Source organism: Bufo bufo, chromosome 3 (genome assembly GCF_905171765.1).
Source record: "Bufo bufo chromosome 3, aBufBuf1.1, whole genome shotgun sequence".
Lineage (NCBI taxonomy): Eukaryota > Metazoa > Chordata > Amphibia > Anura > Bufonidae > Bufo > Bufo bufo.
The window spans coordinates 434,165,730-434,309,908 of NC_053391.1; the positions used below are offsets into that span (position 1 = coordinate 434,165,730).

General features: G+C 42.7%; 1 protein-coding gene across 2 annotated transcripts; it reads left to right on the forward strand.

The window, feature by feature from the left end:
- Nucleotides 1–18,819: 18,819 nt before the first annotated feature.
- Nucleotides 18,820–103,341, forward strand: FHL2 (four and a half LIM domains 2). 2 transcript variants are annotated; one of them, XM_040425011.1, is made up of 6 exons: nucleotides 18,820–18,955; nucleotides 82,074–82,252; nucleotides 94,725–94,899; nucleotides 95,777–95,946; nucleotides 96,871–97,057; nucleotides 103,041–103,341. In XM_040425011.1, the coding sequence occupies exons 2-6, from the start codon at nucleotides 82,097–82,099 to the stop codon at nucleotides 103,190–103,192; spliced, it is 840 nt and encodes a 279-aa protein (XP_040280945.1). In that variant the 5' UTR covers nucleotides 18,820–18,955; nucleotides 82,074–82,096; the 3' UTR covers nucleotides 103,193–103,341. The 2 variants fall into 2 exon arrangements, with proteins under 2 accessions (XP_040280945.1, XP_040280946.1); XM_040425012.1 differs by lacking the exon at nucleotides 18,820–18,955 and adding an exon at nucleotides 29,280–29,406.
- Nucleotides 103,342–144,179: the final 40,838 nt, after the last annotated feature.

The following is a 144,179-nucleotide window of genomic DNA, read 5'->3' on the forward strand; positions in this document are numbered from 1 at the left end:
CAAAACCGCAGGTGCAGTCTAAACAGTTACTAAGTCTTAAATTCTGTTTACTAGATCAGAACTGCACATTGATAATGTAGAAGAATGAAGACACAGGACAACCTGGAAGGCTGAGTAAAGACATGGGCAGGCAGGCTGGATACTTGATGGGCACCGAAACAAGGCAGATAGACAGGGTCAACTTAAACACGAACAGAACTGAAAATGAAACTGGACGTGTAGGAGCTCACAGGCAGGACGGGTACAGGGCTGGAACACAGACAGGAACAAACACAGGATAAATGCAGTTAAATCATAGTAGAATTGCAGAAGCTCTAGACTTCAACACCTTTGCTCGTCACTGGGAACATTATAGCTCAGGCACTCCCTTCCTGGAGAAGGTGCCTTAAATACCCAGGGGCCTCTAGCCATTGGCTGGGGAAAGATTTGGAAGAGGTGAGCAGAGGTGAGCATGTGCGTGCCCTAAAAAGACAGAGGCTGGAGCACTAGGCGGCAGCATGGTGGGTACCGTGCTTTCTGTGCCCACAGGGGAGAGCAAGGCAGTGTGACGGCCATGAACTGCTGTCCTAACTGTATGATATACTTCTGATAAGAATCTGACTAGTGTCCGTACCGAAAAGTTTGGGTTCGACTTCGTTGTTCGGGCATTTAATAAAGCTTGTTGAAAGGCTGCAGGGCAGCCAATCAACAAGCTTTTAAGCTGTGTGCCCTTAGAAGCCATCACAGCCATGCCTACTAATGGCATGGCTGTGATTGGCCGGTGCATCATGTGACCCAGCCTCTATATAAGCTGGATCACGTGTAGCACCGCCCATCAGCTCTCAGTAGTGAAGGGACAGAAAGCAGGCAGCTGAAGTGAGGGAGAGTGTTACTGCAATTTTTTGTGGGTGCAATACACCATCTTTGCACCCCTGACACATAAAGCTAATCATAAATCTGGCTGTTAATTCTGTGGGTGACCTACAGCGATTTTTTTGGTGGGTGCAATACACCATCTTTGCACCCCTGACACACAAATATAATAGTTCATCCGTCTGTTAGTTAGGTGCACGTCATATACCCATTTATTGCTTGAAGTACACCTGCACTGCATATGCGACAGGGAAATTGATATAGTTAATCTGTCTGTTAGTTAGGTGCACGTCATATACCCATTTATTGCGTGAAGTACACCTGCACTGCATACGTGACAGGGAAATTTATATAGTTAATCCATCTGTTAGTTAGGTGCACGTCATATACCCATTTATTGTGTTAAGTACACCTGCACTGCATACGTGACAGGGAAAATAATATAGTTAATCTGTCTGTTAGTTCAGTGGGTGACCTCAAAGAATGAGGAGAGCATCAAATAAGGGACGTGGCCCTGGTCGTGATGCTGGTGGGGTTGGTGGAGCTCCTATTGCAGGGAGAGGATGTGGTCGATGTGTGCCAGCTACACGCCCAAATGAAACACCTTCCTCAGGTGCACGTAGGCGACAGGACGTTTAGCGTCATTTTGGAGGCCCGAATACCGGTGTACGAATGGTGAGGCCAGAACAAGTAGAGGTGGTAGTAGATTGGGTGGCTGACAGTGCCTCCAGTTCCTTCACATTGTCTCCCACCCAGTCCCCTGCTAAAAGTGCAGAATTGGCACCTGCAGCCCATGGGCATCTGTCTTTCACCTCACCCCCAGCAGTCTGAGCCCCAAGTCATGCAGCAGTCTCTTCTGCTTTTTGATGACTCTGTTGGCAGGGTTTCTGAGGGCTGTCCACATAGCTCTGCTCCAGAAGTGGAAGAGATTGAGTGCACTGATGCCCAACCACTTATGTTTCAGGATGTGGACATGGGAGGACCACCGCAGCACATCTCTAATGATGACGAAACACAGGTGCCAACTGCTGTGACTTTCTGCAGTGTGCAGACCGGCAAGGAGGGCAGGGGTGAAGAGTGGGTGGAAGATGATGTGGAGGATGATGAGGGTCCTAGACCCCACATGGAATCAAGGTCATGCGAGTGACGTGTGCAGTTCGGAGGAAGAGGTGGTGGTCAAACAGCAACAGCCCCACAGCAAAAGAGGGAGCAGTGTGCAAAAGCAGAGTGGCCATCCCCTAGCCAGTACGCCTGCTACTGCCCACCGCACCCTGGGACTGAGCACACCAAAGCCAGCTCCAAGGAGATCCCTGGTGTGGGAGTTCTTTAGACAATGTGCTGACGACAAAACGCAAGTGGTTTGCACGCTGTGCAATCAGAACCTGAAGCGAGGCATAAATGTTCTAAACCTGAGCACCACCTGCATGACCAGGCATCTAAATGCAAAGCACGAGCTGCAGTGGAGTAAACACCTTAAAAACCACAAAAGATCTCAGGCTCCTCCTGGTCCCTCTTCTGCTGCAGTCTCGGCCTCTTCCTCCCCCTCTGGAGTGACAGTGGCACCTGCCACTCCGCAAACAGAGGATGTGGCAACAACGCCACCACGTCCGTCACCGTCACCAAGCATCTCCACAATGTCCCATGGAAGCGTTCAGCTGTCCATCTCCCAAACACTGGAGAGAAAGAGGAAGTACCCCCCTACCCACCCGTGATCCCTGGCCCTGAATGCCAGCATTTCAAAATTCCTGGCCTTTGAAATGCTGTCACTCTGTCTGGTGGAGACGGAGACTTTAAAAAAACTTATGGCGGTGGCTGTCCCCCAGTATATGGTTCTCAACTGCCACTAATTTTTCAGGCGAGCCATCCCTGCCATGCACAACCAAGTGGCGGACAAAATTAGGTGTGCACTGCGCAACGCCACCTGTGGCAAGGTCCACATAACCACCGATACATGGACCAGTAAGCATGGGGAGGAACATTATATCTTCCTAACTGCACACTGGGTAAATGCAGTGGTGGCTGGGCCTGAGGCGGATAGCAGTTTGGCGCATGTCCTTCCACCCCCGAGGATTGCAGGGTGTTTCTCTTTGCCTCCTGTTGCCTCCTCCTACTACTCCGCTTCCTCCTCTACCGCCTCCTCATTTGGTCAGCGTAACACCTTCACCACCAACTTCAGCACAGCCGAGGGGAAATGACAGCAGGTTGTTTTAAAACTCATCTGTTTGGGGGATAAATCCCACACCGTGCATAAGCTGTGGACGAGCATGGAACAACAGACCGATAAGTGGTTGGTGCCACTGAACCTCAAGCCCGACCTGGTGGTGTGCGATAATGGGCGAAATCTCGTAGCAGCTCTGGGGCTAGCCGGTTTGACGTACATCCCTTGCCTGGCGCATATGCTGAATTTGGTGGTGCAGAGGTCCCTAAGAAAATTACCCCGATATGTCAGAGCTGCTGCAGAAAGTGCTGTCCGTCTGTGCGCGCTTTCGGTGTTTTCACCCTGCTGCTGCTCGCCTGTCTGCGCTGCAGCGTAACTTCAGCCTTCTCGCTCACCGCCTTATATGCAACGCCCCCACAAGGTGGAACTCCACCTTGCACATAATGGAGAGACTGAGCGAGCAGCAGCAGGCAATAGTTACGTTTCAGCTGCAGCACGCACGGGTGACATATTTTTATATTTACCAATGTTTTAGGGTCTTCCCAAATTTATTAAAAATATAAAAAATAAAATAAAATACAAAAATAGTGTTGGCTACCCCCTCCTCCTCCACCACCGCTTCCACCTACACCGCCACGTCCACCGCGTCCTCAACCTCCTACTCCACTTTGACCTTCGCCTTCTAGTTCAAGATCATTATTTTTTACATTTTTTTTTATTCTATGTTATTTTAATTCATTTCCCTATCCACATTTGTTTGCGGGGCAATTGTCCTGCTCTTACCCCTATTTTGCTTCATTTTTCAGCTCCAAAGTTTGGGTCCCCATTGACTTTAACCACCTCCGGACCGCCTAACGCAGGATCGCGTTCCGGAGGTGGCAGCCCTGCGCAGAGTCACGCATATATGCGTCACCTCGCGAGACGCGAGATTTCCTGTGAACGCGCGCACACAGGCGCGCGCGCTCACAGGAACGGAAGGTAAGAGAGTTGATCTCCAGCCTGCCAGCGGCGATCGTTCGCTGGCAGGCTGGAGATGTGTTTTTTTTAACCCCTAACAGGTATATTAGACGCTGTTTTGATAACAGCGTCTAATATACCTGCTACCTGGTCCTCTGGTGGTCCCCTTTGTTTGGATCGACCACCAGAGGACACAGGTAGCTCAGTAAAGTAGCACCAAGCACCACTACACTACACTACACCCCCCCCCCGTCACTTATTAACCCCTTATTAGCCCCTGAGACTTTGTAAGACCTGTGAAATCCGAAAGGTGCTCTTTGGAATATGGGCCCCTTTGCCCACCTAGGCTGCAAAAAAGTGTCACACATCTGGTATCTCCGTACTCAGGAGAAGTTGGGGAATGTGTTTTGGGGTGTCATTTTACATATACCCATGCTGGGTGAGAGAAATATCTTGGCAAAAGATAACTTTTCCCATTTTTTTATACAAAGTTGGCATTTGACCAAGATATTTATCTCACCCAGCATGGGTATATGTAAAAAGACACCCCAAAACACATTCCTCAACTTCTCCTGAATACAGAGATACCAGATGTGTGACACTTTTTTGCAGCCTAGGTGGGCAAAGGGGCCCATATTCCAAAGAGCACCTTTCGGATTTCACTCGTCATTTTTTACAGAATTTGATTTCAAACTCCTTACCACACATTTGGGCCCCTAGAATGCCAGGGCAGTATAACTACCCCACAAGTGACCCCATTTTGGAAAGAAGAGACCCCAAGGTATTCGCTGATGGGCATAGTGAGTTCATAGAACTTTTTATTTTTTGTCACAAGTTAGTGGAATATGAGACTTTGTAAGAAAAAAAATAAAATAAAAAAAAATCATCATTTTCCGCTAACTTGTGACAAAAAATAAAAAGTTCTATGAACTCACTATGCCCATCAGCGAATACCTTAGGGTGTGTACTTTCCGAAATGGGGTCATTTGTGGGGTATTTGTACTGTCTGGGCATTGTAGAACCTCAGGAAACATGACAGGTGCTCAGAAAGTCAGAGCTGCTTCAAAAAGCGGAAATTCACATTTTTGTACCATAGTTTGTAAACGCTATAACTTTTACCCAAACCATTTTTTTTTTTACCCAAACATTTTTTTTTTATCAAAGACATGTAGAACAATAAATTTAGAGCAAAATTTATATATGGATGTAGTTTTTTTTGCAAAATTTTACAACTGAAAGTGAAAAATGTAATTTTTTTGCAAAAAAATCGTTAAATTTCGATTAATAACAAAAAAAGTAAAAATGTCAGCAGCAATGAAATACCACCAAATGAAAGCTCTATTAGTGAGAAGAAAAGGAGGTAAAATTCATTTGGGTGGTAAGTTGTATGACCGAGCAATAAACGGTGAAATTAGTGTAGGTCAGAAGTGTAAAAAGTGGCCTGGTCTTTCAGGGTGTTTAAGCACTGGGGGCTGAAGTGGTTAATGGGGTCAAGTTCGGGTCAAGTTCGGGTTCCGAACCCGAACTTTGTGGCGAAGTTTGGCCGAACCCGGCGAACCCGAACTACCAGGTGTTCACTCAACCCTAAATCTGACCTCTGAGAAGAACAGATGCTGTTTTCAGCATCAGTGATAGTCAGTTCGCAGTGTTCGCTAGCGAACACATGCGGGCTCACCCGTCCGGCAATGCACAGGTAAGCCCTTACCTGTGCCTGGAGCCGGTCTGAAATCAAATGCAGTCACCAGGAGCAGGCAGTTCCGAGAACAGACGCCGGAAACCTTCATCGGGCTGTTTTCGGAACTGCCTGCTCCCGGTGACTGCATTTGATTTGAAAGGCTCCCGGCACAGGCACAGGTAAGGGCTTACCTGTGCATCGCCGGACGGGTGAGTCTACCTTACTAAAGATGGCAGCCCGCATGTGTTCGCTGGCGAACACTGCGAACTGACCATCACTGTTCAGCATTAACAAGGACTGTAGCTTGCTGTCAAGCAATGCATTTACAAAATTTATCATTTTATATAGATTATATCTAAGTTCTAAAATGATTACAAAGGTGGATATACAATTTGAGCTTACAGTGGTTGGCCACTTTCTGGGATCTGTTGACCAGTGTGTTTGTAAGATGACTAGATGGCACTTAATCTGTCAGGTCCACAAATATTGGGACATCGACACAATTCTTACATTTTTGGCTCTATACACCACTACAATGGATTTGAAATGAAACAAACAAGATGTGCTTTAACTGCAGACTGTCAGCTTTAATTTGAGGGTATTTACATCCAAATCAGGTGAACGGTGTAGGAATTACAACAGTTTTCATATTTGCCTCCCACTTGTTAAGGGACCAAAAGTAATGGGACATAAATCATAATCATAAATCAAACTTTCACTTTTTAATACTTGGTTGCAAATCCTTTGCAGTCAATTACAGCCTGAAGTCTGGAACGCATAGACATCACCAGACGCTGGGTTTCATCCCTGGTGATGCTCTGCCAGGCCTCTACTGCAACTGTCTTCAGTTCCTGCTTGGTTCTTGGGGCATTTTCCCTTCAGTTTTGTCTTCAGCAAGTGAAATGCATGCTCAATCGGATTCAGGTCAGGTGATTGACTTGGCCATTGCATAACATTCCACTTCTTTCCATTAAAACAACTCTTTGGTTGCTTTTGCAGTATGCTTTGGGTCATTGTCCATCTGCACTGTGAAGCGCCGTGCAATGAGTTCTGAAGCATTTGGCTGAATATGAGCAGATAATATTGCCCGAAACACTTCAGAATTCATCCTGCTGCTTTTGTCAGCAGTCACATCATCAACAAATACAAGAGAACCAGTTCCATTGGCAGCCATATATGCCCGTGCCATGACACTACCACCACTATGCTTCACTGATGAGGTGGTATGCTTCGGATCATGAACTTCTCCATATTCTTCTCTTCCCATCACTCTGGTACAAGTTGATCTTGGTCTCATCTGTCCATAGGATGTTGTTCCAGAACTGTGAAGGCTTTTTTTTAGATGTCTGGCAAACTCTAATCTGGCCTTCCTGTTTTTGAGGCTCACCAATGGTTTACATCTTGTGGTAAACCCTCTGTATTCACTCTGGTAAGGTCTTCTCTTGATTGTTGACTTTGACACACATACACCTACCTCCTGGAGAGTGTTCTTGATCTGGACAACTGTTGTGAAGGGTGTTTTCTTCACCAGGGAAAGAATTCTTCGGTCATCCACCACAGTTGTTTTCCGTGGTCTTCCGGGTCTTTTGGTGTTGCTGAGCTCACTGGAGGATTCCTTCTTTGTAAGATTGTTCAAAACAGTAGTTTTGGCCACGCCTAATGTTTTTGCTATCTCTCTGATGGGTTTGTTTTGTTTTTTCAGCCTAATGGTGGCTTGCCTCACTGATAGTGACAGCTCTTTGGATCTCATCTTAAGAGGTGACAGCAACAGATTCCAAATGCAAATAGCACACTTGAAATTAACTGTGGACCTTTTATCTGCTCATTGTAATTAGGATAATGAGGGAATAACACACACCTGGCCATGGAACAGCCGAGAAGCCAATTGTCCCATTACTTTTGGTGCCTTAACAAGTAAGAGGCACATATGCACTGTTGTAATTCCTACACCGTTCAGCTGATTTGGATGTAAATACCCTCAAATTAAAGCTGACAGTCTGCAGTTAAAGCACATCTTGTTTGTTTCATTTCAAATCCATTGTGGTGGTGTATAGATCCAAAAATGTTAGAATTGTGTCAAAGTCCCAATATTTATGGACCTGACTGTAGTCTTTGTTGATATTCTGAACCATTTTGTATATTTTATTAGGTATGCCCCCTGTGCTGTCCACACAGAGGTCCTGTCCATATGACATACAGTTGTGTTCAAAATAATAGCACTCAGACATCACTAACCTGATCAATCCTGGTTTTTGTAGAAATGATATTTCTACATGGCAAATAATTTACTAGCAGGTGTAGTAGAGTAATAGAAATCCAACAGACCCAAAAGTCATGACATGCATGCAGCTGATTCTGTGTAATTGAATCACTAATTGAAAGGGACATGTTCAAAATAATAGCAGTATGAAATTCAATGAGTGAGGTCATTCATTCTTTGAAAAACAGGTGGCAATTATTGCCCTTATTTAAGGAAGGAAGGCAGCAAATGTTGTACATGCTGGTTACAGTGCATTTCACTCTAAAATTCTGAGGAAAAGGGGTTGTTCCAGACATTGTTCCGAAGAACAGCGTACCTTGAATAAAAAGTTGATTGGAGAGGGGAAAACATATAAAGAAGTGCAGAAAATGATCGGCTGCTCAGCTAAAATGATTGCAAATGCTTTAAAATGGCAACCAAAACCTGATAGACATGGAAGAAAGCGAGAAAACTACCATTCAAATGGATAGAAGAATAGCCAAAATGGCAAGGATTCAGCCAACAATCAGCTCCAGGAAGGTCAAAGAAAGTCTAAAGTTACCTGTGAGTACTGTTATAATTAGAAGACGCCTATGTGAAGCCAAGCTATCTGCTAGAAGCCCCCGCAAAGTCCCACTGTTGAAAAAAAGACATGTGCTGAAGAGGTTACAGTTTGCCAAAGAGCACATTGACTGGCCTAAAGAGACTTTTGTGGACTGATGAAAGTAAGACGCAGACACTCAATCATCGCCTTCATTGCTATGAATTGGTCATCATGAGCATTCTTCTATGTGGTCAGTTTTAGCTAAGAAAGGAATTTGGTTTTGGAAAATTGCAAGCAGATTATAAATATATTATGATGGAAAAAAAAATCCATATCAAAATTTGGTGCCACTTAATCATCACGTGCCAACAGAAGTGATGAATGTGTGCTTTGTAGTGCTATAAACGGATTATCCTGAAAAGCAAACTCCAGCCCGGGCTCCTATATATAGATTGCACCAGGGTACCATTTATCAGCATTTCACCACAGATGTAATATATCATGGAGTGCTCTTGCTATTAACACCTTTCTAAGCTAAAGTAGTTGAAGTGGTTGAACGCTAATGCCTCATATCACAGGTGATAATTCTGGGTATGGACATTTATTCTGACACTAACCTAACCCTTTGTAGTATTGTGGGAACGCTGTAAGGCTATATTCACACAAGGCACATTTATTTAAACAATCCTTGTGACTGTAAATCCCTTTACATACATGTAAATATTTCTGCATTCTGCAAGCCCCATTTATATATGAAACAGTCACCTACAGTACTACATAAAATAGGGTATTGGCCTTAAAAAGGGTTGTGTCATCACTAGGATATGCCCTCAATGTCTGATAGGTGCGGGTCCCAGATGTCCAAAACAGAGCCTGCAAGAGAAGGAGAGCAGACTGTGTTCCATTAATTTCTTTGGAACTGAAAATAGCTGAGCGCTGGCTAGGCTATTTGCATCAGCCCCATAGAAGTGATGGGAGTGGAGGCTGCGCTTGCGCAGTGTGCTTCCCATTCATTTCTATGGGACTTCTGGTAATAGCCAAGCAGGGCAAGCGGGGCACGTGCCCTGGGTGCAGGGGATTGTGGCCGTGCCTGGGCAGTTAAATGGTGAAGCAGGGAGCTGTCCGCTTCACCGCTCAGCTTCGCTGCTCCCCGCAGTGCACACATCGCGATTCTGGGTTCTGTGAGAGGACCGGAAAATGGCCCCCTACACAGCCCAGCAGTGCAGTGTGTGTCTGACCAACCAATAAGAAAACTCTGATAAAGTACAAACCATGCACTGGGGTCTAGTATAATGTACTATAACCAACAAGAGCCAAAACCAATAACCCCACAAAAAATGAGGAAAACACTCATATAAAATATATGTAGTTTATTAATACAAAAAATAAATATACAATGACATGAAAGCACAAGGTAATGTGGGATGGGACGCCCCGTGTATCGGATCCGTGAACCCCCACCCTCACATATACCATACTAACAGGGGAACATGCCAGGAGCACTGGGTACAATAGCGCACTATAGTGGGTGAGATGTAGATTCACCCAAAATAACAAATAAATAGACGCATACCGCAAATGTACAAAAAAATCACCTAGTCACACATATCAAGGTTGCCCGCCACATGTGGCGATCGTGGCCTGCCTGTATGTAGGAACAAACAGCCAGGTCACATGGTAATGAGAATCATAATAGAGCAACAATGGTATGTGTAAGCAGTAACAGCAAAATGAAGCACAAAAACATAGATTACAGAATGCACAAGTTACCCATGATATGCGGAAGCACGAAGTGTCTGACCAGAGCTGCACCTCGGCGCGCGTTTCGCCAAGAAAGGCTTCGTCAGGAGGTAGATAATGAACACAGGTGTCCGTCTTAAATAGTGAGGACCACATCCGGCATTCTCATCGTGCATGCGCCCATTGATTGAGGATATGACATCATATGAGCGCGCTACCGGTCGCCTGGAAACCAAGCGAGACGCGCCCAGCAAGCCACATGACCCGGCCAGGAGGAGGAAGCCACGCTAAGAGTGCGCAGCCACACCCCCTCCAGCCCAATCACACGGCAGGGGAGCGCGCGTCGCTCGACTCCCATGGAGACCAGATATAGGAGCGCCCCCACGATGTCGCACCACAGCAATAGAACACATAAAAGTGAATAGATAACACTGCTCCGTACAAGTGGCATAGCTTGTCATTAGTGCAGTTAACCGATCCAATACATTAAATTTAATTACATATCCCTGCAGATCCAATACAATACATATAGAAACGGCTTGCAGAATACAATAATTACCAAAAGTAATAAAATAACAGAAAAACACACAGTATTGGCAAACAGGAGAGGATTTTTTCCCCCCTCTCAATTATTCCTCATGATGCATAACTAAAAGTGACCAGTGCTGAAAGTAATATTTAATAAAATTATAACAATAAATAATGATGATAAATATAATATATATACTAATTATATAATTCATATATTAAAGTGATATAGTGAAATTCATAAAATTATAACAGTGAATAATCATGACATGTTAAATAGTACAATAAATATATAATAAATATGCAATTCATATAATAATATAGTGCAGACGCGTGTAACACGTGTCAATAAACTGATATAGTGATATAATCAAAACATATTAATCCAGTGTAAAATATACATGATCCTGTGTTTAGAAATATATATAGAAACAATATGTAAAAAAGTGCCACGTGCAATTATACCCTAAAACAAATCATCACATAAAATATATACAGCCTACAAATGTGCTAAATACATAATTAATTGTGAGTGTAAAACACTACACGTCCATCATGAAATCGCTTGGTTTCCAGGCGACCGGTGGCGCGCTCCTATGATGTCATATCCTCATCTTCAATCACTGGGCGCATGCACGATGAGAATGCCGGATGTGGACCTCACTATTTAAGCCGGACACCTGTGTTCATTATCTACCTCCTGACGAAGCCTTTCTTGGCGAAACGCGCGTCGAGGTGCAGCTCTGGTCAGACACTCGGTGCTTCCGCATATCATGGGTAACTTGTGCATTCTGTAATCTAGGTTTTTGTGCTTCATTTTACTGTTACTGCTTACACATACCATTGTTGCTCTATTATGATTCTCATTACCATGTGACCTGGCTGTTTGTTCCTACATACAGGCAGGCCACGATCGCCACATGTGGCGGGCAACCTTGATATGTGTGACTAGGTGATTTTTTGTACATTTGCGGTATTCGTCTATTTATTTGTTATTTTGGGTGAATCTACATCTCACCCACTATAGTGCGGTTTTGTACCCAGTGCTCCTGGCATGTTCCCCTGTTAGTATGGTATATGTGAGGGTAGGGGTTCACAGCTCCGATACACGGGGCGTCCCATCCCACGTTACCTTGTGCCTTTGTGTCATTGTATATTTATTTTTTGTATTAATAAACTACATATATTTTATATGAGTGTTTTCCTCATTTTTCATGCAGTGTGTGTTTGCATGCATCGTGTTGCTGCTGGGGAACACTGAATGTGCCCGATCATCAGGGAAACAGGTGAGTATTCAGTGTTTTTTGTTTTAAACTTTATTAATGGAGCTAGTAGAGTGCACTACTGAAAGAGACAAACTACAGTGAAGGGGGCACAATGTGGGCATTACCACAGTGAGGAGGCACAATGTGGGTATTTCAACTGTGAGGGGGTACCATGTGGGCATTACTACTTTGAGGGACGCAATGTTGGTATTACTACTGTGAGGAGGGCAAAATGTGGGTATTACTACTGTGAGGGGCCACCATGTGGGCATAACCACTGTGAGGGGCTACAATGTGGGCATTACTACTGTGAGGGGGGCACAATTACTGTGAGGCGGAACAATGTGGGCATCACTACTGTGAAGGAGACACAGTATGGGCTTAACTACTGTGAGGGTGCACAATGTGGGCATTACTAATGTGAGAGGCACAATGTGGTCATAACTACTGTGAAGGAGGCACTATGTGGACATTATTAATGTGACATAGGCACAATGTGAGCATTACTATTGTGATAGGGCACAGTGTGGGCATTACTACTGTGAGGTGGCACAATGTGGGCATTATTACTGTGAGGGGGCATACTGTGAGGGGGCACAATGTGGGCATTAGTACTGTGTGGTAGCACTAAGAGGAAAGCAATGCCCTAGATTACCCTGTTATACATTAGGATGGCTCGGTCTTACAGGGCCAGCACAGCGCCCCCTGCTGGGGATTTAACAGGGACAGTTACCATCCCTTCCTTAGGTCAATATTCTTTTTGCTCTGTCACCAAAGAGACCTTGTTCCGGATCCAGCGGACATCACACTGACACACTAGCGACACCCTGGATGAGGTAGGACCAGTTGGTTCTTTCATTTATCAAAGTGTGTATTGGTACCACCAGGTACCCTATGATAGATTTTATCAGGTGTACATATTGGGGGTCAGGCACGGACTGGCCCACAGGGGTACAGGCGAATCTCCCGGTGGGCCCCTGAGCAAGGTGGGCCCCTAGTCTCCCACCCCCTGCACAAGTGGCACATAACACAGTAGACTTACTGCACTACATACATATATTCAGTATACAGCACCTCAACCAGCCTATATTCATATAAAAAACTTGATGGCTTATTAAAGAAACTCTCCAGTTTATTATTTTAGACATGATCAGAGCTGAGATGACTTCTAGGTATAGAGGAAAGCTGCCAGTATCCTCTATCCCCAGGACCTACCTTCTCAAAGTTGCTGCAGGGACCCCCATATTCAATCATCTGGTAGCATCTTGCTGCTATGTGAGCAGGTAATATTTGAATGTATCCGTATGGTGGGCCCCCAAAATAAATTTTACTGGTGGGCCCTAGTCACCCCTGTCCGACCCTGTGGGGGTTAATTTACAAAGACCATCTTTTTCCATCGCTCTTTGTTCCTCCTCTGCACCGCTGAAGGATTAGCCTAATTTATGAATTATGTGCACCTGTTCTGTCTTCATACATGTTCACTCAGTGTGCAGTCTGACATTCAGCATAAACCATTTCTGTCTTCCAAATAAGAGGACTGTTCTTTGTAGTCTAACTTGTTTATTGGCAAAACAGGAGAATTTGATCGATCGATCAATTGATTGATTGATTGGTAAAACTATAAGGATACAAATAACATGAATAAGTATATAGCATAGCATGTACTGTAACATTTGCATAACACTGAAGCACATGGTAAAATGGCTGTTTAACATAGAACTTCATGTCTAACACCTAACAGTTATAACAACTTCCCTGAGTAACAATTATAACTAGCTGAACAGCTCTGCATAACATAATGTCCCTGAAACAAAGATAGATCTCTCACCAGATATGCTTTTACCAGGATGGTGGAGTTTAAGAAGGAGACATGCATAGGACAGTTCTGTACTGTGTCCTGGAGACTTCTCTTTCCCAGGATGCTTTGCACTCCCACAATTCTTTGCACCACCCACAATGCAGCAGTCTTTGTAACAAGGAAGTGTAATACAATTTAACACCGCTAGATGCTGCTGTAACCACATTAATCACTACAGAAACATCAAAACTGAAGAAAAAGGTGATATGTAATGGTTTTTCCTAACCAACACCTGTTTCAGGCATAAAAGATAGTAAATGTGTCAGGACCGGAGTCCCAGCCCCCGTCACACACTAGCCACTATATAGTTACAAAAAGGGGTCTTGCGCCTATTTTTACTCCTAAAACAGCCGTAAAAATATTCTTAAGGATATTAATAAAAGTTACCTTAAGCTATTCACCCAGAACCCTAAGGAGACTGGGTGGGATTGGTTGAGTATAGTTATGCATTGAGCTGAGTTAGAGGTATGGCTTAGTATAAAAAAGGTATGGCTATTAGTTTATATAAAATATATAGCGCCACAAACAGATGTTTGAGATATAGCTAAAATTTATGGAACAGTCTTACCATTCAGACGCCCCCTGGTAGGGATCAGCCTAGCGTGGTGGAAATAATACCGCGTCTGGGCCGAGAGTTAGATGTAGTCGTAGGTAATTGCAAGATGTAGACTGGTGCAGGGAACCACTGTCCCTAGTAGGCCCTGATTGGGGAAGGGGGCAATGCTAGTGTTCACCTGCCTATCTACACAGAGTTCCTACCCCGCAAGGGGCGGCCCTGTCCGGATACCTTACCTTAGAATAGGCGGGTATCCCTATTTATGCCCTATAGGATGGTTCCCAACGTGTCACGTTTCAAGTGATAAATCATCAGGGGAAGAGATCCAAAATGTGCAAAAGTAATCCTTAGATCAGTGGATCACTAGGATTGAAGAGAATGGGACATTGATGGTCCTAAAGGAAGGAGGACCCCACAGATTCTTTGAAGAGGGGCGCCTCTGGGGCAGCTGATCTGACACGTTGGGAACCATCCTATAGGGCATAAATAGGGATACCCGCCTATTCTAGGTTAAGGTATCCGGACAGGGCCGCCCCTTGCTGGGTAGGAACTCTGTGTAGACAGGCAGGTGAACACTAGCATTGCCCCCTTCCCCAATCAGGGCCTACTAGGGACAGTGGTTCCCTGCACCAGTCTACATCTTGCAATTACCTACGACTACATCTAACTCTCGGCCCAGACGCGGTATTATTTCCACCACGCTAGGCTGATCCCTACTAGGGGGCATCTGAATGGTAAGACTGTTCCATAAATTTTAGCCATATCTCAAGCATCTGTTTGTGGCGCTATATATTTTATATAAACTAATAGTAAAAGTTATATTTTAAGCTCTCCCAAATTCTCTATTGTTCATTAAATTGTTAGTGGGAGCACCAATATCTATAAATCCTAACCACCCTACATAGAATTTTTCTAAGACATTGTTGGCTTAATAAAGATGGACCATTGAAGGTGGATGCTGTAGACATCTGTTTTTCCTGGACTGATACAGTAGAAGGGAGCATCATTGCACATAGGCATCCAGATATCCTCAGTGGTCTGTGTGGTCTTACACTCTTTACCTATTCTACTAATCAATGTATCAATCTGTCCAATAAATCACCATACAACTAAAATAAATAATGCTATTAGAAGGGACAAGGATATTCTCCAAATATAAAAAAAATTCCAACAGGAATCTCCCTGAGCAAAGTTTAGAGGCACCCTACTGGATGAAATTAGAAGCTAATATAGAAAAAGGGATACCATACATTCCCCTTTTGAGATGGATATGTTATACGTCAAGAGTTACATGCTCGCACTCGCTCCTCTGCTCTCAGTGAAGCCGCCGGCGCCTCTACTTCTGGGTGGAACGATTTGCTTGGTGCATGCGCAGTCTGAATCTGCGCTGCTTGGGCAATAGCAGCAGATTGAGTGCACAAGCGCCAACTTACAGCCCTGTCTAACACTGTCAATCAAAGAAGGGGGAGCGCACAGAGCACATGGGTATTTCATTAGCGGTGATCCAAGGATTCCAGCCAGCCCCTTGATGCTTGAAATTACCTAAATATAAAAAGAAAGATTTCTCTGTAGCAGTTCATCCTACAGACAAAAGAAAGGTATCATTTTACCCAGCATGATCAACCCTACCAGTCAATATGCCTGGTTTAATAGGGTTGATCATGCTGACAGATGCTCTCGATCTGTTGTGCCAAGGCAAAATTTCATAGAGATTCATATACTTGAATCAGGGAATAGAGGATATGATTAATATAATTACTGGTAGTTTATTCCATGAAACAAATTTATCACACGTGTTTGATCAGACATCACATTATAGTCTGTTGTTGTATAAAAAGGATTGACATAACTATGACCCTCCCATGTGAACTGGATTATAGTGCTCCTAAAATAAAAACATTGACGTCATCTAGTCTTACACAACAATGCAATGTGACAATAAAATATCCAGTGATCATTTTTATAGCATCCCTGCACATCCAAAAATTCTGTTTATTTGCAAATACTTTGTATTTTTCACATGTGACTTACACATTGACTCCAGGAGCCTGGCCAGATATTATAATGTACAAATACCGATCCAAATCATGGAAGTATGGAAATAATGGTTTATGTCATTACATTTAAAGAGACAAGTGTTGGATTTTCTTGCTGAACTGAAGAATCTGGTTTATATTAAAACTGCTGAGACTCCCACTATTCCCAGAAGAATCAAAGGGGCCACTTTGCCTTATAAAGTATAGGGATCAGTCTGACTAAATCCTCCTTAAAAAAAAACACTTGAGTTTTTGTTGCAGTTTTTTAAACTAAAGACTGGAGTGGATTCGAGAAGACTAAAAAATATAAGGGAAGGACTTATATTTCTCTTTCTTGCTGGATCTACTTCTGGTTTTTGGCTCCAGTAGCACGTGTGAAGACACCTTTTGTAACAAATCATGCTTAGAAGTCTGAAAATAATGATTTAGGTCATTACATAAAATAAAATAAAAAGTGCTGGATTTCTCAATACTATTCCTCATGGTCTTGCACAACTGAAGAATCTGGTTTAGGGTCCATTCACACGTCCGTAAGTGTTTTGCGGATCCGCAAAACACGGAGACTGGCAACGCGCGTTCTGCATTTTGCGGACTGCACATCGCCGGCACTTAATAGAAAATTGCAATTGCGGACAAGAATAGGACATGTTCTATTTTTTTCGGAAACGGAATTGCAGACCCGGAAGTGCGGATACGCAATTCCAGATCCAGGCAGCACATCGTGCGGCCCCATAGAAATGAAAGGGTGTGCAATTCCGTTCCTCAAAATGCGGAACAGAATTGCGGACGTGTGAATGGAGCCTTAGATTGAGTCAAACTGCTGAGACCCCCACCAAACTCCAGAAGAAGGGATCACAGTGCTAGTCACTGTTGGGGCTGAGTTGCAGTTCCTGCACAGGAGAAGCAATGTGCGTAGTAAAAAATCCAAAGGGGTCACTTTAAAGTATAAGGATCAGTCTGACTAAACTGGAGTGGAGTGGATTGAAGACTGGAGTGGATTCAAAAAAAAAATTAACTATAAAGGAAGGACTTATACTTTTCATTCTTACTGGATCCACTTCTTGGCTCCAGTGTGAAGACATCTTTAGTAAGCTATCATGCAGACTCGTGTAGAGTTTATTTGGTCTCTCTCCTTTCCTCCCTATTTTTCTCTAAATTCTCCTGAATTGAATCACCTACAATTCTGATTCTATAGAACTGATTCACTCAACTCTAGTTAAAAGGGCATCTGTCAGCAGATTTGTAGCTATGAAACTGGCTGACTTGTTACATGTGCGCTTGGCAGCTGAAGGCATCTGTGTTGGTTCCATGTTCATATGTGCCCGCACTGCTGAGAAAAATGATGTTTTATTATATGCAAATGATCCTCTAGGAGCAATGGGGGCTCTGCCCTCTCTGCAACTGCCACCTCCTCTCCACTTTGATTAACAGGGCCTGACATGATGATGTTTTCACTGCCTGGCCCTATCAATCAAAGTGGAGAGGGCACGGCAGTTGCAGAGGGAGAGAGAGCAGAGCCTATAGGTGTAATGGCAACTCCCCCGTTGCTCCTAGAGGTTCATTTGCATATATTAAAACATCAGCAGAGCACATGGGACCAACACAGATGCCTCTAGCTGCCAAGCGCACATGCAACAGGTCAGCCATTTTCATAGGTACAAAGCTGCTGACTGATGCCCTTTAAAGTCAATTACCAAACCTTCGTTTTTGATAGGAGGGTGACTGGAGGACACTATTTTTTTCAGTAAAATTCCTTTTTAATTTCTGTCTGCATTAGTTGCAAAGGGAAGTAACAAGTCAAATATTATTGGGTTAACAAACGTGATAAATATGCCCTTAGGTCTGAAATAAATTCCTATGAGTCCATAAGAAAACTAAAAAAGATGCTAGAATAACTAAGGTTACTTTCACACCTGCGGCATGAATACTGGCAGGCTGTTCCGGCAGAAAACAGCCTCCCGGAATTCTATGGATCCAGCACTGCTGGATGCACCCGGAATGCCTGCCAGCCCCATTAAGTATAATGGGGTCCGGCAGAGATGCTGTTGTATTCCGGCAAAAATGCAGAAAATCGTCCGGACACAAACCATTGCTTACTGCATTGTTTTTCCCGGAACAAGCAGCCGGATCGTAGTGCCGCCATTGTGAAAGTAGCCTAAGACTGCTGATTAGTCCTTATTGTATATTGTAAGCTGCTCTGATTGTGTATCATGACCTTACCATGTTTACAGTGTGCTTATACCTTATACAATTAATATATGTTTGAAGCTATCTCCACTGAATGTAGCTAAGGATTTCTTGATCACAGAGTCGCATCCCTTCAAAAGTCTTGCATGTTGATGCCTTAAAAGGATGCTGAAGCTGAGATGTTGCAGTCGTTATCTTTAGACAGTAGATACAGTATTAATAGCTCAACAGGCAGGAACATTTCATATTAGTAACCAATGCCATTGTCTGACTAATCCAGGCAAACAAAGATCTAGGGTGGTCACCTCTGTTGCTCACTGCTTCTTACTTTCTCTGAAGAACAGACCCAACACGTAGCAGGTAAGATGTTCTTGTAGTATCTTCTCTTTTAAAATATATAGGGGGAAATTTACCAAGCAACATGTGACAGAAATGTGTAGCAAACTGTGTCAAATAAATTGGGTACATGGCCTGCACCGAATTTAGGATGTGTTATCGACACTTGTTACATCTACCTTGACTATTTCAAAAAGTGTCTACAAAAAGGTGTAGCTAGGAGGATCCTGTACAAGATATTCGGGCTATAGAAGGCCAGCCAGGAGGTTAGGGTGTTTCATTTTGTAATGGAAAAAAATAAAATGTAACATTTTTGCAGACTTTGCTTACGCCCCGAGTCTCAGTGATGTAAAAGATATATATGCCAAACTTCAAGAAGATTGGATAATATTTAGAGGTTGCAAACTTTGATCAGTTTTGTAAAAGTAGGCAAAAAATAAGATTTTTCAATGTTAATTACTTTTATTGGGAAAACTAGAAATCACAAACTTAAAATAATATCAAAACTAGACACTAAGATTAATAGGTAGTATGATAGGCAAAACGTGTTATATTACCGTAATCAACTTTGAACAATGCAATCCCTTCTTGTGTTAGCTCGGTGACGACTTTTCTGTGATACTCGACTACCCTCAACAAGAATTGTTTTTGTTGTTCGTCCCTGACCGATTGGTAAAGCTTTTTTATCAGAGCAATTCCTCTTTCTGCGGTATCATTGACCACCTTAAGAGCGTTGACATGGCTTCTTAGAGAATCACTGCAGTATTCTGTCACGTCGTGGATCCCAAACAATTCAAAGAACGTCTTTGTTTTATTAGTAGCAAAATGGCTCAGGTCTTTTCCTTCAAAAACTAGGTTTTTACCCTCTAATCGTTTCACTTACTTTGTCTTTGCAGGTTTGGTTTCTAAATTTTTAGTCATATTTTCCTTAACAGCTTGAGTAATACGTTCGTCCAAAAAAGCCAATCCTACGTTTGTTTCTGACAGATACCAAAGGTGTCTCTTAGCAACTGTGAGAGCACTTTTTTTGACCTCTGCATCTGGGTAAGTGCTCAGAAGCTGTAGCAAATCGAAATCATTCTTTGGAGCTCATCGACCTACAATTGCCTCGTGCAAAAAGCGAACATATATTAGGCTGACAAAATGTGAAACCCGTTTCATTCCTTTTAATTGTCGTTGAGGAATATTCAACTGTTTAGTGAAGAGGATAATTTTAAGTGCATATATTGCCTTTGCCATCCACCTTGCTTGATGCAGAGCCCCTGGGATCCTGAAACTGAAGTCGTTTTTAAACCAACCTCCTAGGTACAGGAATGAGAGTAGTAATAAAAGTGATCAATGTGTGCAACCCTAAATATTATCCAAACTTCTTGAAACTTGGCATATATATCTTTTACATCACTGAGACTCGGTGATGTATGAAAATCACATCTTTGGAAAAATGAAACACCTTACAGGAGGTGTCATGAAGAGATGAGTGGAACCAAATTTGCACTATTTTCCACAGGATATAAATTGATCCAACGACAATGAAAAATCTTCCCCCTTAAATTCTAAAATATTAAAATATGTGTTTGTACTATTAGGCAGGAATTTGGATATGGACACTTATAAAACTATTTTATATGACCATATCTGAGGTCTGTTTCCTCCATATTGTCTGCTGAAAAAAAGAATAATGGAGGAATGAGGAATGAAAAGATCCTTTTCTTGTGCGTAGGTTAAAGTCTAGCCCCAGTTCCCAATGTTAAGGAATTAGTAGTACAAGATGTGCTATTGTATATTTTATAATCTCTTGAGTTCCATTCAGTTTTGGGTCATAATCCGCCCCCTCTGAAACAGATACTTTTCCACAATGTGAGTGAAGGCATAGATGTGGTCGTGTGTGGAGCTTAATATATGTACGCTTGATCTACTATGCCCTATGAGCTATGCAATGCGTAGAATACTTTCCATAGTTTTGTGTAGTAAATCATCTCTGTATATGAGCTGTATGTTTAATTACACTTAAATGTACACGTTTTGTGCTAGGAAAGACCATGCACATTGCCTACTAGATCATCAACATCAGGTACAGGTTCATCCTCAGTCAATTTCTAGTATTGTCTAATTGTTCTAATTTCAGAGTATAACATACTGGGGCAAATGTTCTGTTGAAAATGTACCAAACCTTTGGCGCAATTTGCTCCAAAAAAAAACACATTTATTAACCGTTTTACAACATTTGAACATTTACTCCATCTCATTCAACAAAGAGCATGGCGTAGCCAAGGAGGCATGGCTTTGTGACACTATTCAAAAAAGAGAAGAAACAAATTCCAGCGATCTTCTAAATCAAATCCATCTTTATTGAAGCATATAAAATCCAGTATAATCCAAAGTCAAGGACAAAAAAACGCACCATTTCTGACGCTTCATGGCACTATTGCCCCGATTTATCAAGACTAGCATGTGCTGCACCAGTCTTTAAAGCCTTGCTCTGCCGGAGGAGGCATTTAATTTACAAGAAGTCCATGCAGTCCATGTGTCAGACTGAAATCTACTACCTTTTAGCTGGCATAGAACAAAACATACAATGCAACAGCACTCTGTAAACCAAATAAAGTACAAAAATGTATCATATTGCTTATGCTATAAATTAGAGATGCTTGGCAAATCATTTTGTACAAAATAATTTGAGCCCGTCTGCCGCACGTCAAGGCGATCTCTGTAAGACGGGAACCTAACACTAAGTTCAACCTGTTATGTGCCATGACAGCGACCATGAAGTTCAGGGGTTGTAGGTTCTGCCTGCATGCTGGACCACAAGTACCAACATGCATGCTGAGCAAACTAAGCTTTATACTCATGCTAATTAAAATCAGCTTATGAGGCAAATAGGCTGATCAGGAGTGCACGACCAAATAGGAGAGTCAGCCACACCTCCTGCACAAACGCAAAGAGAAAAAGGGGGTCAGTCAGCACATCCCAGTGCGCAGGCGCACGTCGCCATGGCTGAAAACACAACATAGAACAAAACATACAATGAACTCTGCAAATCAAATAAAGTACAAAAATGAATTATATTGCTTATGCTATGCTTATAAATTAGAGATGCTTGGCACATCATTTTGTACAAAATTATTTGAGCCCGTCTGCTGCACGTCAAGGCGATCTCTGTAAGATGGGAACCTCACACTAAGGCCTCTTTCACACGGGCATGTCCGGATTAGGTCCGGATGCGTCCCGATGCATTGCGGCAAACCCGCGCGAGTAGGAACGCAATTGCAGTCAGTTTTGACTGCGATTGCGTTCCAATGTTAATTTTTTATCGCGCGGGTGCAATGTGTATCCAGACCCAAACTTCTTCACAGAAGCTCAGGTTTGGGTTAGTTGTAGTGTAGATTGTATTATCTCCCCTTATAACATGGTTATAAGGGAAAATAATAACATTCTGAATACAGAATGCATAGTTCAATAGCGCTGGAGGGGTTAAAAAATAAAATAAAAATTTAACTCACCTTAATCCACTTGTTCGCGCAGCCGGCATCTCTTCTGTCTTCATCTGTGAGCAATAGGACCTTTGATGACGTCACTGCGTTCATCACATGGTCCATCACATGATCCATCACCATGGTGATGGATCATGTGATGAGCGTAGTGACGTCATCAAAGGTTCTATTGCTCACAGCACAGATGAAGACCGAAGAGATGCCGGCTGCGCGAACAAGTGGATTAAGGTGAGTTAAATTATTATTATTATTTTTTTAACCCCTCCAGCGCTATTGTACTATGTATTCTGTATTGAGAATGCTATTATTTTCCCTTATAACCATGTTATAAGGGGAAATAATAAAGATCGGGTCCCCATCCCGATTGTCACCTAGAAACCGTGCGTGAAAATCGCACCGCATCCACACTTGCTTGCGGATGCTTGCGATTTTCACGCAACCCCATTCATTTCTATGGGGCCTGCGTTACGTGAAAAACGCACAAAGAGGAGCATGCTGCGATTTTCACGCAACGCACAAGTGATGCGTGAAAATCACCCCTCGTGTGCACAGCCCCATAGAAATGAATGGGTCAGGATTCAGTGCGGGTGCAATGCGTTCAACTCACGCATCGCATCCGCGTGGAATACTCGCCCGTGTGAAAGGGGCCTAAGTTCAACCTATTAAGTGCCATGGCAGTGACCATGAAGTTCAGGGGTTGTAGGTTCCGCCTGCATGCTGGACTACAAGTACCAACATGCATGCTGAGCAAACTAAGCTTTATACTCATTGTGGCAAAAACCACACCTCGTGCCTGCTTGATGTCGCCTACGTCGAGCTCACGAGAGGCGGTATATACGCGGGGTATATACCCCGCCTATGGGTAGGGTCCACTTCTCCTTCTTTGATGCTGGGAGCAAATGACCCATAAAACCCCTTAGGGCTCATAGCCCCAGACCAGAATGTTGCAGGAAGATGGTTCCGGGCCCAATTGATGCGCCTGGGTTCTGGCTACAACTAGAGTCCATACATGGTACCGGTATTTGGTTTCTGTGGGGAGATATGGATATCTCCTTTCCCTGGCATCGCCCCATCAAACAAAGACCATGGGCACGTACATCATGGCCACCGGGACACAAATATGTATCCGGTTTGCGCCTGCGATGGCCGGGCGATTTATAATTCCTTATGAAATGTAGGTGCCAAGATGTCTGGAAGGTGTCATTGATCCTGGCGAAGGCTGATACCTCCTGCTGGGGTTTTTTCCTGCAGGATCTAGCTTGTCTCCAAACTGGCTGATTGAGGTGTGACATTCTCCACCTGGGGTCTCCTTGAAGCCTGGACCCCTGGGGCTTTCTTCCTGGCTAGCTGACAATCAGATGGCTGGGACTTTAAAGCAGGGCCCTCCTGTGGAGTTCACTACTTCTGAAATCTGTCAGCAAATGGTGTGTGTGAGGACATGGCTGACAGTAAATATTAATCCATATTCCTCACACTCATGCTAATTAAAATCAGCTTATGAGGCAAACAGGCTGACCAGGAGTGCACAACCAAATAGGAGAGTCAGCCACACCTCCAGCACAAACGCAAAGAAAAAAAGGGGCTCAGCATCCATGTTGGTACTTGTAGTCCAGCATGCAGGTGGAACCTACAACCCCTGAACTTCATGGTCACTGTCATGGCACTTAACAGGTTGAACTTAGTGTTAGGTTCCCATCTTACAGAGATCGCCTTGACGTGCGGCAGACGGGCTCAAATAATTTTGTACAAAATGATTTGCCACGCATCTCTAATTTATAAGCATAGCATAAGCAATATAATTCATTTTTGTACTTTATTTGGTTTGCAGAGAGCTGTTGCATTGTATGTTTTGTTCTATGTTGTGTTTTCAGCCATGACGACGTGCGCCTGCGCACTGGGATGTGCTGACTGACCCCCTTTTTTATTTTTACCTTTTAGCTGGCGTAGATCTCAGTCATCATTTATGCCAGTTTCTGGCATAAGTGCTGATAAATGTGCCAGGGCCGATAGCTCTGTCCAAGCATCATGCTCGCCATGCCCCCTTTTCAGAAACAGGAGACAGCATGTAAAAAGTCTCAAAATCTGGATTTGCAACTTTTTTTATCCTAAAACCATGGCATAAAGAGATGATAAATCTCCCTCTATGTGCCAAACAATGCTCCAAAATGTGGTGCTTTTTTTAAGTAAAGTAAGCCAACAAATAGGAGGTATAAAGTTAGACTGGATAGTCTAAAGATGTGCAAGATTTGTCATCCAGCATCAAGCACTGTGATATATCTGGCACAGTTTTAATTCTGACTATTAGTATTAGTAAATCTGCCCTAACAGTGGCCTTGTACTCTGTCACACAGGCTAAGAATTGATGATGATCAGATTCTTATGTGTTGGTTCCCTAGGTTTACCCTGTAACAGCATTATATGTGTAATGACCCGGAGTGCCATTACCACTCCCGCACCCCGCAATTGTCTCCTATGGTCTAATTCCATGTCATCTTATGTATTTATTGCAGGTCGGTCACAATGTGCATATCTATTTCTTGTAACTGTTATGTTCAGATGTAATGTACCTGGTTCACCAGAGGTGGCAGCAAACATGGCAGTGCTAATTTTGCAGAGGATGGAACCCTTCTTTCCATTCTAAACCCTCTCTCGAAAGAGAGGAGAAGACTAGTTAGTTAGAGTCAGTTGAGAGTTCCCCCCTGCCAAGGGAGGAAGCAGGTCCACGTCCCTGCAGGATGTGTACTGTCTAAGCCAGCTAGAGCACCTTTAGCTCTGCTGGATATGGAGGCCGTAGCCTGGAGCCTCATCAGCCAGGAGGAAAAGTTCCCTGGATTAATCTAAAGTCAGACTACAGAGAGAAGTTGCAGCATAAAGTAAGAAGCAAAAATTCAATTTAAGCCTGTCATTGCGGCAGAGCCAGAGAGCAACAGATGTAGCAGAGTCAAGTATGTTTGCCTGCCAGAGTTAATGCTAACGCCTGCTGGAACCAAGACAAAGCCTGAAACTGGTGGAGAAGCATTTATTGAAAGTAAAGATGCTATTGAACTTCACACAAGGTCTGGACTCAGTTATTTACTTTACTTTTGCACCTAACGGTGCTGGCGTCACGAACATCAGGGACCCTGCCGCCAAGGCATTTTAACAAAAACCCATTCCACTCAGGACACCTCAAACACCATCTGGCGGGATTCCCTGGACAAACAGAGAGTGCCCCGAAGGGACCAACTGCTATATCATCAATACATTTTTTCATTCATTTTGATTGAAAGAAATGGACCCTAATGGCAAGTGATTGGCTACAAAGGCAGCTCTAAATGTTTTTATTTTCTCCTAGACCTTTGGGGCCCACTATGGTATGCAGCAGCAGTTTTCAGAGCGTTCTGCACTGTTGGGTTCCATCTGCTCGGCTTCTCCAGGATAGGTCATCAATATCAGATTAGCTGGGGTCTGACTCTCAGCACCCCTGCTGATCAGCTGTTTGAAGAGGGTGCAGGGCTTGTGAGAGTGCTGCAACCTCTTCAGTGTTTACCTGCCCACTGTCTAGATTGTAGTGGTGGTACAGTGTGAATTGGAGAAGAAGCTGTAATAACACCGCACCTGCACTATATTCTAGACAGCGTGCAGGTAAATATTGAAGCTGCTATGGTTTCCAGCGCTGTGGTCTTTTCAAACAGTTGATTGTCTGGGGAGCCTGGAGGCGGACCCCTAATCGTCTGATTTTTCTATGACCTATCCTGAGGATATTATGACACTGCATAACCCCTTAAGTATGGATGCTGCTGTTGTTGGGCAGCAATAACTAACATTTAATATTATAGCCAAATCTCACATGTTGCAGACTACATTTATTAAATTAAATATTAAAGTTTGACATATATTACAAATATATGTTATATGAAGCCCATCTTGTGGGTTGTAAGTGTCCTAATCATTACTCGCGGCTGCTCTCCTTGAGACCACTATCGCGAGCACCTCTGCACCGCTACTCCGCTGTTCTGGGCTTCCCTGCCCAGCATCCTGTTCACCACTGCTCTTCTCTGGCTGGGGTTTATGTTTCTGCTCTTCTAATTTGCATGCTGATTCTCAGCTCCTTAAAGGAGTTATCCAGGAAAAGATATTTATGACTTTTCCTCAGGATCAGATTTGCAGGGGTGCGACACCCAGGACCCCCACTGATCAGCTGTTAGAAGAGGCCCAGAGCACCACAACCTCTTCCAAGGCTAGTGACATCACTGCACATCTGTCACAAGTCCTAGCTGCAGCTCAGCCCCATTCACGTCAATGGTGCTGAGCTGCAATACCAAGCACTGCCACTATATGTTGTACTGCGCTGTCCTTGGAAAGCTGCCGGAAGCCTGCATCACTCACCATAGCTCCGGTGAGCGCAGCGGCTCTCTGAAACAGCCGATCGGCAGTGGAGGTGCTGGAACTCGGACCTCGGCTGATGTGATAATGATGACCTATCCTGAGGATAAATCATCATGATCTTTTCCAGGAGAAACCCTTTAAAATGAATTCCCTGGGAATGGTTTTAAATGGCTGCCGAAAACCTGTCTTAGAATGTGAACAGGACTGGTTGCCCCCACTTGCAGAGCTGCCTATGGGGGTGGGGGCCTCACTACAGTCTGCGCTCTGGCACTTGCATATACTACACATTGATGAGTTTTCCTGTCAGGCTGGTCAGCCATGATGGCATATCATAGGCAGGATTACGTCATTACCATCTATTGTAGAGCATTGTAGGGTGTAGTGAGCCCCCCCCCTCCTTCCTCCTTCCCCAATCACAGACAGCTCTGCTAGTGGTGGCAACATTGTAGGACGGGTTTTGCTAGTGACCATTTTAAATCATTCCTGGAGAACCCCTTGCCCATTTTCTGCTACTGAGACCCCATATCCTAAAACAATTCAGCATGAATTAATGAATAGATATGCAGATGCAGTGACGTAAAACACCACATAAGTAGGCAAAACTGCAGTTCTCGATTATGGGAAAGATGGCTGCAAAAGTTGTGTCATAATGGTTGTCACCCAGCTTTGTCAAACTCTGCTATGTCTGCACAGAAATGTTAACAGCTTGTACACACCAGAGACTTATATTTACTGGTCATTTTATTTTTTTTCACTTTAGTAGAAAATGCTAAGTGTTCTATACAGATGACAAATAACCAGAGAAAGAGCTCTGATGAGAAACACGGCTCCTCTGAACTGGAGAAAAGTAACATGCTTAATAAATTATCTCCCCACATGCATGCAAATATTCCTTTGTAGCTGTACCATGCTATTTAAACCCACAGGGCATATCTGTTTTACAACTGTGGTACTGTAAAAGATGTGTATTCTGGATACTCTTCCCCTCCTTAGAATTTTACTGCATATGTGTCTAATGGCTCTTTAACAGGGTTGTCTGGTCCTTCATCAGTTAGCAAGAGTGGAGGATAACTGTAAACAGCATATCTGCCTCTGGAGGACCCGGCATATCCATGCGTTATAAAGACAGCTCAGTGCAGTGCTTTATTTCCCCTGTGGTGGCGCTGCAGGGGAATTAAACACTTGCTACAAGGTCAATCACTGATCGCTGGGGATCCCAGCTGCGAATAACTCTTGATTACTATATTGTTAGGGGGCAGTTCAAGCTAAAAAGGGGTTTTGAAGCTGGGATGCCACATTGAACATGTGACAGTCCATCCTGCAGATAATAGGTTATAAAGCAGAAGTAGCTGGGCAGATTGATATATAACTTGTGGGAAAAGTTTCAGTATAATTTAGAATTTACACCTCTGCTCTTTTTGGGCTTAGGAGTTATGCAGTGACTGGCAGATACAGAATATACGCAGCTGTCAGTAAGACTGCCCACTGGACTCCCAAAGCTTGGAAAGAGTCAACGTATATGTATAAGTGAAATATAGCTGCTCCTAAGTTCCCACTCTTTCACTCTCAGCCTTGACAGGAGTTTCAGCAAAAGTGAAGGACTCAGAAGGTATAATGTTCTGCTACTTCTTTATATTTTCTTAGTTTCACCCCGAACCACATAGCAGGTTTAGGTGGAGATATTTCAAACCAGTATCAAATGCTACACATTCCCTTCTGCCCAGGATAAACTTCAGGGTCGCGGTGACATTTCCCGAGAATGGAGCGTTTCTGAGAGAGCAATCCAGATGTTTGTTCAGTAATTACCTCTGGCTTCACCCTACCTCTCAGCAATGGCGCTCGTGTATCAATAGGGTCTTTGTACTACACATTCTTTATCATGACGGGGTTGGCAAAACTTGTTCTGTCTGCGACATACTTTAACTAATGTCAGATGAGGGGGTTTGTAGGGCAGGTCTAGGCTTTTCTAGGTGTGTTGATAATTATGCCGAAGAGATGGATTTTGGGTCCAATATAATTATGGCGCCCCTTTCAAGTGCATTACTTCATTGATACATCACCCCCATTCTGCTTTACTGATGATAAATGTAGTCTAATGATTATCAAATGATATTGTGTTATATTATAAAGCGACTTGCTACGTTCATGCCTTATGTTACTTTTCTTATTAGAGACGTATGACTGACAGGTACTTGAGGGTCTGGCTGCTGACCTGGCGGCTAATGGGGATCCTGGATGAACAATCTGTTCTAGGGGATATTTCACTGCGAGCCATTTGATGAAGTAGGTTAGAAGGGAAGCAAGTCAGTCTGATTGCAGGAAACATTCCAACAAAGACATTTATCTGTAAAATGAAAAAAGCCACAACCTTTGGAAAAGAGAAAGTGTTGGATGCCAGCTGCAGCAGCGTAAAAGAGTGCGAGAGTGGGATGCGTTTGTCTCCTTATAAGGTAAAATGATATGAGGGGCTTCACCGAAGGAGCCTGTTCCACACAATCTGGATGTAGTGCTGGGATCCTGCAGTGACACTACTCCAGCTGTGCAGCTGCCTGAGCACTGCTCTGCGCCACTGGATGTGTGACTTCCTCTGCCCCTGGGAGCAAGAGCTGCTGCTCTGTAAGTACAGGCTACTCTCTTTTGTTAGAACTAGCTGGGGGTCAGCATGCTGGCTGATGGAGGAAATGCTGTGCTAGCAGACAGAAGGTGAGAGGACGGGTGTGCGAGGGCAGGCAGCCTCCGTGCACGTGCAGTCCTATGAATGAGAATGCATAGGGAATATGAAAATAGACAGCTGCATCTACATCAATGCTATTTACACTGCCTTTGCACAGAATTGAATGTTGACATGTTTCATGTAACCCTATCTAATCTATTCTAACATAGCAGTCAGTGGGCTGGTGGAGGAAGCAATGGACAGTAGTTGACAAGGTATTATTATTCCATGACTGTTTCTATGAATGAATAATGCAGCATAAAATATCGGAAACAGTAAACGTTGTGAAAGAGAACGGTCCATAGAAAAGCGACATGTACAATGCACTTGTGAGCAGAGCATTCTCAAATCACCCATCTTTATATACACGCGCCTACAAGTATTTTCATTATGTGTTTGGACACATTTTATACATTTGTGTTATTGCAGAAAGATATGGAAAAATCCCGACACGTGAACTGAAACATGCATTAGTACAAGTGGTTTCGCAACTCGTTCGATGACAAACTGTTAGTAGATTCTCGAGAGGGAATGATAGGTATAGTAGTATATAGAAAATAGTGCACTGCTGATGGGAGGTGAACCAGAGAGTTCTATAATCTTTCACCCATATTTATGCTAATGATTTCCATTGTTCTGATTCGTTATAAGAGCAGAACAACAAACAATGAATAAGTGACAGATCCAGTACATAACTAAAACTAACGTCGCCAGACGGACCCCATTGTCCATAATGCAATCTGGCAGTCTATCATTTTCTAGACAAAATAGTCCTGCACGCAGGATATTTTTGAAGAAATCCGTCACCAAGTCCTAAAACTGAGTTTCTGATGCAAAATGTGAACTTAACCTAAGGCAACAAATTGCACGATATTTGGGGATTTTGCGGGTACATTTTTATTTACTGTGTATATTCTTTGAACATTTTAAACAGCCAAAATGTAATCTATGATATTAAAGGTGCTTTCCAAGACTTTCTACTAAATATCTATCCTCTGGATAGGTCATCGGTCACCGATCAGTTGCTTGTGACATCATGTTCATCTGTCACATGGCCTAGGCACAGCCCCATTGAAGTTAATGGGGCTGAGCTTGGTGAGCAGAGAGAAGGCTATGGCACTACTGGGAGTGCCAGTGCCTTCTTAAAAGGTGATTGGCTGGGGACCTGGGTGTCGCCCCCCCCCCCCCACCACCACCGATCAGATACCGATGACCTATTGAGAGCATATGTCTCAGTCCTAGTCTCAGGAAACTCTTTTAAAGCGGTTCATCATACACAACATACAGATCAGTGCAGGGCAGGGGATCAAACAACTCTCTTTAGGATCAGGTAGAAGAGTAACTAAAATATGCTGCTTGCACAAATACTCCCTAAGTAGGTAAAGTTTTGAGGTTGTATGGCCAGGAACATTGCAAGCATTGATGGATCTCACCCACTGTGTACCATACCATATGCTGATGATATATCAGAACATGTGGAAAACAGACCAGCAACCATAGTCACAGTTCTGAAGAAACAAAAGTATTGATACATGGAGGCAGTTTTTATAGTACCGTTGGGGTGGTATTGCAGTTAGTACTCCTGAGCATATTATAACTGCCCCTGTATGGGGACACAGTGGCACTCTGTGATACAGAACTGAAGGGGGCACTATGGTTGCTATGGTGCTCTGTGACATGGAATTGGTGGGAGTACTATAGCTATTATTCATGGTCAACACTGGAGCTGGTATTAGTTGAGGTAATATGGTTGTATTCCTCGTGTGTTGTAAGAAGTACTTATGAGGGGTATTATAGCTGCCACTAATAGGTACACTGTGGTAGGATGTTATAGCATGTTATAGAGCAGGAGGAGCTGAGCAGATTGATGTATAGTTTTATGGGAATAAACAGATCCAGTATAACTTGTGCTTTATATTTTTAAATGGCTGCTCATTCTCAGTACAGATTACCATTGAAAACAATGGGATAATGGGTTTACTGAAGTTTTCAAGCATATTTTCACACGTAAATACGCACCAAAATCCATCTAGAGTCGAAACCATGTAAATATACCATAAGCAGTATTCCCTCTAACTTTTGTGACTGTGAAGCATCTCAAGTCACCACACTCAGTCCTGAACCGAGCACATGGACTACTCACAGCAAGACGTAGGTCCAGACTGATGATCCCAGGACCTTTTCCACCTGACTCCTGGTGTTGATCACTGGCCACTGTCAGGATGTTCGGTGGGGGCAGGGCTAACTGAGAGGTGCTGGGGGCTCTGACCACCCAGCTCCACCTCCCTTCTGTTGCCCATGCCCACTGGAACAATAGACGCACTGGCCATCTCTCCCACACAGTGTCCACTCCAGGTCATCTTCCAAGCAGCCCGGCCAGCTGCTGCAATGGTGACTGAGTGAGTGCTGCCAGCCTGTGGCTGCTAATAGGACAGTGATGAAGGGAATGGTGGTAGAGGTCTTTGCAATGACTCTTGCAGGGCTGATTTATGGGCTGGGCCCAGGTTTTGGAGATGTTACACATTAGAGGATTTTAGGGTTGCTGTTCCAGAAAAGGGATGGTTATGTATTGTGCTGATCAGGAGCAGAAGATGATTTTATTAAAGGGGTTAGTTTCCCTAAAAATTATTTATTAGTTGTCAAAATGATAGATTATTAGTGTTCGATACCTGGGGTTTCAAACTTCGGGACCTCCAGCAATCCCAAAAATGGCAGTCCCCAAATCCCCTGTTTAAAAGTCGGACCGCTGCTCCAATTCACTTCTATTGGATTGACGTACATGGTGCCTCGTCACTTCCACATACTCATTTCTGCTCTGTTCAAGCTTTGGTTTTGGGGAGCACCATTCTTGGGTATGCTGGGGGTCCCAGTGGTCAGACCCCCAGTGATTCAACAGTTATCATCTACCCTGTAGGTAGGTGATAAATAATTTTCATAGGAATACTGGGTTGCCCCATAGAACCACAGAGACATAGAAGATTGACGGCAGAAAAAGACCACCTGGTCCATCTAGTCTGCCCTTATATTATTTCTATTTTTTATCTTAGGATAGACCTGTTTTTCCATGGTATGTTTAAATTTACTTACTGTAAATTTCCCAACCACATCTGTTGGAAGTGTGCTGCAAGATTCAACCACTCTTTCAGTGAAATAATATTTCCTGACATTGTTCCTGATCTTACCCTCAGCTAATTTTAGATTGTATTGTGATTGTCCATATTGCCTCTTTTGCTGGCTGGATTCACTGCAATCCCACAGCGGTGGCCATGTTCGCACATTATAGAAAAAAAGCACCAGCCTATGCAAACTCCCATGGTCCGGGCCACCAGAGAGGCCGGTGCATTTTCCTACAGTGTATAAGCACGGCCACCACTGATGGTTTGCAGAGTGGTCGTAACCTTGGAAATGGGCAGTGTATAATGTGATGGATTATTAGACCCGACAGATCTTGGTCAAATTAACCCTTCTTATCAGCAGCTGAACTTTGTAGGCATTGGTAATAAATATATCTACGTCTGGTTCTGTTACCATATCAATGTAGTAAGCTTGGTTTTGTTACCATATCAATGTAGTAAGCTTGGTTCTGTATCCATATCAATGTAGTAAACTTGGTTCTGTTGCCATATCAATGTAGTAAGCTTGGTTCTGTTACTATATCAATGTAGTAAACTTGGTTCTGTTACCATATCAATGTAGTAAACTTGGTTCTGTTACCATATCAATGTAGTAAGCTTGGTTCTGTTACTATATCAATGTAGTAAACTTGGTTCTGTTGCCATATCAATGTAGTAAGCTTGGTTCTGTATCCATATCAATGTAGTAAGCTTGGTTCTGTATCCATATCAATGTAGTAAGCTTGGTTATGTATCCATATCAATGTAGTAAGCTTGGTTCTGTATCCATATCAATATAGTAAGCCTGGTTCTCTAACCATATCAATGTAGTAAGCTTGGTTATGTATCCATATCAATGTAGTAAGCCTGGTTCTGCTCCCTCATCAATATAGTAAGCTTGGTTCTGTTACCATATCAATGTAGTAAGCCTGGTTCTGCTCCCTCATCAATGAAGTAAGCTTGGTTCTGTTACCATATCAATGTAGTAAGCTTGGTTCTGTATCCATATCAATGTAGTAAGCTTGGTTCTGTATCCATATCAATGTAGTAAGCTTGGTTCTGTATCCATATCAATGTAGTAAGCCTGGTTCTCTAACCATATCAATGTAGTAAGCTTGGTTCTGTATCCATATCAATGTAGTAAACTTGATTCTGTTACCATATCAATGTAGTAAGCTTGGTTCTGCTACCTCATCAATGAAGTAAGCTTGGTTCTGTATCCATATCAATGTAGTAAGCTTGGTTCTGTATCCATATCAATGTAGTAAGCTTGGTTCTGTATCCATATCAATGTAGTAAGCTTGGTTCTGTATCCATATCAATGTAGTAAGCTTGGTTTGGTATCCATATCAATGTAGTAAGGTTGGTTCTGTTACCATATCAATGTAGTAAGCTTGGTTCTGTATCCATATCAATGTAGTAAGCTTGGTTCTGTTACCATATCAATGTAGTAAGCTTGGTTCTGTATCCATATCAATGTAGTCAACTTGGTTCTGTATCCATATCAGTGTAGTAAGCTTGGTTCTGTATCCATATCAATGTAGTAAGCTTGGTTCTGTATTCATATCAATGTAGTAAGCTTGGTTCTGTATCCATATCAATGTAGTAAGCCTGGTTCTGTTACCATATCAATGTTGTAAGCTTGATTCTGTGACTTTATCAATGTAGTAAGTTTGGTTCTGTATCCATATCACTGTAGTAAGCTTGGTTCTGTATCCATAGCAATGTAGTAAGCTTGGTTCTGTATCCATATCAATGTAGTAAGCTTGGTTCTGTATCCATATCAATGTAGTAAGCTTGGTTCTGTATCCATATCACTGTAGTAAGCTTGGTTCTGTATCCATAGCAATGTAGTAAGCTTGGTTCTGTATCCATATCAATGTAGTAAGCTTGGTTCTGTATCCATATCAATGTAGTAAGCTTGGTTCTGTATCCATATCAATGTAGTAAGCTTGGTTCTGTTTCCATATCAATGTAGTAAGCTTGGTTTGGTATCCATATCAATGTAGTAAGCTTGGTTCTGTATCCATATCAATGTAGTAAGGTTGGTTCTGTTACCATATCAATGTAGTAAGCTTGGTTCTGTATCCATATTCAGTGGCGTACCGCCAATATAGGCAGACCACGCCGTTGCGAAGGCCCCGCCCCCTCCCCTTATTTTAGCCAGTACTAGTAGTACACTACACACACTGTGGCGCAGGCGCAGCGGGCCCGCGGCACTTGTCTTTGATCGGTTTGGGGGGGGCTCATAGAGGACAGTCTGCTTTCCTCCTACTCTGTCCTGTATGAGCCCCCCTAATGCCCCCATTACCCCAAAATGCCCAGGGGGGGAGGAATAGGTGGAAAGCACACTGTTCTGAGTCTCCCCCCCCCCCCCCCGAGTCCTCTATGAGCCTCCCAACCCCTAATGCCCCCATTACTCCAAAATGTCCAGGGTGGGGGACACTGTCCTCTATGAGCCTCCACCCCCCCTCCTGAGTCCTCTATGAGCCCCCCAACCCCTGATGCCCCCCAAAATGCCCAGGGGGGAGAGGAGTAGAAGGAAAGCACACTGTCCTGAGCATTTTGGGGGGCTCATAGTGGACAGTGTGCTCTCCTACTCCTTCCCCCCCTCAGGCATTTTGGGGGGCATTAGGGATTCTTTAATGGGGGTGTGGCATGGGAGGAGCCAGGACAGGAGGTGGGACGGGCCAGAGGTGGGTAGTGGGCGGGGTTAGGGGGCCCAATTCAGATGCTTGCTATGGGGCCCAGTGATTTCTATGTACGCCCCTGCCCATATCCATGTAGTAAGCTTGGTTCTGTTACCATATCAATGTAGTAAGCTTGGTTCTGTATCCATATCAATGTAGTAAACTTGGTTCTGTATCCATATCAGTGTAGTAAGCTTGGTTCTGTATCCATATCAATGTAGTAAGCTTGGTTCTGTATTCATATCAATGTAGTAAGCTTGGTTCTGTATCCATATCAATGTAGTAAGCCTGGTTCTCTAACCATATCAATATAGTAAGCTTGGTTCTGTTACCATATCAATGTAGTAAGCTTGGTTTGGTATCCATATCAATGTAGTAAGGTTGGTTCTGTTACCATATCAATGTAGTAAGCTTGGTTCTGTATCCATATCAATGTAGCAAGGTTGGTTCTGTTACTATATCAATGTAGTAAGCTTGGTTCTGTATCCATATCCATGTAGTAAGCTTGGTTCTGTATCCATATCCATGTAGTAAGCTTGGTTCTGTTACCATATCAATGTTGTAAGCTTGATTCTGTGACTTTATCAATGTAGTAATTTTGGTTCTGTATCCATATCACTGTAGTAAGCTTGGTTCTGTATCCATAGCAATGTAGTAAGCTTGGTTCTGTATCCATATCAATGTAGTAAGCTTGGTTCTGTATCCATATCAATGTAGTAAGCTTGGTTCTGTATCCATATCAATGTAGTAAGCTTGGTTCTGTTTCCATATCAATGTAGTAAGCTTGGTTTGGTATCCATATCAATGTAGTAAGCTTGGTTCTGTATCCACATCAGTGTAGTAAGCTTGGTTCTGTATCCATATCAATGTAGTAATCTTGGTTCTGTATTCATATCAATGTAGTAAGCTTGGTTCTGTATTCATATCAATGTAGTAAGCCTGGTTCTCTAACCATATCAATATAGTAAGCTTGGTTCTGTTACCATATCAATGTAGTAAGCTTGGTTTGGTATCCATATCAATGTAGTAAGGTTGGTTCTGTTACCATATCAATGTAGTAAGCTTGGTTCTGTATCCATATCAATGTAGTAAGGTTGGTTCTGTTACCATATCAATGTAGTAAGCTTGGTTCTGTATCCATATCAATGTAGTAAGCTTGGTTCTGTTACCATATCAATGTAGTAAGCTTGGTTCTGTATCCATATCCATGTAGTAAGCTTGGTTCTGTATTCATATCAATGTAGTAAGCTTGGTTCTGTATTCATATCAATGTAGTAAGCCTGGTTCTCTAACCATATCAATATAGTAAGCTTGGTTCTGTTACCATATCAATGTAGTAAGCTTGGTTTGGTATCCATATCAATGTAGTAAGGTTGGTTCTGTTACCATATCAATGTAGTAAGCTTGGTTCTGTATCCATATCAATGTAGTAAGGTTGGTTCTGTTACCATATCAATGTAGTAAGCTTGGTTCTGTATCCATATCAATGTAGTAAGCTTGGTTCTGTTACCATATCAATGTAGTAAGCTTGGTTCTGTATCCATATCCATGTAGTAAGCTTGGTTCTGTATCCATATCCATGTAGTAAGCTTGGTTCTGTTACCATATCAATGTTGTAAGCTTGATTCTGTGACTTTATCAATGTAGTAAGTTTGGTTCTGTATCCATATCACTGTAGTAAGCTTGGTTCTGTATCCATAGCAATGTAGTAAGCTTGGTTCTGTATCCATATCAATGTAGTAAGCTTGGTTCTGTATCCATATCAATGTAGTAAGCTTGGTTCTGTTACCATATCAATGTAGCAAGGTTGGTTCTGTTACCATATCAATGTAGTAAGCTTGGTTCTGTATCCATATCCATGTAGTAAGCTTGGTTCTGTATCCATATCCATGTAGTAAGCTTGGTTCTGTTACCATATCAATGTTGTAAGCTTGATTCTGTGACTTTATCAATGTAGTAAGTTTGGTTCTGTATTCATATCACTGTAGTAAGCTTGGTTCTGTATCCATAGCAATTTAATAAGCTTGGTTCTGTATCCATATCAATGTAGTAAGCTTGGTTCTGTATCCATATCAATGTAGTAAGCTTGGTTCTGTTTCCATATCAATGTAGTAAGCTTGGTTTGGTATCCATATCAATGTAGTAAGCTTGGTTCTGTTACCATATCAATGTAGTAAGCTTGGTTCTGTATCCATATCCAGTGGCGTACCGCCAATATAGGCAGACCACGCCGTTGCTATGGGGCCCGCAGCACAGGGGGGCCTGGAGCGCAGGGAAGGCCCCGCCCCCTCCGCTTATTTTAGCCAGTACTAGTAGTACACTACACACACTGTGGCGCAGGCGCAGCGGGCCCGCGGCACTTGTCTTTGATTGGTTTGGGGGGGGGCTCATAGAGGACAGTCTGCTTTCCTCCTACTCTGTCCTGTATGAGCCCCCCTAATGCCCCCATTACCCCAAAATGCCCAGGGGGGGAGGAGTAGGAGGAAAGCACACTGTTCTGAGTCTCCCCCCCGAGTCCTCTATGAGCCTCCCAACCCCTAATGCCCCCATTACTCCAAAATGTCCAGGGTGGGGGACACTGTCCTCTATGAGCCTCCACCCTCCCCAACAGATAATAGCGGAGAGACTTGAGTGCCCACTTGATGGCCAGGCACTCTCTCTCGACTATACTGTATCGGGTCTCCGCTGGAGTGAGCTTACGGCTGAGGAAGACAACGGGATGCTCCTCCCGTTGACTTCCCGAGACAGTACCGCACCGAGGCCTACATCTTTGTCTGCACCACAAATTCCCTTTTGAAGTCGGGCGTCACCAAAACCGGGGACCCACACAGGGCCAACTTCAAAGCGGAGAAAGCCTCTTTCGCCTGGTCATTTCAGCGGATTATAACGGACTTCTGTCCCTTTAAGAGCCCTGTCAACGGAGCCGCTAAAGTGGCAGAATGGGGGACAAACCTCATGTAATAGCCCACCATTCCCAGGAACGACTTTACTTGTCTAGAGGTGGCAGGTCGGGGCCAATTTCGTAACGCCTCTATTTTGCTTACTTGGGGTTTAATGATTCCGCGCCCAATGACATACCCAAGGTATTTTGTCTCCTCTAACCCTATCGCACATTTCTTTGGGTTAGCTGTTAGTCCCACAGTTCAAAGGGAGTCCACTACGGCCTGTACTTTGGGCAGGTGACTTTCCCATTCGGTACTGTGAATGATAATATCGCCCAGGTAAGCCGAGGCGTACCGCCGATGTGGACGAAGTACAATATCTATTAGATGTTGGAAAGTGGCGGGGGCGCCATGCAGGCCAAAGGGTAACACCTTATACTAGTACAGCCCCTCTGGTGTAATGAAGGCAGTTTTCTCTTTGGCAGCCTCCCTCAAGGGTACCTGCCAGTAGCCTTTGGTGAGGTCCAAAACAGAAAAATACCTGGCTTGGCCTAATTTCTCAATTAGTTCATCTACCCGAGGCATTGGATATGCATCAGACTTTGATATTTCGTTTAATTTCCAAAAATCGTTACAAAATCGTAACGTCCCGTCTGGCTTGGGAATTAAGACTATAGGACTGGCCCACTCACTTCTAGACTCCTCAATGACGTCAAGACACAACGTAAGCTGCACTTCATCCAAGATGGCTTTTCGCCGAGCCTCGGGTACCCGTTATGGCTTTAACCGGATTTTTGCCTGAAGCTCAGTGACAATGTCATGTTGGATTACAGAAGTGCGTCCAGAGAGGTCTGAGAACACATCCGTGTTCCGACTAACGAACTCCCTGGTTTCCTGAGCCTGTTTAGAGGAGAGGCTGTCAGCAATTTTTATTGTGGCAACCGCTTCCCTTGCATCAGACATAGGAGCCGGAATCTCCAAGAAAGCCAGGCCGCGGGCTGTCTTCCGTACAGATTTCCCTATTCTTCCAAGGTTTTAGTAAATTAACATGGTAAACCTGCTCCGGCTTTCGCCTCCCCAGCTGGTGTACCTTGTAATTTACCTCTCCAATTTTTTCACGTACCTCGTAGGGCCCCTGTCACCTGGCTAGGAACTTACTGTCCACGGTCGGCACCAGAACCAAAACCCGATCACCCGGGTTAAAGTTCCGGACCCGAGCCTGCCGATTATAGATCCGACTCGCCGCTCACTGAGCGGCCTCCATATTTTCCCTGACAAGAGGCAAAACGGTCTCTATCCGCTGTTGCATCTTGGTAACATATTCAAGGACGCTTTTATGCGGCGTGGGTTGTTGTTCCCATGCCTCTTTTGCTATGTCCAACAAGCCACGAGGATGTCTGCCATATAGCAATTCGAAGGGCGAGAACCCAGTAGAGGCCTGGGGCACCTCTCGCACTGCGAACATGAGATAGGGCAAAAGAAGGTCCCAATCCTTTCCATCTTTGGTCACCACCCTTTTTAACATAGTTCTTACAGTTTTGTTAAACCTTTCAACCAGTCCGTCATTTTATGGATGGTACATGGACGTCCGTAACTGTTTAATACGCAGCAACTTGCAGAGTTCCCCCATGACCTTGGACATAAAAGGGGTCCCCTGGTCAGTCAGGACCTCTTTAGGTTAGCCCCACTCGGGAGAACATCTCCATTAGCTCTTTAGCTATAAGTTTCGCCGATGTTTGTCGCAGTGGCTCTGCCTCCGGGTACCGAGTAGCGTAATCAAGGACAACCAAAATGTGTTGGTGTCCCCTAGTGGACTTCCAATAAACGATGACAGAGGCAGCATGTCCGGTGAATATCCCTTTATTGGGAACTGCTTACATGCAATACGTGATTACAAAAAGTTGCTACGTTTCGGCTATAACATAGCCTTTATCAAGCTCAGTGTGATCCCCAAATGATCCTGCTTATAAAGTACAAGCCACACCTCCCCAAACGGCCGTGGCCAATCACATAGTTCCATATTACACCATTCTTCCACAATGTATTAAAATGTGTTCCCATACATTCGCTTAAAATATATATTAACAGAGTAACACTCTCACATGGTGATCTATGGAACACAAACCTCCGTGATGCACATTTACTGAGCGTCCCCCTGTATCCAGTGCGCATGTCCAGGGAGGAGGAAACGTTCCCTCACGTGACTGACACTAATCACATGATCGCAAACTAACCCGTCCATGCGATCATCAGTGCAGCCGAGCCGCTTCATACTCCTCCCGCAGGCTGCGCTCCGTTACTAGGGACGCACAACAAACCACCTGCCCCCATCCAGATCTGCTGGCAAAAAACATACCCGTGATTATCCTATGAACCAGCGATCATACATTCATTACCAGTTATGGAGGGGGTAAGTTCCTCCACATTATGAATCACGGAGCTGTGTTCAGTATACAAAGCCAATAGTGATCTTAGTGAATATGTCCCTACGGGTACAAAAGTTAAAAACAAGTACATATTAAAAATCACAATACTGAGTATAAATTCATCATTATGTCCCATGGATAACCTATACATTCCCCACATTAAATTCAATATTCATCCCATAAGGTTGGAGTGCCTTCCATTCAAAAATCCACTTCAGTTTCTTCCTACGTAGGATTCGATCTCTATCGCCCCCACGTCTCATTTTACCAACTGAGTCAATAATCTGGAACCGTAGCTGGTTGACCGAGTGTCCACGCTCAACAAAATGCTTAGCTACTGGTTTATCCACCAGTGCCCTTCTAATGTTACTCTTGTGGGAGTTAATATGCTCACGTGCCTCAATAGTGGTCTCCCCTATGTAGATGAGACCACAGGGGCACGTGATCATGTAAATAACGTCATGAGATCTACATGTATCGAATTTTTTTATTTTATAGGATTTACCACTGTAGGGGTGGGCAAAGGTATCTCCTTTCACCATATTACCACAGTCACAGCAACCAAGGCAGGGATAACATCCCAACCTCCTTGGCGCCAGATACCTTTGTCCATCCCTTCGGGAATCCATAACTTCTGTTCTCACCAGCTTGTCACGCAAGTTGGCGCCTCTTTTATACGCCATCATAGGGAAATTCTTAAACTCACATATTGTGGGCAACCCTTTCTGTAGGATATGCCACTCCTTACGTATAATACATGCAATCTCCCCACTAAGAGCACCATAAGTGGAGACAAAGGGAATACGTTTCTTATCCCTACCCTTGGAGCGTGGACTCACGGTCAATAACCACCACCTTTTGTTTCGTTTTTTTCCACTAGTTTATGAGGATAACCCCTATCTAGGAATTTCCTACCCATCTCATCAACTCTTGTTCCAAACCGTTCATCACTAGATACTACCTGTCTCACCCTCAGAAGTTGGCTCCACGGAAGAGACTCAACCATCCGACGGGGATGGTTACTATCAAATTTCAGCAAGTTATTCCTATCAGTTGGCTTATGATAGATGTCTGTCATGATTGCGCCATCCCTGATGTATACCATCACATCTAAAAATTGCAATTCCACCGGAGATACCGTGATGGTAAATTCTAGGCCGGGTACCATGTTGTTAAGATGTTGATGAAACAATTGCAATTCATCTAGGGTGCCACCCCAGATCACAAAAATGTCATCGATGTAGCGCCACCAACACCGGGCTCCCCCAAAGAGGGTCGACCTATATATAAATTTGTCCTCCACCTCCGCCATGAACATATTAGCATACGTGGGTGCCACATTCGACCCCATGGCCACTCCACGCTGCTGCTGGTGAAAGGTGTCCCCAAAGTGGAAGAAGGTCCCAATCCTTTCCATCTTTGGTCACCACCCTTTTTAACATAGTTTTTAGAGTTTTGTTAAACCTTTCAACCAGTCCGTCATTTTGTGTATGGTACACGGACGTCCGTAACTGTTTTATATGCAGCAACTTGCAGAGTTCCCTCATGACATAAAAGGGGTCCCCTGGTCAGTCAGGACCTCTTTAGGTAGCCCCACTCGGGAGAAGATCCCCATTAGCTCTTTAGCTATAAGTTTCGCCAATGTATGTCGCAGTGGCACTGCCTTCGGGTACCGAGTAGCGTAATCAAGGACAACCAAAATGTGTTGGTGTCCCCTAGCGGACTTTGGTACAGGACCTACCAGGTCCATAGTGATTCGCCCAAACAGTACCTCGATGATCGGGAGGGGTACCAAGGGACTGCGAAAAAGGTGCTGGGGGCTAGTTTCCTGGCAGGTTGGGCAAGACTTACAGAACTCGTCCACCTCTTTAAACACACTGGGCCAGTAAAACCGTTGTAGTATCCGGTAATGTGTTTTCTGCATTCCCAGATGACCCCCGAGAACATGCTGGTGGGCTAACTCTAACACGAGTTTGCGATAACCCTGGGGCACCACCAACTGTTCAACGGATTCACCTCGCAGCTGATTTACCCGATACAACATATCCTGATGGACCACAAAATGGGGGAACACGAGTCTGCCCTTGGTTGTTGTGGTTCACCATCTATTATTAGTACATTTTCCCAGGCTCGGGATAAGGTTGGATCCCGGTGTTGCGCGGTACCAAAATTATCCCAGGACACATTGAGGTCTGCCAGCTCAGGCCCCGGCGGCAAGTCCTCCATGTCTCCCACCATTACACTCAGCGGGGTTGTCTCCTTCTCTTCCACCGAAGACTCAGGTTCCCAGGGTTCTGGTCTCCCTCCTGAGCCGGGCCACTCTGCTAGGGTTACATCTGTCTCATGCGTATCAGTCACTCTCGGAACAGGCCACAGTGAAACTCGGGAAGTCTCTCCCTACTATAAGTTCATAATGTAGGTTGGTTGCGACAGCCACCTCGTGGATCCACCTGCCGGAAACCATAGACAGAGAGACTATAGCAGTAGGATAGTCTTTTAAGTCCCCATGTATACACATGACTCTGACCTTACGGCCAGTCTACTCAACGGAGCGTACCAGGGAAGCCCTTACCAGGGTCACCAGACTCCCTGAGTCCAACAGAGCCTCTGCTGGAGTGTCTCCCACCTCAACCTGGCACAGGTGGTTCAGAGACTCCGGAGCATCCACTGCACACAGTTTCCTGGCATATAATGATTGACGGAAGCCATAGTTAGTATCCATGGGTTCCCCCTGACGTTGACAGTCCGCTCGAACATGGCCAGGCTCCCGACACCGCCAGCAGATTATTGGAGCGGGGTCAGTGTTTATTCACACAAAAAGGCAGAAAAGAAACACAATACTTGGCAGGGACCTGGTGTTAATTCACACCGCAGGAATCCTCATGTTAATTCACACAGCAAAAGTCCACAGAACTCAAAAACACGTCACCTGGCAGTCCACAGCAGGCTTAGGGTGCCTGGCTTCCAGCTGGCAGCTCTCATGCAGCTCTCAGCCTTGCAGTATGGCAGAACTCCTCAGTTCCCAAAACACAGAGCTCCACTATCACCTGGAGGTTAATTTCACACCAATCTGAGCTGCTGGCTGGGTTTTTAAACCCCAGCCCAAAACCTGGCCTGGACGTGGGGAACAGCCACCCACACTGCTCTTTGGTTGCTCCCAATAAGAACCAGCCACACTAAGTAAAACAGTGTCAGCGAGCACTAGCTGCCGCTGACACACAAAATTCCCGGTTCTTATCTCACCGAGGCCAGGAACCTCGGTGTCATGTACCTTTCGTCAATGACGGACCCTTGCGCCTTTCTACAATATCAATGTAGTATGCTTGGTTCTGTATCCATATCAATGTAGTAAGCTTGGTTCTGTATCCATATCAATGTAATAAGCTTGGTTCTGCTACCTCATCAATGTAGTAAGCTTGATTCTGTTACTACATCGATGTAGTAATCTTGGTTCTGTGACAATATCAATGTAGTAAGTTTGGTTCTGTATCCATATCAATGTAGTATGCTTGGTTCAGTTACCATTTTAATGTAGTAAGCTTGGTTCTGTATCCATATCATAGTAGTTAGCCTGGTTCTCTAACCATATCAATATAGTAAGCTTGATTCTGTTACCATATCAATGTGGTAAGCTTGGTTCTGTATCCATTTCAATGTAGTAAGCCTGGTTCTCTAACCATATCAATATAGTAAGCTTGGTTTTGTTACCATATCAATGTAATAAGCTTGGTTCTGCTACCTCATCAATGTAGTAAGCTTGGTTCTGTTACCATATCAATGTAGTAAGCTTGGTTCTGTATCCATATCAATGTAGTAAGCTTGGTTCTGTTACCATATCAATGTAGTAAGCTTGGTTCTGTATACATTTCAATGTAGTAAGCTTAGTTCTGTTACCATATCAATGTAGTAAGCCTGGTTCTGTAACCATATCAATATAGTAAGCTTGGTTCTGTTCCCATATCAACGTAGTAAGCTTGGTTCTGTATCCATATTAATGTAGTAAGCTTGGTTCTGTATCCATATCAATGTAGTAAGCTTGGTTTTGTTACCATATTAATGTAGTAAGCTTGCTTCTGTATCCATATCAGTGTAGTAAGCTTGCTTCTGTATCCATATCAATGTAATAAGCTTGGTTTTGTCACCATATCAATGTAGTAAGCTTGGTTCTGTATCCATATCAATGTAGTAAGCTTGGTTCTGTATCCATATCAATGTAGTAAGCTTGGTTCTGTATCCATATCAATGTAGTAAGCTTGGTTCTGTATCCATATCAATGTAGTAAGCTTGGTTCTGTATCCATATCAATGTAGTAAGCTTGGTTCTGTTACCATATCAATGTAGTAAGCTTGGTTCTGTTACCATATTAACATAGTAAGCTTGGTTCTGTTGCCACCACAATGTAGTAAGCTTGGTTCTGTATCCATATCAATATAGTATGCTTGGTTCTGTATCCATATCAATGTAGTAAGCTTGGTTCTATATCCATATCATCAGTAGCCTATCATCAGTATTGTCCATCATTATGTGATTGTGGGGGTCCAACACCCCTTCCATCAGCTATTTGGCCATTGCTCCAGCTCCAGGAGTAGACAGCTCTGTCTACATTGCTGTAGTAAGAAGCTCAGTCCACCACAAAGTAGATAGAGCTGTCAGCTTCCACTGAGGGAGCTATTGCCGATCACCTATTGATGGCCTTTGCTGAGGATAGACCATCACTTAATAAAAGGTGGACAACCCTTTTAAGTTATAATCTACTCACTACCAACTTCTACTTTGTACCAATCTCTGCATTTTTTCCCCAATATAAATTGAGTCTATGTTCTGTAATTAGGATGTAAAGCATTGGTGTCCAGTATCTGAATGACTACAAAGCCTGCATTGTCTAACCATACCTTAGGCTGTGGAATGCAGAGCAGTCATGTGACAGACCATAGAATGCTAGCCCCCATAGGAAGTTCCACAGTGCATGTCAACGTAGGAGGTTACATTTTGGACTAAAATGTGCCAAGATTTACTAACTACATTCAGCTTGAGAGAAATCCAGATTCAGCAAGTTTCACACTTTTTCTCCATTGCCCATGTACTATTTCCAAAGCAAACAGCACAGTTACTCAGTTCTGTCACAGGGTTTGCAGTTATTGTTACTAGAAACACATTCCTCAGTCTGGTCCTTCAAGTGGTTAAGGGGGGGGGGGGGGGGGGGAGGTTGGTTTCCAGTTCTAACTTTTCCTTTACTCAAAGTTTTTTGTATATTTCTTTACTTTTATGGTTTACTTATGTTTTGTTAGCACAGTCAAGATTTTGTAGTGCTAGCGTTTTTTGCGGATCCGTCATGGATCTGCAAAAATGCTTCCATTACAATAATACAACTACATGCATCCGTCATGAACGGATCCGGTTGTATTATGTCTTCTATAGCCATGACGAGTCTGTCATGAACACCATTGAAAGTCAATGGGGGACGAATCCATTTCGTATTGTGCCAAATTGTGTCAGAGAAAACGGATCCGTCCCCATCGACTTACATTGCGTGTCAGGACAGATCCGTTTGGCTCTGCTTCGTCAGGCGGACAGCAAAACGCTGCAGGCGTTCGCCTGTCCAGGATCCAATATTTTGTCAGAGCAGCTCATTGGATTACAGAGGGCCTGTCACTAGAGTTGAGCGAACACCTGGATGTTCGGGTTCGAGAAGTTCGGCAGAACTTCACGGAAAACTTCGTCCCGAACCCGAACCCCATTGAAGTCAATGGGGACCCGAACTTTTGGGCACTAAAACAGCCCAGGAAAGAGCTAGAGGGCTGCAAAAGGCAGCAACATGTAGGTAAATCCCCTGCAAACAAATGTGAATAGGGAAATAATTTAAAATAAAAATAAAAAAAATAAAAATGACCCAATATCAATTGGACAGAGGTCCCATAGCAGAGAATCTGGCTTCACGTCAGCAGAGAATCAGTCTCTTCATGCCATAGCAAAGAATCTGGCTTCATGTCAGCACAGAATCAGTCTCTTCATGCCATAGCAGAGAATCTGGCTTCATGTCAGCACAGAATCAGTCTTCATGTCATAGCAGAGAATCAGGCTTCACGTCACCCACCACTGGAACAGGCCACTGTCACACATTTAGGCCCCGGCACCCAGACAGAGGAGAGCGGTCCTGTAACAGAGAATCTGGCCTTATGTCAGCGCAGAATCTGTCTTCATGTCATAGTAGAGAATCAGGCTTCACGTCACCCACCACTGGAACAGGCCACTGTCACACATTTAGGCCCCGGCACCCAGACAGAGGAGAGAGGTCCTGTAACAGAGAATCTGGCCTTACGTCAGCACAGAATCTGTCTTCATGTCATAGCAGAGAATCAGGCATCACGTCACCCACCACTGGAACAGGCCACTGTCACACATTTAGGCCCCGGCACCCAGGCAGAGGAGAGAGGTCCCGTAACAGAGAATCTGGCCTTATGTCAGCGCAGAATCAGTCTTCATGTCATAGCAGAGAATCAGGCTTCACGTCACCCACCACTGGAACAGGCCACTGTCACACATTTAGGCCCAGGCACCCAGGCAGAGGAGAGAGGTCCCGTAACAGAGAATCTGGCCTTATGTCAGCGCAGAATCAGTCTTCATGTCATAGCAGAGAATCAGGCTTCACGTCACCCACCACTGGAACAGGCCACTATCACACATTTAGGCCCAGGCACCCAGGCAGAGGAGAGAGGTCCCGTAACAGAGAATCTGGCCTTATGTCAGCGCAGAATCAGTCTTCATGTCATAGCAGAGAATCAGGCTTCACGTCACCCACCACTGGAACAGGCCACTGTCACACATTTAGGCCCCGGCACCCAGACAGAGGAGAGAGGTCCTGTAACAGAGAATCTGGCCTTATGTCAGCACAGAATCTGTCTTCATGTCATAGCAGAGAATCAGGCATCACGTCACCCACAACTGGAACAGGCCACTGTCACACATTTAGGCCCAGGCACCCAGGCAGAGGAGAGAGGTCCCGTAACAGAGAATCTGGCCTTATGTCAGCGCAGAATCAGTCTTCATGTCATAGCAGAGAATCAGGCTTCACGTCACCCACCACTGGAACAGGCCACTGTCACACATTTAGGCCCAGGCACCCAGACAGAGGAGAGAGGTCCTGTAACAGAGAATCTGGCCTTATGTCAGCACAGAATCTGTCTTCATGTCATACCAGAGAATCAGGATTCACGTCACCCACCACTGGAACAGGCTACTGTCACACATTTAGGCCCCGGCACCCAGACAGAGGAGAGAGGTCCTGTAACAGAGAATCTGGCCTTATGTCAGCACAGAATCTGTCTTCATGTCATAGCAGAGAATCAGGCATCACGTCACCCACCACTGGAACAGGCCACTGTCACACATTTAGGCCCAGGCACCCAGGCAGAGGAGAGAGGTCCCATAACAGAGAATCTGGCCTTATGTCAGCGCAGAATCAGTCTTCATGTCATAGCAGAGAATCAGGCTTCACGTCACCCACCACTGGAACAGGCCACTGTCACACATTTAAGCCCAGGCACCAAGACAGAGGAGAGAGGTCCTGTAACAGAGAATCCGGCCTTATGTCAGCACAGAATCTGTCTTCATGTCATAGCAGAGAATCAGGCATCACGTCACCCACCACTGGAACAGGCCACTGTCACACATTTAGGCCCAGGCACCCAGGCAGAGGAGAGAGGTCCTGTAACAGAGAATCTGGCCTTATGTCAGCGCAGAATCAGTCTTCATGTCATAGCAGAGAATCAGGCTTCACGTCACCCACCACTGGAACAGGCCACTGTCACACATTTAGGCCCAGGCACCCAGGCAGAGGAGAGAGGTCCCGTAACAGAGAATCTGGCCTTATGTCAGCGCAGAATCAGTCTTCATGTCATAGCAGAGAATCAGGCTTCACGTCATTTTGAGAATGGCAAATTTGGGAATAGTTTTTCAACCCAGAAAAAAAAATGTGCTTTTACGGTCACTACAAATAACTTGACCAGCTAAAACAGTACAGATTTGCTTGAATAGAAATGTGAGACCTGTTTTTTTTTGCACTGTGTGACAGGTTAAGGTTTAATCTCAGAATCAGACTTCTATCTGCACGGTAGCGTGTGTCTTAGGTTTTTCTGAATGACACTATCAGTACCTTCAATGTAAGATATCCTTTTTGGGATAGATTTCAAGTAAGCCTCAAATACCAGAAACTAGTTATTTTGAGAATGGCAAATTTGGGAATAGTTTTTCAACCCAGAAAAAAAAAGTGCTTTTACGGTCACTACAAATAACTTGACCAGCTAAAACAGTACAGATTTGCTTGAATAGAAATGTGAGACCTGTTTTTTTTTGCACTGTGTGACAGGTTAAGGTTTTATCTCAGAATCAGACTTCTATCTGCACGGTAGCGTGTGTCTTAGGTTTTTCTGAATGACACTATCAGTAACTTCAATGTAAGATATCCTTTTTGGGATAGATTTCAAGTAGGCCTCAAATACCAGAAACTAGTTATTTTGAGAATGGCAAATTTGGGAATAGTTTTTCAACCCAGAAAAAAAATGTGCTTTTACGGTCACTACAAATAACTTGACCAGCTAAAACAGTACAGATTTGCTTGAATAGAAATGTGAGACCTGTTTTTTTTTTGCACTGTGTGACAGGTTAAGGTTTAATTTCAGAATCAGACTTCTATCTGCACGGTAGCGTGTGTCTTAGGTTTTTTTTTTTTTTAATAAAGATGTTTATTAGTATTGTGTCATGATCATAAAAAGATATCAATACAGTATCATCCATCATACAATAAAGATTACATTTCCATAATCTTCTATATTATGCATTTTAGGTGACATATCTCAGTTCAGAGCTGACAACACAATACTATGCTTTTTTTATATTTTTTTTCCCTCCCCCCCCCAATGTAATCCAACAAATAATAACAGATCAAAGTATATCTAACAAGGGTAAACACATCTCTCTGAGCGCCAACTTGTTCGTCCTCACCATTAATACACTTTTCCTGATACCCCTTTGTCTCCTCTTACTTGTCCTGTCTTATATCTCTACCGATCACATACTTTAAGCCTACCTAGCCGTCCTTTGATGTCTTCCTGCAGGTACCAAGCTGTTAGGGCGAACGGTCTCATGATTCTAACTGATTCTGCCTCCTCCATGAAGTTTAACATGAATTTTTTCCATGTCCTGTACAATTTTTTCCCAGCCGCTTCCTTTCTACCTATTGCTTCTAGCCACTCCAAGTGTAGCATATGCCTCAGACGTCTCAAAAATTCTGCCTTTGATGGTACCTCTGATTTAAGCCATGCCGACAACAGACATCTCTTTGCTTCCAGAACTATCCTATGTCCCATTGCCGTGAGGCCTTTATTCTGCCCATTATCATTTTCACCTTCATTAGACTCCCCCTGTTTTCTTGCATGCAGCATTACTATTTGGATGTCGAGTTCCTCTTTAGAATTACTGCCATTTCGTAAGATCGTTCTCACCATATTCCAATATTCTTCTAATTTTGTGCAGCTCCACAGCCCATGTAGCAGATCAGTTTTGGGGGTGGAACATCTCGGACATGCCACAATCCTATCTGGTTTTGCGCTATTGAATGGCATGTCAAAACCATATAAGGCACAGTGTATAATTTTAAAGTGCGTCTCCCTCATTGTTTCATTCATCACTGACCTGTGTAAAGCTGCTATACCATTTCTCACGATTGGGTAAACCTCCTCCAGATCCAATTTGTTCCCCCATCTCCCGAACACTCCCTTGGCAAAAGTGTCTTCCCATTGGCTCCGCAGACTACTATACAAAAGCGATATGGATTGTCTATTACCAGAGGTAATGAGTGTATCAAATTTATTCCTGCTCCATTCACCACCCATATTGGTAGCCAGGCTCTTACAATAGTGTTTGACTTGTAGATATGGGAACAAATCAGATCCCGACAGCCCCCACTTATCTATTAGTTCCTGTAGAGTCGCCCATCTATTCTCCTGAATATGGAACAAGTCGCCTACCGTCTTCACACCCTTGACTTTCCACCCCCGGAACGACCTCTCCGACTGCCCTGGCTTAAAGGCTGGATTATTGTGCAAAGGAAGGTGTTTCGAGACCTGATACGGCAATCTATATACCCTTCTAAGATTTTTCCACGCTATAATGGAATCCCGTAGTATTAATGAACATCTGGCTAGGCGTGGCAACTGAGATAGTTTGGTATGAGCCAAAGCCTTTAGATCCCATGGTGCCGCCAACTGCTTTTCTAACCTTAAATTAGAGTAATGGGAAGTCTCATTGAACCAGTCCAATAGGTGTCTACTTAAACAGGCCAAATTATATCCCCTAATGTCAGGCACATTTAGCCCTCCAAATTCCCTTCGCAGTTTCAGCTTCCTCAATGAGACCCTTGGTTTTTTACCATTCCAAATGAATTTTATAAAACATCCCTCCAAATTCCTCACATCTATGTGTCTTAGGAGTACTGGTATGGTCTGGAGTGGGTACATCAATTTGGATACTGCTAGCATTTTGATTAAATGGCATCTCCCCATTAGAGATAATGGTAGATTCTGCCATCTGACTAAATCATCCTTAATTTTGTTGAGCAAAGGTGGGTAATTTAATTGATAGATGGAATGTGGCGTCCGTCCAATCTTTATACCTAAGTATTTGATTTGGGATTTTATCAAGGAGCCCACTATGCCCGTATTTTTATCTACCTCCAACCTGCTTTTTTGGCCTATCGGTAGAAGTTCACATTTGGACATGTTCACTTTGTATCCAGAATATTTCCCGAAACTCTCCAATGCTTTAAAGATATTATCTATTTGTCCCTGTGGTTTTGACATAAATAAAATAATATCGTCGGCAAACAATGCCGCTTTCACTTGCGACTTTCCGACTTTAATCCCTTCAAATAGGTCAGACTTGCATAGCTCTCTAGCCAGTGGCTCTAATGCCAGATTAAATAACAATGGGGAAAGAGGGCACCCCTGCCGAGTCCCCTTTTGTAAGTCGAATGGTTTGGATAAGTGGCCCTGCGTATAGACCCTTGCCTGCGGCCTGTGGTACATCTGCGTCAAGACTCCCCTAAAGGCCCCTGTAATCTCCATTTTATCCAGGACCGCCTCCAGCCATGCCCACCTGACATTGTCAAACGCTTTTTCAGCATCTAATGTGAGCATGGCTGGGGTCTCTCCCTTCTCCGGATCATGTTGCACCCTATCCATAACGGTAAGAACTGTTCTAATGTTTGTCACCGCTGCACGGCCCTGGATGAAACCCACCTGCTCCTGTCCTATCAATGATGGCATCATTTTAGCCAAGCGGTCTGCAATAATTTTGGACAGAATCTTTGCGTCCACATTTATCAGAGAAATGGGTCTATATGAACCCGGCAGTAAAGGGTCTTTCTCAGGTTTGGGTAACAATTTGATGTAGGAGAGGTTAGTTCCATCCAGGGCCGATACGCCCCTAAATACGTCATTGTAAACCTCCATCAACACCGGCAATAGCTGAGTACATAAGGCTTTGTAGTACTCTCCAGTATAACCGTCAGGTCCAGGAGCCTTAGCGTTACCTAGCCCCTTTATCACCCCCTGCAATTCTGTCACTGTGACCTCTGCATTCAAGATATGTCGTTGTTCCTCAGTCATCTTAGGTAATCTATTTTTGTCAAGAAGTGTGTTACTTAAGTCGACCCTATCCCCATCTTTATACAGTTTTTCATAATATTCTCCCAAAATGGAATTAATTTTTGCCGGGTTATGTATAGTGGTCCCTACAGAATTTTTCAAGCTGTTTATATACTGCGGTTGTCTCAATCCTTTCGCCAGATTGGCTAAAAGTCTCCCTGACTTGTTGCCATATTTAAATATCTTGGCCTCAAATTCAGAACTACGAAGTAGTTCTTTCTCTTTCATGCACTGCTCAAAACTTTGACGTTCCTCAAACCATTTTTTCCTATTTGAATCTGTGGGGTCTTGCTTAAACTCTGCATAGGTCGTCCTAACTTTTTGGCTTGCCATTTCCAGCTGAGCTTGAGCCTTTTTTTTAAGACCTGTCAGGTATCCCATGATTCTGCCTCTCAACACTACTTTAGAAGCGTTCCAGAAAAGATTTGGTGTGTCAATATGATTCGCATTATCTGCTTTATATTCCTCCCACCAAATAGAGAGCTTTTCCAAGAACTCCTCTCTTGCGCAGAGTTGCGAGGGGAATCTCCATATGAAGTCAGGGCCTCTAGGGAAATCATCCCTCACCACTACTGTCACCGGTGCATGGTCCGAGATTACTAAGTCTCCTACATCTGATAATTCTACCCTATGTACCAAGTTGTGGGTCACTAACAAATAATCTATGCGGGACCAGGAGTTTTGGGAGTGTGAATAGAAAGTAAAACTACTCTCGTCAGGATGGGCTTGACGCCAGACATCTACTAATCCACCACCCACCAACAACTGTTGTAGCGCTTTATCTTGGGAAGTCTCCCCTCCTAGTTTTCCTTCATTTCTCTTCCTATCCACTACACCATTTAGAACCGCGTTAAAATCACCTCCAACCACCTTATTTATGCATGAGTCTCCTAACAGTCTTAATTCTAGGTCCTTTAGGAAGGCAGGATTCCCTGTGTTAGGGCAGTATATATTATACATACTATACTGTGTATTCTGCACTTGTATTACAATATGTACCCATCTTCCCTGTAAATCAGTAGTTTGTGATATAATCTGGCAGTTCAATTGCTTATTGATAAGCGTTATTACCCCCGCTTTTCGGTTAAGTGACGGGGACCCAATGACTCTACCCACCCATAACTTTTTCATTCTGTCAAAATCATGCGCCTCTAGATGGGTCTCTTGTAAGAAAACCACATCTGGTTTAAGTTTCTTAAGGTGTCGTAAAACCATCCACCTTTTCTGGGGTGATTTTAAACCTTTGATATTCCACGTTAGCACCTTCATGTCAGTCCCCTGGACTTTTTTTTTTTTTTTTTTTTTTATATATACGTTTGGCAGATATATATGCTATTCCAACCTACCGAGTCTGGGGTCCACGTCACTCACCGAAAGCGCCCAGAGAGATCCCTTGCGAACAAACAGATAAATGTTAGATTACCAACAATTTTGTGTAACACTGTCACAAACTTTTAGCTTCTCTGTCTTCCTTCTCCTCTAATACAACCTCTTTAATTCTTATAATAACTTCCCTTTTTTTCTGGGTTGCAGGCTGCCTCTCACCAAGATATCTAGGAAAAATAACACTCCTACTGTAACTTCTTGAGGTCTCCCCGTTAAACATATTAGGCTTTTACCCGTATCCATCTATACTGCATCTGGTATCATCCACCCCGCATATGACATTTCATTAGCACTGCACTTAATACAGAATATTAACATAACTTGGCGGGTATAACCATAACCCTCTTCAACATATATGCAGTGACAGAACAGTGCTGCCATATTGAACCAGCAGGTATACCAGTCTCACATGCATTTTGAGATCTCTTATAGACCCCCTATTGATTAGATGGAAAACGTGGGTCATCTCCCTGGGTAGGGATCTTCTCTCCGGTCTGAAGATCTTCGTCCCCTAGTCCCAGGCTCTGGATATTCTCCTCCTCTCTCCCTTCTCCGTTCCCGATCTCTTGGGTTCACCACTCTGGATGAGCTTCTTCCTCTCCTCTTGTCTGCTCCCTCTGGCTCCCCTGGATTCTGTATGGATTTAATCCACTCTTCTGCTGTCGTCGGATCATGATAAATCGTGCTTGACCCATTAGGATGCAACACCCTTAACTTTGCTGGGTATTGTAGTTGAAACCTGCGTCCCTTTTGATGCAGTAAAGTGCAGACGTGACTAAACTCCCTCCTCTTCCTAGCCACAGCTGCAGAGTAGTCACCAAAAAGTAATACAGAGTGTCCCAGCAGCTTTAGTGGACCTTTCTTGGCCCTATATGCCCTCAGCAGGGCTTCCTTGTCGCAATAGTCCAGGAATTTCATAATAACCTGACGTGGTTTAGGACCTTGACTTCTAGACGGTCCCATCTGGTTCTGCTGATCCTCTAGTACTGGACCAATTCTGTGGGCCCTTTCTACTTTACAGCGCCCTTCTAATCCCAGAGCCCTGGGTAATTCTTTTTCACATATATCCATCAGAGTCTGCGGTTTAAACTTTTCAGGTAGCCCCAACAGTCTCAAATTGCTCCTTCTGGACCGATTTTCCAGGTCCTCTACCCGATCATACAAAATCATATTCTGCTTTGAAAGCTCATTAACTTTTTGAGTAAAAGCAGCCGATTCATTTTCAGCCCTAGACACTCTCTGCTCAAGTTCTTCCAGTCTCAGATCATGCTGGGCGACCGCCTCATGCAGCTGCTGTAACGAGGCAGACAGAGTTATGGTGAGTGTTTCTCTTATATCGGGGGCTAAATGTCTGGCCACCTCTATGGCCAGCTTTTTGTAATCAATGTCCATTGAGGGGTTTGGCTGGGTAACTTGCTCTTCACTCATACCGCTTTCTAGCAGCACTTGTGTCAGCGGAGATGGAGTAGAAGGGCGCGAGTCCGCCATCTTGTCGAGCATGTCCTCAATGACTCTGCCCCGTCCTCCGGAGATCCTCCTTTTGCCGCTCCGTAGCAGGTAGCGTTCCATAAACTTATGGACTCTGGATGTTCAGGGACCAGGACGTACCTGTCTCAGCCCCCTATTGCCGATTTTTGACGAGCGGGATTCAATATATGGTGAGAGGTCACCGGAGCTCCTTCACGCTGCCGCCCGCATCCCAGCGCCGGAACCGGAAGTCCTGTGTCTTAGGTTTTTCTGAATGACACTATCAGTACCTTCAATGTAAGATATCCTTTTTGGGATAGATTTCAAGTAGGCCTCAAATACCAGAAACTAGTTATTTTGAGAATGGCAAATTTGGGAATAGTTTTTCAACCCAGAAAAAAAAAGGGCTTTTACGGTCGCTACAAATAACTTGACCAGCTAAAACAGTACAGATTTGCTTGAATAGAAATGTGAGACCTGTTTTTTTTTTTGCACTGTCTGACAGGTTAAGGTTTAATCACAGAATCAGACTTCTATCTGCACGGTAGCGTGTGTCTTAGGTTTTTCTGAATGACACTATCAGTACCTTCAATGTAAGATTTCCTTTTTGGGATAGATTTTAAGTAGGCCTCAAATACCAGAAACTAGTTATTTTGAGAATGGCAAATTTGGGAATAGTTTTTCAACCCAGAAAAAAAAATGTGCTTTTACGGTCACTACAAATAACTTGACCAGCTAAAACAGTACAGATTTGCTTGAATAGAAATGTGAGACCTGTTTTTTTTTGCACTGTGTGACAGGTTAAGGTTTAATCTCAGAATCAGACTTCTATCTGCACGGTAGCGTGTGTCTTAGGTTTTTCTGAATGACACTATCAGTACCTTCAATGTAAGATATCCTTTTTGGGATAGATTTCAAGTAGGCCTCAAATACCAGAAACTAGTTATTTTGAGAATGGCAAATTTGGGAATAGTTTTTCAACCCAGAAAAAAAAATGTGCTTTTACGGTCACTACAAATAACTTGACCAGCTAAAACAGTACAGATTTGCTTGAATAGAAATGTGAGACCTGTTTTTTTTTGCACTGTGTGACAGGTTAAGGTTTAATCTCAGAATCAGATTTCTATCTGCACGGTAGCGTGTGTCTTAGGTTTTTCTGAATGACACTATCAGTACCTTTAATGTAAGATATCCTTTTTGGGATAGATTTCAAGTAGGCCTCAAATACCAGAAACTAGTTATTTTGAGAATGGCAAATTTGGGAATAGTTTTTCAACCCAGAAAAAAAAGGGCTTTTACGGTCACTACAAATAACTTGACCAGCTAAAACAGTACAGATTTGCTTGAATAGAAATGTGAGACCTGTTTTTTTTTGCACTGTGTGACAGGTTAAGGTTTAATCTCAGAATCAGACTTCTATCTGCACGGTAGCGTGTGTCTTAGGTTTTTCTGAATGACACTATCAGCACCTTCAATGTAAGATATCCTTTTTGGGATAGATTTCAAGTAGGCCTCATATACCAGAAACTAGTTATTTTGAGAATGGCAAATTTGGGAATAGTTTTTCAACCCAGAACAAAAAGTGTGCTTTTACGGTCACTACAAATAACTTGACCAGCTAAAACAGTACAGATTTGGTTGAATAGAAATGTCAGGTCTATTTTTTAGGCGCTGGGTGACAGGCTCAACTTGCACCTGATGTAGTATATGGCCAAAAAATAACCACACTGTTGATGGTTAAATGCACTTCGGTGACACAGGCTCAGCCTGCAGCTGATGTAGGATATAGCACAAAATAACCACACTATTGATGGTTAAATACACTTGGTGATAGCTTGTGCTGGCGCACCACAAGTCACAAAATGGCCGCCGATCACCCCAGAAAAAAAGTGATCTAAAAACGCTCTGGGCAGCCTCAAAAAAGTGAGCAAGTCAATATTAGCACTTCAATGATCCATAGCTGCAGATCGATTACAGAATGAAGTCTTTTGGAGGAGTTAATCACTGCCTAATCTCGCCCTAACGTCGCAGCTGCAACCTCTCCCTATGCTTCAATCAGCAGAGTGACGTGCAGCGCAACGTGACCCAAGCTTATATAGAGGCTGGGTCACATGCTGCACTGGCCAATCACAGCCATGCCAATAGTAGGCAAGGCTGTGATGGCCTCTTGGGGCAAGTAGTATGACGCTTGTTGATTGGCTGCTTTGCAGCCTTTCAAAAAGCGCCAAGAAAGCGCCGAACACGGACTTTTCCGAAAATGTTCGGGTTCGGGTCCGTGTCACGGACACCCCAAAATTCGGTACGAACCCGACCTGTCACTTCTCCTGATATGTCTGATTTACTAAATAACTGTATTCCACATGAAATGACAATTCTGCTGCAGTCATTCTTCACGCATGACTCTATGTTGTGCTGTTCCTCTGTTATATAGATGTTTATGAATAAATGTACAACTGGATGTTACCAGTCCCGGGGGGAGGGGGGGGGGGGGGTAGTGTCCCTGCACAGTCTGCCACTTGCAGCAATGATTGGATTAGTGAGGATGGTCATGTACAGCGCTCATTGTCTCTTTAAAGATAGCACCCAATCCGGAGGGAATAGGGGGCCATAGTCACCAAGTGGCTGCTGTTTTAAACAGCAAACACCCAGAGGCATTGAATGTGATTGATAACACCGATCACGGACACTTACTCCCCTCAGATGCCATGGTCGATTGCGACCACAGCATCTGAGAGGTTTTTCCCAGCAATCTATGGAGCGCTTTGATTGCTATGGCATCCACGGGCTCTCTAAAAGATCCAAGGCTTGCCACAGCAATAAAATTCCCATAGGCTGCAATGGTTACCGTATTTTTTGCCCTATAAGATGCACTTCCCCCCCCAAAAAGTGGGAGGAAAATGGTAGTGCGTCTTATGGGGCGAATGCTGTCGTTTACACTGATACACCGCCGACTGCATGCTGCACAGCGCGGCCGGCGTGTGTATCAGCGAGGAGGGAGGAGGGGCTGGGGGCCGGCATCTAGTTTTGTAATGGCAGCGGGGCCCGGTGCAGTCACTGTATTCTATTGCACTGGGCCCCGCTCATTGTATTAATCGTATCTACTGTAACTGCAGGCAATGTTTAACTATAGAATATGTTCGATCCAGCAGCCTGAGCGGTTTGGAAGCAGTCAAAGGGGTTGTCTTAGCTGCACAACTTCTTTCTATATGCCCTGTTAGGGCACATGAATTTCATAAACAGCTGCCTCCCTTTGCAACCCTCTATCTATGAGCCAGAGCAGGGAGTCTCAATACATATGGCACAAGGATGGCCATTTATCCATTCTCAATATAACAGCTGCCGCAGGTACAATGAGCAACCAACCACAACTTTACACAGCAAAAGCAGCTGCTTGTGAGGGGTCACGGCAGCTCTCATACTATTGTCTGTGATGAGATAATGCCCAAGAACTTCTCAGTCTTTAAGGCTACATGCACACGACCGTTGTGTGTTTTGCGGTCCGCAAATCGCGGATCCGCAAAACACGGATGGCATCTGTATGCGTTCCGCAATTTGCGGAACGGCACGGACAGCCTTTAATATAACTGCCTATTCTTGTCTGCAAAGCGCGGACAAGAATAGGACAGGTTATATTTTTTTTGCGGACCACGGAACAGAGCAACGGATGCGGACAGCACACGGAGTGCTGTCCGCATCTTTTGCGGCCCCATTGAAGTGAATGGGTCCGCATCCGAGCCGCCAAAACTGCGGCTCGGATGCAGACCAAAACAACGGCCGTGTGCATGAGGCCTTAGACTATGTTCACATCTATATTGTCTGAGAAAAAATTGCACAAACTGCTGCATCAGACACCCTGTCCATGGATTGTGTCTGATATTACTGCGCAGCTCCATTGAAGTGAAAAGAGGAGTGCACACAACCTGTGGACAAGCGTGATGCTATTTTTGAAAGAAAGCAGACATATGTTTCTTGACAGCTATCTATGTATACACACTTATATAGAGAATGCTATCAATCAATGCTAAGACAGACCTCTTGTACAACTGAAGTCAGAAAGAGCTGATGTTTAAATGTATAAATTACAACTTTTACTAAATCTTTTCCAACAAAAATATATGTATTCATCTGCTCAGCTCCTCCTGCTCTATAAAATGCTGCCTGCAGGTTGTGCTGCATTTTGTGGTGACAGGTTCTCTTTAAAGGGGTTGTGTGAGATTACTGTATATATATATTTTCTTTCCAGAAACAGCATCACTTTTGCCCATAGGCTGTGTCTGGTATTGCAGATCAGCCTCATTCAAGTGGTGCTATTATTCTCACATAACCCCTTGTTGTCATGCTTTTCCTATGTATTTGATCTTAAATATTTGTTTTCATTTTCCATTCCACCATTTTTCTTAGTAACTTAGTAATTTATTTCTCAAGGGCAGTGGAGAGGGAGACTTCAACACACAAATTATTTTCAAAGTGTCTTGAGTAATAGCAAACACCACAGCTAATAAGTTAAACATTATAAAGCCTTCATAACACTGTTATGTGGTTTATAATAAACATTTATACTACACACAGTGTTCTGAGTTCTGCCATGCTCATTTTCCATGGATATATTTATATATAATATAGACTAACTATTAATATGTCATTCAGTGCAATATAACCTTATAAGACACAAGGGATGCTAATGAATAAACTTCAGCAGATAGAACAGTTAAAAGGTAAGGGCTAGTATTATATAGCTCATCACTATGGGATCCCGTCAATGTTCTGATATACAAATGTAATGGCTGTGGAGATGATCCCCGTGACCTGTATAACATATAACATAGCTACTGGCCCCTATATCTTTATATGGGGATGGAATTCCTGGATGACTTGCTGTTTACAGTAGGAGATTTTATGTTTTGTACATAATCAATGAGCAGTGATGGCTGGAACACTATCATTATCAGAGTACTCATTACCTAAATGCCCACTTCACTAAAGTTTTATTCTGTACTGAAATTAGTAAAAAAAAAAAAGTACAGGGAACGCCATACGCCTATACACGTTATTGATATTTGGCTAGTGGGTGAAATTGTTTGAGATGAGCAAATAACCATTTCATGCTTCTACTTAAATGCCCTACTTTTATGATATAATATCACTTTAGAGTGAACTTTTTATGTTTTCTATAAATATCACCCGAAAGCCAAATATCCCTAACTTTTTGTGAGTAGTGTATGTGTGATGTAAATATGCAAGTAATTACAATATTAGAGCAAAAGGATAAACTTATTAGGGAAAACTGTACACTTGGAAGGAGGCTCTAGCACCCTGTTGGGTCGCCTCTAGCCTGGATACAAGATGAGATATGTGTGGGCATGGAGACATACAGGTTTAGTATGGTGTTCTGTGGCATATTTGCCCACAGATGTTGCTCAGTAGAGGTGGCCTTGCGGTTTGCCCGGTGGTCGTGTCGCAGCGAACTTTGCTCGTTCGCGATTCGCCGAGCATGCGAACATATGGCTATGTTCGCATGCGCCATATTCTTTTGCATTGCGCCGAACTTTGACCCATGACACATCCATCAGGTGGGACAGGACAGCCAATTCAGACGTTTCAGCACATGGACACACCCCCACCCTATAATAGAACCCGATCTTGCAGCCATTTTACATTCTGTAGGGAGAGGTGTCTTTGTGGAGCAGGGACAGACTGTTAGGGACACCAAACGCTAGCTAATATGGCCACAAAAGTACTTTTAAGGACTAATATAGGTGTGCTATCGATAGGTGTGGGATTTAAGGACTAATATAGGTGTGCTATCGATAGATACTGAGGGATGTGATATACTTATAATATATGTTTTAACATAGAAAGTATATTATAGTGCATTTGTATTGTGCAGCAGTTATGTGCGGTTCTGCTGCGATACCGCAGCTATATAAAGGGACAAACGCTATTGGAATAACTAACTGCAACTGGTGTGATATACCTGTTGCCCCCCCCAAAAAATGATTGAGGGGTGTGATATACCTATAATATACTTTCTAACATAGAAAGTATATTATAGTGCATTTGTATTGTGCAGCAGTTGTGTGTGGTTCTACTGCGATACCGCAGGTATATAGAGGGACAAGCGTTATTGGAACAACTATTTGCAATGGGTGTGATTTAGGCTACTTTCACACCTGCGTTAGGTGCGGATCCGTCTGGTATCTGCACAGACGGATCCGCACCTATAATGCAAACGCTTAGATCCGTTCAGAACGGATCCGTTTGCATTACCATGAACAAAAAAAAAAAAAAAATTTTTGACTTTACATTGAAAGTCAATGGGGGACGGATCCGTTTGAAAATTGAGCCATACTGTGTCAACTTCAAACGGATCCGTCCCCATTGACTTACATTGTAAGTCTGGACGGATCCGTTTGCCTCCGCACGGCCAGGCGGACACCCGAACGCTGCAAGCTGCGTTCAGGTGTCCGCCTGCTGAGCGGAGCGGAGGACAAACGGTGCCAGACTGCATCCACTCAGAATGCATTAGGGCAGTACGGATCCGTTCGGGGACGCTTGTGAGAGCCTTCAAACGGAACTCACAAGCGGAGCCCCGAACGCTAGTGTGAAAGTAGCCTTACCTGTTGCCCCCCAAAAAACTGATTGAGGGGTGCGATATACCTGCTTCCACAAAATACCGATTAAGCGGTTTGATATACAAACCGGATTCCAAAAATGTTGGGACACTATACAAATCGTGAAAAAAAATTGAATGCAATGATGTGGAGGTGCCAACTTCTAATATTTTATTCAGAATAGAACATAAATCACGGAACAAAAGTTTAAACTGAGAAAATGTACCATTTTAAGGGAAAAATATGTTGAATCAGAATTTCATGGTGTCAACAAATCCCCAAAAAGTTGGGACAAGGCCATTTTCACCACTGTGCGGCATCTCCCCTTCTTCTTACAACACTCAACAGACGTCTGGGGACCGAGGAGACCAGTTTCTCAAGTTTAGAAATGGGAATGCCCTCCCATTCTTGTCTAATACAGGCCTCTAACTGTTCAATCGTCTTGGGCCTTCTTTGTTGCACCTTCCTCTTTATGATGTTCCAAATGTTCTCTATAGGCGAAAGATCTGGACTGCAGACTGGCCATTTCAGTACCCGGATCCTTCTCCTACGCAGCCATGATGTTGTGATTGATGCAGAATGGGGTCTGGCATTATCTTGTTGAAAAATGCAGGGTCTTCCCTGAAAGAGATGACATCTGGATGGGAGCATATGTTGTTCTAGAACCTGAATATATTTTTCTGCATTGATGGTGCCTTTCCAGACATGCAAGCTGCCCATGCCACACGCACTCATGCAACCCCATACCATCAGAGATGCAGGCTTCTGAACTGAGCGTTGATAACAACTTGGGTTGTCCTTGTCCTCTTTAGTCCGGATGACATGGCGTCCCAGATTTCCAAAAAGAACTTCGAATCGTGACTCGTCTGACCACAGAACAGTCTTCCATTTTGCCACACACCATTTTAAATGATCCCTGGCCCAGTGAAAACGCCTGAGCTTGTGGATCTTGCTTAGAAATGGCTTCTTCTTTGCACTGTAGAGTTTCAGCTGGCAACGGCGGATGGCACGGTGGATTGTGTTCACTGACAATGGTTTCTGGAAGTATTCCTGAGCCCATTCTGTGATTTCCTTTACAGTAGCATTCCTGTTTGTGGTGCAGTGTCGTTTAAGGGCCCGGAGATCACGGGCATCCAGTATGGTTTTACGGCCTTGACCCTTACGCACAGAGATTGTTCCAGATTCTCTGAATCTTCGGATGATGTTATGCACAGTTGATGATGATAGATGCAAAGTCTTTGCAATTTTTCGCTGGGTAACACCTTTCTGATATTGCTCCACTATCTTTCTGCGCAACATTGTAGGAATTGGTGATCCTCTACCCATCTTGGCTTCTGAGAGACACTGCCATTTTGAGAAGCTCTTTTTATACCCAATCATGTTGCCAATTGACCTAATTAGTGTTATTTGGTCTTCCAGCTCTTCGTTATGCTCAAATTTACTTTTTCCAGCCTCTTATTGCTACTTGTCCCAACTTTTTTGGGATTTGTTGACACCGTGAAATTTTGAATCAATGTCTTTTTCCTTTAAAATGATACATTTACTCGGATTAAACGTTTGATTTGTCATCTACGTTCTATTACAAATAAAATATTGACATTTGCCATCTCCACATCATTGCATTCAGTTTTTATTCACAATTTGTTTAGTGTCCCAACTTTTTTGGAATCCGGTTTGTACCTGCTTTTACAAAATACTGGTTAAGGGGTTTGATATACCTGCTTCCACAAAATACTGATTGAGGGGTGCGATATACCTGCTTCCACCAAATATTGATTCAGGGGTTCTATATACCTGTCTCCACAAAATACTGATTGAGGGGTGTGATATACCTGCTTCCACAAAATACTGATTATGGGGTGCGATATACCTGCTTCCACAAAATACTGATTAAGGGGTTTGATATACTTGCGTCCACGAAATACAGATTGAGGGGTGCTATATACCTGATTTCACAAAATACTGCTTAAGGGGTTTGATATACCTGCTTCCACAAAACACTGATTGAGGGGTGTGATATACCTGCTTCCACCAAATAGGCCTGTGATACACCGGCTTCCACAAAATACTGATTTAGGGCTATGATATACCTGTTTGCAATACTGATTGAGGGGTGCAATATACCTGCTTCTACAAAATACTGATTAAGGGGTTCTGTATATCTGCTTCCAGAAAATACTGATTGAGGGGTGCGATATACCTGCTTCCAAAAAATACTGATTAAGGAGTTTGATATACTTGCTTCCACAAAATTCAGATTGAGGGGTGCAATATACCTGCTTCCACCAAATGTTGATTTAGGTGTTCTATATATCTGTTTCCACAAAATACTGATTGAGGGGTACATTATACCTGCTTTTTCCAAAATACTGATTAAGGGGTTCTATATACCAGCTTCCACAAAATACTGATTGAGGGGTGCGATATACCTGCTTCCACCAAATATTGATTGAGGCTTGCGATACACCGACTTCCACAAAATACTGATTGAGGGGTGCGATATACCTGCTTCCACCAAATATTGTTTCAGGGGTTCTATATACCTGTCTCCACAAAATACTGATTGAGGGGTGTGATTTACCTGCTTCCACAAAATATTGATTCAGGGGTTCTATATACCTGTTTCCACAAAATATTGATTGAGGGGTGGGATATACCTGCTTCCACAAAATACTGATTATGGGGTGCGATATACCTGCTTCCACAAAATACTGATTAAGGGGTTTGATATACTTGCTTCCACAAAATACAGATTGAGGGGTGCTATATACCTGCTTCCACAAAATACTGTTTAAGGCCTCTTTCACACGGGCGTTGCGGAAAAATGTGCGGGTGCGTTGCGGGAACACCTGCGATTTTTCCGAGCGAGTGCAAAACATTGTAATGCGTTTTGCACTCGCGTGAGAAAAATCGCGCGTGTTTGGTACCCAAACCCGAACTTCTTCACAGAAGTTCGGGCTTGGGATCGGTGTTCTGTAAATAGTATTATTTTCCCTTATAACATGGTTATAAGGGAAAATAATAGCATTCTGAATACAGAATGCTAAGTAAAACAGGGCTGGAGGGGGTTAAAAAAAATAAAAAATCATTTAACTCACCTTAATCCACTTGCTCGCGATGCCAGGCATCTCCGTCTGACTCTTTTACTGTATAGGACCTGTGGAGAGCATTAACTATAGTTTAAGGACCTGGGATGACGTCACTCTGGTCATCACATGGTACGTCACATGATCTTTTACCATGGTGAATCACCATGGTAAAAGATCATGTGACGTACCATGTGATGACCGGAGTGACGTCATCCCAGGTCCTTAAACTATAGTTTATGCTCTCCACAGGTCCTATACAGTAAAAGAGTCAGACGGAGATGCCCGGCATCGCGAGCAAGTGGATTAAGGTGAGTTAAATGATTTTTATTTTTTTTTAACCCCCTCCAGCCCTGTTTTACTTAGCATTCTGTATTCAGAATGCTATTATTTTCCCTTATAACCATGTTATAAGGGAAAATAATAAGGTTCGGGTCTCCATCCCGATCGTCTCCTAGCAACCGTGCGTGAAAATCGCACCGCATCCGCACTTGCTTGCGGATGCTTGCGATTTTCACGCAACCCCATTCATTTCTATGGGGCCTGCGTTACGTGAAAAACGCACAAAGAGGAGCATGCTGCGATTTTCACGCAACGCAAAAGTGATGCGTGAAAATCACCGCTCGTGTGCACAGCCCCATAGAAATGAATGGGTCAGTATTCAGTGCGGGTGCAATGCGTTCACCTCCCGCATCGCATCCGCGCGGAATACTCGCTCGTGTGAAAGGGGCCTAAGGGGTTTGATATACCTGCTTCCACAAAATACTCATTGAGGGGTGCGATATACCTGCTTCCACCAAATATTGATTCAGGTGTTCTATATATATACCTGTTTCCATAAAATACTGATTGAGGGGTGGGATATACCTGTTTCTACAAAATATTGATTAAGGGGTTCTATATACCTACTTCCACAAAATACTAATTGAGGGGTACGATATAACTGCTTCCACCAAATATTGATTGAGACCTGCGATACACCGGCTTCCACAAAATACTGATTGAGGTGTACGATATACCTGCTTCAACCAAATATTGATTCAGGGGTTCTATATACCTGTTTCCACAAAATACTGATTGAGGGGTGCAATATACCTGCTTCTACAAATATTGATTATGGGGTTCTATATATCTGCTTCCAGAAAATACTTATTGAGGGGTGCGATATACCTGCTTCCACAAAATACTGATTAAGGAGTTTGATATAATGGCTTCCACAAAATACAGATTGAGGGGTGCGATATACCTGCTTCCACCAAATGTTGATTCAGGTGTTCTATATATCTGTTTCCACAAAATACTGATTGAGGGGTGCGTTATACCTGCTTCTACAAAATACTGATTAAGGGTGTTCTATATACCTGCTTCCACAAAATACTGATTGAGGGGTGCGATATACCTGCTTCCACAAAATACTGATTGAGGGGTGTGATATACCTGCTTCAACCAAATATTGATTGAGGCCTGCGATACACCGGCTTCCACAAAATACTGATCGAGGGGTGCGATATACCTGCTTCCACCAAATATTGATTCAGGGGTTCTATATACCTGTCTCCACACAATACTGATTGAGGGGTGCGATATACCCGCTTCCAAAAAATACTGATTAAGGGGTTTGATATGCCTGCTTCCATAAAAGACAGATTGAATAATGCAATATACCTGCTTCCACAACATATTGATTCCGGTGTTCTATATACCTGTTTCTACAAAATACTGATTGAGGGGTGTGATATACCTGCTTCTACAAAAAACTGATTAAGGGGTTTTATATACCTGCTTCCCCAAAATACTGATTGAGGGGTGCGATATACCAGCTTCCACAAATACAGATTGAGGGGTGCGATATACCTGCTTCCACAAAATACTGATTAAGGGGTTTGATATACCTGCTTCCATAAAAGACAGATTAAATAATGCAATATACCTGCTTCTACAAAATACTGATTAAGGGCTTCTATATGCCTGCTTCCACAAAATACTGATTGAGGGGTGCAATATACCTGCTTCAACCAAATATTGATTGAGACCTGCGATACACCGGCTTCCATAAAATACTGATTTAGGGGTGCGATATACCTTCTTCCACCAAATATTGATTGAGGTCTGCGATACACCGGCTTCCACAAAACACTGATTGAGGCCTGCAATATACCTGCTTCCACAAAATACTGATGGAGGGGTGCGATATTCCTGGTTCCACAAAATACTCTTTGAGGGGTGCGATATACCTGCTTCCACAAAATACTGATTATGGGGTTTGATATACCTGCTTCCACAAAATACAGATTGAGGGAGCACACACATCAGCACACATACAGCACACACATCAAAATCCCGTGCATACCAAACGTAGACAGTGAACACATTCAACCACACGTTGCCAGAGGCAACCGCATGCTATGACAGCTAGCAGCCTAGCGACCAGCTCCGGCTGCTACACTGCCAACCACATCATGTTGCCAGCGGCAACCACACGTGAGGCAACATACACAGAGCCCTCACCTGTGATTGACAACAAAGAAGAAACCGCTGACAAGTGCATGTGACCAAAGAGTCACGACCAAACCATGCTTCCACAAAATACAGATTGAGGGGGTGATATACAGTCAGGTCCATAAATATTGGGACATCGACACAATTATAAGATTGTTGGCTCTATACACCACCACAATGGGATTGAAATGGCATTAACAAGATGTGCTTTAACTGCAGACTGTCAGCTTTAATTTGAGGGTATTTACATCCAAATCAGGTGAACGGTGTAGGAATTACAGCAGTTTGCATATGTGCCTCCCACTTGTTAAGGGACCAAAAGTAATGGGACAAATTAATAATCATAAATCAAACTTTCACATTTTAATACTTGGTTGCAAATCCTTTGCAGTTAATTACAGCCTGAAGTCTGGAACGCATAGACATCACCAGACGCTGGGTTTCATCCCTGGTGATGCTCTACCAGGCCTCTACTGCAACTGTCTTCAGTTCCTGCTTTTTCTTGGGGCATTTTCTTCAGTTTTGTCTTCAGCAAGTGAAATGCATGCTCAATCGGATTCAGGTCAGGTGATTGACTTGGCCATTGCATAACATTCCACTACTTTCCCTTAAAAAACTCTATGGTTGCTTTTGCAGTATGCTTTGGGTCATTGTCCATTTGCACTGTGAAGCGCCGTCCAATGAGTTCTAAAGCATTTGCCTGAATATGAGCAGATAATATTGCCCGAAACACTTCAGAATTCATCCTGAGGCTTTTGTCAGCAGTCACATCATCAATAAATACAAGAGAACCAGTTCCATTGGCAGCCATACATGCCCACGCCATGACACTACCACCACCATGCTTCACTGATGAGGTGGTATGCTTAGGATCATGAGCAGTTCCTTTTCTTCTCCATACTCTTCTCTTCCCATCACTCTGGTACAAGTTGATCTTGGTCTCATCTGTCCATAGGATGTTGTTCCAATACTGTGAAGGCTTTTTTTAGATGTCGTTTGGCAAACTCTAATCTGACCTTCCTGTTTTTGAGGCTCACCAATGGTTTACATCTTGTGGTGAACCCTCTGTATTCACTCTGGTGAAGTCTTCTTTTGATTGTTGACTTTGACACACATACACGTACCTCCTGTAGAGTGTTCTTGATCTGGCCAACTGTTGTGAAGGGTGTTTTCTTTATCAGGGAAATAATTCTTCGGTCATCCACCACAGTTGTTTTCCGTGGTCTTACGGGTCTTTTGGTGTTGCTGAGCTCACCGGTGTGTTCATTCTTTTTAAGAATGTTTTAAACAGTTGTTTTGGCCATGCCTAATGTTTTTGCTATCTCTCTGATGGTTTTTTTTTTTTTTTCAGCCTAATGATGGCTTGCTTCACTAATAGTGACAGCTCTTTGGATCTCATCTTGAGAGTTGACAGCAACAGATTCCAAATGCAAATAGCACACTTGAAATGAACTCTGGACCTTTTATCTGCTCATTGTAATAGGGATAATGAGGGAATAACACAATCCTGGCCATGGAACAGCTGAGAAGCCAATTATCCCATTACTTTTGGTCCCTTAACAAGTGGGAGGCACATATGCAAACTGTTGTAATTCCTACACGTTTACCTGATTTGAATGTAAATACCCTCAAATTAAAGCTGACAGTCTGTCTGTCGTTACTGCACATCTTGTTCGTTTAATTTCAAATCCATTTTGGTGGCGTATAGAGCCAAAAATGTTAGAATTGTGTTGATGTTCCAATATTTATGGACCTGACTGTATCTCTGGCACACAATGTCAGTGCCAAGATACATCTGACCACAGACATGTGGTCTAGAAAACACGGGCAGGAAAGGTACATAACTATTACTGCCCACTGGGTGAACCTTCTGACGGCTGTCAAGCATGTAACCTGCGGCACCCGTGTGGTTTTGGTGTTACCGCCACGGATTGCATGCAGGCCTGCCTCTTCTTCTCCATCCATCATCTCCTCCTCAGTTGACTCTTCCTGTTCCGCCTCTTCCGCCTCTTCCGCTGCACCCCCTAAGCTCCCCAGAACCTATTCGACGTCCCAGGTGAAACGTTGCCATGCTGTGCTGCGGCTGTTGTGCCTGGAAGCCAAGATCCACACCGGTCCTGCATTGCTTTAAGCTCTGCGGTCACAGGCTGATCAGTGGCTAACGCCGCTCAATTTGACAGTTGGTAAAGTGGTGAGGACAACAGTGCCAATCTGCTGAGTGCACTGAAACAGGGCAACATGGCACACGTCCTGAACTTAGTCATGCAGCGATTCGTTGCCAAATACTCCAGGGTCCAGGATGTCTTGCGCCAGGCCAGGAAAATCTCTGCCCATTTTAGATCTTACACGGCCATGGCTCGCCTTGGTGACGTTCCACGGCGACACCACCTGTCCGTCAGATGTTTGATTTGTGACAGCCCAACGCGCTGGAACTCCACCTTAAACAGTATATGCTTGATAGGCTGATCCAGCAGCAACGTGCTATTAACAACTACCTGTATGAACTCTGCAGCAGGACAGGTTCTGGGAGCTTGGTTTCTTTTTACCACGCCAGCTGCTGCTTATGCGCGACGCATGCAGACTTCTGCGGCCATTTGATAAGATCACCAAACTGGTCAGTCGCAGCCAGGGAACCATCAGTGACATCGTACCTTACGCCTTCTTTCTGGAGCATGCATTGCGTTGTGTCATTGATCAAGCCGTCTAGGAGCAAGAGCTGGAAGATGAAGAAGTCGCAATGCTGAATGAATTCCCAGGGGGGGCTACTCCATCTGAGACAGGTCAGCAGGAGTCTGAAGAGGTGTCAGAGGAGGATGGTGGCTGGGATGAGGAGGAGGATGGTGGCTGGGGGGAGAAGGAGGAGCAAGGAGAGCAGGCTTTGAGGGGGACTTTAAACTTTTCGGGGATCCCTGGTGTTGTTCGTGGCTGGGGGCAGGAGACTGAGGACGACATTCTCCTGGGCGATGAGCAGGAGCTAGGGCGCTCCACTGCTACCAATTTAGTGCAAATGGGGGCCTTCATGCTCCAGTAATTGAAGAGGGACCCCCGTATAAAGAGCATAAAGGGCAAGGACCAGTACTGGGTGGCAACGTACTTAGACCCCCGGTACAAACACAAAATGGCGGATTACCAGCATCATAAAGGGCTGGCAGAATGCAGCATTTCCAGGCCTTGCTGTGAGAGATGCTGCATTCTACTGTTGCGGGCACTGGCAGAGAAATTTCCAGCCACAGCAAAACAGGTGCAGGTACCAATCCTACCGCGCCTGCAAGAAGAGGGCAGTTTGAAGATATGTTGGTGACTTCGGATATGAGATCATTCTTGCAGCCAACCCATCGACAGCCGCCCTCCAGATCCAGCCTCAGGGATCGCCTAGACCGACAGGTGTCCGACTACATCGGGTTAACGGCCGATGTGGACGCTCTGAGAAGCGAGGAACCCCTTGACTACTGGGTGTGCAGGCTTGACCTGTGGCCAGAGCTGGCACAATTTGCCATGGAACGATCAGCGCAACAGGGGGGATCGTGACCGATAAGCGCACTCGCCTAGCTCCCGACAGTGTGGACTACCTCACATTTCTAAAAATGAATGAGGCATGGATCTTGGAGGAATTCAACACCTGTGACGACCACGTGTAACTAAATTTCCTCATGCCAGCCCACACATACCCGCCACCACCCAGAACAAAGAATGGTCCTTGTCTTAAGTATATACAGCGGCATAAAAGGCCTTTTCTGTCAGGTGAATGCCTAATTATTGGGGCCTCTACTCCAGTGGCCTACAGTAAAATTTGTATCCAGTGACCTCCTAATGTACCTCCAGACACATCTTCACAAGTTCTTTTCTGTCAGGTGAATGCCTAATTTTTGGGGCCTGTACTCCACTGGCCTACAGTAAAATTGTTATTCAGTGAACGCCTAATGTACCTCCAGCCACATAATTACTTGAAATTTTCTGTCCAGTGAGTGCCTGATGTTTGGGGCCTGTACTCCAATGGCCTGCAGTAAAATTGTTATCCACTGACATCTAATATACCTCCAGCCACATAATCACTTGTTCTTTTCTGTCAGGTGAATGCCTAATTTTTGGGGCCCGTACTCCCGTGGCCTACAATAAAATTTCTCTCGGCTCCAGCAGGGCACATTTTTGAGAGTTTCACTTTAAGATGCATAAAAATGTCCCCTGATTGAAATATGTATTTTTTGTGGGAATTTTTGCCATTGATCCCCCTCTGGTATGTCACTGTCCATGTTGTGGGACTATTTGTGCACTTCTAGTAAGTATGTGGTGGCTGCAAATATGACCTGAAGGTTTTTCAGGTTCGCCTGCCATTAAAGTGAATGGGGCCCACCGCGAACGCGCAGTTCGCGAACATTTGATCGCAAACACGCGTTCGCAAAACGTCCCAGACGATGTTCGTCCATCACTATGGCTCGGCCTGTAAATCCTGAACACAGGTTACAAAAGCTGACGTCCCAGCTGGTGCCATAAATGCTCGGCTTGTGATAAATCTGGAGAGAACTGCTTTGTAAGCAGTTCTCTTGTGTAAGCACTATTCTGAAAAGCATTTCTATAAAATAATGTCACTTGAAGATGTCTTGGTCTTTTTAGGTATAAGTTTGCTTAAGAATATTATCTGTAGTATCTGTAAGCTGAAATAAATATACAACTTTACAAAGGCGTTCAGGTTTACATGAAAGGTCATTTACTTCTCTGTGTTTCTAGGAATGCTGGGTAATAATGCTCATGGGAGGTGTACTAGAAACAGATTTATAGCTGTGGCTAATGAGTTTTAACAGCTTGACAGGAGGGGAAAACTCACCGACATTCATGTACTGCAGTTCCTTGATTTTTAAGTGGAAATATTTTAAGGCAGTTCTCTACATTGGTTAATGCTTTTTTGTAAGAAGGGCTCTGCAACATTAAAGGGGTTCTCTGGGCATTTGGTCTAATTAGGTCATGCCGCTGTCTCCGCTTCCGCCTAGGTATCAACCAGATGTGGCCACTTCTTTTTCTGTTCCTGATGCCATTGTCTATAATACAGCAAACAGGAAAAGGAGCACCCACATCTGGTTGGGACCTGGGAAGAAGAGCCCACAGTGCAGTGGAGAGGGCAGCATCAGGTGAGCGAGGGCGGGTGAGTACTATCTAAAAGAGCTTCCCTCCACAGATTAGCACCATGTCCTAATTAGACCAAAAGCACAGAGAACCCCCTAAGGCTACTTTCACACCTGCGTTCAGGTGTCCGCGCGTGAGCTCCGTTTGAAGGGGCTCACGAGCGGTCCCGAACGCAGCCATCCAGCCCTGATGCATTCTCAATGGAGGCGGATCCACTGAGAATGCATCCGCCTGCCAGCGTTCAGCCTCCGCACCGCTCAGTGAGCGGACACCTGAACGCTGCTTGCAATTTTCAAACGGATCCGTCCCCCATTGACTTTCAATGTAAAGTCAAAACGGATCCGTTTGCATTATCATGAACAAAAAAAAAAAAATAATAATAATTATTATTTTTTTTTTTTTGTTCATGGTTATGCAAACGGATCCATTCTGAACGGATGCAAGCGTTTGCATTATAGGAGCGGATCCGTCTGTGCAGACACCAGACGGATCCGCTCCTAACGCAAGTGTGAAAGTAGCCTTAGCCTGCTAACAGTCAAATTCAAATTGGGAAAACCCTCCTAAGAAAGTCACTTTTTGTTATTGTACATTCTTAATATGTGTCTGCAGTAAATCTTGTTGGTGCACAACTCAGGAGACACAATTGCATTTTTAACCCCTTAGTGACATAATAAATTTTAGCCTTAAAGGGGTATTTCCATCACAGACAATAAGGGCATATCACTAGGATATGCCCCCATTGTCTGATAGGTGCGGGTCCGAACTCCTGGACCCGCACCTACACCGAGTACAGAACGGGGAAGTGGCGGAGAGGGCACACCACATGCGCAGCCACCCTCCATTCATTTCTATGGGGCCGCTGAAAATAGCTAAGCGCTAGAAAAAGTGAATGGGAGCGGTGGCCACGCAAGCGTGGTGTGCACCTATTCACTTGTATAGGGAGAGCTCTTGGTCGGTGACCGGACCCCGGAAAACTCGGGGTCCTCCAGCCACCACTCTCCCCGCTCTGTTCTCAGTGTGCTTGTAGGTCCCAGAGGTGGGACCCGCACCTATCAGACAATGGGGGCGTATCCTAGCAATATGCCCCCATTGTCTGTGATGAGAATACCCCTTTAAGGACCAATAATATTTTCCACCTTTGTGTTCCAGCAGTCATAACTTTTTTATTTTGCAGGATTAGTTGTAGGTTTTTTAGGAACCATTTTGTGGTATATATAGTGTAGTAAATAACTTTTATTTTTTTATTTTTACGGGGAAACATAAAAAACAGCAATTTTATTTACGGCATTCACTGTGTGGTAACAATAACATAATTTTATTATGGGTCAGTACAATGATGATAATGCTACATTTATATATATTTTTTTACTATTTTTCCTTTCCTTCTGCAGGCTGTCAGCAACTGTTCCCCTTCCCATGCTTCTAGCTGCTACAAATCGGGAGATATCAGCAGCTAAAGCAGCCCCCCTTCCCCTCTACTTCTGCATTAAAGTGGTTGTGTCACTTCAGCAAGTGGCATTTATCATGTAGAGAAAGTTAATACAAGGCTCTTACTAATGTATTGTGATTGTTCATATTGCCTCATTTGCTGGCTGGATTCATTTTTCCATCACATTATACTCTTCTCGTTTCTGTGGTTACGACCACCCTGCAATCCATTACAGGTTGCTGTGCTTGCACACTATAGTCAAAAGTGCCGGCCTCTCTGGTGGCCGGGGCCATGGGAGTTCACGTAGACTTCTACTTTTTTCTATAGTGTGCATGCACGGCCATTGCTGATGGATTGCAGGGTGGTCGTAACCATGGAAACGAGAAATGTATAATGTGATGGAAAAAATAATACAGGATAAAACATGACCATTAGATGAGTGGGGTTCCAACTATTGGGACCACCACTGATCACAACAAAGGTGGCACCATACTTCAGAGAGAACCTTGAAAAGAACAGAGCAGCAGGTCAAGCATGTGCACTACTGCTCCATTTTACTGCTCCATTTTGTGCACCAAAATACATGTTCATCTCTAGGAGTCTAAATATGTCTCCTCCGTAAATGGTGTGATGGCTGTGTGGTATCTTTCACTGTACATTATTGGTTTGAACACATTATCTACATTATATGTTGATTCTCCAGTGATAGCACTGCACCCTTTCATATAGCTGATATTTTAGAGGAGAATGTAGGCTTTCAAATATTGTGGAAGTGACCTAGATACTGTACAAACACAGTGAGTGGAAATGATGTGACAGATCATGAAACTTTAGACAAAAATATGTGTGCACAAGGTGGTTGAGAAAACAGATTCAATGCCAAGAGATACAATCAAGGCCAATATTGTTGGAAATACATCAAATACTTCCAGTAGCTTAATGTATTCAATGCAAATCATTTCTGTACAGTATGCTAGAAACTTTCCTTTCTTTGGCTCCTGGGTTTTGTTAAAAACTAAAAAATTACAGGGCATTATGTTCTTTGGGAACAAAATGGACCAATAAGGTACTGAATGTTGTACAAGCATGAGTTATAAACTGTGTAGACTAAAGGGGTATTTAACTTTCAGTGGCTTGCTTCAAAGTGTACCTAAACGTCTAAACAACTTTAGAGGGATTCTGTTATCCCGATTTCGATACTGAGATTTTGGTATCATCATATTAGTCTCCATTATCTCATTAAAAATATACTAGGTTTCCCCCCACCTGTCGTTTCATTTTTGATAAAAATAAGTTTTATGTATATGGTAATTACCTTCTTAACGTGCCTAAGAAGCTGTCCCTCCGGCCGTTTGTGCCCAGCCGCGCCCCTGATCTCTGAGCCCAGCGCCGCCCCGCTGTTAATTTATACACTCCTTTCCGCCCTTTTTTTTTCTCCCACACATGAGCCGATGTCACACAAGTTCAGGCCTGCGCGGTGTCCTGGCAGCAGCCTCATCGAGTGTGATCGGTGCATGCGCGGGATTATGACGCACTGAGAAAAAAAAAAGGCTGGAGAGGAGTGAATAAATTAACAGCGGGGCGGCGCTGGGATCAGAGATCAGGGGCATGACCGTGCACAAACGTTAAGGCACGTTAAGAAGGTAATTACCATATACATAAAACCTATTTTTATCAAAAATTAAACGACTGGTGGGAGTAAAACCAGTATATTTTTAATGAGATAATGGAGACTTATATGATGATACCAAAATCTCAGTATCGAAAATCGGGCTGACAGAATCCCTTTAATAAAAACTATTCTAAATGTCATATAAAGAATTATTGTAATCGACTTTATTTATCTTTTTTCTATTTTACTTACAAAATAGGCATCTGAAGTTCAGGTATCTATAGCATTATGGAAGCGGTGTACGGAGTGCACTATACTGCTGCCTACTTTGGCATAGCACATCCAATGCTTTAGCGGAGCAGGCACTAGAAGGAGCAGCATGTGCTATGCAGAGCTCCACTGGGGCAGGGTCTCCAGGCTTTAGCAGGCAGGATCCACGATGATCAGTGATGCCAGTACAGCCCTACAGTGAATTCCAACATGTTAGAGGTGTACGAACGTACGGATTCTAAAGCGCTATAGACATCTGAACTCCAGGTGCTTATTTTGTAAGTAAAATAGAAAAAATAAAGTATATTACAATAATTTATTATATGACAATTAGAATAATTTTAATAAAACTGTTTAAAAGTTTAGGCACACTTTAAATATATTATAGAGTGCAATGTGTTCAAACATTCGGAGTGCTAAATTAGTAAATGTGGACATACACATTCAATAGCAGTGGGCCAAATGGTAATTCAGCTAACAGATATCTCTCCCGGCTCCCTCCTGACGCCCCATACATATAGAGTGTCTTGAAAAAGTATTCAATCCTCTTGAACTTTTACACATTTTTCACGTTACACCCACAAGCTTAAAGGGGTTTTCTCAGTGGGTTTGGCCAATAATATACAATTGTGTATGAGGGCCTTAACTAAACATGCCAAACATTAGTTCAGTGCCCAGTGCTATACACTTGGTAAACTGTGATTACCATGGTGCTTGCTCCTATTCACTTCCAACTGGGAGCGAAACTGAATGGAATTTAAATTCTGCATTGCATAATACACAGAGAGCAGGATATGACTGAATGCTAGAGTAATGAAAAATATAAGAAAAAGCTACTTCATGTCAAATCCTCTCAAAATACAAGGGGGAACTGCATTCATCTGGAGAAAAAAATGTCTGTAGAGGCAACAAGCATTCTTTACTGTAAGAGCGGTAAGGCTGTAGAACATCACCCCAGGAACTAGTTTTAGCAGAAACAGCTTAAGGCTTAAAGAATGTTCAAATATTGATGGAGTCTGATCGCCATTTGGGATCAGAAATTACATTTTTGCCCTTAAGGGCAGATTCGGTAATGCTTTATCGGTTTTTCCTTACTCCTCTGGATCAATAGAGGGTAGGAAAGTTCTAAGAATTAATGGTCCCCTTTCTTTCATTCACATGCTTTTCCTTCCCCTGATGATCTTGATCAACATATGTATTTTATTAACCGAATTAAAGGGGTGTTCCGGAACTGCCATATTGGGTCATCAATATCTGATTGGTGGAGTCCGACTTCCGGGACCCGCACAATCAGCTGTTTGAAGAGATAGCAGTGCTCTGGTGAGTGTTGCAGCCTCTCTTCCTAGGCCAGTAATGTCACATTCATCGGTCACATGGTCTATGTGCATCTCAGTGCCATTCAAGTGAATGCAATACCTAGAACAGCCAGTATACAATATATAGAGCTGTGTTTCATATGCTGTGAGGATGCCACAGCACTCATCCAAGCCCTTTCAAACAGTGGATCTGCGGAGGTGCCAGGAGTTAGATCCCCACCGATCAGATATGGAGGACCTATCCTGAGGATAGGTCATCAATATTTTGCTCCCTGAAAACCTTGTTGACTAACTACATAACTATAGTTGTACTAAAATTGCTCCTTGTTTTTAGTACTAGATATATATCAGTTGTTCATAATGCAACTCACTAATACATGCACAGTTGTGGCTCTAAGGCGCGTTTTAATTTTACGTGCCATTACTGGGACAACTGACCTGTGTTTGGCATGAAATATATAATCAAATATGTTATATTAATACTCAAGTGTTAAAATAAATAGTGGTTAAGTGGATTAGAAACACCAAGCCACGATGACGGGGTTAGTCTCCATCTGTAGGTGCCTGTTCTAAATATTTAGGAGAAGTCTATGGTTAACCTCACATATGACTGTTTATATTCCATTTATTCCATTAGTACGTGTGTAAAATGACAAAATCCAGAATGGACCTTTGGATAATGAGTTGATTTTAACATTCTAAAATATTAAAAAAGGCCCCTTATATATTTAATGGTAACATAATAAGTACTAGGGGTATTTGATTTCAGCATATCCCCCAAATACTGGAACCTGGACAGCAGGCAACAAAATGTGGTCAATTCACCTAGCAATTTTGCGAAGTAAGGAATTGGATCTCCTCTTCCTGTAATAGCATGTCTTAGATATTTTCTTTTCGGATTACACTTTCATCTCCTGTCTGGGAAAAATGTGAAATATTTCAAGTCGTTGATGGTCTTAACAACAAAAAAAAAGAGAGAGAGGTGCAGTGTAATCATGTGGAACAATTGGCTCAGTGTTACACGCAAGAGAATTCGTTTGATTAAATATACAAGCATGCACAGAAAATATACAAGTCCAGGACGTAAGCTCTTTATTTGTGTCGGAGGTCAGGACAGCTAAGAGACAAGATGGCATCATTTAGACATAGTTGTGAAAATGCGGGAACAGAAAAAAAAAGTTTGAAGATTAATTGTGTGATTCAGGAATTTGGTTCTGGTGACAGGGAGGTCTTGTTTAGAAATTCCAGATGCAAGTACTGAGTGAAAGCAAAATGGATAGCGTGACTCTACATAAGGGACTGAAGTCGTAAATTTAGATGTGCATCTTTGCCGGGAAAAATATGAGTCTTAGTTACGTGCCTGTATACTTGGAGAGACTCAAGTTGCACTATGTTCCTTGCTGATTTTTGGAGTTTCTTCCTTTCTTAAAGGGAATCTGTCAGCTTTAAAACGCCCCCCAAACTAGAGTAAGCGGTGTACAGTGTAAGTGATGCTGTGGAAGTGAGTCTGATGATGTACACTTTTATCTTCATACTCGCTCTCATTCTGACAATGTCCTCCCACAAACCAGCAGTAAAATGAAATGCAAGGACTCCCAAGCTCAAGCACATAATGTAGAGGACTCAAGGAGGAATCTTCTTAATGCATTTTACAGCTGGTTTGTGGGAGCACAGCATTGGAATTACATAATCGTACTTGACGTCAATTATACTATAAACTGCTTACTCTAGTTTGGGGGGGCTGAACCCACATAGTGAACCCGTCCAGTTAGTTATGACAGTGCAATACTGTCTAGTGACACTCTTTGCCCGGTTTGTAAGTTTTGTGGATGAACTTCTCTTATCAGGATTGTAGTTGAAGTTTTGGATTTTATTTTTTTATACCCAACCATAATCTATTCTTCTCCACAATTTTGTCTCTGACCTGTTTGGAGAGTTCTTTGGTCTTTAGCGTCCTTGCTTAGTAGTGTTGCAGACTCAGGGGCCTTCAAAACATGTGTATTTAAACTTACATCATGTCACAGATCATGTGACACTCTGATTGCACCAGGGGGTCCTCCTCAGCTAACTATATGACTTTTGAGTTAATTGGTTGGATCAGACCGTCGGTTGTTTTATAACAAAGGAGGTGAACACATTATGCACTCATAAGTTTTAATTTTTTTTTATTATTGTACGAACAAAGTATTTTTTCATTCCTCTGTAACAGCTTGGACTTCATAAATACTGTACATCAACACAGACAAGGGTTAAAAACACTTAAAATCATATACCGGTAGTTGAAATAAAAAAAAGTTTAAAAGCAGATTAGCCAAGTATTATACGCCACCAGAAACTCTGATTGTAAAGCAAAAATTTATAGCAGGTAACAAGAAAATATACGATTTGTAAGGAAACAACATCCTCTATGATTTGTCTGTGAGAAGTTTGGGATTCAATGTAGTGTTTAATTAACAAATAAAGGGGTTGTATAGGATAGAGGGCCTTTTACTTGGACTGATGTACAGACAGCAGTCACATTTTTCTAATCTTGGATAACCTCTCTAAAGGGGATGTGTCACCAGAAAATGACCTATTGTTTAGATCACGTTTTTATGTTTAACATTTTGATGAGGTTATTTTTCATTTTCCATATCAATATCTACAGTATATTTAAACAAAAACATAAAATTCTGCAGTTTTCGCACTGGCCACTAAGCCTAATAATAGGCACCACTTCTTGGTTTGTACAGATCACTTTACTGCAGTTACCTGCTTATCTAAACACAGAGGTCGTATCATTACAGGCAGGATTAGAATGGCAGATAAGACAGGATCCACCATTCATAAAAGGTGATTGTCAAAGCTTATGTATTATTCCCTTGTACAATGACCTCTGCACAGGTCACAGATAGTGTTAATAGAGCACCAAAGTGGGAGAGTCAATGGGAGAAACCAAGCATTAAACCAGGCACCCCCTGCTCTGAAGAGGGGAGGGTGCCAGGTCCCCCTGAGGTCTATGCAGATCGCTGTACAGTAAGGGAATCCCCTAGTGTGAGTCCGCAGCTTATGAGTCCCTGCTCTGACTCCATATATAGCCATGTCCATATATGGAGTCAGTGCTTGGGAACACCCAGTGTATCTAAATCAAATTTAGCATCTCTTTCTGAAAAGTTTCTGCCAGGATTTGAACTCACAACCTTCTACATTAGAGGCAAGACTTTACCACTCAGCTATAAAGCTGAATGATAAGCTATGTCAGAAAAATCTCATAGTATTTTGTCATGTAGTAAGTATTCCTATACAGCAGAAGTATCATTTCATATTTCAGTGCAGGTTAACATGTAGCTGTATAGTGTAGTGGTTGAAGTCCTTGGCTCTAATGTAGAAGGTTGTGAGTTTAAATCCCGGCAGAAACATTTCAGAAATAGAGGCTAAATTAAATTGCACATCAACAAAAGAACACCATACCCACAGTAAAGCATGGTGGTGGCAGCATCATGCTTTGGGGGCTGTTTTTCTTCAGCTGGAAATGGGGCCTTAGTTAAGCTAGAGGGAATTTTGAACAGTTCCAAATACCAGTCAATATTGGCACAAAACCTTCAGGCTTCTGCTAGAAAGCTGAACATGAAGAGGAACTTCATCTTTCAGCATGACAAAGACCCAAAGCATACATCCAAATCAACAAAGGAATGGCTTCACCAGAAGAAGATTGTAGTTTTGGAATGGCACAGCCTAAGCCCAGACCTGAATCTGATTGAAAATCTGTGGGGTGATCTGAAGAGGGCTGTGCACAGGAGATGCCCTCACAATCTGACAGATTTGGAGTGTTTTTGCAAAGAAGAGTGGGCAAATCTTGCCAAGTCAAAATGTGCCAAGCTGATAGACTCATACCCAAAAAGACTGAGTGCTGTAATAAAATCAAAAGGTGCTTCAACAAAGTATCAGTTTAAGGGTGTGCACACTTATGCAACCATATTATTTTATTTTTAAAAGATTTCAGTTTGTTTTTCAATTGAGTTGTACAGTTTATAGGTCACATTAAAGGTGGAAAAAGTTCTGAAATGATTTATCTTTGTCTCATTTTTTTTACTATACAGAAACCTGACATTTTAACAGGGGTGTGTAGACTTTTTATATCCACTATATATATATATATATATATATATATATATATATATAATCAAACTTCTGATATTTATTAATGTATTATATGTGGGCAACTACTACTGATGTTTTTAGCCATAATATATTTACATATATTATAATATATTATATATTCTAATTATTGATTAGAGCTCACAACCTTCAACATTAAAGCCAAGAACCTTAACCACTATGCTATACAGCTACATGTTCACCTGCAGTGAAATATGAAATGATACTTCAGCTGTATAGGAATACTTACTACATGACAAACTACTATGAGCTTTATAGCTGAGTGGTTAAAGCCCTTGCCTCTAATGTAGAAGGTCGTGAGTCAATCCCAGCAGAAACATTTCAGAAACAGAGGTTAAATTAGATTTAAAAACACTGACTCGAGCATCGCAATGCTCGAGCCGAACTGGTGTTCGGCTGAGCATGCTCACTCAACACTAGTCACAGAGCATGCCTAAAAAACTCTCCTATAGAAGATAATGAGGTGCCCTCCTGTTCATTGTGTCTATGTACCATAGGGCTGCCGTAAAAAAAAAATCTAAATGCTGAACAGCTCAGGCAAGATGGCCACCCCTATAATCATGTTCAGGAAATAGAATAAATAAATCTGCAATCAGAAAAGCAGATTAGAAAAAAGATATGTATTGCTATCTGGTTTTTACTGGCAAAAAAAAAAATGTGGTGACATCTTTGCTGTCAATATGTGTCCTAAACCAGTAAGAAGCTGTCTAGACTGGTATGAATGGAAATTAATACTATTATCATCGATCATTAAAGTTCATCCAGTTTGACTTGTGGTAAGTCTTAATTATATCATATCTTACAGGTTAGGCGTGAACGGTATTAAAAATGACTGAGCGATTTGATTGCCATTACTGCAAGGAAACTCTGTTTGGAAAAAAATACCTTCTGAAAGAAGAAAATCCATATTGTGTGAAATGTTACGAGAATCTGTACTCCAACACCTGTGAAGAATGCAAGAAGCCCATTGGCTGTGATGGCAAGGTACAGTGAAATTTCTGCTTAATAGTGCCCTAAAGTTTTTTACAGTTGCCAACAGAATTAGAAATCTACAAATAGAAGAAACAAACTCAGAAATAATCGTAATTTTTACCTCCTGGATGTACCATAAATGTCTCCTAGATGTAGGTCCCATCTCTGGGACTGCCACCTTTGTCACGAGTGGAACACTATGCACAGCCTTCTCCATTCTGCACTATGTTGCTGCTTCTGAAAGACCTACAGACTGGAGAAAGCCACGCACATGCACGGGCACCTTTTCTCACATTCCCCTGCATGGATTCAGTGGACACCTCGCCGGGTGGGACAAAGGTTGGAGGACACCCATTCTTGGGATAGGTGTGGGTTGATAGGTGGGACCCACAACTGTCAGACATGTATGGCATATCCTGTGGATATGCAATACATGTCTGAGAGGAGGATTCACCGTTAACAAGCTGCAACCAATGTTCAGTATAGTTAGCCTGGTGCTAGCTTTCATTCATCTAGACATCTTTGGTTAGGTAACGGTTTGCAGTCTGGTTTTATATTTTTTATATATTGGTTGCTGAGATAAATTGTATCCATGGCCGGTTAGCTTTTAAACCAGTGCTTCTTTTTGGGTCCTATTAAATATACTTGCTAAGTAAAGAACAGGGATAAAAAAGGTAAGGAGAGATAAATACTCTACCACTTACATCTAAAGAACTGACGTGTATGATAGAACCTTAGCTCCTCTTTATCACAAGAAGCATGGTTACTCATTCTTGCTCTCCTTGTCCGGTCATCTGTCATCCACCTCCTTTGCAGAACCATGGTTCATTATGTACCAGAATTAGGCATATGATAGGTGGAACTTGTACAGCTGCACATGGAGCCTTGTAGGCTATGGGGCCCACAGCGATCTTAAAATAAAAATTAATGTGCTGTCTACTAGATTGCATGCAAGGGATTAAAGTAATTGCTTTCATCTCCCATAAGGCTGGGGCTACACTACAATCTTGCCTATGACATCCGTGCTGCCTCACAAGTTAATGGGGTCACAGCATGACTTGCGGGTTGGTGCAAATGTGACCCCATAACCACAACAAAATCCAGCTGTGTTTGATTTTTTGAGATTCTAAGGTTGCAGATGTGGCAACTTGCAAATCATGTTGCAACCTCATTCACTTGTGAGGCAACACTTTTACAGAGTGATGTTTGGTCGCATAGTCATGTTGGTCGATTAGTTGTTCTATGACGTAAGTTGTCTCTTACTTTGGTTAAATAAGCAGTTGAAGTCTTTGGGGGTCTGATAAGTTGTTTGTTTAGGGTACAGTGCCAGTGGCGATGGAATTAGTATGAGCAATGCTGTGCACACCTCTCCATGGTCATATAGCAGCTACAGGGGCATTTCTATGGTATTATATGAATACAAGACTAATTTTGTTTCCAGGAACTCAGGCTCAGCTAATAATGAAATTGTTACCAAATGTCACACTACCTGCCATACATAAAAAAATACACAAAAGTACACAAAATACTGAATGCTAAATGTATCTGCTGCCAATGTGTAATCAGTACTTTTCCAGTACTGCTATCTTCTATGCCTTTTTAAGATGCACGGAAACAAAGAACAATTCTGCCTCATAGTTAGACAAACAGTCCAAAAATAAGCCAGACTTATCGCAGTGTCTGATGCTGGATGATAAAGTTCGCAAAAATTCGCCTGCCAAATGAATTTCAGGTTTGCTTCAGATAAATACAGTAAAAAGGTGTGTAGCAACATTTTCCTGCACATGTTAGTGGGAAAAACCACAAGTGAGGAAGAAGAAGGGTGCTCATATGACCCTGGGAGGAAGTGAGGGGCTTGCCTTGATTGGCTCAGAGGCTACAAAACATAGATAGATAGATATATTTTTTTTCGTAATTGCACATTTATTTTGTGCCATACATTTTTTACAATTACAAAAATATATATATATATATATATATATATATAAATTTAATTTAGCCTCTATTTCTGAGGTTTTTCTGACAGTTTATCATTCAGCTTTATAGCTGAGTGGTTAAAGTCCTTGTCTCTAATGTAGAAGGTTGTGAGTTCAAATTCCAGCAGAAACTTTTCAGAAATAGAGACTAAATTAGATTTAAATACACTGGGTGTCCCCAAGCACTGATTCCATATATGGACATAGCTATATATGGAGTCAGAGCAGGGAGTCCTAAGCCGTGGACTCACAATCGGGGATTCCCACACTGTACAGCGATCTTCTGCATAGACCTCAGTGGGACCCGGCATCCTCCCCTCTTCAGAGCAGGTGGTGCCTGGTTTAATGCTCAGTTTCTCCCATTGACTTCCATTGTGCTCGGGTGCTCTGTAGAGCACCCAAGCATCGCAAAGTGTTCTGCTCAAGCACAACTTTGGTGCTCGATCAATACTAGTCTATGCAGTGTCTGAGAAAAAACAATCTTATACAGTATACTGAGGTACAAACAATCATCTCTTCTAGTGTTACAGGGACAGAATAGAAAGAAATAATTGTGTAAAATACTAGGGGCTGTTTAGGGAAAGCCGTTTCAGGGAGTGAGGGGCTGGGTGAGGCACAGTGCTTAATAAGACAGCTGCTGCAGAACCTCATCCTAGGAGTTTTGTACTTCAAAACCAGCCACCTGCAAGAAAAAAAATATCTTTTTTAATAATTTGAACAGAGACTGCTATTTTCTCCCCAAAACCTTAACTTTCTATATATTATTGCCAGCACAGCATCCCAACAGCATTCTGCTGCAGAGCAATTGCATGTTTTTAATTCAGTGCATTATATCTGTCCGTTGTTATTACACATGCATTATAGCCAAACTTTTTTTACGGAAATAACGCCATTGTTCTCCAAGTGAACCTAGACGCAAATTACACTGTAGAGAGACAAGCCACTCTTTCTTCTGAAAATTATCATCATTTTTGGATGCTTGGTCCCCAAACAAGCCACTGTTTTCTATTTTCTTTTCAATAACACCGTGTGCATTTAAACACCATCTGCCCCCGATAAGTGGCAATTTCTGGAAGCTTTGGTATATGAAAAAGCATAACATATATGATGGCGTGGTGTGTGTTTAAACATATAGTTCGTTAACACCAATTATGAGTTTATCTATAGCTATGTATGTCAGTATCACTACTTCCTATTGCTGTCATTGGAGCTTTGGAATGAGGGGAGTGAAAAAGCAAAAATTCTTGAAAAAATTAACAAAAAGACATAATATCTTTTCCTACAATTTCTGAGTCCAAGGAGACTTGAGGGTATTATATATCAATCAGGACAAGTGGAGCAGCTTTGGTTTGGGTAGAATCGATTCTGGTCGAAACTAAACTTTTTTTAAATGTTGCCGAACCTGAAACCAACCAAATCTCAAAAGGCTCACTTATCGCTACTTTCTAGTCTAACTGTACACAATATTTTATTTGGCTTACCATGCGACAACATTTTGTGGCAGGAAGCCATGCCCCTTGGAGTGCAAGGCCGAGTTGATTATTGTTTTTGGTTTACTTTTTTCATAAATATGTCTAAAAAGATATGCACTCAATTGTGCCAAAAATGCCCCAAAAGTTGCCACACATTATGCAAGAATTGGGGTGCAGCCATAATAGTAAACTCAAGTCATTGTGCTCTCTTTTCATTGTCATAACTCCATGAATGGAAAGCAAGACAGCCAAAAGAAAACAACATCATTGTATCAGATTTTTTTTATTCCAAAATCACAGGTAAAATAGAGATATATTTTCCGCTTTTTTTTTGTTATGCAAGCGGGTGTGGACCCACTGCGCCACTGACTGGCTATACTCTGGAGGGGCGTGACTAAGCAACTACCTGGTCTTCACTAGAGCCTCTGATGGTGAGGATAGGCTTGGGTCATTAGGGTAGTTTCCAGGTGCCACTCCAGAGCAGTCCCAGAGTCAGTGGCAGCTGACCATGGAGTCAGAAATACCGCTGCAAGCACCGAGGGGAAGTACATGTTCAGGAAGTCGGGGGTCAGGGCAGGCAGCGATCAAGCAAGGTCTGTAAACAAAGTCCGAGGTCAGAGGCAGGCGGCAAAGAAGCAAGGTCCGTAAACGAATTTCGAAGTCAGAGGCAGGCGGCAAATAGGCAAAGCAGACCTTGAAAAACACCTTTACACTTGGAACTAGACAAACTAGTGACCATGAGTTGCTCAGGCATCTTCCTATGCTAGGAAGCGCCTTCAAATACCTTCTGCAATCCAGCCATAGGCTGGTGAGACAGAGGGCGTGAACGTGCTGTCTCACAAGTGACGAGAGACACACCCATGCAAGCCCTAACAGTACAGGTCTCCAGTAGGAAGTAAACTCTGGCATTTAGCACAGATGCAATAGTTAAGCTACCTGATGCCCACACTTGTCAGTACGGCACATGGCAGCAGGAGGGAAAGAGGGAGCCCGTGTCCGCGGGTAGGGGCAGCAGCGACGGTACGGACCGCTGGGCTAACAATGTTTTAGGATTCATCCAATTGTTAAATAAGCATGGAAATAGTGAACATCCCTTTCTCTCCTAGTGAAAGCAAGATAAATTATTCTCCTGTTGTTGTGTCCCATTTTCTTCTGCAAGGGACATCAGGAATTTCAAAAGTTGGAAGGAAGTCAGAACATTAGAGTCAGAAAAATATTTAGGAATTAATCATCTCGAACTTTTAAACTCATATTATTCATGATTTGTTATTTGAAACAATTAAATATCATTTCCCAAAAACATTTTAAGGGGGAGAAATCATTCCTTGTTGGCAAACAAAACTTCTAATGAGTCTATACATTTAAAATATAGAGGAGCTGTACAAAAAAAAAACTACCAGAGAATAGTTACTGGCGAAATGTGTGTTGGGGTGTGCGGTTCTCCTGAAGTGAACACTTAATATGGGTAAAGTTATGCATGGTACATGTCCTCTCTTACTTTAACTGCAGAGCATAATAGTGTAAATTCACCTTTAGGCAGCAGATAAGTACTGCTGGGCCCCCTTAGACACCAATATCTAGCTGTGACAGCCCCCTCTCCTGGATCTAAAATGATGTATGGTATGACATATCTCGATGATGTCACCTTGATAATAGCATTTAGTCTAGCTTCTTTCTATTATCTTGGAGTCCAGAAACTAACAACTACATGTGGTACCAATAACATAGTTGGAATAAAGCCATCACATTACATGTAATCATTTCAAGTTATTGTTTGTAAAACCATTGAGTAAATTACAAACTCTTGCATATTTTGTGGTAAAATGATCTGGCAAAAATTAGAGAAAAATGTAGTTAGTCTTGGAATGTGTATACGATGCACGATTTAAGATTTATACAAGGAGAAGCACATCCCAAAAGTAAGCAGAAGAAAGGGGTTGCTATTTGTGAAGGAATCAAAAGCTGCACCATAGCCTACCCCAGTGGAACTGTGTCCTGTATGTACCATAGTTAGTCCTGGAGATTCTCAGAAGCATAAATCATTATGATCAGAATGTGAAAAAATGACTATTGTCCTGGAATTTCCTTTACTGAGAACATCACAGGACATAAATGAAATGCTAATGATCACTTCTGTCTTTAAAGACTGGGATAAATGACCACTAAATTATCATTTTTAGGTATGAATCATGAAGTGAGTCAAGCTATAGTTTAAATTATACATATTTTCTCTATTCTGTAATGTGATGTGAAAAAAATGTAACTGCACCTCAAATTACATTTTCAGGTTTGGGTAGAATTACCTCTGAGCTAACGAGCCCCCATTTTCCACCTTCATCCCTCTAGGTTGATTTTGAATGCATTGATATTTTGATATAGGTATGTCAGGTCAGTGCATTCGTAAAAAAATTCAGTTGAGTTCCTGTTGACACCACAGGGTTTTATGGTGACAACTCTGCTCTTGAAAGGGGTTGTCCACTTTACACAAACATTTTTTGTTAAAAAGACCCACAGCGAATAAATTATTCAGAGGGTGTCTCAGTGCCTGTTGCCAATGATCAGCTGTAGTCTGTAGGACAACAAGTATTACAGTTTCACTGCAGGTAAAATGAAGCATTACACACTTACCAGTTGTAAATAAATGTTATGTCTATTTAATGTATGGACATGTTGGGGCCTCCAGACTTAGAGATGATTTTTGTATCCACTTTCTAATCTTACTAATAGATGAGGTTTCTGAATGAAGGACCTCCATCTTTTACAGGGGTCTTTTAAAATTCAAGAGTGTGGAGAAATAGAAATGGACTGTATATCCACATGTCATGCATTGATCTATTGCATCTCAGTGGCATTTATGAACTGTACACAAGGCACTTAGTATACGTAAAATGCATGGGTCCACTCACCATGTCAATGTGGCCTGCATGGTTGCTGTGTCTGTGGATTTTTGGGGCCCAATGCCAAGGGGCTTAGCCTGACAGTAGGGTTGCTGTTGGAATGCTAGGTCTTGCCACCTGCGGGTGCTGTGTTGTGGTGGGATGGTCACCATATGGCACTGTGCCAAATCAGAGTAGGAACCCACTTGAAAAAAGCCACCAAGACATGTTGTGTAGGCTTATGCATTTTGATTAAAAAAAAACTATACAAAATGCCCAGTATACAGTTATAAATTATGCATAGAAGCAATAGAGCAATGCATTGCATGTGGATGTGAGATCAATGCTCTCTTTTTCCATTTTGTCTTTTAAAATTCAGCTGCTTCCAGCAACCTGCCAAACAGCGTATTTAATTTTACTGGAGGGGGAGAGGTAGAGAATTGCCCACCTAGAAATAATCACTGCATGCAAAATTTAATGTTACATGACAGCTATTCAGATGTAATACAAGGATGGCTTGAGTCTACCAGAATGGGAGACACTCAAACAGAACAATTCTCCATTCTGGCTCATAGAGGGAGTCCCTTGTGGGGGACCCTCTGATGTAAAGACGAATAGGGGTTATCTTCAATAGACAACCACTTTATGTCAGAATTCACTAATTGGCTCCTGGAAATGACCTTTCTAGATAACCCCTTAACTTTGTTACATGAATCTGGCAATAGTAAAAAAAAAAAAGAGGTATTCTCCCATGTCTCACTGCTGTCTCACTCCCCCCACATTAGAAAATGGTAGCTGTTGAGTTCTACTAAGCCAGAAACTGGATTATTGGTTTTAGTTGGAGTCTTTTTAACCACATTCCTTAATGAGCTATTTTAGCTTCAAATCCAAAGCCTACAATGAAGTGTTCAGCCAGAGTGGCTATAATGGAATTTGCTGTGTGAGGTTCATAGTACAAATTACAGCTGTATGCATACAAAAGGGGATCAGCACTCCATAAAACCAGCATATTTTTTACTGTTTTGACATTTTTGGCAGCAGAATACTACAAGTCTAATCCTATTAGTTGTTGTTTGTTCATATTTGCAGATGGTAGCCATATAAACTATATCTTGGATTAGATTATCAGTGGTAACAGTGGATGTAAAAAGTTCAGGACAAAAGTTTCAGCAGAAGTAGTCGTACATTCCTCTTTATTTATTTGAGTTGCAGGATAAATATTATTCTGGACAGTGGTTTCAATAAAAACTGAGGCTGAATCGTGTGTGTTTGAACATTTTTACTTGAAATGTTCTTGGCTGGGCATATTCATTCTGAAAACTTACTGGGTTAGGCAGAACAATATTTCTTCAGCTTAACAGGAGTCTGTCACGGAGAGCCGGCGGCGCACTCTCCTTTCGCAGCGCCACCGGCATTCTACGCGCATAGCGGAGCGAGGATACGGGCAGCGTTCTCGTCTCCATGGGGACCAGGGGGCGGGGAGGATCCAGCCGCGCATGCCTCCTCTGCGTGGCCGGCGTCTTCCGTCCCCTAGACAACAAGCAGCAGGAGAGCTGAGCGCCTATGATGATTGGTGCTCGGCTATATTGGGCTGTGTTATGCGAGTCACGTTTTACTTTCTATTACTTTGGCATTATTGTACTTCATTTGGTCTTTCTACCTTCACCAGCATTCCTATTGTTACCTAGCTATTGTGTTTGGACCTCGGCTTTGTTTTCTGACCTCGACCTTGTTACCTCCTTTTGTGTTGACCTTGCTATTGTGTTTTCCCTTGCGTACCTGCGTTACCTCCTGGCTTTGACCTTTGCTTCCCTGACTCTGTTACGTATTACTTTAGCACTCTTTAGGCCCCTGCATGTATCTAAGCGGTCCACTGCCAAGTTGTATGCCGTCAGTTAGGACGGGCCGTGCAAGTAGGCAGGGACAGAGGTGCGGGTGGAGATCGGGGTTACACTAACAGAGTCAGCCACACTTCCGATATAAACTGCAAAGAAAAATTGGGCGTCAGTCAGCACATCCAGTGCGCAGTTGCGCGTTGCCATGGCTGAAGGCACGCAAGCAAAAAATATATACAATGCAACAGCATTACTTTGGCATTATTGTACTTTATTTGGTTTGCAGAGTGCTGTTGCATTGTATATTTTTCTTGCTTGCGTGCTTTCAGCCATGGCAATTGGCACCTGCGCACTGGATGTGCTGACTGACCCCCAATTTTTCTTTGCAGTTTGTATCGGAGGTGTGGCTGACTCTGTTGGTCGTGCACTCCTGATAACCTGTCTGCCCCATAGGCTGATTTTAATTAGTGTAGCTATAAAGCTGTAGCCTGCTCTCCCTGTATGTATTGGAGGCCATTTGGCACAGGATAGGTGGAATACAGAGTGGGCTCAGCATGCTAGTGGGACCTGCATTCCCTGAACAAAATAGAGGCCAGTGAGGCACCAAAAAGGTATTATATAGTGTGGGTTCAGCATGCATGAAGAGCCTGCATCCCCGGAATATAATGGAGGCCATCATGGCACCATAAGAGGTATAATACAATGTGGGCTCGGCATGCATATGGAACCTTCATTCCCTGAATGTAATGGAGGCCAGTATGGCTCCAGTTAATGTGATATTTAGTGTAAGGTTCCCGTCTTACTGAGATCGCCTTGAAGTTTGGCAGACGGGCCCAAATAATTTTGTACAAAATATATTTGCCAAGCATCTCAAATTTATTAGTGTAGCATTAGCACCAGAATACTTTCTATTACTTTGGCATTATTGTACTTCATTTGGTTTGCAGAGTGCTGTTGCATTGTTGTTTTTTTTTGCTTGTGTGCTTTCAGCCATGGCAACGCGCACCTGCGCACTGGATGTGCTGACTGACCCCCAATTTTTCTTTATAGTCTAAACATAGAAGATTGTTAGCACGTGGCCTTAGTACTTATACCATACTTGTTTAGTACTTGGCCAATGACTTAATGTTTTTCTAACATATCTATGAATTTATAGATGTTTATTAAGAGTCTAATATAATTAACATTATTTATTTATTACATTGTAAGCAGCATTTAATTTTTATGTTTTAGTTCTCTATTTCACATAATGAATGTTTTGTAATTTGAATGCACCCTAGCTGAACATCTGTATGGAGGTGTTGTGAATTGTTTGAATATATATCTTTATACATCATTTGCATTTCATAAAAAATAAAAATAAATAACATTTTTTTATTTAAAATGTCTAACAGTTTTTCCTCTACAGCTTTCCCTTTTAGTGCATCTACAGACTGCTGCTTTCTGCTTCACAGTAAATCTGTTAGAGAGCGGCTCTAATGGCTAAATTTGTAGCCCTAATCTCTAAATTCCTGACAGCTCATATACACTCATTTAAGCTAACTAGAAACTGATAATTAGATAATTAGTTTTATGAATTGCTCAAAAATACACATGAGGGCTAAAGATCGGTCAGGGAGATTCACTGAGAAGGGGGAGACAAGATCCAATGTCTGCTAATGCACCGAAAGTAAAAGCTGTAGAATAATAACTGTTGAAAATGTTTAGTAAAGACCAATTGAAAAAAAAATTACTTTTTATCCAAAAATGAGTGGAAATTAAAAATAATAAAATTGCCCTGAAAGGTGTCCATAGCCTTTAAATCAGTGTTCAACCAAATAATTCAGTATGTTTTTTGCGAATGTGAATAAAATATAATATCATCTGCTCGCAGTAGCTAATCCTGTTGTCATAGCTGATGGGTACATATGGTCAACATTAAGGCTGTATTACACAACCCAACAGACGATTGTCAGGAGGGAAGTGTTCCCTCGCGGCAATTGCCTGCTCGCTAGTGGAGGAGACTGTTATTACATGCAGTGATCTCTTCCGCAGCATGGGAAGGAGCGATCGTTATGCCGTTGCTCGTCTCCATGCTGAATAGTGGTTTGCGAGTGGAAGATTGTTATTAGACAGAACAATCTGCCATCAGCAAACAATAATTTTTTAACATGTCAAAAGATTTTGATTGCCCGATAATCGACTAGCGTTTGCTCGTTCAATGGGCAATCAGTGGCAGTATTACACTGCCAGATGATCACTAACGAGTGTTCATACGAATGCTCGTTCGTGATTATCTGCTGAAAAATTGGGCAGTCATTCTCTCAACTGCAATGGTTGTTGATCTGCTACTTTCCTCCTTCCATTAACCTTACGTTGCCTCCCCATATCACTTTTAATACACAAGTTTATATAGTACTAGTACCACCAATACTGCTTGTCTCTATAGCAGTTGCTAGCCAGCTATCAGTTCGGTTTGCACTTAATTCCTTGCATTTACTGGTGATTCCTTGAAGGAAATCTGTCACCATGATTCTGGGCTGTTAACTGCAGTAATGCATAAGTAATACTGCAGATAAGGAGTCCAGATCTCTACTTTTTATTTTCCTACTGTCCCTTGTTCCTCCACTGTCAGTACTCAAAGTTAGGCTGAAATGCACAGTCCATATATTAGGCGTATTTCTGGCAAAGATTGTGGCAAAAAGATGCTTTGCACTGCAATCTGCAACTTTTCCTTGCTCACGCCAAGTTAAAAAGTGGGTGTGGTCTGGGCGGGGAAGGGGAGGCGCCAGCAGGCCCATCTCATTTACCATTTTCTATACCTGTTTTAGGTGTAGAAAATGGTCTAAATGTAAGATAGCAAGGCAGCAGGCTTACATGTAGAAGCTGTGGTGGATCCACTGAAGTTATGAGAGGCTGGAGCTTCTTCATAACTTTGGCGCCCTCCACCGTCAGTGCAGGGCTTTATTAAGGCCGATGTCTAAAACGCCAGTCTTAATAAATGTGCCCCAATGTATCTCAGCACAGCCTTAAATGCTGACAACAAGGGCACGGGCGCAGTAGGAAAATTTTAAATGGTAACCTGGACTCCTTATCTGCAGTATTACTCATGTGTTACTTCAGATAACAATCCATGATCCTGGGGACAGATTCTTAATAAACGTTACATGATAGTATTTTTTTTGGCTTATAGGTTTTCAGTTTATTTTAATAGAAATTTGCTTTGAGAAATGACTCTGGTAATGCAACCTTCTTTGGCACTTATACCTTTTACATATCACAATTTATCTACTGGAATTAGAATTATTCTTTACTGGGCTGTCAGAGATTACTCCAAACTGAGAAATATCCTGTGTGAAGTCACACTATTATTTATGGAGAGGATTATGTCTCATGCTAGCTTCGCCAAGTTTTCTGCAGAATCTGCACTATGTAATGTGACAGATTTATTTTAATCATGTGATCTGGCAGTTTATGGTAAAATATAAAAAGATTTGAGGACTTGCTAATTTATTTGACGATGTGATGTGATAAATAAATGATTGTATTTCAAATAGGTTTGCCAACTATTTAAAGAGGATCTGTCACCACTCCTGATATGTCTGTTTTACTAAATAATTTTATTCCTCGTGTGAAAAGGAGTCTGGAGAGCGTCCCACTTTTTATAACTCTACTTTGTTTTGTTCCTCATTTATTGCTACTTCTTATTAATACAGGTACAACTGGATGTTGAGAGAGAGAAATATGCTTTTTGTAGACACTCCATTTTGGCTATGTGATGTACTGTAGGTCCTTCCAATAAAGCGACCCTCCAGTTCAAGGGGGAAACAAATCACATTAACTGAGAAATGAACATAAAACCTGGTGCCATCTTTTCAGCTGCAGATCAGCCACTTCCCAGGCTCCTCTTCTGTCATTCAAGATGGCCGTACCACTTCTCAGACTGCCTGATGCATACATTGCAATTAGTAGTCCAAGACACTTCCTGCTGCCCTGGGATTTGCTGGCACTGCTCACGTGAACGGTGCTGGCCAATCTGAGGGCAGGGCTGGACAAGTAGGAAGTGTCTTGGACTACCAAATGCACCGTGTGAATCAAGAAATCTGAGAAGTGGTGCGGCCATCTTGTATGGTAGAAGAGGAGCCCAGAAATTGGTGGATCTGCAGCTGAAAAGATGAAAAGGACACTATGTAAGTCTTCTGTTCACCAGTTAATGTGCCTTTTTTTTCTTGAACTAAGCGTTGCTTTAGGTTGACAATGTCTTTTGTATTTCAGACAAGCCTTTTAATTGCAGATCTATATGGTATTAAATGTGTGACAACTAATGGTGGCTATTGCTCTTTCAGGATCTTTCATACAAGGATCGACACTGGCATGAAGCCTGCTTTCACTGCTTCCAGTGCAAGCGCTCACTGGTGGACAAGCCATTTGCTGCCAAGGATGAACATCTCATCTGTACTGAATGTTACTCTAATGAATATTCTTCCAAGTGCAATGAATGCAAGAAAACTATCATGCCAGGTTGGTGGATGTTGGGAGTCATTTTTTATTCAGATTCTGATTTGGAAAAGGCATTCTGCAAAATACTGAATGCCAAGAATTTTAGCCTTCTATGCTAGAACGTTCTAACCAGTGGCATACATAGAGAAGTAAGGGCCCCATAGCAAGGATCAAACCAGGCCCCCCACACAGGGCTGAAGAGTTTCCGCCTAAACCCCTTTCAGTGACCCTTGGCCCTTTTTCCACTGCCTCATTTGCCAAAAGTTGTTCCTTTAGAGCAGGGATGCTCAACCTGCGGCCCTCCAACTGTTGCAAAACTACAACTCCCAGCATGCCCTTCTGTAGACTGATAGCTGTGGGCTGTCGGGGAATGATGGGAGTTGTAGTTTTCCAACAGCTGGAGGGCCGCAGGTTGAGCATGCCTGCTTTAGAGGGTAGAGTTCTGACTAAGTTTTCACCCCAGTAGAAGAGGGGATGATCCAAACTGGGCTCACTCTTGCCCTGGGCCCCATAGCACTCACATGGTCTGCCACTATGGTAGTTACGCCCCTGGTTTTAACCCTCATTTTCTATCATCATTTTCAGAGTTCTGTTTTCATGTGCCTAATATGTTTGGTAAAGGATAACCATAAATATTAGAATTGGTTTAGTCCCTTGACTTTGTATATTTTGCTTAGGTTGTGCACTCTTTGGGGGACACATCTAAAAAGTGGAGGGGTTGACCACAACAGTTTGAAAATGAAATAAGCAGACCTATTAGCTGCTATGGGCAGCTCCTACACCGCTGTGGTCACAAACATTGGAAACAATTCATACTGTCTGTAAGGGCCACTATAATAGAGTTATATTCCTGGCAGTCAGGATCTAACTGTTATAAACTCTTTTTATTGACACACAGGAACACGCAAGATGGAATATAAGGGAAACAGCTGGCACGAGACTTGCTTTATCTGTGCGCGATGCCAGCAGCCTATAGGTACAAAGAGCTTCATCCCCAAAGAGAACCAGAACTTTTGTGTGCCATGTTATGAAAAGCAGTTTGCAATGCATTGCATTCAGTGTAAAAAGGTAGGAGATCAATATAACAGAACAGTGAGATTTCATCTTTCACTTTTATCGGTACCTTAAAAAGTGCATGTGACAGGAGTTTTACAGAACAAAATGACATGCTATGGGAAAAAAATCACATGAATTTAGGACTTTTTTAAATTAGGCGATACAATGTACACCGAAATCCTAACAGAGCCAAAGATTCACTAATATACTGTACTGAAATAGGTTCCTCTTTCAAGAACAGTAATTGCGATGACACTTTTATCGGCTGTCAGGATGCGTTTTTGTAAAAAAAATTAAAATATTTTTGTTTTTACTATTTTATTTTCACTTTGTTGTTATTAGTTTTTAAACTATGTTTCCCCCATATGTTTATAAGAGGAAATTGACCCACATATATCAACAGTGGCATCATATAAACCAACATTAAATGCTAATTTATTGACATCTCTAAACACATGACCTATATGATAATATGCATTGCCATTTACTCTTACAATGGCTACAACAACTCCACTTTTTCAGTGGCATACAAATGCAATTTTTTTCTTTTCTGACTTTTTTGCAAGACACATTTAATGTCTCTAAATGCTAGATGAGTTTCATTGACGCTTGCTGGAACGCAATGTATAGATTGGTCAGGAAGGAAGAGACCTCCGCAACCTTCCCAGGTAGCCACTAGCTCTGCAGTGACATTTATGCGCGCACACACATGCGCTGCTGCAGCCAATAACTTCTGTATGGACACATGCACCACTGCAGCCAATGACTGTAACACATGCACCACTGCAGCGGCACGTGACCCAGCAAGTATAGATCTCTTGACAGGTAGTGCTGGCTGGGTTGTAGGTTTTTGGGTGGGAAATGAAATAAAAAATAAAAAAACCTGTACAACTCCTCTTAGGTCTGATGTCAGCAGTGTATTCTGTTCTATTCAAGGCCATCACTACAGGAGGTGTCACCTATCGGGATCAGCCCTGGCATAAGGAGTGCTTTATCTGTACTGGCTGCAAGAAACCATTGTCTGGGCAAAGATTTACTTCCCGGGATGAATTTGCCTATTGCCTGAACTGCTTCTGCAACTTATATGCCAAGAAATGTGCTGGATGCACCAGTCCCATAAGTGGTACACATGTTTTGCTTTATTTTACTTGATAAAATCGATATGATGTAACAATAGGGCTGCAATACATGGAATATAGGCAATGTATTATATTCAGGAAGATGAAGCTTTAAAACATAGCATTAACCATGAAAAATATAAAAATATAGCAGGAAAAAGTAAAATGTTAAAAGTGGCTTTCCACTTAAATACTTTTATGGTTTATCCAGGGGCGTAGCTATAGAGGGTGCAGAGGTAGCAGTCGCTACCGGGCCCAGGAGCCTGAGGGGCCCAAAGACCCATGTGCCACATAAGAAGACACTGGTATTATGGAAAGTGCATGATGGTCAAGTTACACCTCTGGCTGCAGGGAAGGGGTTAGATCAAGAATTTGGCATGAGGGGGGTTGGGGGTGCCATATCTATTTTTTTATTTTTGCCTCCCTGGTCACAAAGCACTGAGGGAAGGGGGGTCCAAGCTGAAATCTTGCACCAGGGCCCATGAGCCTTTAGCTACGCCCCTGGGTTTATCTGTTGAGTATGCTGATAACGGGGACTTCAGAGTCCCCTGCATCATTTAAAATATGTGGTAAAATGCAGTATATTAAGCGTTAGGGTCACTCACTGAGCACAGAGCAATACATTCCTTGGACAGTACAACAGTTAGCTGAAGCACTACTGTATGCATTACTGCTATGCTACAAAGAAATCTAAAACTGCACAGTTAAAATGTCTGGATGTAGCAGCTGCTTCCTGAGCTCCTACAGCTGTACTGCACATGTGGTTCCACAGAAACATTTTTATGACCATCTTGAAAACCCATCCCCCACACTATTGCATTAAAACCTATAGTGTGATGGCTGCAGATTAAACAGTTATCTATTAGTCCTGTGTGACCAAGGCTGACTTGGAAAATCCCTTTTTGTTAGCATGATGATAAGCTAATCACAGGTTGTCATCACCAACGATTAACTATAATCTGAGGTGGAAACCTGGAACCCTTAAAGGGTGTTTCCAGGCTTAGAAACCTTTTTAATTTTTTAATTAGGCCTAGGACCGTAAAAGTAAAAAAAATCCACCCAATCAGCTCCATTCCGACACATAGACTCCTTCCTGAAATCTTACCAGTCCCCGGAATGTAAACTCCTAGACAGGGTCACATGCTACAGTCATTCATTGGCCTCAGCGGTGATGTGTCCCTAAACAGCACGTGACCAAGTAGCTAAGACCAGGGAATGACTTCAGCAGGGCACAGACCCTGGCCAGACTACACATGCCAAGGATTGGAAAGATTGCTGAATGGAAAGTGTACCTAAACGGTATTGTTTCCGATAAATCAATAGTACACATGAGGATAAGAAGCTTTGTAATTTATTGTATGACAGAAAAATGACTTTCTCCACCTATCAGCCACTTCTTCTCCTCTCTCCACCACTTACACTGATCACCAACTCTAATTTACTGAAATAATCTGTACACAAAAGCTTGATTTTGTAAGAAATCGGATTAAAAAACTGCTGCCTATAGAAGTCTATGGAGAGGGGATAAGGAGAAGGAAAATGAGCAGCTCAAGAGTGAGACAGAGAAACACAAAGAGATGTGGCTGAAGCCTCTAATCATGTGTTTTATTTTACCTAATTGCTGGGTCTAGTAAGTTATATATCTCACCTTAGTGCTGAATTCACAGCTACACTGCTCAGTACTTATGTATAACGTCCTCTATGCTGCTGCTTCTGAGTGTGCTTCAAAGAGATAGGGGAGCATAATGTCACACTTCGGTGTGGGAGGGAAACACCACACCGAGCATAGGAAGGAAGGTGGGGGGGACAGGGAATCAGGCCTGAGAACTAGGAAAGGAAAATGGACACCTCCTAGTGAAAACCCTAGACCAAAATCCTGACTGACTACCAGTATGAACAGACCCCAAAGGTAGGTGAGTTCATACGCAGGAATACCTAGAGTCCTATCAAGCCCTATAGGACCCTGGTACTAATGGCAGGGATGAGACTACCTGTTCCTCCAAAAGGAAGGAGAACAGGAGTCTCCTTCAGGCCCAATACAAATAATAAGGAAATTCAACACACAGAACCCATACAAAATACAAAAGGGAAAGGAAAGACTCAACTTCAGAGGAGCAATGGAAGCACCAGGAACTCAGCCGAGATCCAAACACAATCTATCCAAAGGTCCAAACAGAAGCTATAAACCGCACAGCATTGTGGGAGAAGCAACTATAAATAGAGAAGGTTAAATGACCCTAAAGCCCCTTTCACACGGGTGAGAATTCCGCGCGGGTGCAATGCGTGAGGTGAACGCATTGCACCCGCACTGAATCCGGACCAATTCACCGCAATGGGGCTGTTCAGATGACCAGTGATTTTCACGCATCACTTGTGCGTTGTGTGAAAATAGCAGCATGTTCCATATTCTGTTTTTCACGCAACGCAGGCCCCATAAAAATTAATGGGTCTGCGTAAAATTCGCAACCATCCGCAAGCAAGTGCGGATGCGATGCGATTTTCATGCATGGTTGCTAGGAGATGATAGGGATGAAAGCAACCCTGGACCCCATTAAAGTGTATTCACTGTATTATTTTCCCTTATAACATGGTTATAAGGTAAAATAATAGCATTCTTAATACAGAATGCTTATTAAAATGTGGATTGAGGGGTTAAAAAATAAAAAAATATAACTCACCTTATCCAATTGATCGCGCAGCTGGCATTGTCTTCTTGCTTCTTCTTTCAGCACCTGAAAAAGGACCTTTGATGACGAAATCTTCTATCTTCATTCAGCAGGACCTGCGGTGACGTCAGCGCAGGTCCTGCTGAATGAAGATAGAAGATTTCTATCTTCATTCAGCAGGACCTGCGCTGACGTCACCGCGCTCACCATGTGATTACGTCATCAAAGGTCCTTTTGCAGGTTCTAAAAGAAGAAGCAAGAAGACGATGCCAGCTGCGTGATCAATTGAATAAGGTGAGTTAATTTTTATTTATTTTTAACCCCTCAATCCACATTTTAGTAAGCATTCTGTATTAAGAATGCTATTATTTTCCCTTATAACCATGTTATAAGGGAAAATAATAAAATTAATAGAACACCTAAACCAAACCCGAACTTCAGTGAAGAAGTCCGGGTTCGGGTCTGGGTACCACATTCAGTTTTTTCTCACGCACGTGCAAAACGCATTGCACTCGCGTGGAAAAAAACTGAAAACTGACTGCAATTGCGTGCCTACTCGCGCGGGTTTTCCCGCAATGCACATGCGACGCATCCGAAGCAAATCCGGAACGCCCGTATGACAGAGGCCTAATAGCCACACCTGGGGAAAGAAGGTGTGGCAAGCACCAGAAACACAGACGTCATTTGATCTAAAAGGAAAACATGTCAGATCAAACCACGTGTTGCCAGTCTCACCGATCTTCTGCCACCTGTCACGGGAACATCCGTGACACATGATCTCCTCCTCTCTGGGTGCTGTCTATGGGAAACATCATAGCAGCTAGTCTGTGCTCACTCTGGAGCTGAATACAAGTCATGTAATGGTAAGCAGCAGAGCTACCCTTCATGCACACACAGATACATAAATAAAAAAGGAAACTAAAACAAGGAATTACCAAATTAAAAACTAAAGAAGGAAGGTATATGGAAGAAGATAAAGAACTAGCTGACTGCCTCAATGAATACTTCTGTTCGGTTTTTACAAAGGAAAATGAAGGAGAAGGACCTCAGTTGGGAAAGAAGACTAATGAATCTTTTGACGCATGTGTCTTTACAGAGGAAGAGGTTCTAAGTCAACTGTCTAAAATTAATACAAATAAGTCACAGGGGCCTGATGGGATACACCCAAAGCTATTAAAAGAGCTCAGCGGTGAACTAGCAAAACCATTAACAGATTTATTTAACCAATCACTGGCAACAGGAGTCATCCCAGAAGATTGGAAATTAGCAAATGTTGTGCCCATTCACAAGAAAGGTAGTAGGGAGGAATCAGGCAATTATAGGCCAGTAAGCCTGACATCAATAGTGGGGAAATTAATGGAAACCATACTTAAGGAGAGGATTGTGGACCATCTAAAATCCCATGTATTGAAAGATGAAAAACAGCATGGGTTTACTTCAGGGAGATCATGTCAAACTAATCTTATTGATTTTTTTGATTGGGTGACTAAAATAATAGATGGAGGAGGTGCAGTAGACATCGCTTATCTAGACTTTAGTAAGGCTTTTGATACTGTCCCACATAGAAGGCTTATCAATAAAGTGCAGTCATTGGGCTTGGACTCCCATATTGTTGAATGGATTAGGCAGTGGCTGAGGGGCAGGCAACAGAGGGTTGTAGTCAATGGAGTATATTCAGACCAAGGTCTTGTTACCAGCGGGGTACCTCAGGGATCTGTTCTGGGACCCATATTGTTTAATATCTTTGTCAGCGAAATTGCAGAAGGCCTCAATGGTAAGGTGTGTCTTTTTGCGGATGACACAAAGATTTGTAACAGGGTTGATGTTCCTGGAGGAATACACCAAATGGAAAAGGACTTAGGAAAACTAGAGGAATGGTCAAAAATCTGGCAACTAAAATTTAATGTTGATAAGTGCAAGATAATGCACCTGGGGTGTAAAAACCCAAGGGCAGAATATAAAATCAGTGATACAGTCCTAACCTCAGTATCTGAGGAAAGGGATTTAGGGGTCATTATTTCAGAAGACTTAAAGGTAGGCAGACAATGTCATAGAGCAGCAGGAAATGCTAGCAGAATGCTTGGGTGTATAGGGAGAGGCATTACCAGTAGAAAGAGGGAGGTGCTCATGCCGCTCTACAGAGCACTAGTGAGACCTCATTTGGAGTATTGTGCGCAGTACTGGAGACCATATCTCCAGAAGGATATTGATACTTTGGAGAGAGTTCAGAGAAGAGCTACTAAACTGGTGCATGAATTTCAGGATAAAACTTACCAGGAAAGATTAAAGGACCTTAACATGTATAGCTTGGAAGAAAGACGAGACAAGGGGGATATGATAGAAACTTTTTAATACATAAAGGGAATCAACAAGGTAAAAGAGGAAAGAATATTTAAAAGAAGAAAAACTGCTACAAGAGGACATAGTTTTAAATTAGAGGGGCAAAGGTTTAAAAGTAATATCAGGAAGTATTACTTTACTGAGAGAGTAGTGGATGCATGGAATAGCCTTCCTGCAGAAGTGGCAGCTGCAAATACAGTGAAGGGGTTTAAGCATGCATGGGATAGGCATAAGGCCATCCTTCATATAAGATAAAGCCAGGGGCTATCCATAGTATTTAGTATATTGGGCAGACTAGATGGGCCAAATGGTTCTTATCTGCCGACACATTCTATGTTTCTATGTTTCTATGACAGCTTATTCTGAAAATTCATCTGAAGTTCACCTTTAGGCAAGCTAGCATTACAGTTAGTTCAGCATTACTGTCACCAAAATCAATTGTCTATATAGCAAAAGCACATGCCCAAGACCAAGAGAACCTTTTTTCCACTTCTCTGGCTAATAGATGAGGTCTTGAATGGAAAACCTTTTCAGCCAAACATAGGAATGGAGGCAAAAAAAGGAGACGTTTAGGCCTCATGCACACGACTGTTGTTCTGGTCCCGCATTCGAGCCGCAGTTTTCAATTCAATGGGGCCGCAAAAGATGCGGACAGCACTTCGTGTGCTGTCCACATCCGTTGCTCTGTTTTGTGGCCCCGCCCAAAAAATATAACATGTCCTATTCTTGTCCGTTTTGCGGACAAGAATAGGCATTTCTACAATGGGCCGCCTGTTCCATTCCGCAAATTGCGGAAGGCACAGGGGCGGCTTCCGTGTTTTGCGGATCCGCAATTTGCGGACCGCAAAAAACGGAACGGTCGTGTACATGAGGCCTTAGACTGATATGTCGATCTGAACAATAATCAGATTCTATAATTGTGCATATTGTGTATTAATTTTTGTAATAATGGTTTATATCTGTGATCTCTTTCATTTACCAGGGCTTGGAGGAACGAAATATATATCTTTTGAGGAACGTCAATGGCACAGTGATTGCTTTAACTGTAAGAAGTGTGCAATTTCTTTGGTGGGTCGTGGCTTTCTTACAGAAAGAGATGAGATCTTGTGTCCTGAATGTGGAAAGGATATATAAAAGAAATGTGGAAATGACAGAGAAAAAGCATAAAACTAATAAATCAACAATAAGGGATCATGCACACTAACGTATTTTCTTTCCGTGTCCGTTACGTTTTTTTTCGGACCGTATGCAGAACCATTAATTTTAATGGGTCCGCAAAAAAACAGAAAGGTACTCCGTGTGCATTCTGTTTCCGTATGTCTGTCTTTCCGTTCCGCAAAAAAATAGAACATGTCCTATTATTGTCCGCATTACGGACAAGATAGTACTGTTCTATCAGGGGCCAGCTGTTCCGTTCCGCAAAATACGGAATGCACACGGACATCATCTGTATTTTTTGCAGATCCGTTTTTTGCGGACCACCAAATAAATACGGTCGTCTGCATGAGCCTTAACATATATGTCTCAACAAATATGTGCAAATCGAGTGCCGTCCTCTATTAAGCAAAAATAGGCCGGAAATCATCCGGACAATGGAAAACAAACGTCCATTTTTTTTAAACAGTCGTCTGAATGTAACCTTACAGCTTTCAGGGATGACATTTGGGGCTTTGTAACCAATTACTAGTTTTCCATAGATTTATGGACTCAAGTTACAATGCTTTGAACATGCAACGGTTGCCTCGGAACCAAGTAACACTCTAACTTGAAGAACCACTGTATTCAATGATAGTCTTTGAAACTTGTTTTTCTTGTGGCACCAGGTTTCTACTGTAACAGTTACAATCGGTCTGACATTGTACCTTGACAAAACAACTGCAACCGGGACATTGCTGGAATAACGATGACATAAATTATTACGGGGGAAAAAAAAAAAGTTATTCCGCTTAGAGCCATTTTTCAAAATAAAGCTCTGTTCACATCACCAAAATGTGCCTTCTCCCAGGGGTTCTGGTATTTTTGACAGGAAGAGCATTGCAGTCTGCAACAATTGTCATCTAAAATATTAAACGCTCAACAGAAACCTGGAAAACCACATTTTCGCTCAATGGGGTCTATTACTATTCATTTGCATCAGTTTCAAAACAAATCTACCAGAGCTATCATGGCTCAGTTATAAATGGAAGCAATAGTGCTAAGGTGAACAGAGGCCTACACACAACAGCTCTTGATTTTTATTTTATTTTTACTTTGCCCAGTAGAGCAGATAAATCTTATCCTGTTCTTTGGAAGATCTAATAAAACTTTGATCTCTTAAAGGTGTTTTCAGATCTTTAAAATGTGCAAATTAATAAAATGCAGTAGGGTTAGTAATTTACTGATATACAGCCAGTAGCTGAGAGGGTTCTGTAATCCAGCCTCGCCTGCTGTGACATGACCATGCTCCTGGTGTTTATCTCATGTTTGTGGGACATCCCATACATCTCCCCCTCCCTGAAGTACTGGATGTGACACATCTCATACTTCTTCTTTCCCTTTTATCTCCATTTTCCCCTAGGCTGTCCCCTCCCTGTTTCTTGAGGGGTGTGTTCCACCCCGATGCTGCGGCTGACTGCATGTGACCAAGTCAGGCCCACCCGTGGTAGCCAATGGCTGCACAATTTTGTGGCCATGTCCTAAAAGAGGTGTGTGCAGGCAGCTGTAGATAGAGGAAATGCTTATCAGAGGAATCATGGGAACTGTTGTCATTTATATTGGTAATCCCATTCCCACAATTTAACCCTTGTCCTGAAAACTATAGTACACAGAGATGGGAAAGATATAAAAATAATGACTCCTGAGCCATGCTGGCATCACCCGGTGAACAGTCAGACTCATATACTATAGGTCATGGTCTATATTTCTATAAGCTTGGCAAACCCTTTAAGTTCCCATCACACAGTGTGTTTTGATCAGATATTTGGAGCATGCAATTTGAATCATAGCAAGTTTCAGGTGTTTCCACACTCAATAAAATGCCAAACATATAATAAAAATAAAACCTATAAAGTCTATCTGTGTAGGTTTTAAATGTGCCACTGCCAAAAGGTTTTTGATTAGAAAATTGATGGAGTCCATATGTGAATGAGGTTTATTGGGGTTTTCCCAAATAGAATACTCCCTATCCATACACTTTGTTAGGGCATTTGGACATCACACGGGTGGGTCCATTGATCCAGACTGGCCCAGCAGAGCCGAGAGCTAGTGCAAAGAGCTTAGCCAGCTCTGGAGGACTTTCAATCGTACGGGTGCCATTTAATACCGCAGCAGCTGCAAGATAAATGTGTGATCACAGCGGATGGCCAAGCAGTTTCAACTGCCAGACCCTTGGCACATACTTTATAACCAGAGTGTGCTTGTTTAGAGATGGGGTTGTCCAGATGGTACAAACACTTTAAGGATGTTGGTGAATAAGAACAACTTTAAAGGAATCCATCACCATGGCTTGTAGGGCTAACTGAGTGGAACGTAATGTGATCTTTCACTAAGCAATCCGTTACTTCATTAATCCATATAAATGCAAATGAATAGTTAAGTGCACCAAGGGTGGGCCCAGGCCACTCTGTGCCCCCATGCCCCTCCTGGTTCCTCTGCCAGTACCCTCTCTCCTTTTTTAGTGACATGGAAAACTTAGAGGGAATATTCTAAAGATATTAATGTAATGGTAATGTTCTACATAAGGGAAAATTCCTCTACCAGAAAAAATGCTTTTATCTAGTGAAATAGATACAAAAAAAGCTATATATTGTAGTAGAAGCAGTAAAAGAGTTTATATAGACATATTTTACATAGAAGTTATTAGAATGATATAGAACAGTGCTGCATTTCACAATAAAGATGTTTTGTTGCATGATTCAATAAATGCGTAAATTGCAACAATGAAAAAACAACACACTGTCAGTATTATACAGTATCTGTTGATATTAAATTGCACTACATTATACATTTCTGTAAAAATAAAAATAAAAACATACATAAAAGAAAATTGTTGTTTGGTTATTTTGTAAGTCTAGAGCAAGGCCTCTGGAGCATGACACAGGGCTTCATGGAACACCATAGAGAAAATCTCTACGTCATGCACCTCCTGATCCCTGCCTTCCAGATCCATAGTAGATCAGCAGTTGTGGGTAAAAAATAAATAAAATCAAGCCAGATGAATGCAGTGGTTTAAAGCACACACATACACATTGTTAGAAAACACTGCAATGTACAAATAAGGAAATTGCTAAGTTACCATTAGAGATGAGAGAATTTCTTGAAATTCGTTTCCGGTCCCATTCAAATCAATCCATTGTCCTATTAGATTCAGGTACAAATAAATTTGACCCGAATCGAAAGCAGTCAGCTTGCCCGGAAACCCATGTACTGTATGATACTCACAGGTCTGTATCCAATACTTTTCAAGCTGTTACGTAATTGGACAGCTTCCACTATATACAGTTGCAAAAAAAGTATGTGAACCCTTTGGAATGATATGGATTTCTGCACAAATTGGTCATAAAATGTGATCTGATCTTCATCTAAGTCACAACAATAGACAATCACAGCCTGCTTAAACTAATAACACACAAAGAATTAAATGTTACCATGTTTTTATTGAACACACCATGTAAACATTCACAGTGCAGGTGGAAAAAGTATGTGAACCCTTGGATTTAATAACTGGTTGAACCTCCTTTGGCAGCAATAACTTCCACCAAATGTTTCCTGTAGTTGCAGATCAGACGTGCACAACGGTCAGGAGTAATTCTTGACCATTCCTCTTTACAGAACTGTTTCAGTTCGGCAATATTCTTGGGATGTCTGGTGTGAATCGCTTTCTTGAGGTCATGCCACAGCATCTCAATCGGGTTGAGGTCAGGACTCTGACTGGGCCACTCCAGAAGGCGTATTTTCTTCTTTTTAAGCCATTCTGTTGTTGATTTACTTCTATGCTTCGGGTCGTTGTCCTGTTGCAACACCCATCTTCTGTTGAGCTTCAGCTGGTGGACAGATGGCCTTAAGTTCTCCTGCAAAATTTCTTGATAAACTTGGAAATTCATTTTTCCTTCGATGATAGCAGTCCGTCCAGGCCCTGACGCAGCAAAGCAGCCCCAAACCATGATGCCCCCACCACCATACTTCACAGTTGGGATGAGGTTTTGATGTTGGTGTGCTGTGCCTCTTTTTCTCCACACATAGTGTTGTGTGTTTCTTCCAAACAGCTCAACTTTGGTTTCATCTGTTCACAGAATATTTTGCCAGTACTGCTGTGGAACATCCAGGCGCTCTTGTGCAAACTGTAAATGTGCAGCAATAATTTTTTTGGACAGCAGTGGCTTCCTCTGTGGTATCCTCCCATGAAATCTATTCTTGTTTAGTGTTTTATGTATCGTAGATTCACTAACAGGGATGTTAGCATATGCCAGAGACTTTTGTAAGTCTTTAGCTGACACTCTAGGATTCTTCTTCACCTCATTGAGCAGTCTGCGCTGTGCTCTTGCAGTCATCTTTACAGGACGGCCACTCCTAGGGAGAGTAGCAGCAGTGCTGAACTTTCTCCATCTATAGACAATTTGTCTTACCGTGGACTGATGAACAGCAAGGCTTTTGGAGATACTTTTATAACCCTTTCCAGCTTTATGCAAGTCAACAATTCTTAATTGTAGGTCTTCTGAAAGCTCTTTTGTGAGAGGCATCATTCACATCAGGCAATGCTTCTTGTGAAAAGCAAACCCAGAACTTGTGTGTGTTTTTTATAGGGCAGGGCAGCTGTAACCAACACCACCAATCTCATCTCATTGATTGGACTCCAGTTGGCTGACACCTCACTCCAATTAGTTCTTGGAGATGTCATCAGTCTAGGGGTTCACATACTTTTTCCACCTGCACTGTGAATATTTACATGGTGTGTTCAATAAAAACATGGTAACATTTAATTATTTGTGTGTTATTAGTTTAAGCAGACTGTGATTGTCTATTGTTGTGACTTAGATGAAGATCAGATCACATTTTATGACCAATTTGTGCAGAAATCCATATCATTCCAAAGAGTTCACATACTTTTTCTTGCAACTGTAGCTACAATATAACAGTGAGTGACGCAGCACGTGTCAGGTACATTATACGTGGATTAATATTGTAAAAAGTTTCTGTCTGTGAGTGTGAATTTAATTTTTTAAGTAAATTGGGCTGCTAGCTGGCTGAAACACATTAAGAAAAAATTGAATACTGTAGCTTTAAATACTGATGTGAAGCTGAACCTTCACTTCAATGTACAAAATCAGATTACACATGTCAATACCATCTCTCCAATATCATGTCCGCTGAGGCTGATTGCAAGGCATTATGGGCAAGCCTGTCGGCTAGGGCACTATCCAGGGTCATATAATCCTCCTCCTTCCACCCTGCACTGCTGTCATTTCTTCTGGTGTTTAAAATGGTGGACACTATTTTGAGCATTTTGGGACATTCAATACAAATTGGATTTGCATAGAATTGATTAGCTCAACTCTAGTTCCCCTTCACTAACACTACACATCAAGTTATTGAAATATAATATACAATAGCAAAAGTTACAACAAAAGTGACCCAAGCATTGGGGTGTTATACAGCACTTCAGCCAGTTGACAGAAAAGAAATAAAAGTGGAAGTATTACTGTGTCTTACACATATAATGAGATGGTTACATCCCTATACAGCACCTGGATCTGAATACTTTTGTATTTACATGTAATTAAAAATGCATTATAGCTACTGAGTTATACAATGAAATCTTATCTGTATGGCGCCACCTGCTGTTTGCTCTTTTTCTAATTTTTCTGTCCTGCTAATTGAGATGGAAGCGCATGCTCAGTTCCATCCTTCAACTGCCACCAGCTGCAGCAGAAAGGACAAACTCCTGAGAAAGTGCCCACTCCCAAATCTGCCAGCTTGAAATAAATCTAGCGGAACAATTGGAGCAATGGAAACAGGGGCGGACTGGGAATTCAAAGTGGCCCTGGAAAAAATACTAAAAGTGGCCCTGTTTTGTTGTTGAGTCCAAATTGATGGAAGACAGGGCCAGCAATACCATATTGTGGCACATTATACCACCTCAAGAGAGAGAAATACCACAATCCATCACAAAATACCAACAGCAGCACAAAATACATCCCCAAAAAATTCAACTAGCCGGTCGTGAGGAGGCATCGGACCACCGGGAAATTTCCCTGTAAGGTCTATGGTCAATACATCCCTGAACGGAAATATGGAAATCGCGGGGCTCTGATTGGTTACCATGGCAGCCAGGACTCTACTAAAGCCTTGGCTGCCATGGTAAGCTCCCTGCTGCTGTGTGCACAAAGCACAGGGCAGCAGGGACAGTGTAAGATCCTATTCACTCTAATAAATCTCTATTAGGGCTCATGCACCCGACTGTATGTATTTTGCAGTCCGCAAAAAATACAGATGACATCCGTGTACATATTTTGAGGAACGCAACAGTTGGCCCTTCATAGAATAGTACTATCCTTGTCCATAATGCGGACAATAAAAGGACATGTTCTATTTTTCTGTGGAATGTAAATGAGGACATATGAAAATGGAATGGACACGGAGTAACCTCCAATATTTTTGCTGACCCATTGAAGTGAATGGTTCCACATAAGGTTTCCGCAAAAAATACGGAACAGACAAGGAAATAAAATACGTTCATGTGCATGAGGCCTTAGGATGAATAGGACAAGGGTTCTAGTCCCTAAGAGGACTAATAGTTTGTAAATAAAAAGTAAAAAAAAAAGTTAAAAACCACCAAAATACTAAAAGTTTAAATCGCCCCCTTTCCCAATGTTACATATAAAATTTATAGAAAATAAAAAAATAAACATATTACATATCGCCACACCTGAAAAAGTGTGAACTATTAAAATAATAAAAAATATTTCCTATGTGGTGAACACCGTAACAGAAAAAAAATCTAAACCGCATGATTCGCCATTTTTTTGTCACCTTGTCCCCTCAAAAAATAGGATAGGACTGTTCTATTATGGGCCGACATTCCATAAAATGCGGAATTCCCCCCTTTTTTTGTGTTTTATTTTTTTCGCGTGGTATCGAGTATCGCAATACTTTTTTATCATCGAAATTGAATCAAAATTTGGGTATCGTGACAACCCTAATGGTAAATATACAATATGTAATAAATATACATTTTCATCTAAGGATCTGCAGATGCTGTTAGGCTATTCCATTAGTTACATTGTGTATATCTATGCGTTAATGAGATGATACCTTTCACTTCCTGATCCTTTGCTTCATTCTGCATAAAAAGTAATTGACTGCTCATCTGCATATGGATTACAAGTAATTTTTCTCCAGAATGAAGCAATGAATCACTGTTATCCTGCAAAATAGAAGACAGTTGCAGAGCAGCACAAATGGACCTCCTGACCAATCCGGAATGCACCAGCCGCGATAGGACCACCGATCCACAGCAGTCCCATAAGCAATGGTAGAAAATAGAAAGGTTCACAGCAGCATGTCCGGTGTGACTATTTATTGGGAACCAAGAGTGCACACACAAAAAGATACAACGTTTCGGCTACGCAGTAGCCTTTATCAAGTATACAGATTCAAGAAAGTGAGCAATCATATATACACCACTCATGTGGCATAGTGTAGCCAATCAGCTAAAAGCTCAATCTCATCCGCACATGTGTTATAATTAAAATGGCCTGAGCTCCAATCAGACTAATAATAAATAAAAGCTATGTGTACCTGATCCTCATTGAAAATCATCCAAATGCCTCAGCCATGTCACTTCCCCAAGTCGGCGTCTCAACAGACCTATTGCGCATGTCAGTGACGTCATCACGTTTCAATATGGGCGGGCCGCCGTCACAAGCATCCGCGATGCGGCCACACCTCTCTCTGTGACTACGGCACATACAACCAATGAGCGCTCATACAGCAAGTCACATGCAGAGCGCATCATCAGCCCACGTGATCGTCACCTGATCGGCAAAAGGTCCTAGATCCACCTAGTTATAAATCAGGTAAATCGGCCTCAAGAATATCTATTGTATAACACCCCTAATGTCTAGTATGGGACCAAAATTATGTCTCACTCATGTCCCATCATATAATGGAAGAATGAATTGAGACCAGATGACAATCTAATTGTCACTAGACCTCGGCTTAGGGGAAAAAAAGAAGGCAATGGATGAGACAATGATAAGTCGGCATATAATATGGAGCTAGTGACACTAAAAAACGATACCCCAAGGGGACAGATAATTAAAGTGCAAAAAAAGAGTGTAAGAAATATACCTTAAAGTACCATATAAAAACATTATATACCGAATCGGACAACAATAAATGAAAATATTCTACCTGTCTACACTGTTTACATTAAATTCAATGTTGAGTCCCTGGGGTTGTAGGGATTGTAATGTGAAAATCCATTTCAACTCTTTCTTCCTCAACATGCGCTCCCTATCCCCTCCTCTCTTAGGGACCTGAACAGAATCGATGACCCGGAATCTCAGTTGGCTGACAGTGTCCACAATCAATAAAATGTTTAGCCACTGGCTTGTCCATCATTTTTTTCTTTATAGTGCTTCTGTGTTTGTTGATAGGCTCCCTAATTTCCATGGCCGTTTCTCCCACGTAGATCAAACTGCAGGGACAAACGATCATATAGATGACAAACCTAGACCGGCACGTGTAATATTCTGCAATGTTAAATTTCTTGCCACTGTATGGGTGAACAAAAGTGTTCCCTTTCAACATGTTCCCACAGTTACAGCAACCCAAACATGGGAAACTCCCTGTCTTTCTGGGCTTCAAATAAGTCTGGCCCCCTCTGTTAACATCACACGTGTCAGTCTTAATAAGTTTGTCATGCAAATTAGTACCCCGTTTGTATGCCATCAATGGCGGATTGTCAAAATCACTTACTGTAGGGAGGCCCTTATGTAAAATATGCCACTCCCTTTTCAAAATCTGTGCTATATCAGCACTGTGATTGCCATAGGTGGATACAACCGGGATGCGTCCCGCATTCATTCTCCTAGGAGAGACTTGAAAAGTGGACACTCTGTCACCCGAGGAGATCCTGGTCCTCATTCTGTCTAACAACCTGCCTGGATATCTTCTATTGGAGAACTTATTGCACATCTCATCAATGCGGTTCATAAACTTGTCATCATCAGATACCACTTGTCTCACACGCAGCATCTGGCTCCAGGGTAAGGAGTCAAGCATGCGGCGTGGATGATTACTGTCATATCTTAAAAGATTGTTCCTATCTGTAGGCTTTTTGTACAAGTCAGTTTTTAATATACCTCCTTCGCGGTATACCCTGACGTCAAGAAACTGCAACTCCTCAGAAGAGGCCGTCACAGTGAATTGAAGCCCGGGTACCCCATTATTAAGATGTTGGTGGAACTCATTCAAGGAGTCCATCAAGCCGCTCCAAATCATAAAAATTTTGTCGATGCCGTCGATGTTATCCTGCAAGATCATCCAGAGGAAAGCAAAAAAAAAACCTGTGAGGTAGAACCAATTTTCCTCACTTTAGGGAAAAAAATCTGAATAACTCCCTGAATCAACAACTCTTCTCCAGAAATCTAATAACTATAACCTGCAATATTATTACTAGTGATGGCCTTGCGGTTCGCCCGACAGTCGGCTCGCGGCGAACTTTGTCCGTCGAACATGCGAACATATGGCGATGCCTGCGAGCACCATATTCTTTTGCATTGCGCTGAACTTTGACTCATGACACATCCATCAGGCGGGACAGGACAACAAATTAAAAACGTTTTAGCACATGGACACACCCCCAACCCTATAACAGAACTCGATCTGGCAGCCATTTTACATTATGTGTTTTGCCAGTGTAGGGAGAGGTTGCATTTTGGAGCAGGGACAGACTGTTAGGAACTTAGACACCAAACGCTAGCTAATAGGAAAACAAAAGTCCTTTTAACCCCTTTGGGACACAGCAAATCTGACCAGTGTCACTTTAAGTGGTGATAACTTTAAAACGCTTTGACTTATCCAGGCCATTTTGAGATCATTTTGGGAATGATATTTTATTTTTTGGGGATGTTACAAGGCTTAGAAGTTTAGAAGCAAATCCTGAAATTTTTCAGAAATTTTCAAAAACCCCATTTTTAGGGACCAGTTCAGGTCTGAAGTCACTTTGCGAGGCTTACATAATAGAAACCACCCAAAAATGACCCTATTCTAGAAACTACACCCCTCAAGGTATTCAAAACTGATTTTATTAACTTTGTTAACCCTTTAGGTGTTCCACAAGAATTAATGGAAAATAGAGATACAATTTCAAAATTTCACTTTTTTGGCAGATTTTCCATTTTAATATTTTTTTAACTTTTACAAAGCAAGGGTTAACAGCCAAACAAAACTCTATATTTATGGCCCTGATTCTGTAGTTTACAGAAACACCCCATATGTGGTCGTAAACTACTGTATGGGCACACGGCAAGGCGCAGAAGGAAAGGAATGCCATACGGTTTTTGGAAGGCAGATTTTGCTGGACTGGTTTTTTTGACACCATGTCCCATTTGAAGCCCCCCTGATGCAACCCTAGAGTAGAAACTCCATAAAAGTGACCCCATCTAAGAAACTACACCCCTCAAGGTATTCAAAACTGATTTTACAAACGTCGTTAACCCTTTAGGTGTTCCACAAGAGTTATTGGCAAATGGAGATGAAATTTCAGAATACATTTTTTTTTTAACATTTTCCATTTTAATCAATTTTTTCCAGTAATAAAGCAAGGGTTAACAGCCAAACAAAACTCAATATTTATGGCCCTGATTCTGTAGTTTACAGAAACACCCCATATGTGGTCGTAAACTGCTGTACGGGCACATGGCAGGGCGCAGAAGGAAAGGAATGCCATACGGTTTTTGGAAGGCAGATTTTGCTGGACTGTTTTTTTTTACACCATGTCCCATTTGAAGCCCCCCTGATGCACCCCTAGAGTAGAAACTCCAAAAAAGTGACCCCATTTTAGAAACTACGGGACAGGGTGGCAGTATTGTTGGTACTAGTTTAGGGTACATATGATTTTTGGTTGCTCTATATTACACTTTTTGTGAGGCAAGGTAACAAGAAATAGCTGTTTTGGCACAGTTTTTTTTTTTTGTTATTTAAAACATTCATCTGGCAGGTTAGATCATGTGATATTTTTATAGACCAGGTTGTCACGGATGCGGCGATACCTAATATGTATACTTTTTTGTTTATTTATGTAAGTTTTACACAATGATTTCTTTTTTGAAACAAAAAAAATCATGTTTTAGTGTTTCCATAGTCTGAGAGCCATAATTTTTTCAGTTTTTAGGCGATTACCTTGGGTTTTGCGGGATGAGATGGCGGTTTTATTGGCACTATTTTGGGGTGCGTGTGACTTTTTGATCGCTTGCTATTACACTTTTTGTGATGTAAGGTGACAAAAAATGGTTTATTTAGCACAGTTTTTATTTTAAATTTTTTACGGTGTTCATCTGAGGGGTTAGGTCATGTGATATTTTTATAGAGCCGGTCGATACGGACGCGCAATACCTAATATGTATACTTTTATATATTTTATTTATGTAAGTTTTACACAATAATATCATTTTTGAAACAAAAAAAAAATCATGTTTTAGTGTCTCCATATTCTGAGAGCCATAGTTTTTTCAGTTTTTGGGCGATTATCTTAGGTAGGGTCTCATTTTTTGCGGGATGAGATGACGGTTTGATTAACACTATTTTAGGATGCATATGACCTTTTGACCCCCCACGCATTTAGCCAAGGTGCCTGCTCAATGATTTGAGCAGGCACCTTGTTCCGATCACCGCCCACCGGGCGGCGGTGATCGGAAATACACATGACGTACCGGTACGTCATGTGTCCTTAAGTACAAGGACAACATGCCGTACCGGTACGTCATGTGTCCTTAAGAGGTTAAGGACTGGTAACGTTGTGCTATCGATAGGTGTGATACACAGAGGGGTGTGATATACTTATAATATACTTTTAACATAGAAAGTATATTATAGTGAATTTGTATGCTTCCAGAAAATACTGAATGAGGGCTGCGATCTATCAGCTTCCACCAAATAGTGATTGAGGTTTTCCATATACCTGCGTTCACAAAATCACTGCTTGAGGGTGATAAACCAGCCTCAACTAACTGATTGAGGCCTGCAATATATCAGCTTCCACAAAATAGTGATAGAGGTTTTCCATATACCTGCGTCCACAAAATACAAATTGCGGGTTTCGATATACCTGCTTCAACTAACAACTGATTGAGGCCTGCCATATATCAGCTTCCACAAAATAGTGATAGAGGTTTTCCATATACCTGCGTCCACAAAATTACTGCTTGAGTGTGATATACCAACTTCAACAAACAACTGATTGAGGCCTGCCATATATCAGCTTCCACAAATACTGCTCTTCTCTAGGGACTTTGACACAGGGTCATTTTGAAAATGACAGGCAGAGGAAGGGGCAGTAGGGGTCGGGCAGGTGCACCAAGCCGGAGCCTAAGTGGGAAGTTGGAGAAGGTTCGTGCGATTATGTCAAAGGACGAACCAGAGTTGGTTGAGTGGCTCACTCAGCCTTCCGCTTCTGCACCCTCTTCATCCTCTGTATCTGCACCCTCCTAACTCTGCTGTGTGCACCCCCAAAGACACCACCCCCACGATAGCCCCTCCACTCGAGTCAGATCAGCCCAAGGAGGATGGTCCCCGCTGTTGCTGCCTACTCCGAGATCTCTAATGTCTATGGTGGTGAAGGTGACGATGATGATGTGTCGATGGACGTCACGTGGGTGCCCACAAGAGAGGAAGAGGAGGGGACTTCAGAAGGAGAGATGGAGCAGCAGATAGGGAGGAGAAGGAGGAGAAGCAGGCAGAACTCACAGTGCACAGGAGACAAAAAGCAGACTGCAAATGTATCTGGAGCGAGCCATCCACCATGCACGGTCACATCTTGTGCTCCCAGGACGCCGGCACATGGCTCCGCAGTGTGGGCTTTTTTTTAACATCTCAACTGTTGACAATAGTGTTGCCATCTGCAGCCTGTGCTGTCAACGCATAAGTCGCGGTAAGCACAACACTCACCTAGGGACGACCGCCTTAAGAAGGCACCTGTCCTCCCATAACTGAGCCCAGAGGGAGCAACGCCATCAGAACCCACAAAGCCACACTCCTGGCGCTCCACGTCCTGCCTCTTCTCCTTTTCCTCCCATTTGTTCTCCACTCCACATTCGACTGTGCCGTCGTCACGTTCATCTGGCACAAGGCAGGCTTCCGTGGTCCAAATGTTCGAGCGTAAAAAAATTATGACGCCGGATAATCCTCTTGCACAATGACTGACCGCTGGCTTGTCGTAACTGCTAGCCCGCCAACTACTGCCATATAAATTGGTAGACTTGGAGAACGTTAGAAAATTTGTGGCCATTGGCACACCGCAATGGAAGGTCCCCGGAAGGAAATATTTTTTTCCCAGATAGGAATCCCTGAACTATATGGCCACGTTCAGCGGCAAGTTAAAGGGAACCTGTCATCAACGTTATGCTGACCTCACTGAGGTCAGTATAAAATAATGACAGAAATGCTGATCTCAGCGCTGTGTCACTAATGAGCTAAAAGTAAGTGGTTGCTGAGAACCAGCATCATAATCATTGCAGCCAAGGCCTCAAAAAGAATCAAATCTACCTGAGAAGAGTCCTGGTTATTCATAATCTCCTGCTCTTTCCTGTCCATCTGCTGATGATTGGCAGTTCTCTCCTAGAGAGAAAGGGAGAAAACTCGGTATTAGACTGTCATCAGCAGGTGGGAGGGAGAGCAAGAATCTACGAATAACCATGAATTCCTCTCAGGTGGCCGTGAGTCTTTTCCAGGCCCAGTCTGCAATGATTGTGATGTTGGTTCTTGGCAACGGCTTACTTTTAATTTTAAATGACAGACCGCTGAAATACACTCACCTGTCTCTACTTTATTCTGCCATTAGTATGGGCAGCATAAAGTTGATGACAGGTTCCCTTTAATATATCTCTCGCACACAGTGTCGGTACCAAGATACATCTGACCACAGACACGTGGTCTAGCAAACACTGGCAGGGAAGGTACATAACTTTTACTGCCCACTGGGTGAACCTTCTGACGGCAATCAAGCATGTAACCCGTGGCACCCATGTGGATTTGGTGTTACGCCACGGATTGCATGCAGGTCGGCCTCTTCTTCTCCTCCTCCTACTCCATCCTCCGTCTCCACCTCAGCTGACTCCTCCTTTTCCACTGCTACCGCCTCTTCCACTGCACCCCCCAAGCTCCCCAGAACTTATTCGACGTCCCAGGTGAAACGTTGCCATGCTGTGCTGCGGCTGTTGTGCCTGGAAGCCAAGAGCCACACCAGTCCTGCACTGCTTTCAGCTCTGTGGTCACAGGCCGATCAGTGGCTAACCCCGCTCAATTTGACAGTTGGTAAAGTGGTGTGCGACAACGGTGCCAATCTGCTGAGCGCACTGAAACTGGGCAAAATGACACACGTGCCGTGCATGGTACACGTCCTGAACTTAGTCGTGCAGAGATTCGTTGCCAAATACCCCATGGTCCAGGACGTCTTGCGGCAGGACAGGAAAATCTCTGGCCATTTTAGAATATCTTACACGGCCATGACTCACCTTGCTTACGTTCAGCGGCGACACCACTTGCCCGTCAGACGTCTGATATTTCACTGCCTCACGCGCTGGAACTCCACCTTGTATATGCTTGATAGGCTGCTCCAGCAGCAACGTGCAGTTAACGACTACCTGTACGAACTCTGCGGCAGGACAGGTTCTGGGGAGTTTTTTTTTTTTTTTTCAACGTGCCAGTGGCTGCTCATGCGCGACGCATGCAGACTTCTGCGGCCATTTGATGAGATCACCAAACTAATCAGTCGCAGCCAGGGCACCATCAGTGACATCGTACCTTACGCCTTCTTTCTGGAGCGTGCATTGCGTCGTGTCATTGATCAAGCCATCGAGGAGCAGGAGCTGGAAGATGAGGAAGTCGCAATGCTGAATGAATTCCAAGGGGGTCTACTCCATCTGAGACAAGTCAGCAGGAGTCTGAAGAGGAGTCAGAGGAGGGTGGTGACTGGGGGGAGGAGGAGCAAGAAGAGCAGACTTTAAACTTTTCGGGGATCCCTGGTGTTGTCCGTGGCTGGGGGGAGGACACCGAGGATGACATTCTCCTGGGCGCTTCCAATTTAGTGCAAATGGGGGCCTTCATGCTCCAGTGTTTGAAAAGAGACCCCGTATAAAAAGCATAAAGGTCAAGCACCTGTACTGGGAGGCAACGTACTTAGACCCCCGGTACAAACACAAAATGGCAGACATGTTACCAGCATCACAGAGGGCTGTCAGAATGCAGCATTTCCAGGCCTTGCTGTAAGAGATGCTGCATTCTGCTGTTGCGGGCAATGGCAATGGAATTTACACCCACAGCAAAACAGGTGCGGGTACCAATCCTACCGTGCCTGCAAGAAGAGGGCGGTTTAAAGATGTGCTGGTCACTTCAGATATGAGATAATTCTTGCAGCCAACCCATCGACAGCCACCCTCCGGATCCAGCCTCAGAGAACCCCTAGACCGACAGGTGTCCAACTACATTGGGTTAACGGCCGATGTGGACGCTCTGATAAGCGAGGAACCCCTTGACTACTGGGTGTGCAGGCTTGACCTGTGGCCAGAGCTGGCACAATTTGCCATGGAACTCTTGGCTTGCCCCTCGTCGAGTGTCCTGCCCGAAAGGATGTTCAGCGCAGCAGGGGAGATCGTGACTGATAAGCGCACTCGCCTAGCTCACGACAGTTTAGACAACCTCACATTTTTTAAAATGAATGAGGCATGGATCTCAGAGGAATTCAACACCTGTGATGACCACGTTTAATTGAATTTCCTCATGCCAGCCCACACATATCCGCCACCACCCAGAACAAAGAACGGTCTTTGCCTTATGTATATACAGCGGCATAAAAGGCCTTTTATGTCAGGTGAATGCCTAATTTTTGGGGCCTGCACTGTCCGACATTTACATATTTATTCTGTGACCGCCTAATGCACCTCCAGTCACAGAATCCAAAGTTCTTTGCTGTCAGGTGAATGCCTATTGCCTAATTTTTGGGGCCTGTACTGGCTGACAGTTACATATTTATCCTGTGACCGCCTAATGTACCTCCAGCCACAGAATCCAAAATTCTTTGCTGTCAGGTGAATGCCTATTGCCTAATTTTTGGGGCCTATACTGGCCGACAGTTACATATTTATCCTGTGACCGCCTAATGCACCTCCAGCCACAGAATCCAAAGTTCTTTGCTGTCAGGTGAATGCCTATTGCCTCATTTTTGGGGCCTGTACTGGCCGACAGTTACATTTTTTTATCTCTAGCCACATAATCACACCCTTGTCTCACTCCTCTGCCTCTCATTATGATGGCGTATGAACCACATTCACCATAATGACCTTCTAATGTCACAGGGTCATGTGACTGTGCCCCCCACACCGTACTGTGCCCCTCACCCCGTACTGTGCCCCCTTATACCCTGCATTGTGCCCTCTTACTACACTCTGTGCAGTTCCCCTAGTCATTCCCTGTACTGTGCCCGCTTATACCCTTTTATTTGGTCACGGAATGTCGGTGTTATCCGGTCAATGTATGGCGTGGTATCCAATAACTGGATGGCCATAACTGTAACCCTTTCCCTGCCCACGCCATCCTTTTTTAGACCTGGCATGAGCAGGAAAAATATGCTGATTGCACTGCTAAGGACCTTTGCACCACAATCTGTGTCAGAAATACACCTAACATAAATGTATTTCTACATAATAAATGACCACCTAATTGTATTATTATTCGGTGGTAGGGCTAATATCTTTATATTATATAGATTCTAGTGTATTATACTGTGCCCTGTATTTCCCAGTAGAAAATGATCCTTTGGAAACACAGTCCTCATCCCTGACCACCAGGATCAGGTAGCGCTCTATCAGTACATGGCGGCCTCCCCTCTCCGCCACCCTTCTCCGATGTGTACTGGTGCTTATTCTGACACTAGGGCTGGGTTCACATCCTATTTTTGCCATCCATTTAATGCATACCAAAAATGTATGCGTTAACAGATGCCTCAGACTGATGCCGTACAGTGGTGTCCGTTCACCATACAGTTCCATAGTAGAAAATATTTTTACATTAACGTATGCATTTTTTTAATGGACTCTGCAGGATACAAAAACGTGAAGTGCTGTACATTTGTATACATCAAACCGATAGGAAATACAATTATTCTAGGCTCCAGCAGGGCACATTTTTGAGGGTTTCCCTTTAAGACGCATAAAAATGGCCCCTGATTAAAATACATATTTTTTGTTGGAATTTTTGCCAATGATCTCCCTCTGGTATATCACTGTCCATGTTGTGGGACTATTTGTGCACTCATAGTTTGTATTTGGTGGCTGCAAATATGACCTGAAGGTTTTTCAGGTTCGCCTGCTATTAAAGTCAATGGGCGCGTTGCGAACGCGCAGTTCGCAAACATTTGATCGCGAACGCGCGTTCACGAATCGTCCCGGCCGATGTCCGTCCATCACTACAGGAGATATCCTGCAGATAATGTCAATGCTGTCACCAGCGGCTAATAAAAAATTCCAGGGAATGTCACAGGTATTTGGGATGAGGAAACGTTATACAGGAGAGGTACCACCGGTAATGTCACTGTCCGCAGCGTCTACGAATGTACACTGTATGTCACAGATAAATTTTTTCAGCGCACAAGTTACACTGGTAATGTCACTGTCAGAAGCCGACACCGTCTATTGAAAAAGTACACTGTATGTCACAGATATTTTTGGGAAGCGCACACTTTACACAGGAGATGTGGCGCAGCTAATGTCACTGTCCGCAGCGGACACCGTCTACGGAAAAAGTACACTGTATGTCACATATAAATTTTTTCAGCGCACACGTTACACTGCAGATGTGGCACAGGTAATGTCACTGTCAGAAGCGGACACCGTCTATTGAACAAGTACACTGTATGTCACAGATATTTTTTGGATGCGCACACTTTACACAGGAGATGTGGCACAGCTAATGTCACTGTCAGAAGCGGACACCGTCTATTGAAAAAGTACACTGGATGTCACAGATAAATGTTTTCAGCGCACACGTTACACTGCAGATGTGGTGCAGCTAATGTCACTGTCAGAAGCGGACACCGTCTATGGAAAAAGTACACTGTATGTCACAGATACATTTTTTCAACGCACATGTTACACTGGAGATGTGGCACTGGTAATGTCACTGTCTGCAGCGGACACCGTCTATTGAAAAAGTACACTGTATGTCACAGATATTTTTTGGATGCGCACTCTTTACACAGGAGATGTGGCGCAGCTAATGTCACTGTCAGAAACGGACACCGTCTACGGAAAAAGTACACTGGATGTCACAGATAAATGTTTTCAGCGCACACTTTACACTGCAGATGTGGCACTGGTAATGTCACTGTCCGCAGCAGACACTGTCTATTAAAAAAGTACACTGTATGTCACAGATACATTTTTTCAGCGCACACGTTATTCTGCAGATGTGGCGCAGCTAATGTCACTGTCCGCAGCGGACACTGTCTACCGAAAAAGGACACTGGATGTCACAGATATTTTTTGGATGCGCACACTTTACACTGTAGATGTGGCGCAGCTAATATCAATGTCCGCAGCAGACACTGTCTACCGAAAAAGGAAACTGGATGTCACAGATATTTTTTGGATGCGCACACTTTACACAGGAGATGTGGCGCAGCTAATATCAATGTCCGCAGCAGACACTGTCTACCGAAAAAGGAAACTGGATGTCACAAATATTTTTGGGATGCGCACACTTTACACAGGAGATGTGGCGCAGCTAATGTCGCTGTCCACAGCGAACACCGTCTACAAAAAAAGGACACTGGATGTCGCAGATATTTTTTGGATGCGCACACTTTACACTGGAGATGTGGCGCAGCTAATGTCACTGTCCGCAGCAGACACCGTCTACGGAAAAAGTACACTGTATGTCACAGATATTTTTTGGATGCGCACTCTTTACACAGGAGATGTGGCGCAGCTAATGTCACTGTCCGCAGCAGACACCGTCTACGGAAAAAGTACACTGTATGTCACAGATATTTTTTGGATGCGCACTCTTTACACAGGAGATGTGGGGCAGCTAATGTCACTGTCAGAAACGGACACCGTCTACGGAAAAAGTACACTGGATGTCACAGTTATTTTTTGGATGCGCGCACTTTACACAGGAGATGTGGCGCAACTAATGTCGCTGTCTGCAGAGGCCTAACTATTGCACGCTATTTAGCACAGGATGCGCTAAAAATAGATATTGCTGCCACACACAACAGTCCTTAAAAGGACTTTTGGGTCTGTAAAATTTTAGCTATTTAGCGCAGTTTGCGCTAAAAATAGATATTGCTGCTGCAACACAACAATTGTCCTTAAAAGGACTTTTGGAACTCTGAAAATTTTTCCTAATAAAATTTTTCCTATATCACTCCCTACACTGTCTGTCCCTTCCTCAGCACAGCTCTACCTGACTAAGACTGAGCCAAACACGCGTCATCGGGTTCTATATAGCACCCGATGACGCATTCCGGCTAGCCAATCACTGTAATGCCAGTAACCAACATTCGCCCGAATACCGCCATGTGCTGAGCATCGAGATGCTCGAGCCGAACTGGTGTTCGGCCAAGCATGCTCGATCAACACTAATACTGTAGATGGCACATAGAATTTATTTTCGCAATACTCCCTCTAGTGGAATTATTGAGGAAGTGTGTGGGACATACTAAAGCTAACCAAATGAGATGAAAAACTATGCAGGACAGAGGAATGTTTTTTTGGCAGATCCATATGGAAACAATAGCCAAATTCCATTAACCTCTTCAGGATCCTGCCATTTTTCACCTTAAAGGGCTTCTGTCACCCCCCAAAAGTCATTTTTCATTTTTGTGCTAATTAAAATCCTTATACTGTGATTATTCAATATATTGTGCTCTTACCTTTTTCTGTGGCTTAGTTTCTTTAAAAACCACACTTTTATAATATTCTAATTACCTCGCTACCAGCAAGTGGGGCGGTTACTTGCTGGTAGCCGCCGCATCCTCCTTTCAAAAAAACGTCCCTTCCTCCTGTTAATTGACAGGGCCAGCGAGCGCTCTCCTCCTCCGGCTGGCCCTGTCAGCATTTCAAATCCCGCGCCTGCGCCTTACGTGTCTTCATTCGGTGCAGGCGCTCTGAAGAAGAAGGTCGCTCGCTTCCTCAGCACTCCCTCAGTGCGCCTGCGCCGATGACGTCACCTCTTAACCCGAAAGAGAAGACGTCATCGGCGCAGGCGCACTGAGGAAGCGCTGAGGAAGCGAGCGTCCTTCTCTCAGAGCGCCTGCGCCGAATGAAGACACATAAGGCGCAGGCGTGGGATTGGAAATGCAGACAGGGCCAGCCGGAGGAGGAGAGCGCTCGCTGGCCCTGTCAATCAACAGGAGGAGGGGGCGTTTTTTTGAAAGGAGGATGCGGCGGCTACCAGCAAGTAACCGCCCTACTTGCTGGTAGCGAGGTAATTAACATATTATAAAAGTGCGGTTTTTCTCATTCAAAGTTTTTATTGAGGTTTTCAAATAAAGTAGATATGACATATAGAAAACAGCATATAACAATGTCTCACAATGGTATGAACAGCAAAGATCAGCCTCCAAGAACAAGAGGCAGTAAGGTATATCTTCCCACATGAAAAGTCACAATAAACATGAGCCAGTACATGAGTAAAAGAAGCAAATTGAATATGCGGGACAGAGAAAGCAATAGGGGTCCAACCCCAACAAGTCTTACACTCAACAGAGGGGGGGGGGCACAAAACGAAAGACCAAGCATAAAGAAGAAAGGAGCAGGGGAAGCGGGGGCGGGGAAGGGCGGGGTAACACACATATACGTCACAGACGGGCATTACGAAACTCATCTGACCCGCGAAAAGTTTCCCATGGACCCCAGGTGCGCGCAAATCGAGAAGTGTCCAAGGGGGAGACGCAGATAAGATAAAAGTGCGTTTTTTAAAGAAACTAAGCCACAGAAAAAGATAAGAGCACAATATATTGAATAATCGCACTATAAGGTTTTTAATTAGCCCAAAAAAGAAAAAAGACTTTTGGGGGGTGACAGAAGCCGTTTAAGGCTACTTTCACACTAGCGTTCGGGTGTCCGCTCGTGCGCACCGTTTGAAGGGGCTCACGAGCGGCCCCGAACGCATCCGTCTGGCCCCAATGCATTCTCAGTGGAGGCGGATCCACTGAGAATGCATCCGCCTGCCAGCGTTCAGCCTCCGCTCCGCTCAGTGAGCGGACACCTGAACGCTACTTGCAGCGTTCGGGTGTCCGCCTGGCCGTGTGCGGAGGCGAGCGGATCCGTCCAGACTTACAATGTAAGTCAATGGGGACGGATCCGCTTGAAGATGACACTATATGGCTCAATCTTCAAGCGGATCCGTTCCCCATTGACTTTCAATGTAAAGTCTGAACGGATCCGCTCAGACAACTTTCACACTTAGAAAATTTTCTAAGTTTTAATGCAGACGCATCCGTTCTGAACGGATGCGAACGTCTGCATTATCGGAGCGGATCCGTCTGATGAAACATCAGACGGATCCGCTCCGAACGCAAGTGTGAAAGTAGCCTAACCACTTCAGCCCCCAGTGCTTAAACACCCTGAAAGACCAGGCCACTTTTTACACTTCTGACCTACACTACTTTCACCATTTATTGCTCGGTCATGCAACTTACCACCCAAATGAATTTTACCTCCTTTTCTTCTCACTAATAGAGCTTTCATTTGGTGGTATTTCATTGCTGCTGACATTTTTACTTTTTTTGTTATTAATCGAAATTTAACGATTTTTTTGCAAAAAAATGACATTTTTCACTTTCAGTTGTAAAATTTTGCAAAAAAAAACTACATCCATATATAAATTTTGCTCTAAATTTATTGTTCTACATGTCTTTGATAAAAAAAAAAATGTTTGGGTAAAAAAAAAAATGGTTTGGGTAAAAGTTATAGCGTTTACAAACTATGGTACAAAAATGTGAATTTCCGCTTTTTGAAGCAGCTCTGACTTTCTGAGCACCTGTCATGTTTCCTGAGGTTCTACAATGCCCAGACAGTACAAATACCCCACAAATGACCCCATTTCGGAAAGTACACACCCTAAGGTATTCGCTGATGGGCATAGTGAGTTCATAGAACTTTTTATTTTTTGTCACAAGTTAGCGGAAAATGATGATTTTTTTTCTTTTTTTTTTCTTACAAAGTCTCATATTCCACTAACTTGTGACAAAAAATAAAAAGTTCTATGAACTCACTATGCCCATCAGCGAATACCTTGGGGTCTCTTCTTTCCAAAATGGGGTCACTTGTGGGGTAGTTATACTGCCCTGGCATTCTAGGGGCCCAAATGTGTGGTAAGGAGTTTGAAATCAAATTCTGTAAAAAATGACGAGTGAAATCCGAAAGGTGCTCTTTGGAATATGGGCCCCTTTGCCCACCTAGGCTGCAAAAAAGTGTCACACATGTGGTATCTCCGTATTCAGGAGAAGTTGGGGAATGTGTTTTGGGGTGTCATTTTACATATACCCATGCTGGGTGAGAGAAATATCTTGGCAAAAGACAACTTTGTATAAAAAAAATGGTAAAAGTTGTCTTTTGCCAAGATATTTCTCTCACCCAGCATGAGTATATGTAAAATGACACCCCAAAACACATTCCCCAACTTCTCCTGAGTACGGAGATACCAGATGTGTGACACTTTTTTGCAGCCTAGGTGGGCAAAGGGGCCCATATTCCAAAGAGCACCTTTCCGATTTCACTCGTCATTTTTTACAGAATTTGATTTCAAACTCCTTACCACACATTTGGGCCCCTAGAATGCCAGGGCAGTATAACTACCCCACAAGTGACCCCATTTTGGAAAGAAGAGACCCCAAGGTATTCCGTGAGGGGCATGGCAAGTTCCTAGAATTTTTTATTTTTTTGTCACAAGTTAGTGGAAAATGATGATTTTTTTTTTTTTTTTCATACAAAGTCTCATATTCCACTAACTTGTGACAAAAAATAAAAACTTCCATGAATTCACTATGCCCATCAGCGAATACCTTGGGGTCTCTTCTTTCCAAAATTGGGTCACTTGTGGGGTAGTTATACTGCCCTGGCATTCTAGGGGCCCAAATGTGTGGTAAGGAGTTTGAAATCAAATTCTGTAAAAAATGACCTGTGAAATCCGAAAGGTGCTCTTTGGAATATGGGCCCCTTTGCCCACCTAGGCTGCAAAAAAGTGTCACACATCTGGTATCTCTGTATTCAGGAGAAGTTGAGGAATGTGTTTTGGGGTGTCTTTTTACATATACCCATGCTGGGTGAGATAAATATCTTGGTCAAATGCCAACTTTGTATAAAAAAATGGGAAAAGTTGTCTTTTGCCAAGATATTTCTCTCACCCAGCATGGGTAATAATTCCGCTAACTTGGGCCAAAAAAATGTCTGAATGGAGCCTTACAGAGGGTGATCAATGACAGGGGGGGTGATCAATGACAGGGGGGTGATCAATGACAGGGGGGTGATCAGGGAGTCTATATGGGGTGATAACCACAGTCATTGATCACGCCCGTGTAAGGCTTCATTCAGACGTCCGTATGCAATTTGCGGATCCGATCCATCTATCAGTGCATCCGTAAAAATCATGCGGACATCTGAATGGAGCTTTACAGGGGGGTAATCAATGACAGGGGGGGTGATCAATGACAGGGGGGTGATCAGGGAGTCTATATGGGGTGATAACCACAGTCATTGATCATGCCCCTGTAAGGCTTTATTCAGACGTCCGGATGCGTTTTGCGGATCCGATCCATCTATCAGTGGATCCGTAAAAATCATGCGGACATCTGAATGGAGCTTTACAGGGGGGTAATCAATGACAGGGGGGTAATCAATGACAGGGGGGTGATCAGGGAGTCTATATGGGGTGATAACCACAGTCATTGATCATGCCCCTGTAAGGCTTCATTCAGACGTCCGGATGCGTTTTGCGGATCCGATCCATCTATCAGTGCATCCGTAAAAATCATGCGGACATCTGAATGGAGCTTTACAGGGGGGTAATCAATGACAGGGGGGTGATCAGGGAGTCTATATGGGGTGATAACCACAGTCATTGATCATGCCCCTGTAAGGCTTCATTCAGACGTCCGGATGCGTTTTGCGGATCCGATCCATCTATCAGTGCATCCGTAAAAATCATGCGGACATCTGAATGGAGCTTTACAGGGGGGTAATCAATGACAGGGGGGTGATCAGGGAGTCTATATGGGGTGATCACCACAGTCATTGATCACGCCCGTGTAAGGCTTCATTCAGACGTCCGGATGCGTTTTGCGGATCCGATCCATCTATCAGTGGATCCGTAAAAATCATGCGGACGTCTGAATGGAGCTTTACAGGGGGGTAATCAATGACAAGGGGGGTGATCAATGACAGGGGGGTGATCAGGGAGTCTATATGGGGTGATCAGGGGTGATCAGGGGCTAATAAGGGGTTAATAAGTGACGGGGGGGGGGGGGGGGGTGTAGTGTAGTGTAGTGGTGCTTGGTGCTACTTTACTGAGCTACCTGTGTCCTCTGGTGGTCGATCCAAACAAAGGGGACCACCAGAGGACCAGGTAGCAGGTATATTAGACGCTGTTATCAAAACAGCGTCTAATATACCTGTTAGGGGTTAAAAAAAACACATCTCCAGCCTGCCAGCGAACGATCGCCGCTGGCAGGCTGGAGATCAACTCTCTTACCTTCCGTTCCTGTGAGCGCGCGCGCCTCTGTGCGCGCGTTCACAGGAAATCTCGCGTCTCGCGAGATGACGCATATATGCGTGACTCTGCGCAGGGCTGCCACCTCCGGAACCTCCTGCGTTAGGCGGTCCGGAGGTGGTTAAAGGGGTTTTCCCACTTTGCTAAATCAGCCTCACCTGCAGCCAGCTCTGCTGGTAACTTCCTGGTTTTCTGCAGCTAAGGCTGGGCGGGCTTAGGCAGCTAGAGTGAAGGCCGGCCACACCTCCTTATGACATCACACTGAGCACTGAGTTCTTATGTTCATGTGAAGAGTATGACTCATCAGTCTGCAGTGTCTGTGAGGGGAATGGTCACTCAGAGCCATGTGAAGTGAGCTCAGTGTACAGTTTTACGCATAAAATCTCTGTCTGATCTTTTACAAACCCATTCTGTGCATCAAAAACTATAATTTTATATAATACATTAGCCCAAAAGCTTGACCGACCCCCACCCCCCAGCACTGATGCAGATTTGTTTCCATTACAGCTGTACTCCAGTTGTGTATAAACCTCACACTATGTATCTTTATAGATGCATATACAGCTCTGCTACATCTGTCTGTTTATCTCTTCAACCAGCACTGTGTCAGAACAGCAGCATATTCAGCTCTACTACATCTGTTTCTCTCTTCAAACAGCACTGTGTCAGAACACCCGCATATTCAGCTCTGCTACATCTGTTTCTCTTTCGCCAGCATTGATGCTGACCTGCCACATATAGAGCTCTGCTACATCTCGCGAGATGACGCATATATGCGTGACTCTGCGCAGGGCTGCCACCTCCGGAACGCGATCCTGCGTTAGGCGGTCCGGAGGTGGTTAAAGGGGTTTTCCCACTTTGCTAAATCAGCCTCACCTGCAGCCAGCTCTGCTGGTAACTTCCTGGTTTTCTGCAGCTAAGGCTGGGCGGGCTTAGGGAGCTAGAGTGAAGGCCGGCCACACCTCCTTATGACATCACACTGAGCACTGAGTTCTTATGTTCATGTGAAGAGTATGACTCATCAGTCTGCAGTGTCTGTGAGGGGAATGGTCACTCAGAGCCATGTGAAGTGAGCTCAGTGTACAGTTTTACGCATAAAATCTCTGTCTGATCTTTTACAAACCCATTCTGTGCATCAAAAACTATAATTCCATATCATACATTAGCCCAAAAGCTTGACCGACCCCCACCCCCCAGCACTGATGCAGATTTGTTTCCATTACAGCTGTACTCCAGTTGTGTATAAACCTCACACTATGTATCTTTATAGATGCATATACAGCTCTGCTACATCTGTCTGTTTATCTCTTCAACCAGCACTGTGTCAGAACAGCAGCATATTCAGCTCTACTACATCTGTTTCTCTCTTCAAACAGCACTGTGTCAGAACACCCGCATATTCAGCTCTGCTACATCTGTTTCTCTTTCGCCAGCATTGATGCTGACCTGCCACATATAGAATTCTGCTACATCTGTTTTTCTATTCAACCAGCACTGTGTCAGAACAGCCGCATATTCAGCTCTACTACATCTGTTTCTCTTTTGCCAGCATTGATGCTGACCTGCCACATATACAGCTCTGCTACATCTGTTTTTCTATTCAACCGGCACTGTGTCAGAACAGCCGCATATTCAGCTCTGCTACATCTGTTTCTCTTTCGCCAGCATTGATGCTGACCTGCCACATATACAGCTCTGCTACATCTGTTTTTCTATTCAACAAGCACTGTGTCAGAACAGCCGCATATTCAGCTCTGCTTCATCTGTTTCTCTTTCACCAGCATTGATTCTAAACCGCCACATACACATCTCTGCTAAATCCGTCTATATCCTTCACCATTAGTACTGTGACTGAACAGCGCTTATTCAGCTCTGCTACATCTGATTCTATATTTCACCCACATTGATTCTAAACCGCCACATACACATCTCTGCATATCTGCCCCCATAAGTACCTCCTCCATCCGCCCCCATAAGTGCCTCCTCCATCCGCCCCCATAAGTGCCTCCTCCATCCGCCCCATAATATAGTTGCCCCCAGTGTCCATACATATAATATAGTTGGTAAATATATTGGAAATAGCTCACTAGTCCCACAACCATAAGAGGTGCACAATCTGATGAATTCACCCTTCAAATTGTATAACTGTCAATGTAGGATTGGCACACTCAAAACATGCGGAGCCCCACGGAGTTGAAACAATTTATTATAACTACGTTTGATAAAATATGATAAAATACAATAAAATACATAAAATAAATTAAACAATGGTAGTAGTTTTGTAATATTCAAATCAACTTATTGCAGACAAAGTATCCTAGATGTTCTCAATAGTGGATGGGTCTGCAATGACACACAATGGATGCTTAACTGCAGATCCTAACAACAGGGTGTTGTCTTGCAAATAAAACGCACTCTAGGTCACTACAGTCCATATGTATACAAGTCACAAAATATTCAGAAGGACTGTTTGAATTCCAGGAGGTTGCATCAAACTCCGGTTATATTCATATGCAAGAAAAACGCACTGAGAGACTCTACATGCAGAAAAGCGCATACAGTGATTTCCTATGCAGGCACTATATTCCTATCTCTGTATATCTACAGTTTCTGCAATCCATGCATTCCAAGGTTGTTATAGGAGTTTTTCATAAGAATTTTCTGCATGCATTTATATTTGTATTTTTCTCAAGAATTCTATTCAAGAGGATCCTCAAAGAGGTTATTCCACACAAAGTCCCGATTGCAATATTCACATATGAACGCTATATTGTTGTTTCATTATAAATGTAGGTTTGTAACGATAACCCACACTTGTGGGCTTACCTGGCCTTTTTATTCAGCTGTTTTTTTCTGGGTGATTGTCGCTTCCGACTTTAGGCCGGCGTCCCGGTCTTTGCTGTGTCAGCGGCTTAGTATTCCCCAGTGATGACTTTCAGCTGGTTGCAGGCAGGTTAATATAGAGCGTCTTGTTTGAATCCTAGATATCCTCTGGTTTTTAACAGTGCACTGTTATTTCGGGGTTCAAATCCTTCAGGGGTGAAACTCTCGCCAGACGCGTTTCGGGGACACTCTCCCCTTCCTCAGTGGCATCACCCCTATAAGTGAATGGTGGGTTTTTATATCCCTCATGGTCTTGTGTGGAAAAGGATCATGGGAAAAGAAAGGGATCATGGGAAAATGGTATTCTGGAAAAGAAGGAGTATGGATTCTCCCAACATAAGTCTTCCCCTACCATATTTATTTTTCAATCTTTTTCAATCTTATTCATCCATGATCATTCAAGGATTAATAAATGATATGATTTTCATAATTTTCAAAATATTTTTATGCATGCGTTTTTTGCATGCGTTTTTTTGCATGCGGTTTTTGCATGCGTTTTTTTTTTTTTTTATATATTCTTTACTCTTGAATCTGCTGTAAACCATATTTTCTCAGAATAACATTCATAGATAGTTCAAAGTTCATAAGTCATACGATATTGTTGCTTTTCATACATGCGGTTTTTGGTTACGGTTATTGTGCGTTTTTTTAAGATTGCGTTTTTTCACCATTTGTTGCATTTTTTGAGCCATTTGTTGCGTTTTTTGAAAATTTGTTGTGTTTTTACTTCGAAATGTACTATACCCCATGTTGCATTAAAATAACATTGATATTTAAAATTGTAGGGCAATTTTTGCAGCTTAAAAATGACCTCGAATTGGGTCGGATGGCGATACATCCGACACGTTCAGGGAAGAGTTAGGGGGCGCACGCCTGTGGCCCAGAGAGAGTCACAGTGCTGATAAACAGCCAAACATGCGACTCTCTGTGGACTCACGGGCGGGCGACCCTCCGTCTTATAAAAAGCCAAATATTTCAAGCTCTGAGTTTAGTCCCCTTGGCATCATGCTCCCAAAGTCGTAAATACGTCTCGATTCCGCTCTCGACATTTTCTCTATGTGATTGCCCCCCCTCCAGTGTGTGTCTATCTTCTCCAGCGCCATAAATGTCAGGCCTGTACAGCTTTTGTTATGTGTCTCTTTAAAGTGTTTAGATAGTGGATTATTTTCGCATCCTTTTGTGATATTGTTGAGATGTTCCGATATTCTCACTTTCAGCTGTCTTTTAGTGCGGCCAATATACTGTTTAGGACAAGGGCACTGGATTAGGTAGACCACACTGGAGGAATTGCATGTCAGAGGTTGTTTCACTGTCATCGAGAAGGCATTTTGGGTTGAGGAAATTTCTGTCATTTTTTTGGGAAATTTAGTTTTCCTACATCCTATGCATGTTCCACATCTAAAGAAACCTTTAGCATTCAGCCAGCCTGATGTGTTTGTTTTCTTCTTTTTGTCTTTTATTGAGGGGGCTATTTGTATACCCAAGTTAGGAGCTTTAGTATAGGTAATGAGTGGTTGAGCTGGTAAAATAGGGCCAATTATTTTATCATATAGCACATGGTGCCAATGTTGTTTGATCAGTTGTGAGATTTGTTTCGATTGAGCATTGTAAGGCAGGATTATTCTGAACTCAGAACTTTTATCAAAGTTCTGTGGGGATTTGGTCTCAAAGAAGGACTCTCTGTTCAGCTGTCTTACCTTTCCCAAAGCTTCTTCAAGTATTTTAGCCGGGTAATTCCTTTCTCTAAACTGCAAATTCATTGTTATGGCTTCTTCCTCAAAAATTTTATTTTCAGTACAGTTACGTCTAATACGGCGGAACTGCCCGAGGGGGACATTTGTGAGCCATCTTGGCAAATGGCAGCTAGAGAAAAGAATAAACCCATTTTTAGATGTTGGTTTGTGATAAGTGTTACACAGGTATTTATTATCTTTTTTTGTTATTTGTATGTCTAGGAAGTCTACCTTTTCTTTGTTCATGCCTGCCGTAAAACGTAAGTTGTATATATTCTTATTTAAGTCTTGCATAAACTGTTGTAGTCCATCCTCACCATTTCTCCAAATGAAAACGACATCGTCGATGTAGCGCCGCCATAGGACCAGGTCGCCCCCAAGCTTGGGGTCTATAAACTCATGTTCCCACTGGGCCAAAAATAAATTAGCGTAGCTGGGGGCGAACCTGGTACCCATGGCGGTGCCCCTCAACTGTAAATAATATTCATCGTTGAAGAAAAAATAATTATGGTGAAGGATATGATCCACACCCTCTATTATAAAATCTATCTGTTCCCGCTGCATAGTCCCATTGGAATTCAGTTGTTCCTTTAGGGCCAAAACCCCCTGTGTATGGTCTATTATCGTGTAGAGGGACTGTATGTCCAGTGTGTTAATAATCCACTCCGGTTGGACATCCAGTCCCTCCAATATCCCAATAATTTGGGTTGTGTCCTTGATATAGGACTTGGTAGTTTTTACCAATGGCTGCAGCAGGATGTCGATATATTGCGATAGATTCGCTGTTAAGGACCCTATCCCTGATATAATTGGGCGCCCCGGAGGGTTTTCAATATCCTTATGGATCTTCGGCAGGCAGTAGAAAATTGGAAGTCTACCTAATGTTCCCGTAATGTAATTATATTCCTGTGCAGTCAGAATGTTTTGTTGAAAACCTTTATCACAATAATTGGTCAAAACCAACTTGAATTCGCTTGTTGGATCCTTCTTTATTTTTTTATAAGTGGATTGGTCAGACAGCTGAGACAGGCATTCTTCATTATATTTGTCTTTACCCCAAATAACAATAGCGCCCCCCTTATCGGCCGGGCGAATTACAATGTTCTGTTCTTCCTGCAATTCTCTTATGGCCTTAATCTCGGCGTTGGTTAGATTGTTCCTATCAGATCTTTTTGGTTTGATCTTATTCAGACCTATTTCAATGTTTTTTTGAAAGGCAGATATCTCTGGACTGATCTCTGCTCTCGGAAACTTTTTTGATTTGATCTTTAAGTGAGTGTGTGTGAAGGGATCTACCTTCTCCGTGTCTGTGCTAATTGGATTCTTCAAAAAATATTTTTTCAAACACAATTTCCGGATAAATTTTTGAATACCTATGTAGGTATCAAATTTGTTTAGTTTTTTTGTGGGGGCAAATTTTAATCCCTTATTTAATAAGGTGATTTGTGCAGGTGTGAGAATTATTTGACTCAGATTAACAATATTACTCTGGTCTGTATTTAGTAGTGTCTCTTGTGCTCTGGTTTTCCTCTTACCTCGTCGTGTTTTCTTAATTTTATGGGATATTCCCTGTGATAGTGTCTCTGACTGTCTGTTAAATAATTGTCTTGAACATTGTGTGAGCGTGAGTCCTGTTTCTCTGCATGTGTCCTCTGGTATATCGATTTCTTCTGTTCCAATGGTGGAGTTCTGTGCCTCAGATTGTATGGTGGTCTGTAAGGTATTGGTGTTTGTTTTTCGTGATCTGGTGATTGTGATCGTCTGCGTCTGATTCTGGGTGGGTGGTGAGGCGGGGTTTGGTCTAAAAAAGAATTCTGCGCCAAGGTTTCAAATCTATTTTGGGTTGGTACGCTATATCTGTTATGGTCCTCATATTCTCCTAACATCTGTACATTGCTTTTTGTTTTCGGCACTTCATTTGTTGATCTTATTTCGTTTGGTTTTACTTTTGATATATATTTGTGCTTTTTCATTTTTTTGGTAATTATTTCTTGCTCTGTTTTATCTAAACTTTTACACAGTCTTTCTTGCCAAATTTCGAAGATCTGATCTTTTGGAAACTGGTCTATTTTATTTTTCAGTTTTGTAATCTGTTCTGACAGGTTATCCAAAATCTCAGATCTACGTTTAATAATCAATTCGACTAATACACGTGACTGTGTGGATAAAAATTCTTCCCACTCTTTGTTAAATGCCTCTCCTGATAAATCCTGTGCTGGTGATTTGGTTAATTGCAAACCCTTTGGGATCTTATTGAATGCCAAATACTGTTTCAAGGAGCGTATTTCCCAGAACTGTCTCAGCTGTTTTTGCATTAGATTTTCCAAATCCCTGAACGTGTCAGAGACAGACGTCTCGCCACCCGATCCCATGATGTCATCATCAATGACATCAAATATGAAGGCCTCTGCTTTTTGCCTTTTATTCTCCATGTGGTTCCATATGTCCATGGCTGTGAGAAAAAGGAGCTAAATTTCCACTTAGGTGAAAAAGGGAATAAAACTTAGTAAATATATTGGAAATAGCTCACTAGTCCCACAACCATAAGAGGTGCACAATCTGATGAATTCACCCTTCAAATTGTATAACTGTCAATGTAGGATTGGCACACTCAAAACATGCGGAGCCCCACGGAGTTGAAACAATTTATTATAACTACGTTTGATAAAATATGATAAAATACAATAAAATACATAAAATAAATTAAACAATGGTAGTAGTTTTGTAATATTCAAATCAACTTATTGCAGACAAAGTATCCTAGATGTTCTCAATAGTGGATGGGTCTGCAATGACACACAATGGATGCTTAACTGCAGATCCTAACAACAGGGTGTTGTCTTGCAAATAAAACGCACTCTAGGTCACTACAGTCCATATGTATACAAGTCACAAAATATTCAGAAGGACTGTTTGAATTCCAGGAGGTTGCATCAAACTCCGGTTATATTCATATGCAAGAAAAACGCACTGAGAGACTCTACATGCAGAAAAGCGCATACAGTGATTTCCTATGCAGGCACTATATTCCTATCTCTGTATATCTACAGTTTCTGCAATCCATGCATTCCAAGGTTGTTATAGGAGTTTTTCATAAGAATTTTCTGCATGCATTTATATTTGTATTTTTCTCAAGAATTCTATTCAAGAGGATCCTCAAAGAGGTTATTCCACACAAAGTCCCGATTGCAATATTCACATATGAACGCTATATTGTTGTTTCATTATAAATGTAGGTTTGTAACGATAACCCACACTTGTGGGCTTACCTGGCCTTTTTATTCAGCTGTTTTTTTCTGGGTGATTGTCGCTTCCGACTTTAGGCCGGCGTCCCGGTCTTTGCTGTGTCAGCGGCTTAGTATTCCCCAGTGATGACTTTCAGCTGGTTGCAGGCAGGTTAATATAGAGCGTCTTGTTTGAATCCTAGATATCCTCTGGTTTTTAACAGTGCACTGTTATTTCGGGGTTCAAATCCTTCAGGGGTGAAACTCTCGCCAGACGCGTTTCGGGGACACTCTCCCCTTCCTCAGTGGCATCACCCCTATAAGTGAATGGTGGGTTTTTATATCCCTCATGGTCTTGTGTGGAAAAGGATCATGGGAAAAGAAAGGGATCATGGGAAAATGGTATTCTGGAAAAGAAGGAGTATGGATTCTCCCAACATAAGTCTTCCCCTACCATATTTATTTTTCAATCTTTTTCAATCTTATTCATCCATGATCATTCAAGGATTAATAAATGATATGATTTTCATAATTTTCAAAATATTTTTATGCATGCGTTTTTTGCATGCGTTTTTTTGCATGCGGTTTTTGCATGCGTTTTTTGCATGCGTTTTTTTTTTTTTATATATTCTTTACTCTTGAATCTGCTGTAAACCATATTTTCTCAGAATAACATTCATAGATAGTTCAAAGTTCATAAGTCATACGATATTGTTGCTTTTCATACATGCGGTTTTTGGTTACGGTTATTGTGCGTTTTTTTAAGATTGCGTTTTTTCACCATTTGTTGCATTTTTTGAGCCATTTGTTGCGTTTTTTGAAAATTTGTTGTGTTTTTACTTCGAAATGTACTATACCCCATGTTGCATTAAAATAACATTGATATTTAAAATTGTAGGGCAATTTTTGCAGCTTAAAAATGACCTCGAATTGGGTCGGATGGCGATACATCCGACACGTTCAGGGAAGAGTTAGGGGGCGCACGCCTGTGGCCCAGAGAGAGTCACAGTGCTGATAAACAGCCAAACATGCGACTCTCTGTGGACTCACGGGCGGGCGACCCTCCGTCTTATAAAAAGCCAAATATTTCAAGCTCTGAGTTTAGTCCCCTTGGCATCATGCTCCCAAAGTCGTAAATACGTCTCGATTCCGCTCTCGACATTTTCTCTATGTGATTGCCCCCCCTCCAGTGTGTGTCTATCTTCTCCAGCGCCATAAATGTCAGGCCTGTACAGCTTTTGTTATGTGTCTCTTTAAAGTGTTTAGATAGTGGATTATTTTCGCATCCTTTTGTGATATTGTTGAGATGTTCCGATATTCTCACTTTCAGCTGTCTTTTAGTGCGGCCAATATACTGTTTAGGACAAGGGCACTGGATTAGGTAGACCACACTGGAGGAATTGCATGTCAGAGGTTGTTTCACTGTCATCGAGAAGGCATTTTGGGTTGAGGAAATTTCTGTCATTTTTTTGGGAAATTTAGTTTTCCTACATCCTATGCATGTTCCACATCTAAAGAAACCTTTAGCATTCAGCCAGCCTGATGTGTTTGTTTTCTTCTTTTTGTCTTTTATTGAGGGGGCTATTTGTATACCCAAGTTAGGAGCTTTAGTATAGGTAATGAGTGGTTGAGCTGGTAAAATAGGGCCAATTATTTTATCATATAGCACATGGTGCCAATGTTGTTTGATCAGTTGTGAGATTTGTTTCGATTGAGCATTGTAAGGCAGGATTATTCTGAACTCAGAACTTTTATCAAAGTTCTGTGGGGATTTGGTCTCAAAGAAGGACTCTCTGTTCAGCTGTCTTACCTTTCCCAAAGCTTCTTCAAGTATTTTAGCCGGGTAATTCCTTTCTCTAAACTGCAAATTCATTGTTATGGCTTCTTCCTCAAAAATTTTATTTTCAGTACAGTTACGTCTAATACGGCGGAACTGCCCGAGGGGGACATTTGTGAGCCATCTTGGCAAATGGCAGCTAGAGAAAAGAATAAACCCATTTTTAGATGTTGGTTTGTGATAAGTGTTACACAGGTATTTATTATCTTTTTTTGTTATTTGTATGTCTAGGAAGTCTACCTTTTCTTTGTTCATGCCTGCCGTAAAACGTAAGTTGTATATATTCTTATTTAAGTCTTGCATAAACTGTTGTAGTCCATCCTCACCATTTCTCCAAATGAAAACGACATCGTCGATGTAGCGCCGCCATAGGACCAGGTCGCCCCCAAGCTTGGGGTCTATAAACTCATGTTCCCACTGGGCCAAAAATAAATTAGCGTAGCTGGGGGCGAACCTGGTACCCATGGCGGTGCCCCTCAACTGTAAATAATATTCATCGTTGAAGAAAAAATAATTATGGTGAAGGATATGATCCACACCCTCTATTATAAAATCTATCTGTTCCCGCTGCATAGTCCCATTGGAATTCAGTTGTTCCTTTAGGGCCAAAACCCCCTGTGTATGGTCTATTATCGTGTAGAGGGACTGTATGTCCAGTGTGTTAATAATCCACTCCGGTTGGACATCCAGTCCCTCCAATATCCCAATAATTTGGGTTGTGTCCTTGATATAGGACTTGGTAGTTTTTACCAATGGCTGCAGCAGGATGTCGATATATTGCGATAGATTCGCTGTTAAGGACCCTATCCCTGATATAATTGGGCGCCCCGGAGGGTTTTCAATATCCTTATGGATCTTCGGCAGGCAGTAGAAAATTGGAAGTCTACCTAATGTTCCCGTAATGTAATTATATTCCTGTGCAGTCAGAATGTTTTGTTGAAAACCTTTATCACAATAATTGGTCAAAACCAACTTGAATTCGCTTGTTGGATCCTTCTTTATTTTTTTATAAGTGGATTGGTCAGACAGCTGAGACAGGCATTCTTCATTATATTTGTCTTTACCCCAAATAACAATAGCGCCCCCCTTATCGGCCGGGCGAATTACAATGTTCTGTTCTTCCTGCAATTCTCTTATGGCCTTAATCTCGGCGTTGGTTAGATTGTTCCTATCAGATCTTTTTGGTTTGATCTTATTCAGACCTATTTCAATGTTTTTTTGAAAGGCAGATATCTCTGGACTGATCTCTGCTCTCGGAAACTTTTTTGATTTGATCTTTAAGTGAGTGTGTGTGAAGGGATCTACCTTCTCCGTGTCTGTGCTAATTGGATTCTTCAAAAAATATTTTTTCAAACACAATTTCCGGATAAATTTTTGAATACCTATGTAGGTATCAAATTTGTTTAGTTTTTTTGTGGGGGCAAATTTTAATCCCTTATTTAATAAGGTGATTTGTGCAGGTGTGAGAATTATTTGACTCAGATTAACAATATTACTCTGGTCTGTATTTAGTAGTGTCTCTTGTGCTCTGGTTTTCCTCTTACCTCGTCGTGTTTTCTTAATTTTATGGGATATTCCCTGTGATAGTGTCTCTGACTGTCTGTTAAATAATTGTCTTGAACATTGTGTGAGCGTGAGTCCTGTTTCTCTGCATGTGTCCTCTGGTATATCGATTTCTTCTGTTCCAATGGTGGAGTTCTGTGCCTCAGATTGTATGGTGGTCTGTAAGGTATTGGTGTTTGTTTTTCGTGATCTGGTGATTGTGATCGTCTGCGTCTGATTCTGGGTGGGTGGTGAGGCGGGGTTTGGTCTAAAAAAGAATTCTGCGCCAAGGTTTCAAATCTATTTTGGGTTGGTACGCTATATCTGTTATGGTCCTCATATTCTCCTAACATCTGTACATTGCTTTTTGTTTTCGGCACTTCATTTGTTGATCTTATTTCGTTTGGTTTTACTTTTGATATATATTTGTGCTTTTTCATTTTTTTGGTAATTATTTCTTGCTCTGTTTTATCTAAACTTTTACACAGTCTTTCTTGCCAAATTTCGAAGATCTGATCTTTTGGAAACTGGTCTATTTTATTTTTCAGTTTTGTAATCTGTTCTGACAGGTTATCCAAAATCTCAGATCTACGTTTAATAATCAATTCGACTAATACACGTGACTGTGTGGATAAAAATTCTTCCCACTCTTTGTTAAATGCCTCTCCTGATAAATCCTGTGCTGGTGATTTGGTTAATTGCAAACCCTTTGGGATCTTATTGAATGCCAAATACTGTTTCAAGGAGCGTATTTCCCAGAACTGTCTCAGCTGTTTTTGCATTAGATTTTCCAAATCCCTGAACGTGTCAGCACAGACACGGAGAAGGTAGATCCCTTCACACACACTCACTTAAAGATCAAATCAAAAAAGTTTCCGAGAGCAGAGATCAGTCCAGAGATATCTGCCTTTCAAAAAAACATTGAAATAGGTCTGAATAAGATCAAACCAAAAAGATCTGATAGGAACAATCTAACCAACGCCGAGATTAAGGCCATAAGAGAATTGCAGGAAGAACAGAACATTGTAATTCGCCCGGCCGATAAGGGGGGCGCTATTGTTATTTGGGGTAAAGACAAATATAATGAAGAATGCCTGTCTCAGCTGTCTGACCAATCCACTTATAAAAAAAATAAAGAAGGATCCAACAAGCGAATTCAAGTTGGTTTTGACCAATTATTGTGATAAAGGTTTTCAACAAAACATTCTGACTGCACAGGAATATAATTACATTACGGGAACATTAGGTAGACTTCCAATTTTCTACTGCCTGCCGAAGATCCATAAGGATATTGAAAACCCTCCGGGGCGCCCAATTATATCAGGGATAGGGTCCTTAACAGCGAATCTATCGCAATATATCGACATCCTGCTGCAGCCATTGGTAAAAACTACCAAGTCCTATATCAAGGACACAACCCAAATTATTGGGATATTGGAGGGACTGGATGTCCAACCGGAGTGGATTATTAACACACTGGACATACAGTCCCTCTACACGATAATAGACCATACACAGGGGGTTTTGGCCCTAAAGGAACAACTGAATTCCAATGGGACTATGCAGCGGGAACAGATAGATTTTATAATAGAGGGTGTGGATCATATCCTTCACCATAATTATTTTTTCTTCAACGATGAATATTATTTACAGTTGAGGGGCACCGCCATGGGTACCAGGTTCGCCCCCAGCTACGCTAATTTATTTTTGGCCCAGTGGGAACATGAGTTTATAGACCCCAAGCTTGGGGGCGACCTGGTCCTATGGCGGCGCTACATCGACGATGTCGTTTTCATTTGGAGAAATGGTGAGGATGGACTACAACAGTTTATGCAAGACTTAAATAAGAATATATACAACTTACGTTTTACGGCAGGCATGAACAAAGAAAAGGTAGACTTCCTAGACATACAAATAACAAAAAAAGATAATAAATACCTGTGTAACACTTATCACAAACCAACATCTAAAAATGGGTTTATTCTTTTCTCTAGCTGCCATTTGCCAAGATGGCTCACAAATGTCCCCCTCGGGCAGTTCCGCCGTATTAGACGTAACTGTACTGAAAATAAAATTTTTGAGGAAGAAGCCATAACAATGAATTTGCAGTTTAGAGAAAGGAATTACCCGGCTAAAATACTTGAAGAAGCTTTGGGAAAGGTAAGACAGCTGAACAGAGAGTCCTTCTTTGAGACCAAATCCCCACAGAACTTTGATAAAAGTTCTGAGTTCAGAATAATCCTGCCTTACAATGCTCAATCGAAACAAATCTCACAACTGATCAAACAACATTGGCACCATGTGCTATATGATAAAATAATTGGCCCTATTTTACCAGCTCAACCACTCATTACCTATACTAAAGCTCCTAACTTGGGTATACAAATAGCCCCCTCAATAAAAGACAAAAAGAAGAAAACAAACACATCAGGCTGGCTGAATGCTAAAGGTTTCTTTAGATGTGGAACATGCATAGGATGTAGGAAAACTAAATTTCCCAAAAAAATGACAGAAATTTCCTCAACCCAAAATGCCTTCTCGATGACAGTGAAACAACCTCTGACATGCAATTCCTCCAGTGTGGTCTACCTAATCCAGTGCCCTTGTCCTAAACAGTATATTGGCCGCACTAAAAGACAGCTGAAAGTGAGAATATCGGAACATCTCAACAATATCACAAAAGGATGCGAAAATAATCCACTATCTAAACACTTTAAAGAGACACATAACAAAAGCTGTACAGGCCTGACATTTATGGCGCTGGAGAAGATAGACACACACTGGAGGGGGGGCAATCACATAGAGAAAATGTCGAGAGCGGAATCGAGACGTATTTACGACTTTGGGAGCATGATGCCAAGGGGACTAAACTCAGAGCTTGAAATATTTGGCTTTTTATAAGACGGAGGGTCGCCCGCCCGTGAGTCCACAGAGAGTCGCATGTTTGGCTGTTTATCAGCACTGTGACTCTCTCTGGGCCACAGGCGTGCGCCCCCTAACTCTTCCCTGAACGTGTCGGATGTATCGCCATCCGACCCAATTCGAGGTCATTTTTAAGCTGCAAAAATTGCCCTACAATTTTAAATATCAATGTTATTTTAATGCAACATGGGGTATAGTACATTTCGAAGTAAAAACACAACAAATTTTCAAAAAACGCAACAAATGGCTCAAAAAATGCAACAAATGGTGAAAAAACGCAATCTTAAAAAAACGCACAATAACCGTAACCAAAAACCGCATGTATGAAAAGCAACAATATCGTATGACTTATGAACTTTGAACTATCTATGAATGTTATTCTGAGAAAATATGGTTTACAGCAGATTCAAGAGTAAAGAATATATATAAAAAAAATAAAAAAATAAAAAAAAAAAAAAAAAAAAAATATTAAAAAAAAAAAAAAACGCATGCAAAAAACGCATGCAAAAACCGCATGCAAAAAAACGCATGCAAAAAACGCATGCATAAAAATATTTTGAAAATTATGAAAATCATATCATTTATTAATCCTTGAATGATCATGGATGAATAAGATTGAAAAAGATTGAAAAATAAATATGGTAGGGGAAGACTTATGTTGGGAGAATCCATACTCCTTCTTTTCCAGAATACCATTTTCCCATGATCCCTTTCTTTTCCCATGATCCTTTTCCACACAAGACCATGAGGGATATAAAAACCCACCATTCACTTATAGGGGTGATGCCACTGAGGAAGGGGAGAGTGTCCCCGAAACGCGTCTGGCGAGAGTTTCACCCCTGAAGGATTTGAACCCCGAAATAACAGTGCACTGTTAAAAACCAGAGGATATCTAGGATTCAAACAAGACGCTCTATATTAACCTGCCTGCAACCAGCTGAAAGTCATCACTGGGGAATACTAAGCCGCTGACACAGCAAAGACCGGGACGCCGGCCTAAAGTCGGAAGCGACAATCACCCAGAAAAAAACAGCTGAATAAAAAGGCCAGGTAAGCCCACAAGTGTGGGTTATCGTTACAAACTTACATTTATAACGAAACAACAATATAGCGTTCATATGTGAATATTGCAATCGGGACTTTGTGTGGAATAACCTCTTTGAGGATCCTCTTGAATAGAATTCTTGAGAAAAATACAAATATAAATGCATGCAGAAAATTCTTATGAAAAACTCCTATAACAACCTTGGAATGCATGGATTGCAGAAACTGTAGATATACAGAGATAGGAATATAGTGCCTGCATAGGAAATCACTGTATGCGCTTTTCTGCATGTAGAGTCTCTCAGTGCGTTTTTCTTGCATATGAATATAACCGGAGTTTGATGCAACCTCCTGGAATTCAAACAGTCCTTCTGAATATTTTGTGACTTGTATACATATGGACTGTAGTGACCTAGAGTGCGTTTTATTTGCAAGACAACACCCTGTTGTTAGGATCTGCAGTTAAGCATCCATTGTGTGTCATTGCAGACCCATCCACTATTGAGAACATCTAGGATACTTTGTCTGCAATAAGTTGATTTGAATATTACAAAACTACTACCATTGTTTAATTTATTTTATGTATTTTATTGTATTTTATCATATTTTATCAAACGTAGTTATAATAAATTGTTTCAACTCCGTGGGGCTCCGCATGTTTTGAGTGTGCCAATCCTACATTGACAGTTATATAATATAGTTGCCCCCAGTGTCCATAGATATAATATAGTTGCCCCCAGTGTCCAATAGATAGAATATAGTTGCCCCCAGTGTCCATAGATATAATATAGTTGCCCCCAGTGTCCATAGATATAATATAGTTGCCCCCAGTGTCCATAGATATCATATAGTTGCCCCCCAGTTTCCATAGATAGAATATAGTTGCCTCCAGTGTCCATAGATAGAATATAGTTGCCCCCAGTGTCCAATAGATAGAATATAGTTGCCCCCAGTGTCCATAGATATAA

Coding starts and splice junctions, on each gene's coding strand:
- FHL2 (XM_040425011.1), top strand. CDS start 82,097: ATGACTGAGCGATTTGATTGCCATTACTGCAAGGAAACTCTGTTTGGA. Junction 82,253..94,724: donor CCATTGGCTGTGATGGCAAG/GTACAGTGAAAT, acceptor TTGCTCTTTCAG/GATCTTTCATACAAGGATCG. Junction 97,058..103,040: donor ATGCACCAGTCCCATAAGTG/GTACACATGTTT, acceptor TTCATTTACCAG/GGCTTGGAGGAACGAAATAT.